At 43.3% G+C, this 120,974-nt stretch overlaps 6 protein-coding genes and 2 pseudogenes across 15 annotated transcripts; 3 read left to right on the top strand and 5 right to left on the bottom strand.

The window, feature by feature from the left end:
• Positions 1 to 13,827: 13,827 nt before the first annotated feature.
• On the bottom strand, positions 13,828 to 18,981 carry CNGA4 (cyclic nucleotide gated channel subunit alpha 4). The gene is made up of 6 exons (XM_008711002.2): positions 18,920 to 18,981; positions 18,676 to 18,777; positions 18,368 to 18,474; positions 17,410 to 18,055; positions 16,299 to 16,648; positions 13,828 to 14,288 (listed from the first exon to the last, which is right to left on the bottom strand). The coding sequence occupies exons 1-6, from the start codon at positions 18,979 to 18,981 to the stop codon at positions 13,828 to 13,830; spliced, it is 1,728 nt and encodes a 575-aa protein (XP_008709224.2).
• A 4,190-nt stretch (positions 18,982 to 23,171) lies between these two features.
• Positions 23,172 to 47,067, top strand: FHIP1B (FHF complex subunit HOOK interacting protein 1B). 10 transcript variants are annotated; one of them, XM_040630716.1, is made up of 13 exons: positions 23,239 to 23,293; positions 27,375 to 27,485; positions 33,510 to 33,817; positions 33,947 to 34,585; positions 34,935 to 35,093; positions 35,280 to 35,366; positions 35,574 to 35,774; positions 39,397 to 39,476; positions 39,679 to 39,884; positions 40,281 to 41,060; positions 43,583 to 43,761; positions 43,919 to 44,081; positions 46,545 to 47,067. In XM_040630716.1, the coding sequence occupies exons 3-13, from the start codon at positions 33,680 to 33,682 to the stop codon at positions 46,904 to 46,906; spliced, it is 2,994 nt and encodes a 997-aa protein (XP_040486650.1). In that variant the 5' UTR covers positions 23,239 to 23,293; positions 27,375 to 27,485; positions 33,510 to 33,679; the 3' UTR covers positions 46,907 to 47,067. The 10 variants fall into 10 exon arrangements, with proteins under 10 accessions (XP_040486649.1, XP_040486650.1, XP_040486651.1 ...); XM_040630720.1 differs by lacking the exon at positions 23,239 to 23,293 and adding an exon at positions 26,842 to 26,949 and having other exon boundaries at positions 35,574 to 35,741; positions 39,679 to 39,842; XM_040630723.1 differs by lacking the exon at positions 23,239 to 23,293 and adding an exon at positions 26,842 to 26,949 and having other exon boundaries at positions 35,574 to 35,741; positions 40,281 to 40,478.
• Positions 47,068 to 47,387: 320 nt separating this feature from the next.
• Positions 47,388 to 55,953, bottom strand: CUNH11orf42 (chromosome unknown C11orf42 homolog). Its single transcript, XM_008710981.2, has 3 exons — positions 52,084 to 55,953; positions 47,787 to 48,585; positions 47,388 to 47,518 (listed from the first exon to the last, which is right to left on the bottom strand). Exons 1-3 carry the CDS (start codon positions 52,153 to 52,155, stop codon positions 47,388 to 47,390), a joined length of 1,002 nt encoding a protein of 333 aa, XP_008709203.1. The 5' UTR covers positions 52,156 to 55,953.
• Positions 55,954 to 56,668: 715 nt separating this feature from the next.
• LOC103681416 (olfactory receptor 52W1) lies at positions 56,669 to 58,020 on the bottom strand. The gene has a single exon (XM_008710980.2). It carries the CDS (start codon positions 58,018 to 58,020, stop codon positions 57,058 to 57,060), a length of 963 nt encoding a protein of 320 aa, XP_008709202.1. The 3' UTR covers positions 56,669 to 57,057.
• A 26,799-nt stretch (positions 58,021 to 84,819) lies between these two features.
• LOC103681419 (olfactory receptor 52B2) lies at positions 84,820 to 87,316 on the top strand. Its single transcript, XM_008710984.2, has one exon. The coding sequence runs from the start codon at positions 86,348 to 86,350 to the stop codon at positions 87,314 to 87,316; it is 969 nt and encodes a 322-aa protein (XP_008709206.1). The 5' UTR covers positions 84,820 to 86,347.
• Positions 87,317 to 93,701: 6,385 nt separating this feature from the next.
• Positions 93,702 to 94,637, top strand: LOC103681420 (annotated as a pseudogene).
• Positions 94,638 to 106,210: 11,573 nt separating this feature from the next.
• Positions 106,211 to 107,254, bottom strand: LOC103681421 (olfactory receptor 688). The gene has a single exon (XM_008710985.1). It carries the CDS (start codon positions 107,252 to 107,254, stop codon positions 106,289 to 106,291), a length of 966 nt encoding a protein of 321 aa, XP_008709207.1. The 3' UTR covers positions 106,211 to 106,288.
• Positions 107,255 to 109,019: 1,765 nt separating this feature from the next.
• Positions 109,020 to 109,578, bottom strand: LOC121102842 (annotated as a pseudogene).
• Between the last annotated feature and the right edge of the window lie 11,396 nt (positions 109,579 to 120,974).

The raw sequence follows: 120,974 nt of genomic DNA, 5'->3' as shown, positions 1-120,974 counted from the left end.
TCGGGCGGAGGCTCCCGCCCCGCCTGGTTCCCGCCCCCAACCTTGGCCCCTGCCTGCCCCGCCGCTCCTCCTCTGTTCGCCCCGCCTAGGCTCGCCTCTCTCCCAGGCTCGTCCGCCTCGGTCCCGCCAGGTGACTCTCCGCCCCCCTCCCACGCTCAGGACTTCCACGCTCCCCCCACCCACCGGGACTGTCCTTCAGGCTCGCCCCCTCCCTAGTCTCTGCGGTCTTCTCCTAGAGATTTCCTTCCCGCCCACTCCCCTTCATCACCGTCCGGGTTCGGCGGAATTCTTGGGAGTGTGTGTGTGCGTGTGTGTGTGCATGCGTGTGTGTGCGTGCACGCGCGTGTGTGCCTGTGTTGGCGAGGGTAGCGGTGGGGGTTACGGGTGGATGGAGGGGTGGCGGGTAGGGAGGTTGCGGGGAGGCGGGTAAGAGGGGTTGGGTGGGGTGCGGCTGCCGTGGGATCTAGCATTTTTCCCTGGTGGGTCAGGGGACGTGGAGGTGGCATTTAACACAGTGGCATCAGGCGCGGGGTACTGTACTATGCCGCAGTGGCTCCAGTGACCGCGATACCATAGTTCCCGGCATCTCCTCGCCAAGGGGCTGGAGTGGCACCTGAATCTGCCCCCACACCCTCCACCTCCTACTTCGGGGCCCAACACCTAAGCTTCCACCCAAAGCTCCCAAGGAACCCTCTGCAGCAGGCAAGGACCGCGAGCGGGGGGTGGTGGCGGCGGCGGGCAGCATTTGTCCTCGGGAATCTTGGCGCGCAAAAGGGCTGCGCGGAGGAAGAGTCTGACTTGGGTGTGAGGGCGGCCTGGGTAGCAGAGAGAACTGCTTAGAATAAATGGGGGAGGGGTGGGCTGATGGTGGGGTTTGGTTCCAATCCCGGCCCATCACTGGCACAAAAGGGAAGGAGGCGGCTGGCTCTCGTGGTCTCCAGGCAGCGCCCACCCTCACCGTCACACTGACGCTCCCTGTTTGCTCTCCGTGCAGTTGGAGCAGCCTGTGTGGGGTGGCAGGTTCCCACGAGAGGGGACCCGAAGGGCGCCAGATCACTGGGGTGCAGCGGGAGCAAAGCTTAAGGGGGTATGCCCAGGACTGAGGTGGTGGGTTCAGTTCCTCAGGCAGGACTTGCCTCCACTAATATTTCAGCGAGGCTAGCTATCCATTCTCCTCCATTCCAAGGAAACTCCAATATGACTTTGAAATTCCACTCTCTGGCCCCCAGCAGTATCTGTTAGAGGTGGGGGCCTCAGTCAAAGAGCAGTTCAGACTGTGAATGAGATCCGAGTTTATGGGGAGTTGAGAGAGCCCTCTCCAATTTGTCTTTTGGAGAGGACCTGTTCCAGCTAGCACTGAGTTTATAGGGGCTGGGGCGCTGAAGGAGGATCTAAGCCTGTGGTGGGTGGGGATGTTGTCACCTGTCTCCCCCCACTGCCCTCCTCCTGGCACTGCCTGCCTTCCCCATCAGAGCGCCCTGGACCAGAAGAGCCTGATTTGCTGTTTGTTCAGCTCCAGCACAGGTGGCACCTCAGATAACCTGCTGGACTTTTCCCACATTGGATGACGGGGTTTGTGGGGGCGGGGAGCAAAGGAAATGTAGGAGAGAGAGGAGTGGAAGTAGGAGTAGCCGGGCATTCACTTGTTCAGCAAAGTATGTGCCAGCTATAGGGCTGTGTACTAGTTGTCTGATACATTCTGTGCCCGAGTAGCTCCCACTCTCCTGGGGGAAAGTGACAGGTAAGCCAACGATTACAGCATATGGTTGGACGAGCCTCTGCGAAGATACACAAATCAGAAATTTAGGAATCAGCCTGGCTGCCTTACTCCCTTATGTTCCTTCACCTGGAATAGAGGCTGTGACAAAAAGCCCAGACTCTTCTCCAAATACGAGGGATTTATTCTGCAGCTGCAGAGAAGCTTCGGGAAGTCAGCCCTCAACTGCGAGGCCCTTGGGGAGTTGGCCGAGCCGAGGAAAGCCTGCTTAGGCGAGGTCATGTTCCCTTCCTGAGGCATCCTGCATCCAGTGACGGCTCAGCACAGAGGTGCAAAGGTTCAGCCTCCTCACCCCAACAGAGGACAACTCTGAAGGATGTGCACAGCTCCTCACGGGCTTGACCGAGGCCTTTGTGGGGACTGAATCACTGCTCTGCTTCTCCCTTCACCCCGTCCTTTCATCCTTGCTCTTGCACAGGTGTTGACTCCAAGAGCACTCCTTAGTAAACATCCTCCACAGTAATCTCTGTCTCAGACTCTGCTTCCTGGGGAACGTAACTGCCTCCCTCCCATAGTCAATCAATCATGAAGTCCTGTTGATTTTAGCCACTGAGTGTTCCTTGAATCAGTCTGCTTGCATCTGCACCGACATTATCCCACTGTTCCTTGCACCGCTCTCCTAGCTTCTTCCGTGGTCCGCCACCTTTTGCTGATGCCTCCTCACATCCACCCTCCACCTTAAAGCCGGAGTGATACGTGCAGAACACAAATCGGGTTGTGGCACTCTTCTGACCTTTGCTTTGGGGATAGAGAAAACCTTTACCCAGAGTCTCTGAAGCCTGTGTGGTCTGCCTCCTATTGACCTCTCTAACCACCTTATTTCAAGTCCCCGTGGCCCTTGTTCTCTTGTTCTCTTCCCTGTAGACGCACTGGCCTTCCTTTAGTCCTTTTTTTTTTTTTTTTTTTTTTGGATATATTCTGTCAGTTACATGGCTTTTGCACATGGTCTCTGGAAGCTTTCCTTCTTTTATCGAATTAACTCCTGTTCATCCCTCTCATCTCAGCTTAAGGTATCAGCATTTCTCAGGGACGTTTTTCCTGGCTTCCCCTCCTGTGGTAGGCAGAATTATGAAATGGCACCAAAGGATTCTCATCTTGTATGATCTCCTTCCCTAGAGTGTGGGTAGAACCTGTAAATATGATGAGATGCTACTTTCACCATTATGTTGTATGACAAAAGAGATTTTGCAGGTGTAATTAATGCTACTAATCAGTGGACTTCAAGATAAAGAGATTATCCAATGAGTCCTAACCAAGTCACAAGAATTTACTCTGTTGGCAGCAGAGGAGGACATCATTTGAAGAAGAAGGATTTGACACACGGTTGCTGGCTTGAAGACGGAGGGGGCCACGTGGGAGGGAATGCAAGGGGCTGTGGCTGGCTTGAGGAAGGAGTAGGCTGCAGAGCACGTACCTGAGAGTGGGTGCTGGTTAAGAGCAGTCTCTGACTGACAGCCAGCCAGAAAATAGGGACTTCAGTCTTAAGACCGCAGGGAACTAGATCCTGCTGATGACAAGAATGAGCTCGGAAGCGGGAGAACCCAGAAAAGAATTTCATCTGGCTGACACCTTGACCTCAGCCTGGTGACACCCTGAGCAGAGGACGCAGCCATATTGTACCAGACTTCTGGCCCACATGCCGGTGACCTACTAAGCGGATGTTGTTTTAAGCTTCCAAATTCATAGTAATTTGTTGTAGTAGCAATAGAAAACGAACACACCTCTCAGTCGCAGGAAGTAGCAAATACAGACCCTTGCAAGCCACGGGGGGAAGACGTGGAAGTGCTGGAAATTTTAGGCTTAGAAATATTTGGAGTAACAGCTATGGCAGCTGGTGTGGAGAGCAACTTGAGGGATGGGACAGGTTGGGAGTCCATGACGCAACTCAGGTGACAGATGATAGCGGCTTGAGCTAAAGTCATGGAGGCAGTGAAGATGGATCCAGGAGCTGTTTAGGAGGCAGACAGAATTTAGAGGATGCTTCCATGTGGAGGGTGAGGGAGGAGGATGAGATGAAAAGGAATAAGTTTTCTGGTAACTAGATAGGAGCTCTTTGGTGATCACCTACTCTGTTCAAAGCACATTACTTTTAATCCTCACCAAGAACTACACGTTTCAGTCCAATATGGTTGATCACTATTTTAGCTGAAAAAACTGCGGCTCAGAGAGAGAGAGAGTTCAAGTAACTTTCCCAAAGCCATAAAACTACTTAGTGAAAAAGTTACAATCCAAAGCCAGGGGTTTTGGGCATGACGATTTAGGTGCTCACATACGATGATGTTTCCAAAAATGAGCAAAAAGATTTTACTGAATTTCTCCGATCACCTTCTTTCTCTCATTTCACACAATATTTTTTCCAATGTTTTTGGACTTGTAAAATCTCTCATGTCCTCTCCCCAACCCCCGCCCCCCGCCACCACTCACGCATACCATCCTTCCCTGACAATAAATAACCCGGCCTCCCACTTCATAGAGAAAATAGGAACCCTCAGACAGCAACTCCCACCAGCGATCTGTTCCATTTTGGACCTGATAAGTTTCAGATGCTTATTAGACATCTAGTAGGAATTCCAGTAGGAAGCAGAATATACAGGTTGCATAGGAAGTAATACAAACCATAGAATTAATGAGAAATGAGGAACCAGGTCAGAAGTCTGGAAAAGACCATATTTAAAGACTGGGTAGAGAAAGGCCAGCCGGGGAAGGAGACCAAGAGGAGCAGACAGAGAGCTGGGAGGAAAACAAGGGGAGGAAGCCATCATAAAAAAGAAAGGGAAAACAAAAGAGAAAGGAGAAGAGGGGGAGAAGGAGAGAGGGAGAGAAGGAGAGAGAGCGAGCGAGCGAGAGAGAAGTTAATTAATTTCAAATGCAAGATTCCTGAGAAGGCAGGGAGATATGGAATTCAGAGCACATGTGGAAGGTTCTAGCTTTTGATAGGAGTAGAGACTCAATTGTAAGAGGAAGTTAGAAGAGAATAATTATAGATGCAAATAAGTCACGGCTGAGCAGCTAGCAACTATTAATTCCTAGACGCCTTGGCAGCTAAGTGTGGCTTTATGAGCACATGTTGGACAGTGGTTGTGGGTGGAAGTGAGATAGGAGAGGAGTGGACTGTTTCTTCCTCTTTGCCCTTTCCTGCAGGTTGAATGTGAATCTTCAGTCATGCCATGAAGATAACACACTAGGGATGGCAGAGTGATAAGATGGTAGGAGCCTGGGTCTCCTATACTCGAGCTGTTTTACTACTCAGGGTCTCTTGTATGAAAAAGGAACTGCAGTCTGGAGGACCTACATATTTTCTCCTCTTGTCATAGCGACTTGTTTTGTATCTTAATTTACACAGGCGGTGCATAGATTTAATGGGAGCTGCTGTCTTGTATTTCTATTTTTTCTTTGAAGTTGGAGATCTGGTTATCAGTGAGTGGTGTGTGGTGTGTGTGTGTGTGAGTGGATAAGACTGAACTTTAGTAATCAGTTTTTTTTTTAGATGGTTTTTAAAGAAAACTATATAAAATGGGAAAGGGGGAGCGGACACTGGAGGAATGTAGTAAGTAAGTAAGTAAGCGTTGGGACCCACTTAGGAGTTGGTGACCATGACTTTCTAGTGGTATCAGTTTCTCCAGCAGAGCTCAGATGGTTGGATGCAAGCATGGACACTACTGATTGTTCAGTTCATCCAAAGTTGATATTTTGCCAGTTGGGTGGGAGTGAAAAACAAAAGGACAAAGGCAAAATAATGGCTACGAAATCTCACTTGGAGAAGACAGAACTATGAAGTGAGTAACGAAGTCTAAAGTGAGTAGGCGTCAGAAGCTGGAGCTGTCAGCAGGGAGAAAGGGAAGAGAGCAGTGCAAAGATCGTATGGATGAGTGTCAGAGAGCAGGGGTGTACTGAGAGTGAAGAAGCAGCATCGGCGAGCACAGAGGACCCCATATCTGTGCACTGAGCTGTGAAAGGAAAAGGAGACACCCCTTTCTGCAGAGGGTGTGCTATCCTCACAGGACTGCTGGCTTAGGTAACATGGGAGTTGGGAGAATGTTCAAAGAAGCTTGTGTTGGGAAAGGGGTTACAGAGGGGGAAACTCCTCTGAGAAGCTTTCCTGGGTTTCTCTCCTAGGTACTTCTGCAACACCTCGTACCTTTCGTTACGGTAATTCTTACACTTACATGTTTTATAGTTGTCCTTTTGCTTACCTATATTCCAGGGCTCTGGCTCCTGCCATTTTCTCCAACAGGTTCTCAAACCACTTTCCACACTATTCTCATTACTTGTTTGCTGTCTTTGTGCTCAAGGAACCTTGAATTGCTTATAGTTTCATGGTGCATTCCATGCTGTTCATCGCCCTTGCACCTTGCTCATGCCGTTCCCTCTAACTAAAGGCATATGGGCATTGGGGAGGTGAGGGCCGGGAGGTGATGGATATAGATTGTTTCCAGAAGATGGTTTATAAGAGGAAAAAAACTCCAAGTAATCGGTCAAGTGGAGAAGGGGGAATACCATGAGCAGAGGAGGGCATGAAAATGAAGTGCTAAGAGGGTAGAAGATATTTCTCAAAATCAGGAAATTCCATCTATGCCAGGGATTAACTCAGCCTTTAGGGAGAATGGGGTTGCTCAGGATCAGGAAACAGGGGACTTGAGATCAAGGCAGGGAGGGAACTGCAAAGTCAGTATGGATGACCACAGGAAAGAGACCTTGACCCTCATCCCAGAACAAGTCAGAAACCTAAGAGGTCAAGGAAGCAAGTGCAGGATGTCCTGACAGAGGGCCAAGCTCAGTTCTGAGGGAAGTTGCTTCTTTGATTCAAGCCTTGACCTGCCAAGGTTGTCACGTTTTTTTGGTTTCTGTGTGTGTGTGTGTATGTGTGTGTGTGTGTGTGTGTGTGTGTGTTTTGAAGGGCAGTGCTGGCCCACCAAGCTTGACTCTTACAGCTAGAATAGTTTACCTTTCCCTTGGGGAAGTCTCAGTCACCTAGCTACTGCCACACTGGCTCAAGTGTGGGCACATGATCCTTCTTTCAATATTCTGTATCACAATTGAGATAAGCGGGGAACGTTTAAACAACACTTCAGTAAATGTTCTGGGGAAACAACTAAAGAGGGGAGACTATAGTGCGTAATGCACAGTCAGATAACCTGCTTTATAAGGGACTGCTTCTTCTAGGCATCTTGCAGCTCCACAAAATATTAGCTTTTACCCAGGAAACCCCGTGTTCACACACACATACACACACACACACACAGTGGTGTGAGGGGCGTGGGCTAGGCTCTGCCCCCAGCACCTCTGGCTCTGACACGCATGCACGGCTAGGAGAGGAACCAGTCACAGGGTAGTCCTTGGGGTGCCCACTCACCCGCCGGCTCAGCCCTCCCTCTGTGGCTCATTAGGCTGCCTTCTCTCCACATCTTTCAAGGCCTTCTCTTGTCTGCGTTTCTGTGATGTGCAGCTATGTTTCTGTGCTGAGCTCCTGCCCACACACTCCCTGCCCACGTAGGAGGCTCTTCTCTTGGGATAATTAAAGAGGGAGCAGGCTGAGAAGACAGACGGGTTGGAGCTGGAGCAGGCAGGGGTGTTGGTCAGAGGAAAGCAGCAAGGGGAAGGACCACCTTCCGGAACCTGGGACTTGTGCTGGGGAGAGCCGAGCACACACACAAAGGGGCTGGAGCTCACCGATGGCTACGCTTGGCTTCAGACATGGCCTCTCGCATGTACACCAAGAGAGGGCTGGATCTCCTAGGTCAGGGTCTCATTTGAAAGCTAAAAAATCGTAAGTCACCAGAGAGAGAGCATCTATGAACACACCCGAGTTACGAGCCTGTGGGGCCCTGTGGTACCTGTTGGTGAACAGCAAGGTTGAAGACAAGCCAAGATACTGAAACTGGAAAGGCAATGCCAGACAGAGGGCCCATGTGTGTTCAATGAAAAGCACAAAGATTTTTCAAGCTGTAGGAGAGGGCAGTCCTGAGTACTCCCAGCTATTCGGTAGTGCTGCCCCCAACAGCGCTACCTCAGGGTCTGACTTGGCACAACTTCCGGCATCATCACTGCTGCATTTTAGTCTTTGCTAAAAAATCAAGAGTTTTTACAAGCCAGTTGAGACCACGGTTCTGTCCCTAAGACTCCATTTTTCCCTGGCCCTAAGATTTTAGTTCTCCTAGCTTTACGAGGCTTGGGCTGGAGGTAGGAGGGGAGGGAATGGGAGCCCTGCGCCCTCTGCTGGCCAGATCGGGCATTGCCAGGACAGACCGGAGGCCCAGGGCTGAGCAGGGCCAGACCACCTGTGCCCCACTGCCTCAAAGACACAACCTCTGCTAGAGGGGTAGGAATAACGGTCATAGCTACCATTCATTATTAAGCACTTGCTACTTGTCAGGCACTGGCAGGCAGTTTACATCATTATCTCATTTACATTTTAATTCTCCAAGCATCACTTTCAACAACCCTGAAAGATTGTGTAGGAGGCTGAGAGTCCCCCAGCTAGTAAGTGATATTTCAGAACTAAAATCTGACTCGGATTGGCTCCAAGCTCTTTCCCATCTGTTGTGCTTTTAGGCAGCCTCATACCTGCCCTGACTTGGGTCTTGACTCTGACCCCAGCTCTAACTGGCTTAACCATCCTTTTCTGATCTGAGCCTCAAGCCAAACCCTAGCTTCAGCCTCAAGCTAGAATCCACCCACCTTACCTCCTGCTCCTGGCACCTAGTGTTTGCACTGGATCTTTCCTTGGGTTGGATGGTCCTTCTCCCTATGAATGTGATTTCCTCCCAAGCTTGATACTTAATTTCCATCTGTCTCTTGGGCGAGCAGCCAAACTCTCAGAAAGAAAAAGATGAAGTAGGGAGGCCGAAGAAGACTCTGCATGTGTGTGTGTGGGGGTGGGTGGGTGTAGCTAACTGGGAACATTGAGGAGGAGTGTACATCTCAAATCTTAGCCAGGCCAAGGTGTCCTGAGGTTAGTGATCCCAGGAGAGACGTGGGTGAGGCCGTAGGTCCCGTGGGAGGGAGAAGAGCTGAGCTAGAATCAGCTGGGCTCTCAGCAGCAGGGCCCTTGAACAATTCTTATAGGAGAATTACAGCTCACCCCTGTGGGAATCCAGCAGCCCCTCCAAAACTTCTGCCCTCCTCCCACAGCTGCATGGGTGCAGATCTCCAGAGCACTGGGTGGTCCTTTATCTTGGCTGCAGCCCTGAGATCAATACTTCAGCACATTGGGCAGGCTTGCTGGTGATTAACAAGCTTTGCTCTGCACTACTGGCTTCTTCTCCCCTGGCTACCCCCGATACTGCTCCCGACAGTCCTTCTTAAGAAAGGCAGGAGCTTGCCTGGCCTTAGCTGCAGCTGAGGTGGCCCCTTTACTTATCTCTCTGAAGGAAACAGCAAGGCAGACCTAGGTTTTATTCCATGTGACTTGGGACCCCTGTGATATCGGGCAAATTATCTAGTCTCCCAGAGACTTGGTTTCCTCATTTTAAAATGGGGTAGTAGTAGCATCTTTCTCATGTAGTTGCGAGAATTGATTGGGACAATGCACTTAACCCAGGACCTGGCACAGAATAGCTCCTCAATAAGTCATATCTAATATTTTTAGTTGCCCTCTAAACTTCAGTTTCTGACTTAGAAAAATAAGGATAATAACAATTTAAGCTTCCTAACATTGTTGTAAGAGATAATGAGGTAATGTATGAGATAGCAGTTATGAATGATTCCATAACAGTGTGTGAAAAAATGGGACCTTTCTTTGGTTCCCTGAATCAGACTATTGTCATCTAAGCTTTTAACTGCCCACCTTACGGAAAATTTAATCTCATTCTATGTTTGCTGGCTTTCTTTCACTGTCTTTTCCCACAATTTAGTGTCTTGCAAAATGTCTCTGTGGGTTTTATGTTGAACAGAAAAGGGGGGGGGGCGGTGGGCAGGAGGAAGGCCTGAGTTTAGAGACCGTGCTGGGTTATGCGGATACGCACCTTGCTCAAGCCTGTTCTTCCTCTAGGTGGCGCTGCTCTGAGGCTCCAGTGCCAGTTTGAGCCAGGGTCATCTTTCTCCCCTTTCCAAAGACTCTATTCATAGTGGTCCCTATTCTGGACCCCCCGTGAAAGTGGGGTCCAGGCTGCTTTCCTCCCCAGAAACCCTGTGATAGGTAGAATTTTGGCTCCCATTACCTTGCCATCTGGTGTCACTCCTGTGATTATGACAAAAAAAAAAAAAAAAGGACTTTGTGGTAGTAAGATTAATAATCAGCTGACCTTAAAGTAGAGAGATTATCTTGGATTATCTAGGTGGACCTAATCTAAGCACAGGAGCTCTAAAAGGCAGAGATCTTTCTCAGTCTTGTAATAGAAGGGGAAGTAAGAGATTTGAAGAATGAGAAAGATTTCACAACAGCTTTGTTGGCTTGAAGATAAAGGGACCATGTGTCAAGGAAACAAGGGCCTAAGTTTTACAACGAAAAGAAACTGTATTCTTCTAATAACCTAAGTGGTCCTGGAAGCAGATTCTTTTCCAGAGCCTCCCGGAAGGAGGCCAGCTCACCCAACACCTTGATTTTGGCCTTAGAGGCCCTGAACAGAGGACCCAGTTGTACCCACTGTGCTGGAATTTCTGACTCACAGAATTGTGATATTATAAAGGGGTTCTGTTTTAAGCTGTTAAACTCATGTTTATGTGAAACATGTTATAGCAGCAAAAGAAAACTAATACAATACTTAAGAATCCCATTCCTTTTCTTAGTCTTGGGGCATCTCCTCTCCTCGGGTTCAGAAGCTCCTGCTTCTTCAACTCTAAGCCCTCACAGACAATTGGGCACAATTCACCTAGAATCCCTTTTGTCACAAACAAAAGTTAGGGTAAAGAGTTTCTGAAAATTTCTATTTTTGACTCTGTAATTCAAACAGCTTTGGGGCACCCATGTGGCTCAGTTGGCTAAGCGTCTGACTCTTGATCTCAGCTCAGGTCTTGATCTCGGGGTTTTGAGTTCGAGGCCTGCACTGGGCTCCATGGTGGGCATGGGGCCTACTTAAAACAAACAAACAAACAAAACAAAACAGCAGTAAGTCCAGGAGATACAAAGATTTAGTACTTTCTTATGATGGGAGGAGGGATGAAATGGATAAAACCTAAATGAGTATCTCAGTAAAGTTTCCTGCCACATATATAAGTACTTTGCTTAGTACTTACTACACAGTAACTAATATTAATATTCTGCCCATTCTACCTGTCCTGACCTAACTCTATCCAGTTTGATTCCAAATTGGTAGAACAGTGTCTGTCATGCAGTGATGGAAGTCACTCCCCAGCACTAGAGGACCCCAGCATGGTGTTGCTGATATTCAAGATGTCTTCGGGCTTGCTGGCTCCACCATGAGGAATCCTCCTCATCCTGGAACTGCAGAGGCAGAGCTAGACTTGCCTTGGGCCCCAGAAGAGTTTTGTTTCTGCATCCAGAACAGGGAAGATGGCCAGAACAGGAGGATTCTATGGGGGCAGCAGGAGCCGCCTGTTCTAAGAGAGCCTTCTCCTGGGACAGGTATGCACATTCTAGTGGGTCAATGGAAAGCTTATTCTCAGCTCCCTAAATCCATCGGGTACCACAAAAATGGCTTGTATAACATACTCACCCATGTCTAGCTCAACACAATTTGAGGGCAGCGATGGTAGGAAAATCTCTTAAGAAATCAACATGCATCTTTCTCCAACATTAGGCCTTTACCTGTCTCAACTCCCATCTCTTTGGTTGCCAAATATATATTTGAGGATGTACGCTGTGTCAGGCACAGTTTTGGCCCTGAGGAGACAGAGATGAACAAGACAGACTGAGTGCCAGTTCTCATATTTTGTGAGGAAGAGATGAGAAATAATCACATAGTTTTAAATGAATTACTGTGCAATGATCCTCGTCGTGTCTCCTGACACCTGGACTCCAGCCATAGCCTCAGTTCCTACGGCTATCTGAGAAAGGTGTGTTCCCAGTCTCTCATGTCTGGGCGCACCTGTGTCACTGGCATCCACCGTATCTGAAAGGTTGTTCGGTGTTGAGGACACCAACAGTTCTGAGGGAATGTCTCCATGACCCCACATCAGCAGATGTTCCCACACACCCTACCCTTCATTCTCTCCTCCTACTTGTAATAATTATTCTTGATATTCAGTAATTGATGATTTGGCATCTTGAAATCATGGGCCAACCTGATCAGGGCTGTTTATATCTCCTCTGTGGTCTTGCTTTCATGGGTTCTTGAAAGTCGTATTACGAGCTCTCCACCCACAAGCTCCCATATCTTTGCTTCCTGCCCAGTATGGGATGTCCCCACCTAAAACCTTCCCGGCACGAGCATAATAAGAGTTTTTTGCCTGTGTTTTTCCCTTGCTCCTTCTCCTTCCTCACCACCCTGGTGCTTCCCTGTGTGGCCCTGCATGGGGGTGTGCCCCTTCCTCTTGGGGACTGTAAATAATAAATTCTTCTTTCAATGGCATTGACCTCTATGTGTCATCCCTCAGTCATACTGATAAATTAAATCCAAAGTACATGTTATTTTATTTTATTTTTTTTGACTATTCAGAACAGCTTTATTTGAAATAGACAGAAAGTGAAAGCAACCTTGATGTCCATCAATATGTAAACGGATAAACACATTATGGTATATTCATACATTTCCCATTGGTGATTTCATGACCTAAAACTTAAAACAAAGAAACCCAAGGTACATTTTAAAATGCCACCTGGCACAGCTTAGACCAAAGACTGGCCAGGCCCTGGAGGAGCTAAAGTTGTGACCAGGGTGAATATGATTCGGAGATGATATCAGATTCCTCCCCCAGAGACCCCACAACACTTTCTCTGCCCCAAGCCTGCAGACCTCCCTCCAAGTATGCCAAAGTTACTCAAAAACTCCCCAAACACTAATCTCCAGCTGTTCCCAACCAGGATGTTCCACTCCACCTCGTCTCCATCTGCCACTCTGTCTTTTGAAATATCATACAGAGGGAGGGCTGGATTTCTGGCAGCACCAAAGCCGGCTCTAACAACCGACAGGGTAGAGCAGGGCCAGGCGAGTGGCCCTGTGAACTCTTCTCCCCTTGAAATGCATCCCAGACATGGGGTAGCCCTGGCCCCAGGCTCCAGGGCTGGGCCAGAGGAAGGAAGGAGGAGCAGAGGTGTCTGCTCTGGTCCACTAAGCTAGGTCAAATCACTCAGGGTTCACAAAGTTAAGGATATACGCTCTGGAATGAACTATAATGGTCAGTGTGTATATGTGAATATACCTATGAAAGCATGTGCACACTTTCAACAGTGTGATGCATAACCCAGCTTTGCCTTGGCTCAGCACTGATTCTCAATTCATCATGCACCCCAGCCCCTTTGAATCAAACCCACTAGCTACTACACAGCCCATGCGCCTTGCCCCTGTGACTCAGAATTCAGACAGAATTCATCCTGGCCCACCATTGGCTTCGCCTTTTCCTGTCACTCCCATAAATGCTTAGTGAGGAAGCAAATACTTTACTGAAGTGCAACTTGCAGGCAACATTTGTGAACTTCCCATATGGGAGGCATTTAAAGGATATTTTGGAAGAAGAGGGCTCTGGGTGCATTTCTGTGTGTTCACAAGTGTGTGCACACCTGTGGAGGGCATCTGTGTGTCTATTGGTGGGTGAGTCTCAGTATATAGGTCTTTATGACGTGCATGAATGAATGTATGCATGTATAATGTAATATATATATATATTATATATATATATATATTTTGTGTGTGTGTGTGTGTGTGTAAGGCATACCTATGTTTGTGAGAAAGCATATGTGTTCTGAAAATGGAAACTCCGGAATATTTTCCATGGAATGCATCTTGGGTGCAGTACGTGTGTTTGCAGCTGTGCGCGCGCGTGTGCTGGGGAGTGGGGGACGAATGTGTGCTCTACTCCTATCCCTCTAGGTGAGCAGCTACCCTCAATCCATTCCCATCTCTGTACCCAGCAGGCAGGATGGCAGAGTTTCTGCAGGCAGGTGTTCCTACAGCTCTGGATTCCCTGGGAGGAATCCTAGCGCTAGGAATGGGTCACTGTGGGTCTGAGGGTCCCTCCTGGCCAGTCCTGCCCTCTCCACCCTGAGAAGTTCCCTCCCCAGGCTCGCCCTCATCATCAGCTTCAGCCAGTTCCTCAGGCATTGGCCACTCTCGAGTCTGCCACTCGAGCCGTTCGATGCGGTAAGCGATCTTGAGTGCGCTGGACTCCAGCTCGGCCAGGAGGCGAGCAAACTTGGTCTGTAGATCGTCGAGTTGCTCGTCAAGGCCGCGTAGCCGGGACTCTGTGGCTTCTTGTAGGGCAATCTCAGCTGCCTCTGCATTTACGTCCAACTTGTTCATTTTCAGCAGGATCTCACGGCCCTTTTCCTCCATCATGACCTGGGCCTGTGGATACTCGCTCAGGACTTCCCGCAGGTCCTCCTTGCTCAGGCAGAACAGGTCTGAATACCCTAGACTCTTGATGTTGGCTGTGCGGCGGTTCCCAGACATGTTTCCTGTGGCCCATGGGCAGACACGTGGGAGGACAGTTAGTCAGAAGAGGTGTGAGGGGGTTTTTCACTCCTGAAAGGACCCTCCCCCTCTATATTTGTGCTTTGGGGCCTCTCTGTTAATTCTTTCATTCAGTAATGTGACTGGGGACCAGGCCCTGTGCTGGATGGGTACAGCGATCTGCCTGCAAGAATTCACAGACTACAGGCGATAGACATTCAATGGGATAGTTACAAAACAGTATAGCTAGTACAGTGTAGACGTATGCCTCCAGTGCTGTGGGAAGATAAGTAAAGAGCCCCTCACAAGCTGGCAGAAACTTTTGGAAAGTTTGGAGGAAGTGATGCCTGACTGAGCAGAAGGTCAGAGAGGAAGGGCAGGGCTGGTGGGGGGAGGCATCCAGGCAGAGGGAGGAGTGTGAGCAGAGGGATGGGGGTAGGAGCCAGTTAGGTGCTGCAGCAAACTGTAAGCAGTCCAGAGTGGCTGAAGTACAGGGTGGGAGGAGAATGGAAAGAGGAGGGGAGAGCAGGGCACACTGAGTGTGGTAAGCCACGACAGGGAGTTCAGACCTTATGCCGAGGGCAGTGGGAAAGTACTGAAATATTTTAAGCAAGGGAGCTGTATGGTATGATTCATATTTTAGGAAGCTATTGGTGAGGTGTTGTGAGGAAGATAGATTAGGCTGACTGCTGCAAAGCTGAGAGCTAGAAGGACTCAGAAGGGGCATAGGAACTATCCTTTGTGAACACTTGCTGTGCTCCAGACATTGCCCTGAAGCCTTACCCACAGAACTCATCTGATCCTCCCAAATAACTCTTTGGGTTTTTAATATCATCCCTATCGGATAGATGAGAACATTGAGGCCTAAAAAAGGGAAATGCCTTGTCCAAAATCACATAGACAGCTGCTGACTGCATCCAGGAAGTGGAGCTGGAAGGGTCCTTGGAGGACAGATGTGAGGCCTTTGGAACAACTAGAGAGTGAGATCCCCGGGCTGACAGCCTGTGTGGCTTCAGTCAGTGACAGTGTGCTCTCCCCTTGCCATGTTCTCCCATCACCTGGGGCCTCAGTGCCCTTGCTTGTGATGAGGCATACCACCAACACCTACTTCACGGGCAGATAAAAGGAATCAATGAGCCAGTGTACACTACCTGGCCTGGCCTGGAGTTGGTGGAGTGAATGGCAATGCCTTCCCTCTACCCTCCTTTCCACTTGGCTGTGAGAAAGTTCCTTGTACTGACTCCAAGTGTGTGTACATAAGTACCTCAACGACCTTGGACAGTTTCCCAAGCATCACTGTACTCCAGTTTCCTTACTGTGAAAATACAGAGAATAGTATCTACCTGAGTTACGGTGAGAATTGAGTGAGTTGGTGCATATGAAGACTTTGAACACGGCATGTAGTAAGTGTGCCATAAATATAAGCTATTCTTATTCTTATCATCTCTGTCACTTTCCACTTGTCTGTTGGTGCCTCGGGTTGACACCCACAGAGCAGATCTACTTCCTCTTCCGAGGGATCCACCTTGTATACTAACTTTGGCTTTGCTTCTTCTCAGAGGACAGACCCTCCATGTCCTGCTTCTCTTGTGAGCCCTCTAGTGACTCAGGTAAGGCCAGGTTTCCTTAACCTGTAGGCCCTGAAGTAGCATCTGGTCTCAGTAGGGGGTTCTGCTCTCCCCCTCCCCCCCTCCCCCCAGCCCTGTCCCAGAACAAACGCTGAGCTGCCCACCTTTGATGAGGGTTCTGCTGTCCCCCTCCCCCCTCCCCCAGCCCTGTCCCAGAACAAACGCTGAGCTGCCCACCTTTGATGAGGGTTCTGCTGTCCCCCCCTCCCCCAGCCCTGTCCCAGAACAAACGCTGAGCTGCCCACCTTTGATGAGGGTTCTGCTGTCCCCCTCTGCCCCTCCCCCAGCCCTGTCCCAGAACAAACGCTGAGCTGCCCACCTTTGATGAGGGTTCTGCTGTCCCCCCCTCCCCCAGCCCTGTCCCAGAACAAACGCTGAGCTGCCCACCTTTGATGTTGATGATGCTGATCTCCCCAAAGTAGAGCCCTGCACCAAGCATGGCGTACTGTGTGACACCGTCATCTGCGACCACGGCCAGCTGACCCTCACGGATGATGTACATCTCCCGGCCAATGTCCCCCTTGCGGCAGACGTATTCTCCTGGTGAATAGGTCTGGGGCTGCAGCTTCAGCACCAGCTCCTCCAGCAGGCTGGCCTCACAGTTCTGGAATATCTGCACCCGGCTCAGAGTAGACAGGTGTACAGACACGGCCACTTCTGCCCGCAACCGCTCAGGCAAGTGCTGTAAGCTGGCTACCTCATTGGTCATCTTCTTGTTGATCTGCAGGTGCTGGTACCTGGGGGCAAAGGCAGTAATAGTTCCTCACCAGGCCCATACATGCCTGCCTTATTCCTTCCATCAGGGTTCAGCCAAGCTTCAGCCAAGGACCCAGTCACCCTGAGATCTCACAGGGGTCATGGGAATGCTGGATAGTGGCTGATGAATATCTTCACTCCAGGGTCACTTCACAGCTATGTTTTGACCTCTTCTTCCTCACCTGGGGCCCAAAAGCCTCCACCAGTTGACAATGAATAAGACACCCTTTACCTACTGTCAAGCTTTACCCCACCCTCCTTTCAGTGACGCCTCGTACCATCCCACTGATACCTCCTTCAATCACCGAGCTCTGTATCTAGCGGCCCTCTGCTTTAGCTCCCCAACTTGCTGACACTTCCTTTTGTTCATCCCATAGTATGGATGACTATGACTCAGTCAACCGTCTCGTTGGCCATCCCCTGGGAAGTATGGCTCTTCTCCCTTTACCCCTTCGAGGGCCTTCTGAGCCCTACCAGGCAGTGGCAGTTTTTATTCCAGGTTATCCTTCTTTGTGTATGAGTTCCTCTCCCTATCAATCTCTTATCCAACCCAGCCCCCTAAGCCCAGATGCAGCTAGCAGAAGACATTCTTTTCTCAGCCCCACCCAGTGAACCCCCGCTGATGAATGCCATGCCCTAGTTCCCCTGCCTGGCCCGCTAGGCAATAAGGGCCCTGCCACCTTCCTCAGGCTTTATCCAGAACACCTCTCCATGTCCTGGTCTGGGACCCCCAGGTACTCACCAGTCAATAACTCGCTGCTCTAGCCGGCGGTTGACGTGTTGTTGCTTCATGTACTTCTTCACCAGTGCGTGGTCCGGGTAGAAAGCTGCATCTGCAGTGTTCATGTTGTAGATAACAGAGCTCATGCTACCCATGATGGTGGCAAAACCCATGACAGCCAGCAGGAAGTCACCCACCATGAAGAGGTACTCCTCCTCCCGCGCTGGCAGGGGCGTATCGCCCACGGTGGTCAGGATCAGCGTGGAGAAGTAAAAGCTGTAGAGGTACTGGCGCCGCAGACGCTCAAAGCCAGGCTGCGCAGGGTCGGGGTACACCCAGGCGTCACGCCCGAAGCCCAGGTACCGGGACAGGGCAAAGTACAGACAGCTGTTCCAATGGATAACGACAAAAATGTAGAGCATCAGCTTGGTGATGCGAAAGGCGTTTGGGTAAGCTGTGCGGGTTTCTGTGCGGTCGAAGGCCTCAAAGAGGCGGGGCGCACGCAGAAAGCGGTTCAGCCTCAGCATGGGGGTGTGTGGGCCCAGCTGCATGTAGGCTATATCTGTGGGCATCAGGGAAACCAGGTCCAAGAAGAAGCTCCAGGTGCGAGCGTAACGGCTTGAAATCCTGCCCTTGTCCACCACCAGGATGCCCTGGTCCAAGAATCCTGGGGAAGGGGAGGCGGAGACAGGTTGGGATCAACCATGAGATGGGGTCAGGTATGGGGCTGAGTCAGGGCACCTGCCTGCTCCAGTAATAAGGGTGAGGGTGGGCAGGCCAGGTAGGACAGGGAGACAGACATGGGGACAGGGTGGGGGTGGGCATAACCTTGCTCCAGGGTTTCTGGGATGGGCATAGGGTGTTGTGAAGCATGGAGACCTGTGAAAGTGCTCTCAGGAAGGGGGTCACTTCCTCATGACTGAGAGGCCCTCTTTAGGAAGGTAACACGGAACAAGGTGTCAGCCTTGGGCCCACTGACCTGTGTGGAAGCGCACCACGATGTCTAGTAGGTATAGCAGGTCACTTGTGTAGTCTAGCACTAACCAGGCCACCAGATAACCATGTTGCAAGTCAGGAAAGCAGGCTCTGCATGGTGGGGACAGAAGAGGTTGGCTCAACAGCACCCTCTGTGTAAGGCAATCTCCCCAAGGCACTCAGCACTCTGCCTTGGGCCCTCTCTTCCGTGCTGCCCCTCCTTCTGGCCCTGCCCAAGGGCCTGCCCCTTTCCTTGGCCTGACTCTTGAGCCCTTCTCTCTGCTTAAGGCCCTTCTTTCAGCCCTGCCAAACCTGCACACGATGATGATGAGGTTATACATTACTGGGAAGACCATCGTGTTTAGCCACCAGTAGTAGTAATCCCCAGATGGGTCTAGGACAGGCAGCGACTTCCTGTGGAAGGAAGAGGAGAAGCAGTGTTTCATTTTTTTTCACCAGAAATTCATTGTTGAGTTTGTCACTGGGGGCATCAAGAAGAATTAGGCTCCATCCAGTTAGGTGGACAGATCTGACACAGGGGACCAGGATCTCTCACCTGGCCTTGGATGGGGCAGAGGGGCTGGACTCCGTTGTCTTCACCCTGCTGTCCTGGCTCATGCTTCCGTGGCCTGATGCCTGGATGTGGACTATCCAGGGCCTTTGCCTATAGGTGGCTTCAGGAGGTGGGGACTAGTGCCCGCCTGGCTGTCTGGAAGAGGCTGCCCTTGGTCTCCAGCTGCGATTCCTCTGCCTCTGACTTCTGAAGCTCTTAGCAACACAACCAGGGCCAGCCCCTACTGAAGGGGCAGAGGCAGTGTGGCTCCAGCGCCCCGCCCTGTCTCCCAGGGCCTGGGCTTACACCTGCCCAACTAAACATCCCTAATGAGGTCCCTGGAGAAGGTGGGGGTGCATACCTCAGAGGTAAGGCTGGGCCTTGTTTCTTCCCCCCCCTGCCAAGATGAACTACTTAGGGGTCCTCTAAATCAGGAGACAGGGGTGCCAGAGTAGGCTCAGATAGTCATTCTGTTTTACTTTGTGCAAGTTCTCTGCTTGGGCTTCATTATTTATTCATTTAACAACTATTTACTGAATGGCTCATTTGTGTCAGGCGCTGGATTGTCTAGGGACGGACAATGCTTGTCATATCAAATGTGAGCTCTGTTTTCATTATCTGCACCCTTGTCTACATCCATGCTCACTTTACCTCATTTTTAAAATTTTTTATTTTTTACCTCATTTTTTAAAAAAGATTTATTTATTTTAGAAAGATGGAGAGAAAGTGTGTGTGTGTGCACGCACAGGTGGGGAGGGTCAGAGGAAGGGGGAGAGAGACAATCCCAAGCAGACTCTCCTCTGAGTGTGAAGCTTGATGCGGGGCTTGATCTCATGACCCCGAGATCATGACCTTAGCCGAAATCAAGAGTCAGACTGCTTAACTGACTGAGTCACCCAGGCACCCCCACCTTACCTCATTCTTACTGGATGAATGTGATGGGGGCCATTCTGTGGGGGTTTTGCCCCCATTCCTTTCCTGTTACCTCTAGTACCTGATCCCATCGGCTATTCCATGTATTATCTAGATCCCCAACCTCCTACCGTTTTCCCTTTCTATGAACATGCTTTAATCTCTCCCCTACCAAAACAAAAAAAAAAAAATCCTGAAAATTCTCCCTCAACCTGATGTCCCTTTCACTTCTATCATCTTTTCTCAGTCAACAGGTCATCATCAGAACACCTGCTATGAGCCAAGCCAATATTATGCTCAGTATTGGGGATAAAAGATGCATGAAACACACTCCCTGCCCTCTAGAAACTCAGAGTTTGGTAGCGGAAATAGTCGGGTAGATAGGCAGTTACATATCAGTTTGATGGGTACTCTATTAGGTGGCTATACACTGTAAGAAGGGTCCCAACTGAGTCTGGGTTCTGTAGGATGAATAGGAGTTAGGTCTAGAGATGGGAGAATGAAAAGCAGTAGAGGCAAAGTGCATAGAGTGTGCAAAGGCATACAGACTTTAAAAAACATGGGTGACTGGGAGACATCAACTGGTTTCTGTAGAGAGTGTGAGGGGCTAGGGGTGCAAGATGAAGCTGAATGGAGAACAGAGGACAGCCCAGGGAGAGCTTTCTTAGCCATTTTATAAAGCTGGGGTTTTATCTTAAAGCAATGGAGAATCTGTGAAGTGTTTTGCATGGTTAAGTGATATAGTCAGATACGTGTTTTTGGAGCGTTTCACAGAAGAAATGTCTATAGTCCCCAACATTTTATTTTACTTTTTTGAAATCCTCTTTTCCCATGGCTTTTGTGACACCATAATTTCTTGCTTTTCTATTTATTTTTTCTTAGTCTTTTCATAAGTTTGTCCACCCTTTCTGTGTTGGCATTTTTTAAGACTCTGACCTAGGCCTTCCTCTCTTTCCACGCTCCTGGCTCTCTCTGGCCAATCTTGGTCTCCCACAGGATCCCGTTTCCCATCTACTGACTCCCAGGAGCTCTGAGCTGCAGACCTATCTATACCACTAACTGCTCAGTGGATATCCTTATTTATTATTATTACTATCATCATTATTATTATATGACATTGTGGCAGTTTTTAAACATGGTCACAAATTCTTTGACACTCCTCCCTTGTGACTGTTTTAACCAATAGAATATATATAGCAGGAGTGATTTCTGAGGCTGGATCACGAAAGGCCATGCAGCTTCCTTCCGGTTCTCTTGGGAATGCTCATTCCAGGGTACTCCATCCTGGAAATTTAGCTGCCATATTGTGAGACGTGCAAGCCACAAAGAACAGTCATGTCTCTGTAATGTGTTTGACAGTCCCAGCTGAGCTCAGTCTTTTAGTTGTCCCAGTCCAGGCACTGGACATGTGAAGAAGAGTAAAGAAGCCCTCAGGTGACGCTAGCCACCAGCCTCAAGTCACCCCCTGGCATTCAGGTGTCTTATATGAGGCCCCAGGCATCATGGACTAGAGACAGCCATTCTTGCTGTGTCTTGGTTGAATTCCCAGAATCTGTGAACGTAAAGAAGCGGTCGTTGTTTTACACTACTAAGTTTGGGATGATTTGTTATGCAGCATAGTAACCAGAACAAATTTTATATATATATATATACACACACACATTTCCTAAGTATACAGCTTGATGAATTTCATAAAGTGAACACACCCATGTAACCAGCACTCACAGGAACCCCACTCTGCCCCCTTCCAGTCATTGCTTTTCCAAGTGTAATCACTAGCTTGACTTCTAATACCATAGTTGAGTTTTGCCTGTGAATGAACTTATATAAACTAGCATCAGTTTTTAATCCTTTTATTTTCCTTTCATACACATCCATTCATCAAGCCCTGGTGCCTTACCTTCATGTCCACATGTCCTTTCTCTGTAACTTTACTACTTCAGTTTGGGCCTTATCCGTTTGACCATGTATAAAATTCTTTATAGTTCTCTGTTATTCCAAGGATAAAATCTAAACTCCTTTACATGGCATACAAATCTCCCGTTCCTGACCTCTGTTCATGTCTTCAGCCTCATCGCTTAGTGTTTCCTCTGCATGTTGCCTGTGCTCCAGACATGCTGTACTGATTGTAGTTCTCAGAGCACCTCCCCACCTGTTGTTCATTCTTCCTTGCCTTGGTATGGGCTGATCCTTTGGGCTGAAACTTCCATTTCTTTTTCTTTTTAAATACTTTTTATTTTAAACGAATTTCAGACTTGCAGAAAGTTGCAAAAAAGGTACAGGAAGTTCCCGTAAACTTCTTAGCCATGTTCCCTTGTTATCGTCTTATATAACCAGAGTACAATGATCAAAACCAGGGAATTATCATTGGTACAATACTTTGAACTAAACCACAGACCTGATCTGAAACTTTCATTTCTCTTAGTTTACCATACTTTGCTTGTTTCTCTGCTCAGACATCATTTACTCCTGAAGGCTTCCCTAAACCCCTTTGCCTTCTTTCCCTCCATCACACAAGCCATGCTAAGTGCTGCTCCTTGGTGGCAATTATTACACTATATTGCAATTGTCTGGCTTAAGGGCTGAAGTCTTGCAGGGCAGATATGGGTTCTAATTGATCTCTCTGGAATCCGGCCTGGTGTGGAGGTGCTTATTCCGTGTTCCTTGAGTGACTGAACAAGACGGTGTCCAAGGCGGATCACCGGGCAGCAGGTGCTGGGGAAGCTAGGAAGGGGCGGTCATCGGCCGGGTACAGGCCAAGTCATGCACGCAGATGGGACAAAAATGACCTAGTTTGTTTGCAGTCAGCCATCTCTTGGGCTCAGCTTTTCCACAGGCCCCGCACACCTACTTGACTCCTCCCCTCAGACCTACCCTTCGTGCTAGCTCCGCCCCGTCCAGCCCACTCTTCCACCCTAAGCACCGCCCAGGACCATTGGCCCCGCCCCTCCACTCTAGTCTCCCCGCCTCAGCCGTCTTCTAAGCCCCGCCCTTGGTCTGTCCCTGCCTCTTAAAGTCGCGTCCCTCCTTAGGTCCTGCCTTCTGCCCTCTGGTTCGACCTTTCCTCCTCAGGCTCCGCCCCCGCCCTACGGGCCTCCGCCTCCCCAGAAGTCTTTCCCTATGACACGCTGGAGTCCTTAAAAGGGCGGGGTTTACAGCACGAAGGGGCGGGACCCGGGGAAGAGGCGGTACTCCTTGCTCGGAATGCCGTCGGCGGCCCCGCCCCGGCGCTCGGCCGTTGCCAGGAAACAAGCATCGACGCTCCGGCTCTGGCCGGGTCCAGCCAATGAGCTGGCACGCCACTGCCCAGCGGTGCGTCGCTGGGCGGTTACGTGAGGTGCGCGGGGGCGCGGGTTGCGTGTGGCGCGGGGCGGGGCGCGGCTGGTGCGCCTGAGGAGCGATGGCGGCGGCCTGAACTCACCTAGCAGGGCTGCGGCGATCGGGCCTGGTCAGGGTCTGGGTTCTGTGAGTGAACGGCAAGTATGGGCCGCAGGGCCCGCGGAGGCGCGTGAGGGGCTGACGGACTGGGGAATGACGGCACCGGATTTGGTGACTGTACTGGTTATGAGCGGACAGGGTGAGGGTCTGGCATGTGGTGGGGGGCTGGGTGTGTGTGTCTAAGGTAGGGGAGCAGCGCAAGAGCCTAAGGGTGAGCGGGCAAGTGAGGAGCTGGGCAAGAAGAGGGGCTAGGGATGCTTTTCGAGGGGCCTAGGGAAAGGGACTTGTGAACACGGTTTAGTGAGGGGCTGAGGCACCTGTGGGCAGGGGTGAGGGCAACCCTGGGACCAGAGTGAGGGGGTACGGCCTGTGCGGGGAGGGGAGAGTAAAGGGCAAAGGCGGGAGCCTGCGGGCTGGTGGGAAATGGGCGAGGGAGTTGAGGCTAGGGCATGAGCGAAGATGAATGAGGATTGTGAAGCTTGGTTAAGGTTGAGGTTGTTTCTGGAGCCTCCTTCGATGGACTGTCCTGCCCAGTGTCCTGCCTAGTTTCAGACCGAGTAGGACAGCTTGGGTGGAAGTGTTGTGCACTTGGCTTTTGGAGGACAGAAGAATGAAGGCGTCACAGGCAGTAATAACTACGATAATGAAAATTATCTTTGAGGCTTAGTTTTCAACCAGAGTAATCACTGAAACTGCCGGTTTCTCAAGTTCCTCTTTGGGACTCCAAACTTGGAGATGGTCCCTCTCATGGAGGTTTTTTTTTGGCAGTGACAGCCTGTTTGTTTGGTCTCCATATGCTTCTGGGCAACCTCCCTCCACGGCTGCTCTCACCTATGCTGAGCAGCGTGGCTCTGATGGTTGTCATCTAAATTGGACTATCCATTTTCATTTGCTAATTCTACTTTCATGAAAGTCACATGGTTTGTTACATACAACACTATATTTAGGCTCTCAACCAGAATGACTTTGGTCTCAGTTTCTTACAGTTAAAAAAAAATCCGACATTATTGAGGTAAATTTATATACAATAAACTGCTGATATTTAAAATGTGCGTGAGTTTTGCCGTATGTTTACATCTGTGAAACCATCACCACTTTCAAGATACTGAACGTTTCTACTGCCCCCAGAAGTTTTCTGCTATCCCTTTGCACTCATTTCTCTGTCCATGACACATTTTTGGTTCATTTTATTAGTATTTTACAGGTCCCTTTCCCCCTGCCAACCCACACTACATGAACATTTTAAAAGTTCTAGACAGTTGGGTTGGCACTCAGTTATAATAGACACTTCACTTTCCCACCACTAAATTTTCCTCTCTAGTGACAGTCGACCACAGAGCTCAGATACCTTCCCCAACCTCAGGGATATTTAGGCCTTTCCTGTCCAGACTGTTCTCTTGAGAATTAGGGGCAGCCCAAGCCCAAGTTGCCATTCTGTTCTAGAGTCTCAGCCTCAGGACCAGCTGTTCTGACCCATTTTATGTTTTCATTGCTTCCCTCTGGAGGCCCATTTTCATGCTAGTGGAACCTTTGACCACCTACCCTTATGGGCAGAACCCTGTAGAACTGACATGTGTCATAACAGGGTTTGGAGCAGTGATTCCTAAACACTGGGCCAAGGATACTGCCAGTCCATGATACAGATTTCATACATCCAAGGAGGAAGGAGAGAAAGATAACATATAAAACATGAATTTTTCATAAAGATAAGTTCATTCTGAGATTATGCTATTCTTTTAGTGTTAAAGTGCTTTCTGACTGATGAAATAATGGTGACAGTAGATGGTGGGTTTTAAAGAAATGGTGTTATTTGCCAAAATAAGAAATAACAAGCCTGTTTTTAAGTTTTTTTAGAAATTATTTTTACTGGTCCCTGAAATGGAGAAATTTAGAGAGATGATGGTGTGGTTGACAAAGCCTGTGTTTAGACTAATTCTAGATAACTTCTGACATTTGAACAGCATTCATTCAATCTCACATTTCACTCAGTTTACATACTTTGTGAAGTAGGCAAGGGCAGGAATTCTTACGTTATAGATGATGAATCAGATTCATAAACCAGAGGTCACATAGTGATAAAGTGGCAAAGCTGAACCCAAACTTTGGTTTCCTGAGAGTGGGTGACTTGGGGAAAGAAGGTTTATAGCGGAGAGTGAAAGCCATGTGGACTAAAAGGCACGTTAGGTATGGGAAGAGTTGTGATGACTCGGAGGACATTATACTGGCAAAAAGCATTTTTTATGATTTGTAATTAATGTGGTTCCAAAAGAGATTAAAGAAACTTTGAGGGTGACATAGAGATGTGGTTTTGTTTAATATTGTGGCAATGACATAGGAACAGGTATACATAATACCTGGGTCACATTGTGATAGTGGTAGGATGAGTCAAGTCATCAGAGGGTTCTTAGGGACTGTCCAAATTCTTGGGTGTTCTGGAGAAAGCACTGGGTTTGGTAAGGTATATACTGAACTCTGTTGAAGTAAGTAAAGTAAGTAAAATGGATTTTGACTTAGACATACAGCCTGGTGGTAGATCTGAGAAGTAACATAAATGAGGGTGGTGATGTAGATAGAAACATGTTTGGAGTGCTGTATATAACCATTTATTCCACATCTGGTATGCACCAGGCACTCTGTTAAGTGCTGGGAGAGCAAGTTCATTCATTCATATATTAATTCATTTATTCATTCAGCACATACTTTTTCAGTGTGCAATTTGTCCTTGTGAAGCTTACATTTTACGAGATAACAAGATAAATAAGACACGGTCCTCTGAGGTCTCAAGGAATTCTCAAAGAAATTAGAATTCTCTAATTAGAGAGAGTGTGAAATACAAAAGCATATCATGGGAATATAGTCTCTCCCTGTGTCTTACATATTTGGTGGTCTACCATATAGATATATGGTATTACAGGTATTACAAATTTATATGTCCAAAACAGCACTCGGTGTCTTTGCTCTGAGAGTGTGCTGTTATATCACATGTCCTATCTCGGTCCAGGCAAGGACTTCAGTGTCCTCTTCATTCTTTCTGCTCCTCACCCCCTGCATTTAATCACTCACTAAAATCTTAGTATGTTTCCCTCTAAATTATTTTCCTCTTCGTCTCCATGGCTACATCTTAACTGTTAAAGCTTTAGTTTACTTCCTCCTCATCACTCATCTGGATTCCCCCCACCCCTTGACAGTCTCCTGCCTTCAGACTTGCTCTTTTCTAGTCTGTCCCTAGAATGATCTTTCTAAAAATACAAATGTAATCATGGAGCTCCTCTGCTTAAAAACTTTTGGCTCTTTGTGTTCTGTAGGACAACATCCAAATTTCTTAATATGGCATCATTTGGCCTCAACTCACCTCTCCAGCCTCATCTCTTGCCACTCCTTACTTTGTGTTCTAGCTTGAATAAATTGTTCACAGTTCCCTAACAAACATGTTACTTTTTTGAGCCTTGAGATCTTTGTAATAGCTGGTTCCCTTACTAAGAATACTTTTTCTTCTCTGCCCAGTGAACTTTCCTTGTTCTTTAGGATCTGGTTCATTCTCTCCTCCTCTTTTGACATCTTCTTTGTCATCATCACCCAGGAGGGGTGGAGAAAGAACCATGTGTGACATGGAGATTCACTGCTGTAAAGGGGAGTCGCCGTGACTTGAGGTTCATGTTGTGTAAAGGCTGTGCTGGAGTCAGGTGAGATTCTCTGCAAGAAGCAGAGGTTCTTGGGGAGAGGGGAGGGAGTGAGTTGGAACTACACATTGATAACCCATTTGTCTTATACATGTAGGCTGAGGGATGGACAAGAAGGGAGGATATGTGTAAGCTGCTGAGCTCTAGGTTAGTAGGCTTCTGTGAGGTCTCCCCCTGCCACCCTACGCTTTTGTACTCCTATGAGGTTTTAATCAGATCTTTCTACTTTCAGTATTTAGGGTAATGGCTCATTCATGCCTCTTATGTCAGTAATCAGTCATCTTGCCTAGGAAGAGCCATTGTAGGGAGAGAAACCTAAGGACTTTACGGACCTGTTCTTGAAAGGTTGTTTTCTGCTCTCCCTGTCTGCTGTAGGTGTTGCAGGTGTATCCCTGCTCTCAATTCCCTCCCTCTCTTGCCTCTCCCAGGGCAAAGGTTCATAAGGAAGGCTGAGCCACTTCCGGCCTTGTGCCTGCTATTCTGAGTTTGGTGGACACCCTTGCTGAATGTGCCTGTAAGGTTGTATTTTGTGCTCTAAGGTGAGTAACTGACCTTGGCTGTTTGTGGGTCTGAAAGATCAGCTCTTTCTTCCCCCTTTTCCCCTGTGTCTGAGCCTGAAAGTAAATCTGGGAAGAGGGGTCTACTCTTTTTTCTAGACTTTGCAGTGAGAGGAAAGGGCACAGTGATAGGGTGGTGATTCCATTCTCTTTTTCTTGTTATTCTCTTTGCCTTGTTTTGAACTTTGCACAGTTAACAGGGAATGAGAGAGGCTTAAGTAGGTGACAGGAACACCAAGCTATGGTCTTCTTTTGTGTTTTTGCAGTATGTGAAGGGGGCCCAGGGTAAGCGTTAGCTTTTGTGCTCTGAGACACTGATTTCAGTGTGGCTCTTCTCTTTGAAGTCTTTGAGAAGACTTGGAGATGGGAGGATGAAGAAAGGTCCTGGAGGCTATTCCTCTTGGGTCTGTGAGCAGTGCCCTTTGTTAGTCAAGCAGTGAAGCAGAAGTGGGCACCCCAGTTATATTGCAAGGTAGGAGTTGGTTGTTAATCTTTGGAATTGAGTTCTAGGAGCTGAAGGCACTTTAGTTTTGGATGTGTTAAGGCTTTACTTTGCTGAGACTGGATGCTTGGCCCTTCTTCAGCTCACCAGAGTGTAAGTGCGAGGTGGTAGGGATGGATGTGTCAGAGCAGGTCAGATAGGATCAGGAGAGGGAAGGGAGAAAGGAAAATGTTATTTACAGAGCACCTGCTTTATATGCCTGGTGTGCTCCATAGGTTATTTTATTTAATTTTTAAAACAGTAACAAAACTTATTTCATCAGGAATTTATAGATAAGGAAACTGAGGCTCCCATGTGTGAAGTGATTTATTTAAGGCCACACAGCTGGAACATGATGGACTAAGATTCAAACTGGAGCTCCTGTTTTACCTACTACTTTGTGTTACTCTTAGTTGACCTTAGGGCCTCTATTTATTTTCAGTCCTCAAATGAGATATGATTGAGAAAGCATTCTGTAACCAGTTGCTCTTGTACTTAGTTAGGGTCCTTGCAGGAAGCAGATCGCACACATTTGGTTTGGGAAGAATTTAATAAAGGGACTGTATATACAAAGGCATGGGCAGAGTTTAAGGAAACCAGCAAGGGAGGATGCAGTCTCCCAGGGCTCCTAGCAGTGAGAGACCTAGTAGCAGGGGACTTTTCTTAACCAGTATTCTCACCTATTGGCTTTGCTTTCCCCAGTCGGTGCTTAAGGACTTGGGCAGACAGTACCGTTTTTAGTGCATTCCTGCTGCTGGTAGCTACTAGAGTGTATGACTGTTTGATGGTTTACAGGAAAGCATGTGTGAAAGACTGAGCATCCGTTCTGTGGCTCTACCACCTTCTCCTTCTCTTCGCCACCCCCACTCTCTTGGGCGAGTGAGTGAGGGAAGGTTAGGTGAGTGGAGAGTGGTGGTAGATATTAGCTTCCCTGTTTCAGATTTCCGATTTACCTGAACTGGCACCCATCCTTTTTTTTTTTTTTTTTTTTTTAAGATTTTTTATTTATTCATTTGACAGAGATAGAGACAGCCAGCGAGAGAGGGAACACAAGCAGGGGGAGTGGGAGAGGAAGAAGCAGGCTTCCAGCGGAGGAGCCTCATGTGGGGCTCAATCCCAGAACTCCGGGATCACGCCCTGAGCCGAAGGCAGACGCCCCTGGCACCCATCCTTTATTACTGTTTTCCTCCTTTCTCAGAAAAAGTGGTATACCTCTTTTTCTCAGACTAGTCCTACATCTGATTTTTCTGTCAGCTATCCCCACCTTATTTATCCACAATGTGACTTTCTTCATACTTCTTTTCCTCACTTGACAGACATACTTGAGGCTCTCCATCCTAAAATAAAACAACCAAAGGATAAAAACTCTTTCTCTTGACTCCTCACCACCCTGCCCTCCTAGTTTCTTTAAGCTATTGCCCTATTTTCATCCTTCCCTATGTCACTGACTTTCCTGTATTGCATCTTACACTTCTTTGGCTCTTAAGAAGTCATTCTTTAATTACTTTCCTAAGTTTATCTAAAACTTGGTTGCTAAAACTGACTGATCATTTTTAATCTTCATTCTACTTAGTCTCTCTGTAGACTATACATTATGGCAATCTCTACTTCTTGAAACTTCCTTTCCTTGATTTCTAAATTATCAGTATTTCTTGGTTTTTCCTTCCATTTCTGGCTACCTTCACAGTCCTCAAAGACACTCCTTCTTCGCTTTCCTACTTTCTGGTTTTCCCAGGATGTCACCCTCAGGTCCTTTCAAGATCCGCTGTTGTCTTTGGATGATCTCATCCATCTCTGTAGCTTCGTCTACCACCTATAAGCTGTTGACTCCTGGATATATATCTCTAGTCTTGATTTTACTCTTGAGCTCAAGTATATTTCCGTTTGCTTTCTGGACATCATGGATATCCTATAGGTGTCTCAAAGCGTAACATGTCTCAAAGCTTAGCTTATTCATCCTCTTTTCTAAAACACCTTTGTTATGTGCTCCTCACCTATTAAAGGCATTATCTTTTACTGAATCTCCTATACTTCATATTAGGGTCTTCTCTTATCCTCCATACATTTGTCGGGTCTTGTTTCTTCAAGTTAAGTGGATGCAGATTATCTGCATTTGCATCCCAGTTTTGCTACTACCAGCTGGCTAACTTTGACAGTGTATTTAACCTTTGTAGGTTTTGGTTTTTTCATGTGTGAAAAGGAGATACTAGTACACCTAGAGTTTTTATGGGATTTAAATGAGCTACTACATACAATGCTTAGCGTAGAGCCTGGCATGTAGTAAGTGCTCAATATATGTTAACTATAATTATTTTTAATTTAGCATTCAGTTCCACAAGCATTTTTGAATTCCAGGCACTGTGTTGGCACTGTAATTGCAAAGAAGAGTGAATGATATGGTCCCTTCTGAAGGACCTTGCTATTATTGGCGATACATTACAGGTGTAAATAATTTCATTATCACCTGGGACATGCTAAGATAAAGGTTAATCTCAGATTTATCATTTCAAATCTTGCTCTTATCACCTTAGTTCATCTGTCATCTGCCTCTCTCTGCTCCACCTTCGACTGCTATCTGACATCTTTTTAAAAGCAAATTTGATCTTGTCATTTCCTTGTCTAAAAACCTCCTTTGTTTCCAGAGTGTCAATAGATAAAACCTAAACTTGTTAGCATGATACTCAGTGGTAATTATAACCTTCATCCATATTTACCCTTCAACTCAATGTTTTTTTCTTCTCTAAGTACTCTGTGATTAGGCCACCCAAACTTGGAACTGATTTTCCGATTTGTCATGTGCTTTCACAGTGCCATATTTTTGTTACTGTTTTTAATATGAAGGCCTTTCCCTTGGCTCTCTTTGTGGCCAGTATCTCATTGCTAAAGACTTAAATCAGACATCACCTCTTTTCTGGAATCCTGTTACAATCTGTCAGGCAGAATTAGTTGCTTTCTTTCATGTCCCTGTAACTCTTGTGAATACCTCTGTTTATAATATTCTTTGGAGTTTTTATTCATGCTCCCCATCCAACTGTTTTTATCTGTCTTCCTATTTCCATTGATTACTTAGCAGAGTACTTAGTACTTTATCAGTATGGATGTACTTGAGTTATTTTTTTTTTTAAAGATTTTATTTATTTATTTGACAGAGATAGACAGCCAGCGAGAGAGGGAACACAAGCAGGGGGAGTGGGAGAGGAAGAAGCAGGCTCATAGCGGAGGAGCCTGACATGGGGCTCGATCCCATAACGCGGGGATCACTCCCTGAGCCGAAGCCAGATGCTTAACTGCTGTGCCACCCAGGCGCCCCTGGATGTACTTGAGTTATTAATCAGTGAGTGAACCCTGCCTGCTGTTTAGGATTGGCCCTGCCCTTTATTAGAGGGCTGTCTCTTGTCTATAGGTTTCCTTAAGCCTAGTTGCTACCTTCCTTCAATTGTGAGTTAGTAATGGTCAGAGAGAGTATCTGGGTGGAAGGGAATGGTGTTAACATAACCCGAGGGCAAAGTGTGGGGCTGGTGCCAGGTCTCTGAGTTCCTTCAGTCTTTGTTGAGCTTAAAGAGGAAGGACAACTGAACCACACCTTTCCTCTGAAGTTTTTGTACTTGGGAGAGATAATAATGCTGAGGGGGTGAGGGGTGTGATGGAGAAGGAGCGATGGTCTAGGCCAGCAGCTGTTTTGGTACTTTTCCCCCTTTCTTTAGTGAGGACGTCATGTCATGTCGCTAAGAGTGAGTGTTAGATATATCTGGCGGGAGTGGGGTATATGTGTGTATATGGAAATTTGTCCCTGTGTTCTTTGCTGGAATGAAAATTGTTCTCCTGTTTTGTTTTGCTCTGATTTTCACCTCTTATGTGTGTATTCAGCTAGTTAAGGTCTGTTGGGTTATTTCCTACTGGGTGGGCTTCTAGGAAGGGACTGTGATTGGTAGAAAAAAAATTTCTTCCTCAGTAGTCCCAGGTGGCTGGAGTCAGATCAAGACTGGGTTTCTTTCTTTTTTTTTCTTTCCCCCCCCCTTTTTTTAAAGATTTTATTTTTTAAAGTAATCTCTACACCCAATGTGGACGTCCAGCTCACAACCCTTAGATGAAAAGTTGCATGCTCTACTGACCGAGCCAGCTAGGCACCCCAAGATTGGATTTCTTTTCTTTTCTTTTCTTTTCTTTTCTTTTCTTTTCTTTTCTTTTCTTTTTTCTTTTTTTTAAGATTTTATTTATTTATTTGAGTGAGAGAGAGCACGCATGTGAAGAGAGAGGTGCACAGGGAGAAGGGAGAGAGGTGCAGAGGGAGAGGGAGAAGTAGACTCCCCGCTGAGCAGGGAACCCAACGTGGGGCTCCTGGGATCATGACCTGAGCCGAAGGCAGGTGCTTAACCGACTCAGCCACCCAGGCACCTCAATTTGGGTTTCTTGATCATTCATTCATTTGTTTATTCATTCATTCATTCACTTAAGCATTTATACATTCAGCAAGTACTTACTGAGTCCCTAGGTATTGCTCTAGGTACTGGGGATAGAACAGTAAATAAAACAGATAAACCTAGCCCTCAGTGAGCTTGCATTCTGGTGGGGAAGCTAGACAAATAAATAAGCAAATACGTATCTTTAGGTAGTGAAACCTGTTAAGAAGAAACTAAGATTAGGAAGCTAGAGAGTGAAGGTGGGAAGATGTGCTTTTAAGATAGAATTAAGTAAGGCCTCTCGAGGAGATGGCATTCAAGAAGAATGGAGTGATGGGAACAATGTGAAGATCAGGGGAAGAACACTCCAGGCAGAGAGAATAGAAAGTACTCAGGAAGGCCTGTGTGAGTAAAGTATGAGTGAGGAGGAGGATGGTAGGCAGTTAATACAGATTACATCATATCGTGCCCGAGAGGCCAAGGTAAGGGATTTGGGTTATTACTAGTGCGGCGGGAGATCATCGGAGGGTACTCAGCAGAGGAGAGACGTAACATAATTTAGGTTTTACAAATACTGCTCTGTGGCGCCTGGGTGTTAAGCATCGACTCTTGATCTCAGCTCAGGTCTTGATCTCAGGGTCGTCAGTTCAAGCCCTGCGTTGGGCTCCACCCTGAGCATGGAGCCTACTAACTAACTAACTAAACTAAACTAAACTACCTGTCAGGGGAGGGGGGTGGGAGGCAACACTGGAAGCATGGAGACCAGATAGGAAGCTTTTGCAATAGTAAGACATGCTTTGAGGATATAGGTGATAAGGTCTGCTGATGAACTGGATATTGGAATTAAGGAAAAGAAGAAATAAGGATGATGCCCCAGTTTTAGGTCTGAGCATGTAGGTGAATGTTGGTATCATTTCTTGAGATGGAGAAGGCTGGACGAGTAACAGGTGGGGTGGTAGAAATGAGTTCTAAACACATGTGTTTTAAGCACATTACATTTAAGGTGCTGTATGTGTGCAGTGTGAGTGGAATTTTCAGTGGATTGGTGGCTCTGGGTTCTTCCTGTTGGGGAGTGGAGAGAGGCAAACTCCTGTTGATCTCTTCCTTTCTCTTTCTTTGAATTAGATTTGCCTCTGGGCTCACTGCTCCAGCCTGGTGTAGCTTTTGGCTCCATGGCCAGCTACTGGCTCCTGCAGACCGGATGAAGCAGACTAGAGACACAAGTGGAGAAAGCCTCCAGCTGGCAGATTCTCAGAGTGTGGCCCTCTGGCCACTGGCCCTGCCCAGCCTGCCTCATGGAGAGGATGAACTGGCTGAGCAGACTGGCCTCCCGTGGCCCTGGGCACCGTGCACCTCAGGGGGCCAGTCTGCAGACCCCTGTCATGGCTGACCCTGAGACCTGCCTCATGGTCTTCAAGAATCACTGGTCCCAGGTAGGAGATGCTATGCTAAATGGCCTGATCTGGCTTTTTGAGTCCTTCCAACCTTCTGTGATCTCTCACAATCCCACTTAGTCATCATATCATCTTAGATTCCTGCCGTCTTCTGTCTTGTTTCTCCAGGTGGTGCGAATCCTGGAGCGGCAAGGCCCTCGGGCAGCTCCTGGGGGTGCAGATGATCTCAGTGCTGTGCGCAACCACACTTACCAGATGTTGACACTGCTGGTAGAAGATCGTGCCGTTCCCTCAGCCCCCACAGCCCCTGGGCCCTTGCTGGAGTTCGCTCTGCGTGAGGACCTGCTAACCCGTGTGTTGGCATGGCAGCTTCAGTGGGATGAGCTTGGGGATGGGGTTGAGGAACGGCGAGCTGAGCAACTGAAGCTGTTTGAGATGCTAGTGAGCGAAGCCCGCCAGCCACTCTTGCGACATAGTCCAGTTCGTGAGGCTCTGCTGACCTTGCTGGATGCCTGTGGCCGTCCTGTGCCCAGTAGCCCAGTACTGGATGAAGGCCTGGTGCTACTTCTCAGCCAGCTGTGTGTGTGTCTGGCCCGGGAGCCTTCACTGCTTGAGTTCTTCCTACAGCCACCTCCTGAGCCTGGAGCTGCCCCCCGTCTTCTCCTCTTTTCTCGCCTCGTTCCCTTCGTCCATCGAGAGGGCACCCTGGGCCAGCAGGCTCGTGACGCCCTACTCCTGCTCATGGCTCTCTCAGCTGGGAGTCCCACTGTGGGCCGCTACATTGCAGATCACTCTTACTTCTGCCCGGTCAGCACCTCCTGGGATGGGGGGTGGGGTATGGTGTGTAGACACTTGACAGCACCTTGCTGTCTAGAAGATGTGGAGGGGCTATGTACGAGGTCCTCCTTTAGGTAGTAGCTCCCTAGGTTTGAAAGCAGTACTTGGATTTGGGGTGGGGATGAAACATGGGCCTAGGTGGATACTAAGGCTCTTCATGGGCCAGTGTCCCCAGGTGATGTCCTGGCACATTTAGTAATTAAATATCTGCTTTGGGAATAGCTCTTTCTTCTACTCCTGTCAAAACTCTGGGTTAATAACTCCCCTTTTCTTATATTGTCTGAGCTTTTGGTAACCTGTCCTTGGGGATGACCCCCAGGTGCTGGCCACAGGGCTGAGTGCCCTGTACTCCTCACTGCCCCGAAAGATTGAGGTTCCAGGGGATGACTGGCACTGCCTGCGACGGGAGGACTGGCTGGGCGTGCCAGCCCTTGCGCTGTTCATGAGTTCCCTAGAATTCTGCAATGCAGTCATTCAGGTGGGACTGGGGTTCCCAGGAGGTCTGGTCTTTGGTCATTCTGGGGAGATGAGGGGAAGGGGGCACAGTCCCTGGATTTCTGCTATTCCGCCATCTTGGTGGTAGGGTGCCTGCTTGTACCATTCTACTCCCTTCCAGACAGTGGCTACCTCACATTCCTCCTCCCTCTCTCTTGCACCCCTACAGGTGGCTCACCCTTTGGTGCAGAAGCAGCTAGTTGATTATATCCATAATGGGTTTCTGGTGCCTGTCATGGGCCCTGCCCTGCACAAGGTGAGAGTTATGGGTGGCAAGGCAGATTAGGGTATTAGGCTGAGGGGTGGTGACCTACATGCCAGGGCCAATGTGGGAGGCAGTGGGCTGGGTACTCCTCCCTTTTTCCCTGTCTGCTCCTGCTTCCTCCTTAGAACTCAGGGAAAATGACTCAGTATATGTGCTGGGAAGCCTTAAATTTCCAAACTTTCCCTTCCCTTCGTCCAGACCTCTGTGGAGGAGATGATCGCCAGTACCGCCTATCTGGAACTTTTCCTACGGAGTATCTCAGAGCCTGCTTTGCTCCGTACCTTCCTGCGATTTCTGCTGTTACACCGGCATGACACCCACACCATCCTTGACACCCTCGTTGCCCGTATTGGCAGCAACTCCCGGGTATGGCCCCTACCTCTGTCCTGGCTTACCTGGGTGAGCCATCTTCTCTCTCTGCCCTTTGTTCTGGGAGGGTGTTCCTGCCCTTCTTTGGCCTTTGTCTCCAGTAATCACTTCAAAGTTAGGTGGCATTTATTTTCCAGTATTAAACTTTTTGACCATTTTGGGTACAGACTTTAATCTACTCCCTTGCTTTTGTAATGTATGAATCTAGAGCACAGTTACTTTTTCTGGATAACTGACTGTTCATTATGACTAGAGGTTTTGCCATTGTGCTGTACTTATAGCATTGGCCTGAGGTTCTCTTTAGCTGTGGCCTGCTGTGGGTGATCCTGCTGCTACGGGTATGCTTAGCTTTTCTCCCCTTTGGATTGGCTGCATTTGAACTGCTATAACTCGGGGCAGCCATCCGCCCACCTACCTACTTAAACATTCCCTTTTCCTGAACGTTTATACTGAATGTTCACTACATGTCTTACTGTTTTCTTGCACTAAGGATAAATCGTAAACGGGATAGACGTGGTTGCTGACTTCATGGAGCTTCCTTTAGAGACACACAAACCCATTAATAAAATAATAGAAAATTGCGATCATTGTTATGAAAAAACTAAAAAACGAAACCAGAAAATAATAGGGTGGTCAGAACCTCTCTGAGGAGGTGACATTGAGCTAAGACCTAAAGGTCATGAGGGAGTTTGCCTATTGAAGAACAAGTAGAAGAAGAGTGGGCAGAGGGAGCAACATGTAAAGGATATGGGATGGGGGTGAGCTGAATGTATTTGAGGAAATGAAAGATCAGTATGAATGGAGGTGTAGTGAGCAAGGGGGAGAAGAAAATGAGATGAAAGTTGAGAGGTAGGTAAGATTCAGATCGTGCATGGCCTTGTAGACAAGGGTAGGAAGTTTGGATTTTTTTAAAAATTAATTTATTTTTTTAAAGTTCCATGATTTATTACTGGCGTATAACACCCAGTGCACCATGCAATATGTGCCCTCCTTAATACCCATCACCAGCATTTTAACCAGTAGAAATATGTATGAAATAGGAGTAAGTAGTTTCCAAGTAATAAAGACCCAAAGTCTTTATAGGGGAATAAAGCATTTGTTTGATCATGGATTTTATGGCATTTATTTGGCTCTGGAACCATTTTTATTTCCTTATTACAAATAATTGAAATTCCCTAGGTCCTTGTGTTTAAAATAGAAGTTCTTGGATTACTAAAGGTTATGGAAAACTGTTCAAGGTAATTGAGATTCCTCGAGATACCTGTAGTCAGCCTTGTGGTAGGTGAGGTTTCGGGAGAGCTATGAATAACGGAAGGGTATAGAATAACTAAGGGTATATGAAGGGTATCTGAATAACTAAGGGTATGGATGAGATATTCCATACTGACTCTGATGAGACCAGTGTTTCTAAACCAGGTGCACACTTCAGAATTTGAAAACGGCAACAGCGACAACATATTCTAGGCTCTGCCGTAGCTCTCTTGAATTCTATCTAACACATAGGGCATGTGAATCTTTACAATATTCCAAAAAGTAATTGTGATACATGCCTGGATTAAGTATTTGGTAAAAATCAATAGGGAATAGGTGTTAAAGCTTTAATTTTATAAAGATACCCAAAAAGGTTTATTTGTCATTATGCCAAAGTTAAACCACGGTCTTATATCTGTTTGGTCTGATGACATGTCTTGTTCGTGTTTCGGGACCATTGATTTCCTTCTTGAGGTTGATTTTTTTTTTTCCTGTGCCAGGCTCTATCCATCTTGCTTTTTCCTTAATTTTATCCTCACTTCTTTAACTCTCTCTCATTGTCTTTAGTCTTTAGCATTTGTTTCTATTAGTCTTGTATTTGGTCCTCTGGTTTCAGGGGCCTTGATGTTCTTGGGCTATTTCTTTTTGGTTCCTGCTTCTTAGGAGGAGCCAGATCACTTCTGATTTCAGGATGCCTATGTTAAACATGCAATTGCTTTCCTTTCCATTGTTTGGCCTTTTTAGGCATAATTCTGTTGCCCTGACCTTGAACTTCTTTAAGCTTGTCTTTTGTGGCTTAAAGTGAATCATGCTAGCTTGTCTGTCTGCGTACCTGACTGTCTGTTTTAATTTCCTATTGCTGTCATAACAAATTGCCACAAACATAGTGGCTTAAAACAACACAAATTTATTATCTTGCAGTTCTGTACATTATACGTATTACATGAATCTCATCAGGCTAAAATCAAAATGTTTGGTGGGGCTGTGTTCTTTTCTAGTCTCTAGGAGTAAATCCATTTACTTGCTCAGTAGGATTGTTGGTAAAATTTGTTTCCTTGCAGTTGTAGGACTAAGATTCCCTTTTTCTTGCCAGCTGTCAGCAGAGGACCATTTCCAGATTCTGAGGCCAACTAAATTCCTTGGTTTGTGGCCCCCTTCCATCCTCAAAGCCATCAGTGATGGATCAAGTTTCTCTCATGCTTCAGATTTCTTTTCCTCCTCCTTTCTGACCCAGCTGGAAAAGGTTCTCTGTTTTTAAGGACTCATGTGATTTGATTGGGCCCATCTGGATAATACAGACTACTCTGCCCACCTTAGATTCCATAACCATAAGCATATCTGCAAAATACCTTTTGTCATGTAAGGTGAAGTACTTACAGGTTCTGGAGATTAGGACCTGGACATCTTCGTGGGGCCGTTTTTCTACTTACCACACAACCTTTCAGTGAATGTGACCTTGCTAGTTAATGGTCAGTTAAGGTAAATCTGAACATTTGTGCTGTCCAAAATGTGAACTGCTATCTCATCTCTTTCCCACTGCAGTTGACTTTTAATCCTCCCGCAGTCGTTTAGTAACAGATGAGCCCCTAAACTGGGCAGTGGTGCCCTGGCCTAAGACCCAGTAGTTGGTCTTCAGGGAGCTCCAGGTATACTTGCCATGAGAGAAGTAGAAAGAAAGTGCTGCGGGGATTTGGAAGAGTGAGGGAGTACTTACATATGTCTCTTCTCTTCCCCGTTCTTCGCCTAGCCACAGAAGAACCACCTTCTTATTTTCTAAAACAAATGGTTTCCTCTATTCTGGATCCACCTATTTTTTCCTTTTCCTGTCAGCTGTGCTTGAGCTTCTCTTTCTTCTACCTTCTGAGAGATACACCAGTGTTGGAGAGGTGACTCAGACTCCCTCTTCACAGCCCTGCCCACTTCCCAGCTGGGATTCTTCCAGGTTCCCTCTGGCTTCTTGTTGGTAGGCATTTAGTTACTGTGCTGCTATGGTCTCCGCTGACGGGGATTTACTCAGTTATATTGCTGTTCTTTCCTGGTAGTCATTCACTCAGTCCCAGTATTTCTTAGGGTCTCTCTTCATGGCTACTCATTCCATTAAGTAGTGGTGGAGGCTCTTCTGACAGGTGTATATAGCCAGAGAGTCTGCTGACATGTGTGTGGTCTGTAGAAATACAGAATCTGACACGTTTCATTCCTGTCTGAACAGTGAAGTCTTGCCTATAAAGATCATACGAGCATTTATTTAATAATTGAATAATTATTGTGTGCCAGGCCCTGTGCACATTGTTACTCTCGGAGTGGTTGGTTGGGCCTGGGGCTGGGGGTTCCCATTTGGTAAACATCTTGGAGGGTAGAGAGCTCTTATGGTGACTCCCTCCCTCCTCCCCCACCTCCCCAGCTCTGCATGGTCTCTCTGAGTCTCTTCAGGACCCTACTGAACCTCAGTTGTGAGGATGTCCTGCTGCAGCTGGTTCTCAGGTACCTGTGGGGGCAGGGCTGAGGGATGGCTGATCCTGAACCCTCCAGGCCTTGTGCACTGATGGGCGATGGGTTGTATTGGGGTTGCTCATGCGTTTCCTCTTGGAGCCTGGCTTAGTCATGTAGTTCCGTTGGCTTGATGTTCTCCCAGGTCCTGTCCTTCCTGATCTATCCTGTGTCCTTTTTTTGCTGTCTTTTTCAGGTATCTTGTCCCATGTAACCATGTGATGCTGAGCCAGAAGCCAGCTGTACGTGATGTGGACCTTTATGGACGAGCGGCGGACAAGTTTCTCTCCCTAATCCCACGCTGTTGTCGGCATCGTGCCCCTAGCCCACCCCGTCCAGAGCATGCCTCATGGGCACGAGGTGGGCCTAGCAGAGAGGCAGGGAGAAGGGAGGACACCACGGGTATGGCCTGGGTTCTGGGGAGCCTAGCAAGAAGGTGGGGCTAGGGTTGGGGAGGGAGGTGGCCATGACTGGCGTTCCATCTTTGGGGAGGGTGATGAGGGGTCTTGCAGGGTGGATCCTTAACTCTCCCAACGAAATTTCGCTTCTGAGCAAAGCTGCTCCTCTTCATTCCAGTCCTGTATTGTTTCTATTTTCCATTGTTTCTTCAGTGTTGGGGGTGGTGAGAGGGGGTGGTGGATGCCAAAAAACTTAATTAGGAGGGTGTAGAATGAGCTGCCTGAATAGGTCACATGTCTTTGTTGCTTCGTTGCCTTCTCTATTAGTCTCCGTAGGTGTCTTATCCTTCCTCCTAGCCCTCTGTCTCTTTGATCCCTCTTATGTTTTTTCCCTCTGTAGGCCCTGGAAGCCCAAGTGTTGACTCCTCTTCTGTGGTGACAGTGCCCCGGCCCTCCACACCATCTCGTCTGGCCCTCTTCCTGCGACAGCAGAGTCTGGGTGGCTCGGAATCCCCAGTTCCAGCCCCTCGCTCACCAGGGCTTGCTGCATCCCCAGCCTCCAGCCCTGGCCGAAGGCCCAGCCCTGTGGAGGAGCCTGGTGAGCTGGAAGACAATTACCTGGAGTACCTGCGTGAGGCACGCCGTGGTGTGGACCGCTGTGTGCGAGCCTGCCGTACCTGGTCTGCCCCCTATGATGGCGAGCGGCCCCCTCCTGAGCCCAGTCCTGTTGGCTCCCGGACTAAGAAACGCAGCCTACTGCCTGAGGAGGACAGGGACAATGTGGGGGAAGGGGAGGAGGAAGAGCTGGGGAGTGGGGGGCTTGCTGGGAGTGCAGGTGAGGGCCCTGGCCTCCTGCCCCCTCCCCAGCTCAATGGGGTGCCAGGACCATGGCCTGAGGGGGCCAAGAAGGTTCGTCGGGTGCCTCAGGAGGGAGCTGGGGAACTGCCAGAGGGCACCTCCGAGGGCATGGCAGGACTAGAGGGCTTTGGGCAGGAGCTCCGGGAACTGGAGGTGGCATTGAGCAATGGGGGGGCTGGCTCAGAACCCCCGTTAGAGCCTCCACTACCTCTTGAGGAGGAGGAGGCTTATGAGAGCTTCACCTGTCCCCCTGAGCCCCCTGGCCCCTTCCTCAGCAGCCCTTTGCGGACTCTCAACCAGCTGCCAAGCCAGCCCTTCACTGGTAAGCTACTTAGCCTAGGCCTTCTCCTTTGTGTACTCTTTGCATGTCCTCAACATGTTTGTGCTAATATCTGAGACTTCTTGGCCATGTCATTTCTGTGTACTTGCCTCGCTCATCCATTTTGCTTGGGTCCCTTCCAGATACATACCACATTGTACTTATGTCTCTGTGTCTGTCTGTACGTCTTCCATGCTTGTGCTGGTTTGAGTATTGATTTATGTCTGAGCCTTGTACGTCTGTGTCCTATGTGCACGTTCCTCCTCTTCCCTAGTCTGGCCATTTCCTGGGATTGTGATCAGGGTGTTCTGTGCTCGATGTTTCCTGGTGAGTCACACAATATATCTGAACGATATATATGGAGGACATACGTGCTATCCTGTATGTGATGCTCCCGTAAGCCATGCCGTTCCATGCTGTTCCCATGTTTGTCTGGGTGTCGGGTCTCCTGTCAACTTTTCTGTGGCCCAGGATCAGTTCTTCTGGTATTCTTCCCCTACTCTGCCCTGGCCTCCTTTCTTCTCCCAGTGTCCTCAGATAAGGACTCAATTTCAGATTTTTCCTGTTCTCTGTCCTTGTACCTTGTTGGTTGCTATGACTACCCAGTAAGACTTTCTTCAAGTCTTATGGTTAGTAGTAAGGACTGAAGCAGATAGAGTGAAATACCTCTTTGAGGGCAAATGACAAAAGTGTGGCCCTGAGCTCCCCAGCTGAGTTCTTTTGGTCTTTCCAAAGACCTTGGAGCTAGACCTGACCTGAGTGGCTGGGCTAACTCCTCTTTGGTTTTGGTTTTTAAGAGCTAGCTCTACCATCCCAGCTCTTACCTGGTTCTTGTCCTTACTCCCCTTACTCTAGGGGGCAGAAAACCACCTCTGAGAAGCAGTGTAGTGCTTTGGACTAGACATACCTTGAATTAGTTTCCCTTCACGTCACTGATGCATTTAAACCACTTACTGTGATTTTGGTGCATTGGGAGAACTCAGCATATGGTAGCTTTTTACTAGGATTTTCATCTCTTGAGTGCACGGCAGATACAAGTTGACCAAGATATCCACCCATCTTCTGGTTGTTTGCAGTCAAGGTATCATGCCTTGATCAGTCCATGTCCTAATTGGGCCTGGGGTATGCTGCCATCCTCCTTGCACAGCCCGAGGGTTGACAGCTCCCTGCTCTAGAGTCCTGACAACTCCCTCTTGCAGACTACAGAAAATGGCTTTCCATTTGTTTAGGCTTTGCTCCTTCCTGCTCAATACCACTAGAAGGTGGTATGCAGGTTTTACCACATTCTTGAAACATTAATTGAAGCTGTGTACCTTTTGTTCTTTGTAAACTCATCTGAGCTTTTTGAATTTTCTCTTGTAAGAGAGTCTCAGGAAATGAGAGAAACGGAAGGACAAAGTTATGGGGTATCTTAGAGACCCTGTTAAGCTGGGGTTGTTTGGAGCTAAGGCTAGTCATGCATCTGGAGTGGAGAATGTTCTAGGATCTTTTTGAGAATTCACTGTCCCTTTCCCTTCATTGTTCTCCTGTCTTAGTTCATAGTTCAGAATTCACTGTCTCTTTCCCTTCATTGTTCTCCTGTCTTAGTTCATAGTGCAGTTCTTAGGTATAATCCCTTTCCCTCACAGATCCCTGGTCAGACAGACTGTGATGGTTCTAGAGCCCTCATGCTTGGTGATCTGGCTCAGTTGAGGCCAGTTCTCCTGGTGATCATTCTAATTCCTTCTGTTATCCTCTCACCTAGCAAAGAGTCTGCCCTGAATCAGTTTTCTCTGGCTTTGAACTAAACTCTTTTTTTCTATAAATTCTCTTCTACCTTCTTTGTTCCTAGTTCCTGAACAGAGCTGATTTCTTCTTTGGGTTTCTAGAGATTTCTCCCCTATCTAGAAGTTGGCCTGTGTAGTCACTTTTGTCTTTGCTACAGTTCATTCTTGCTTTCCTCTGACCCAGGTGTAGTGTGTCTTCTGTGTAATCTGATTCTTCTTTTGGTCCCAATCACTTTTTTGCTTGTTCTTTCTTCTTTTTGCCCCTTGGGTGAAGCTTTTTAAAAAATTGAGAGATGTTACGTAGCTTATAGCTATTACTGAATACTTATAATTTGCTAGACCTTGGGTTAGCTGCTATTAAGAGTATCTTTTTGATCCTTTTAATAATTCTGTGAGGTGGGTATATTTTATTTTGCCAAGTAGGAGACTAATGCTTGGAGAATTTTGATTCATCCAGTAACTTAATTAGTAAAAGATAAAGCTGGAATTTGAAACCAGATCTGTCAGACTCCAGAGCCTATGATCTGGCTCTTCGTCTTAAGTGTGTGTAAAGCTGGCATCTGGACTCCTGTGGGTCCATCTGGTGTCTGCCATTTCATCTCATCCAGAGTAGGTGATCACAGGATGTTTAAACATACTCAGAGACTGACCTACAAATAATTTTCATCTAGTGGTGGTGGGGGGTCTCTTGGTTTTGGGAGGAATGAGTGCGATGTGCATTGTGTTCAGGCCTTGTATCCTTGTACCCACCCCTCCCAGGCCCCTTCATGGCTGTGCTCTTTGCCAAACTCGAGAACATGCTGCAGAACTCCGTCTATGTCAACTTCCTGCTGACGGGGCTGGTGGCCCAGCTGGCCTGTCACCCCCAGCCCCTGCTCCGCTCTTTCCTGCTCAACACCAACATGGTCTTCCAGCCCAGTGTCAAGTCCCTGCTGCAGGTGTGCGATGCATGCATGCATGGGTGCGTCCAGGCTCCGTGGTGGGCCAGGCCCGCAGCTGGAGTGGCCCTGGGGGGGCTGGGAACAGGCCCAGTGGGACTAGAAAGGACTGTCAGTCTAGAGCCACACAAAAATGTCATGAAGTTGTGCTTCATAGGTGCTGGGTTCTGTGAAGAATAAAATTGAGAGCTTTGCGGCCTCCCAGGAGGAATTCCCAGCACTGCTATCCAAAGCCAAGAAGTACCTCATTGCCCGTGGCAAGTTGGACTGGGCCGAGGGCCCTGCAGCAGGACCTGCCCCCCGCCGCTCCGATCCCCTAGGTGAGGCCTACCCCACCACTCCACCCCTCTCCCAACCTTCCCTAGACAGTTAATTAGCCCAAGTTAATTGAGCTCTTATTAAGGGTGAAGTCTTGTGCCATGAACCGAGGAGTTGCGGAAAAGTGAGTCTTGATGATTGTCGTCTGGCTCTAGTCAGGATAAAATACAGTTATGTCCACTAAGAGCCAAATCAGCAGCACCAGCAAAAACTGCTCTAGGAATTGAGGATAGGCAAGGGGACAGAGAGTAGTCTCCAGGTTGAGGTATTGTTCCAGCTTGGGAAAGGGCATGGTATTTGACATGGTCCTTGAGAGATAGTTAGGACTTGGGTAGGCAAAGGAGTGGGATGGCTTTGTTCTTTTGTCCAGGGGACTGCACGAACTATTTAGTTGGAGCAGGGGATTTAGAAGGTGGTGGAATCATTGGTAGTAAGACTAGAAAGATTTGGTCTGAGCAGTAGGTGCTCAGATTAGAAGTTGGGCTGGGTAGAAGTTTTGATATTTTAGGCAGTGAGAACCCGTTGGAGGTTCTTAGATATGAGAGTAGAGGGATAACCATGTTAGTTCATGTGCTAGGTGAATGGGAGCCAGGAAAAAGTACCATATAGCTGTGACCAGCAAGGCTTGAATTAGAATAGAAGAAACAGGAAGAATTGGGTAAGGTACAAATGGGAAGGAAGTATTGGCAGAGCTTGATGAATGATTGTGGGGTACAAGGAGGAAGGAAGAGTTAAATATGAGCATGCAGCTTTAAATCTAGATCTTCCATCAGCAAGTGTCTGAGTACTTGCCGTATGTGCTGGCCATTGTCTTTGGTACAGGGGACTCAGGAAGGTGCAAGATGAGACTTCTGCTTTATAAGAGCTGACAATCAGTCTACAGAGTGACTAGAGAAGTGTCATAAGTGAGAAAGCAAGGTCCCAGAGGTGGTGGATGTAGTGGGATCCAGTGCACCACGACAGGATTAACTTGATGGGAAAAGGTTTTTTTCCCCCCTCTTTGAGGCAAATGAGGATAGATCAAAGGAGGAAGTGGTATGTATCCATGGAGTTGCGAGGTGCAGAGGGTGAGGTCAGGAATTGAAGTCCTTTATTTGCTAATCAAAGTAGGAGGCAAAATAATATACTAAGAGCAAGAGAGCAGGGGTCAGATGGAGGATCTTGAGGGATGTGGGTTGGGAAGACAGTACCAGAATGGTTACTATACAGCTGCAAAAACCCAGCTGATGTTCTTTAGCATGATCTCCTCATGGTACAGCACTGTGAATGTGTCTTATTTCCATAGATCAAAGGAGGAAGTGGTATGTATCCATGGAGTTGCGAGGTGCAGAGGGTGAGGTACTTTGTTCACTGTGGTACTTTGTTCACTGTGGAGGTAAATGAGAGTCCCGAGCCCTTGAGCTCACAGATTACTGTGTGAGATAAAAGATCTATACACAAGTTATTACAATACAGTGTGATAAAGGTGGTGAAATGGGAAGTCAGTGGATGGCAGATCAGAGGAGGTTTCTCAGAGGGATGGGGGTAATGAGATTAGGCCAAGGATGTAAACAGCAGGGAGAGTAAAATCGAGGTAGAGGGGGCTACAGAAGCATGAAAAGATCCTGGAAGGTTTCAGGAAGAACAGATAGGTGTGGGTGCAAAAGCAGGGGAAGGTATAAAGAGTTTGGAGAAAGGGTTGGAGGGGGCATGTGAGCCTGGTTGTGAAGGGTTCTGAATGCGATATTTAGTAGATCTGTGTGGCGTATTTCTGTAGCCAGTGTTTGAGATAGAGAATGGGAACTGTAGCATGGTCTAGAGACTAGATCCCTAGAGTCTAGGCCCTACATATTGGGCAAAGATCCAGAACCAGTAATCTAGGAAGAAAATCAGAGAGAGGGCAATATTTTAAATGGTTCGTTTGAGTCTAAGCTGAGGTGAAGTTGTCTAAGCTGGTGTGAAGTAGGAGGATGGCTTTGGTGGGTATAGGAGAGGGTCTGGTGGTAGGTGAAGTGGTGGCACAGGAGAACAGATTTTGGAAGGGTAGTAGAGTATGAGACAAGTGGTAAAGCCCCTGAACTGTGACTGCATATATGGCCCTGTTGGTATGGAAGGAGCAGAGGATGTGGGTCATGTGTTTTGGACAGGCAGAGGGAATGTAGAAGTGGTTGGCGTTTAGTGATGGTAGAGTAGCGACTGGAAAGGGAGGAGTAGTAAGAGAGTTCCTCCAGGTGAGAGGGTGTGGAGAAGGGGTCTTGGTTGGGAATGAAGTGGCTGAAGTGTTGACTGACTGAGAAGACTGAGGGTGATGGTTGACTGGGTGGGGAGGCTGGGTAGAGGGAAGAAGGCTGGGCAGGTAGCATTTTGGTTTTCGAGTCCTAGTTGAGGCGCCCATGAACTCAGGGAGGGGGGCATCTCTCTCAGACCGAGAGAGAGTGCCTGACCCCAGCACCTTCACAATCCCCAATATACCCATTTATTCCCAGTGAAGAGCCGGAGGCCGTCCTTGGGGGAGTTGCTCCTGCGGCATGCACACAGTCCAACCAGGGCCCGGCAGGCGGCACAGTTGGTTCTTCAGCCTGGGAGAGACGGCGCAGGACTTGGCCTAGGTGGGGGCTCCCCTGGGGCTTCAACTCCGGTTCTGCCCCCTCGGGGTGGGGCCCCTGAGCGCCAAGGTGAGGCTCTGCGAGTCAAGAATGCGGTCTACTGTGCAGTCATTTTCCCTGAGTTTCTCAAGGAGTTGGCTGCCATCTCCCAGGCCCATGCTGTCACCTCACCTTTCTTGTTGGATACTTCAGAGGAGGGATCTGGCCTTCCTGTCTCAGGCTTCGGGCCCCTCAATCCTTAACTTTCTTCCATGGACAATCAGGGCCTCGAATGGCCTGGGCTGGGGCCGGGGTGTAGGCTCCTTTTTATGTTTGGAGGCAGTGGCAAGAGGACTTTTTAATTTATTTCCAATGAATGTTTTATGGAGAACTTGTTGCAATATGTATAAAAGGGAAATCTCTATTCTGTGCTCATTCTTCTTTCCCACCCTTTTTTCTGGGGCTATGGCCCCAGGAAGGTTGTACATAAATGGGGAGGTCAGGGGTACTTTCTCTCTGGTGAGGACATTGGTGCCGAGGTTTCAGGGTGCTTCTTATGCCCTTAAAAGAGTGAGGGGGTCATGGAGCCTAGGGAAAAAAGTAGGGACTGTCCTCCAGCCCCCAGAAGAAAGAAGCAGCATGGTCCCAGGATGGTTTTGGGGAGCAGCAGCTGATGTTTATTGGGGACCAGTATCCCTATGCCAGATCTTGGGGGCCTCGCCCCCTGCATCTCTCGCTTCAGCTTCATTCGTCGCTGTCGAACTCTGAGGACAGACCCTGCAGCAGGGGCAGGGACATGGAGTGCCGGTCGGGATCCCCGGGGCCCCCACCCTGGACTCCTGGTGGGGGGCTGCGGGGGCTGAAGAGCCAGTTCTCTGCCAGGGTTGGGGATAGTCACAGCTTGACTCATGCCCTGGTCTTTCTGCCTCCCTGGTCCCTCCCTGGCCCTCTGTGCTGTGCCCACCCCCTCACCAGGACCATGCTTCCACCTCATTGCCCCTGGCTCCCTCTCCATCTCCCCCACCGGGATCCAGTGTGGAGTTAGGGGTGCTCCACACATTCCTGGGCACACATTCCTATATTCCCCATGCCCTCTCCCCTCTACCCGATCCCATCCCTCAGCTTCATATCCCTTAGCAATACCTGACAACATCTGGGGCCCCCTGCGGAAGGGGTTTCGGCCTTTATAGGAGAATCTGGTGGGTCTGCCCTCTGGCCCTTCCTGAGGAGGTGGTGTAGGTGGGGCTGGGACAGGTGGAGGCACAGCAGCAGCTTCAGGGGTATCTGCAGCAACTGATGTGGGGGCCAGAGGTGGCATGATGCCAAGGTTGGATCTGACCCAGTTGGCACCATGGGGCAGTGGATCTTTGGTCAGAGGCTTCTGTGGTCCCAGCACTCCTTTGGGCTGCAGTGAAAACTTGAGGCAGGAGAAGGCAACAGGCAGTGACCGTTGTAACCGGAGCAGCTGGGGCTCTCGGGCTGTAGGTAACAGCCCCAGCTGCAGCCAGGAACAGGAGAAGACCTGGTAGATGACATAGATGCTGTGGGTGCTTCGGAGCCAGGGAAGATTTTGCTGTAGGCTCACTTGCCCTGGCGGCAGCAGCAGGAAGGCCACCTTCTTGCGTAGGCCACCCATGTGCAGGCGGATCCGGCAGGGCTGCCCATCCAACAGTCGCATTTCTTCATAGGCTATCTCTGCTCGGCCGTTTGGTGAGTATTCCCGAGTGCAGTGGGCAAAGGCACCCTCAGACCCTGCCTGCTCCAGGAGGTTTGGTAGTGGCCCCACTGGTTGTAGTGCCCGCCGACCCTGCCGACCTGGGAAAGCCAGGCGGGTGTGGGCTGGGCGGGACTGCTTCACTAGCACACCCAGTAGGTCATAGCAGGCTGCATCCGACAGGAAAGGTACTGCCACTACATTGGGACCAAAGCGCTCCTCGATAACCTGCAGATGGCGTTTACAGGTCAGGGACTGAGTTAGGGTCAGGAGTTACCTGGTAGCCTACTCTAGATTGACCCTCCCATTGTTTACTGCACAATTACATCTCCACAACGTGCTCAGGCTTTTATGCTTCCTGTTTATTTCCTAGTTCTGTCCTGTAGCAAAACCTTGAATATCTACTATGTGCCAGACCCTGCGGGATACTGGGAATTAAAAGCATGAGACTTTGACCTTGTCTTATTATAGCTAAGTCTAATGGAGGAGACAGAGATGTAGACAGTAGTCAGCTAAGTAAAATAATAGAGAGCAAGGTGTGAAGGAGACCAGAAGTGGTTTAACAGCTTTTGTCTTTGATAGAAGAGGATCAGAGGAAGTTTCAAGGTAGTAATACTTGAGTTTTGAAGGAATTAGCTAGATAGGAGGATGGTCAATCCAGGGAGAGGATACAGCCAGATAAAAAACCTGAACTTACAAACTAAGAAGGGCACATTTAGGAACACATAATTTCATAGTACTTAAACACAGGGTCTGAAGAGGGACAGGCACACAGGAACTAGACTATGAAAGATCTTGAGTGTGCTAAGTGACAGGAATTTGATCCTGAGGGCAATAGAAAGCCATTTGAAGGGCTCTGGGTGAGAGGGACAAGATCCAAAAGGTGCTTTAGAAAGTTAATTTTGAATAGCAAGACAAAATAAGGAGAGAGAAAGATCAGTTAAGAGTAGTGTATTACTGCAAACAAAATATGGTGAGGCCTTCAACTAAAATAATGGGGGAAGATCTTTAGGTTATAGAATTAGTAGAACTTGGTCAGTTAAGGACTGTGGGAAAAGGAATTGAGAAAGATTAGTCTTAGGTGATTGGTTAGTTGGGTGATGTCATTCACTACAATGAATACACAGAGATAGGTTTGGAATGAACATTCTTCAACATCTACCCTGGCTACAGGGAGTAGTTCTTTAGGGATTTGAGGCCTCATCTTTGTAATGCTCGTCCCAATATGCTTTTTTGGATTCTGGTACCTCTTGGTTTTGTCCTTGTCTTGGCTTTTTTGGTTTGGTAATCTAGTTCTGGAAAGTTTAACTTCATGACCACCTGGGAAACCTTGTAAGATACTCTCCAGTAATGGTACATAGGTATGATCTCGACTCATCAAAGATACTGCTGGCCGAGACTTCTGGCTCTGTGTTCTCCTAGGGAGTACATAAAATTCCCTCTTTGGGTCCCTTTCCTGTTTGAGACCTATTCTGAAAATGCTCTGTTCTACTCCCCTTCCTCAGCCCTCAGTTCCCAAATGTCTGTTTCCCTACTGCTGGCATTGCCCACTTTGCTGGTCTTCTGGTAGAATTCATCAATGATCCCTTAAGGTCAGTCTGTGTTTTTGCTACATAGATCTCTTTTGGAAGTGCTGCCCCATAGCATAAGAGGAGGGTAGCTGCCTGATCGAGTTGTGTCTGCACTTAAAACAAGCTGAAGTAGCTTGAAGATTACTATCTTTTGTCACCTAGCCAAGGAAATAAATGCTGCTCTTTCTTAATGTGCATGGAAGAATTTCCCATCATTCCTCTCTTGTGCTTCATTGAGACATGGAATACTTTCTTTCTGGTAGGGGCATCAAGCTGAAGAACAAGGCTCTGAGAAGGTCCATTCCCAGAGGTGACAGCAGAGCACTGGTGGGTTGGCATTTTTGTATAGAATGCTTTGTCCCATGACAAAGAAAGCATAGTCACCAAGTATAACTTCAGAATCCTACCCCAGCTGCTCCTTTGGTCTCTAGAATCCTATAAAAATAAGTCCAATAGGAATGTCCCCAGGAGGTATCTCTCTAATAGGATTTTGACAAATACCTGGTCCTACGGTCCAAGTGTCTGCTAAAAGGTGAATCCCTGATTTAGCTGGAGGCTTTATCCCAGAATATAGACATGAATTTGCCTTGGGGGCGGGGGTGATTATTAGGCCTTCTTTCTTACCCTTGAGGCCCCCAGTAGTTATCCTAAAACAGGGAAAATAAGATTTCTATGCTAGGGTGACTATTCTTGGTAGAGTCACCATTTGAGACCACTGCTTGTTGTTCCCAGTGCAGTTTTATTTCTGGGTGAGAGTTCTGTGGAACATAGAGGCCTGCAAATTTAGATCTCCCAGGGGCAGCCTGGGAAAGCGAGGGTGGAAGGCTATCTTCCTGGATGTACCTTGGCTGGTTTGAGTTCTGAATGAGGAGCTCCTGAGCCACATTCTGGTTATCTGTATGTTCTATGAAGTGCTCAGTAAACTCTTAGCAGTCTGGAGAGAGGAAACCAGGTCACTCAAAGCTGTCCTGCTCCTTGAATTTGCCATACACCACCAGTGATTTACCCCGAAACTCTGCCTCGCCTTTCCTGACAATTTTCCATTTAAATAGGGAATTTTTCTGATGCTGATAGTGTAGCTTTCTGCTAGTTGGTGATCACATTTACTTTCATCCTAATGAAATGCTTGATCTTGTCCAGACCAACCTTTACACTGCTGAAGCCAGGTACTTTGATACTTGGGAGGGCCTCAACTGTCCTGTTTCTATTTCCCTGGGGGCTGACCTTTGTGGTGAGCCGCTGCTCCATTTCACGTGGGAGCCACATACTATTAAGGCTGCTTTGAGTCTGGCAGGCACTACTTTAAGATGGTTGTTTTAAACTTGGTGGGCTGCCTTCTACGAGTGCTTGAAATTCACTGTCCTTCAGATTACATAACTGGAACCTGATCCCCAAATTCTCCAAATTCAGAAATTGTAGCCATCTAGATTTGGTGGGATTTGTTGGGTACCTGCACCTCAGATACAGCTGACATCTGCCTGCTCCTGGAGATCTACATGTTTTGCTCAAAACCCGACTTTCCCATTCTGTGAAAGTTAAAGGTGGAGGAGGTATTTATGAAGAGGTTGAAGTTCCTTTAGAAAGTTTAAAAGGCCCTTCGTGATCGGCCCCTCTACCTCTTTGACCTCATTTTCACTACTGTTCATTTGAACTCTGCTCTAGAGGACTATTTGCAGTTCACAAATACGCATTTTTCTTTTTCCTCTCCTGGCTTTTGCATATGCTCTACCTTTAATTAGGACACCTTTCACTTACCTGCCCACCCTCCCACCTGCTCATTAACTCATTTAGGTGTTTATTAAGCACCATTTATGAGTCAGGAATTCCTTTTCCCTCTACATGAGAATAATTTCTACTTGCCTAGCTAGAATGTCACTCTCTCCGGGAAGCCTTCCTGACCTCCTGAGTCCTACCCTGACTTAGCACTTGTTTCTGTTCTCATCGATTCCTGTTGCCTTTTAAGGAACCTCTTACTGTTTTTCCAACTGGGGTGAAATTAGTGTATGCAAAGCACTTAGTGCGGTGTCTGGCATGTGAGCAAGCACTAAGTAAATATTATTTGTTAATTGTCTTCAGGCTTCCCACCCCTTCCTACTCATAAGTTGTTCAGACCCATCTCGGTCACACTTTGTTACTTTCTTTTTAGCCCTCTTACTTTATCCTTGATGAGGGTCCAGATGGCATCAGCTTCATCCAGTGTCAGCAGGTGGGGGGTACCAACCAACATGGTGGGGTATGGGAGGGGTTAGGCAGGGCAGTGGCTGCTGCAGGAACCCCAAGCTGCCCAGGGAGGTGAGGCCCCAGGCCTTAGGCTTTGACCTACTATAGTGTGAGGTCATAGAGGTCCTGTAGATAATGGGGCCTTGGGAGGGGAGAGGGCAGTCACTTTACTAGCTTCACTATATCCACAGCCTGAGTCCATACCCTCGAGTCACTTACCCATTCTGCTCCTTAGGGGAGAAGAATGCAGGTGTGTTTGGGTGCATTTGTGTGTCTGTGTGTGCTTGCGTAAGTGCATGTGTGCGTGTGTATGCGTGTATTTCTTGTTCTGAGTTCTTTAAAGAAGCAGAATCAGGCTTGCCCCTTCAGCCTCCTGAAGCAGTTTGCTGTGTTATCAGCTGCAGATGACTTCTTTGTGAGGTTAGATAGGGGTCCTGAAGGACAGGGGAGAAGTATAAATCAGGATTTAGACTGAGAACCAAGGAGTAGTTCTCAACCTTGGTCATACTTTGGAATTACCTAGGAGCTTTAAAAACTATAGATACCTGGATCCTGCCCCTAGGGATTCAGATGTAATTGGTCTGGAGTGTGCCTAGGCATCAGGATTTCTAAAAGCTCCTCAGGCAATCCTGATGTGCAGCCTAGCTTGAAACCCATTATTAATGAGTGGGTTACAGTTGCAGTATAAACCAGGTGTGTGTGTAGGAGGGTGCCATATGAGTGGTGACAATGTGGAGGATAAGAATCTAATTGGGATAATGTTGCCTTAGTAACTGGAGAGGACTTTCAGGAAGCCAGAATTACCCAGGTAAATTTGAGGAAAATTTTTTTCATGTGCCACTCCCTCACCTAGGCTGATCTGTGTCTAGCTGTCACTCTCCTACTTCAGCCCCAATCTATGTGTGATTTCCCCTTGTGTCTCTGTCCAGAGATCTCAACCTGGTGTTTGCTGGAGAAGAGTGGTTTCTCTTGGAGAAGAAACACTCTGGAGAGCCTTTCTAGTAGCTACTGTCCCACTCTGCCTCTTATCTGTCCAGAGTCTTCTCTTGAGTCCCTCTGGAGAGTCTCCTGCATGCCTAGGAAGACCACTTCTGTATGGGGGGCATCCTTTCCTATCCTGGCCCAGCATGTAGGACTGTGCCATGACGTTGGCCATTGTCTGAGCTGGCTGAAGTGGTATGAGTATGAGGCACAGGGAATGGTCCTACATGTTGTAACTGGCCTCAGGGGAGGGTAGGTTTCTCTAGACAGAGCTAACCTGTGTGGGTGCTAGGTGTTTACACAAAGATTTGACAGTGGGCATGGAGGAGAGGAACTGATATCAAATATTTGTTGAAGTATGTTAGTGGCTGTGCCAAATAATTCGAATCCATTATCCTGGTTAATCCTTCAAGCAACCTCTTGAACTATTATTTCGTTATTTTAGAAGTGAATTAACAGGCTTGGAGAGGTTAAGTAGATTAGTGCAAGGGATACAGTGAGTTAATGGAGGATCTGGGATTCAAATCCAAGTCGGCCTGATTCCAGCTTTTAAATTAAAATTTGAATGGTAGTTCTTTTTGGTGAAGGAAGAAATTGCCATATCTCTTCTGTTCTCCTGAGTGTATGGTGGGAGGGCACTTGCTCAGTGGATGTGCAAAGTCGTGTAGTGAAAAGGAAGCGGGCAAGAGAAGAGAAACCCTGCACTAGACCAGACCAGAAACCCCAAGCTTCTTGTCAGGGCAGGCAAAAGATTTCTTCCTCCAGTGCCCTCCTAGCCCTACCCCAGGAGAGGTCATCTGGTATAGTACAGTTGGCACCTCTGTTCCCTCCAGAAAGGAATCCTGAGGGAGGTAGACAGCAGTGGGGGAGAGACACATACACCAGGACAAGGGACACAGACGTGGGGCAGAAGAGACAGTGCAAGGAGGCAGAAGTGCAGAGGTACAGAGACGAGAGTCACTGATAAACACAGGCAGCGGATGATGTACATCCATATCCTGAGGGGGTTCCAGAATGAGAAGGGGGTGAATAGGGTAGGGACAGGGATGATGGGCTGTTGGTGAAATGTGAAGAGGCTCTCTTTCAGATTTTCACTGAGGGGGCTAAGAGGGGGAAATTGGGTCTAGATGAACTCCTCAGCCAGAAGCCGTATCTTCGTCTCTTTTGCTGATGATCGTGATTCTTCAAGCTCCCTGCATTCCACACTGCCGTAGTCTGACATTACATGAGACACTCTTTCCCTTTGGCTCGTAGAGGCTGAGACTGAAAGTTACTGAAGGAAAACAAATGACAACTGAGTTCTGGATGGGGTTGATGAGCCTAAGGGCTGGGCTGTTTGGGCCATAGCCTGCTCATGGGGTTGCCTCCAGTGTGGCACATTCTGGGGTTTCTCTGGGCACAGATCATCTGCAACATATCTGAGTGGTGACTGGACTGGAGAGCATGAGAGGAACAAACTGGCAGGGGCTGGTATTTTAGGGAACGTGGGGTTCTCTGTAAGAACCTCCAGGATGGTATAGAGTAGTGTTGATAGCAGAGCCTTTGGAGGGATAAAGAGCCCTAACCAGTCTCTTCACTTCTCTCAGGCTACAGGGATAACTGGGCAAGTCTCTAATCCCTTATTTGAAACTTTTAGGGATAGATGTGTTTTAGATGTCAGAAGTTTAGAAAGGGAATATAGTGCCTTTATCATATATAAAGGAGTACCCCAGTGAGGTTTAGGGCAGTGCCCTGTAATCAAACACATCAATATTTCTGAAGCTCTATGTATGATTATTCACACCAAGTGAGGTAAATAAATGCTATAAATACCCTCGTGATGTTTCAGGTCAGGTTTTGGACCAAAGTTATTAAAAACAAACAAACAAACTTGTTTCTTCAGAGATTTTTTTTTTTTTTTAAATTTTGGAATTGTGGATAAGGGATTATGGGATTACTCTCAGGTTGTTGTGAGGAGTAAGGGAGTGCTGGTAGTCTTCTAAACACATCACATGGTAGGTGTGTGATCTCAGTCCAAAACAAAATACTAATGTCCAAGGGGGTGGGTCTTTGGCTTGAAGAAAGAAGGTTCTTGCAATGAACAATGCACAACTTGAATCAGCTGCCTTGGGGAGCTGTGCACAACCAGGGAATGAAGGTGCCTTAGACAAGAGGTTTCCTGTAGTGGGAAGGTGATAGAATTCATTGCTTATGAACATTGACTGCATAGGATTTCCCTTTTCATGTATCGGAGGGGAAAGGCAAAAAATGTGCGTGTATGTGACACAGGGCGTCACATACACATTTCTTTATAATAATGTTGTAATAAATATCTTACTGCACACATCTTTGTTTACATCTCTAATTATTTTGTCAGGATAGATTTATTGAAGAGGGATACCTAAGAGGATATAGACATCTTAAAGACTCATGACCAATTAGGATCAGAATTTTGTCACAATTATCCACAAAATCATTGCCTGTGGAGTTTTTAAGCTCAGAACCTCATGAAAAAGATTAGCTTGAGAATGAGTGAGTCCACCCTCGAGGACAACAGATCTCCTCAGTGTGACAACACCTCTGAAAATCATGCAGAGCTTCTGCACTATCTCTTCACCTCCTTGTTAATGAGGACCTGGTAAGACCCCATGTGGCCCTGGAGAGGATATCACCTGCTTTTTCAGATCTGCAGCCTCCTGTGCTGTGTGGAGTCCCATGGTGTTCGGTCCGGCTATCTGTGCTGAGTAATCAGCATTGCACTTGCCTTTAGGTCTTCATGGCTGGCTCCAGTACCTGCGGTTGTGATAGTTTTTCCAGAGAGCTTGGGTCTACCTGTGCAGCCTGCAGCTTTCTCTGACCTTATAATGGTGAATCCCTGCCTTTTGCCTGAGATTATGTTTATTCTCGGCTCCATGCTGGGGTGAAAGATCTTTTGCGCAATAGCTGGAAGTCAGTCCCCTGTTGGGCAACACTACGACACTTCCTGTGTAATATCTCTATTCTCTGCTAGCCACAGCAGTGTGAAATATGCCTATTTAATCCTATTGCACCAACGTCACGTGCTTCTGGTGATGCTGACCGGGACAAATGGGGGTGCTGATGTAGATTTTATTTGGGAATTCAACGTTCTTGGCTGAGGATGCAGAAAAGAGCAAATTGGTAAGAGACCAGAGTGACTGGACCTCAGGCAAGCAGGTGAAGTGGTTATGATTTCCTGGGAAATCATTTCTTTCAGTTGGACCTCTGACGCCTACGGCTGTACGCCCAGGAAGAGAAGTTCTAGTAATTCTTGAGATATTGACAGGAGAATGGGGGTAGGGGAAATAGTAATTACACATGGGACCAAGAGGATTCTTTGGCTGGGAATGGCAAAGATCAGTGTGCTGGCCAAATTTGGGACCCCAGTCTGGGCACATTATCCAGATTCTCAGAATGTGGGGAATAAGCCTGTAACTCTTTCCCTAAGGACAGGCTGAAAATAGGATCTGGCTCCAGAAGTGGAGAGGGCTGTGATCCCAGACAAGTACCCAAACACTTGCCTCCTGAGGCAGGGTCACTCTTCTTAGACCTCCTCTAGCATCTGTAGAGGAGCTTTTGTGTGGCAACATGGGGAGACTTAGGTTAATATGATGGAAGGGGGTGGGGAGGAGAGTTTTCTTTAAGTTAAATCTTGTGTATTATGAGCCATGGTAATTCCTGATCTTATTTTCCTGCATGGTAACATGTAGCCCCCTGCCTCCTGCCTCCCGAGCAAGATACGTGGATAGGCCAAAGCCTACAGATGTTAGTGATAATACATAGTTGAGACTTCACAGCAAATATTTGTTGAGTGGTTATCACAATCATGTGTAGACAGTGGGAAAAAGATGACATAATCTACACCTCCAGGCCCTACACTCTTCTGTATGTCCCCTCACCTCCTCCGGCAGGCTCCATTGTTTTCTGTCCATTAGAACTGGCTTTTTCTGAATGTGAAGGTTCCCAGGAGCCGGTCCCTAATTTGCTTGGTGCGGACCCCATAGATGAGTGGGTTGAGGGCAGGTGGCAGCAGCAAATAGATGTTCGAGAGAAGAATGTGCACAGGCTTTGGGACGGTGTGACGACCAAAGCGGTGTGTGAGGTAGGAGAAGAGACCAGGTATATAGAAGGCCAGAATGACACAGATGTGGGAACTACATGTGCCAAAGGCCTTGGCCCGGGCCTCCCGGGTGGGCAGCCGCAGTACAGCGTGGGCAATGAGCCCGTAAGAGGCAGTGATGCCCAGGATATCTATACCTGACACAGCCAGTGAAAGGGCCAGCCCGTACAAATTGTTGGCCCGCGTGTTGCCCACCACCAGCTCTACCACTGCCATGTGTGCACAATAGGCATGGTTGATGGTCTTGGCTCGGAAGTGCTCAAATCGCGCCACCAGCAGAGGGAAAGGCACAACAATAGCCACAGCTTTCAGTGCCAGTGCCAGTGCTGTATAGCCTACACGGGCTTTGGTGACTAGGAGAGGGTAATGCAGCGGACGCCCTACTGCCACAGCACGATCACAGGCCATGGCCAACAGCACACCAGATTCCACAGCAGTCAGTGCATGAACAAAGAACATCTGGGCCAGGCAGGCACCGTATAGCACAGGCCGGGGCCCAAGCCACAGCACAGCAAGCAGCCCCGGGGCTATAGAGGTAGCTAAGCCCAGGTCTGTGGCTGCCAGTGTGGCCAGGAGTAGAAACATGGGCTGCTGCAGTGTGGAATCGATCTGCACCAATGCCAGCAGTGTTCCATTGCCCAGCAGGGCCAGCAGATACATGGGCCCAAAGACCAGTGTCAGCCAGGCCTGGGCACCAGCTAGCCCTGGAATGCCAGTCAGTATGAAGAAGTTTGGGCGTGAGAAGGTGGAGTTGGGATGTAGACCTCCTGCCATCCTGTGGGGGGCAAAGCTTTAGGGGGCATGGGGTATGGCTCCTGATAGGGGAGAGACAGAAGGAGAGATTTTGGAGGGTGTCACAGTGGCACAGACCCATCCATGGGGTATGTGTAGGGGTAGTGCTGGGTTGGGGGATCACAGGGTTGTAACCTTTGGTTGGGGTTTTGGGTGGATAATCAAGGTCACTAGCCCAGCTTGGATGGGAGAATCCTTTGTGCCTGACAGCCCATGAGTGTTGTAAGGGAGAGAAGTGGGGAGACACTGGTACTGAGAAAGGAAGGCCTCCCTGTTGCAGTGGCTGCTATAGCTGGAGGTCACCTGAGAGTTGAGGCTGAATTGAATGGTTTTCTTCCTCAGGATCAAAAGTAGAGTCTGTCTCAGTGTCTGTAAGGTGGGGAGAAAGCCAGAGCTGGAGGGGGATCACGCCCCAGGCTGCACCGTCCTTGACTGTATATCCTTAGGCAGAGCTCCTGGGCCTCAGCTTCCTCAGCTCCACACTGGGGGTGGACACAATGATTGTAGCGTTGTCCAGCTTTAACATTCTGGGCATCAACCCTTGGAGAAGACGAGTAGAGAGAAAAGGAGAAACAGGAGGAAGAAGATTGGATCTGCAGTGAAGCTGGAAGCCTGATGTGACAGGAGAAAACCTGCTGGGTGTTTGGGCTGCTTACATTCTTAACTTGATGCTGAAGGAGTGAACTTGAACGCTGGCTGCAGAGTTGAAGTTGGGCCTGGGAAGGAACAGAGAGAGATGGTAGCAAAAAAGGGAACTTCCCCGTCTCCCTTCTTCATGATCCAGAAAGGGGTCCCACTAAAGTCTTATTCCTGGGGTGCCAGAGGGAGTGGAGTTGCCAGAGGGGGAGGAGATGGTAGGCAACCCAGAGTAGCAGCCATACGTGGAAGAAGCATCTCTGATGTTGGAGGAGGCAGGGTGAGTAGAACAGATTCCACCCAGAACTAGCTCACAGCAGAAGATTAATAAACATTAAACGAATAAATGAACAAGGAGGAAAGAACCAGCAGAAGACTTGACTGGAGAAAGATCCCGAGCACTGTGTTGGCAGCTTCTCTTCACCTTGACCAATGCCTGTGGGGCCCTTTATGAGGCTGTTCCACCTGCTTCCCTCAGGGCCCTTGCCCCTCCCACCTGTGCCACATTAACTCTTCCCTGTGCTGCCTCCTTGCCTGGTGTGATAGTATGGTAACTCAGACGTACAGTAAGGAGGCAGAGATGTGGACAAGGAAAGAGACTGATTTATGGGAGTGGAGAGATCTGGGAAAGAGGAACACTTCCTCTGGGAGGTCTTTGCTGACTCCCTGAAGTCTGGAGAGAAGACCCTGCTATACGCTTGAATAGCATTGTCCCCCTCTATTGTAATTCTCTCTCCCTCTCTCCCTCTCTCCCCCCCCCCCCAAGCAGTGCTTATTAGCCAGCATCTCCACTGCTCATCACAGTACCTGGCATGTAGTTGTCTATGAATAAATGCTTATTGCTTTTAATTGTGTGACACTACTGCTGGCCCAAACAGCATTTGCTGACTAACAGCGGCTCCTACAGTTTCAGGAGGCTTAGGTATCCATGCAGGTGAGAAAGAAAGTTATTCACCATCAACTGTGAGCCCACCGGGTATGATTCTGCTCTAACGACACATATCCTAAAATTCACCACACTATGCAAGGTAATGTAATAAAAAACGGGGCTTGTGGGAAAGGTGGCAGTAGGGTACAACATTCAAAAACTTTGTCAGTGACACATTTAAAAAAAGGATAGGACCCTAATAAAAATGGTGGCACCATTTTACGCATGTTAACTGGTTAGAAAGTGCATAAATACAGCAATAAATACGACACATTACCTTGAAAAAGCCCTGGCGTTTTCCTCGTGGAAGCGCTAGCGGCAGCTGGTGAATAATTGAGAAGCGGTAGAAGGGGAGACTACGGTAGTCCCCCCTGTCTGTGGTTTCGTTTCTGCAGTTTCAATTGCCCGCTGCTCTCAACCACTGTCGGGGAGCAGGTGATCCTCTTTGACGAATCATCAGAAGGTCAATTGTAGCGTAACGCTACGTCACAATGCTGCGTCATTCCCCTCACTTCGCGTCCCTCACGTAGGCATTTTATCCTCTCCCATCATCACAGGAAGAAGGGTGAGTACAAAGCAGTAAGATATTTTGAGAGAGAGAGACCACATTCACATAACTTTTATTACGCAATTGTTCTTATTATCAGTTACTGTTAGTCTCTTGCTATGCCTAATTTATAAATTATACCGTACCCGTACCCTGGGCCTGTAGGTATAGGAAGACACAGTACAGGCGTGCCTCCTTTGATGGCGTGTCTCCGGATTGCGCTTCACAGATAAAGTGTTCTTTACAAATTGAAGATCTGTGGCAACCCTGCTTTTAGCGGCCCATCAGTGCCCTTTTCCCAACAGCACGTGTTGGCTTCGTGTCTGCGTCGCACTTGGGTAAATCTCGCGGTATTTCAAACTTTCATTCTGTCTGTTATGGTGCTCTGTGATCAGTGATTACAACTCACCGAAAGCTCAGATGACGGTTAGCATTTTTTAGCAATAAGGTTTTCAAAGATTTATTTATTTGTTTATTTTAGAGAGAGAGAGCTCGAGCTGGGGGAGGGACGGAGGGAGAGGGAGAGAATCTCAAGCAGACTCCCTGCTGGGCACAGAGCCTCACATGCGGGCTCCATCTTGTGACCCCGAGATCATGACCTGAGCCAAAATCAAGAGTCAGATGCTTACCTGACTGAGCCACCCAGGCGTCCCAGCAAAAAAGTTTTTAAATTAAGGTACTCGAATGTTTTTTTTTTAGACATAATGCTATTGCACACTTAATAGGCTACAGTATTGTGTAAACATAACCTTCATATGCACCGGGAAACAAAAATTCATTTGATTTGCTTTATTGCTATAGTTGCTTTATTGCAGTGGTCTGGAACTGAATCGGCAGGATCTCTGCGGTACGCCTGTATATTTAGGGTTCAGTGCTATCCGAGGTTTCAGTCATCCACTGGGGTCTTGGAATGTATAACTTGCAGATAGCAGGGGACTACTGTAACCTGAAGTTGGGTGGAATATTGTAACACCAGATATGATGATGTGGTTCATAACCTAAGTGGTGATAGATGTTTCAGGTGTATGCGTGTTGAATTTTCCTTTGCTGCTGGGTTTAGCAGTTTTGAATGCAGTTTTGTGCATTCGCCTAGTTCTGGGCAGAGGGAATCGCACATAAGAGAACATGAAACTCACGTTATACTCAGTTCCCCAATGTGTCAATTGGTTGGAACAAATTTACTTTTCGAAACCAACTTTATAATGATCTGATTGAATCTCTATTGTACCTGGCCCTGTATCATATGGTGTGGATACAAATGGCAATAACAAGACCCTGCTGCCCTCAAGGAGCTCACTGTCTAGTGGACACAGTGATGCAAACAATTACTGGAAGGCTACGTAAGTAATTGCATTAATTCAAGTTAGTACCGATATGGTGGGAGTACAGAGAAAGGAGCCTTTCCCTTTTCCAATTCAGAGTCAGGGAATTCTCTGAATTGTAGTAATGGCTACAGTCCTATGGAGTTTCCTATGTGCAGGTACTGCTCTAAGTCCTATTCCTACTACACACGTTTGCAGTAAGTACAATGATATCTCCCATTTTACAGATAAAGAACTAAGGCACAAACTTGTCCAAGGTCACATAGTTAGTAAATAGCAGTTAGCATTCTTGCTCTTAGCCACTGCTTTAAACATTTCTGCTGAATAGGAGTTTTCTAGGATATTTGGGCCAAAAGTATCTGTACCTGGTAAGAGAAGTTGAGGTTGTCCTGGGATTGCTGAAGAAGGAGAGGAGCACTTGGGAGCTGGGGGCAGTGGGTGGAGAGTCGTGAAGGGGATGATTGGGAAAAAATGCCCTTGAGTACCATAACATTCAGACAGCCTCAAGAGAACACTAATGGGACTTTTGGCTGACATATGCCTGTTCTGGGCACCAACTGTAGGAAAGATTGTTCATAAGATAAATCACAGATCCTTTAAGCCCAGTACAATTAAAGTCATTTAGTTCCCGCAAATCTTCTGTATTCTGTGTTGCTCACTATCTCTTAATTCAGAATGTATTGGGAAATATCATTGACTTTATCTCTAGAAAAGTTCCTTTGTTGGTCTCCTAGGCCCCAGTCCAACATTACAGAAGCTTTCTGAACACATTTGGGGTCACCTGGCTGGTCTTTCCCTGAGTCATTGGCCATTGGAAGAGTGGATCTGACATTACACCTGTGACCTTGTGGGGCTGTATGCCAGCCCTGTAGGGGGGGCGAAGGTAGAGAGGGAGGAGGAGGGAAGCTCATTGGACCTCTCAGTTGCTTCTTGACTGGCATGGGAAATAGGATAAGAGGGCTTTGGGAGTTGACCCTGAATTTCTCACTTCTTTGACTAATGTAGCTACCACCAACATTTGCTATAGAATAGGGTTTCCACAGATCAGCTTGTGTCCATGTAGGCCTATTCTGATTTTCTGCTTATAATGGCCAGTGAGCAACAACATGTAGCAGTAAATTACTCGTTTATACAATAGATTACAGATCAGAAAATCTTGGGTCCTTGTGGTGCCACTCAACACTAGATCCTCTTCGAGAAACCTCTTAAGGCAAACTCTCAGTTGGCCAAGTCTCAATTCCCAGGTGAGTATGAGACCCCTCTCTGACCACTAGTACCACAATAGCCCAGGCTTCACTTTCCCTCAGTTTCTGGAGGGATGGAGAGACTCCATAAGCCCAAGGTAAGATCAGGTGGCACTCCATTATCCTGTGGAGATGTGGACGACATGAAACCACCACACCACTCTGTTTTCTAGGTCTTCTAGCTTCACTTCTCTCCTCCATCCAGTGCTTCCATGAAAACAGCTTTAATAATCCATAAAGCCCTGGAGGTACTGGGAGACCCCAATACCTAGGATATAGTGGATATTTTGGCACTGAGGTTGTAAACTTGTGAGGGGAACTGTTCTCCCTATTATAATAGGATCTGGTAGAAGATAGGTTCTGGTAGGGGTATGGAATAGCTCAGATCTAGTTTTTATCAATTCTCCTATAATATTGTCTGCTGTCCTTATCCATTTTCCCTTCCTCTGCATTGGGTCAGTCCTTCAGATTGACTCTATCTTTGACCACAGATAGTGGTGACTCCAGTGTTCTCTTGCATGCTGAGGTCACAGTTCCTGTGCTTGTCTCCCAGGTGACACTGTAAGACAGAAGAATTGGGTTATGATGCTGAACAACCCCTACCCCATGCTTTAACTTGTCCAGTCATTCTTTTCCTTCAATGTGAGGCATGGAAGAGGCATTTTTCGGCTAAATGTCTTGACCAATATTGGCTGAGGAGACCAGTGGTGGGATAGTCTTCCAAAGTCTTTCCTTGCAGAAGATGAGTAGTTCCCTCTAAAGGTTCTCTAGCATTTAGAAGGGGACTTCGGAACTGACTGTGTTTTTTGGGGCCATCTTTCGAGAAATTAATTCCCTAAAGTTCTGTTCTGAGGTAATAGGTAGTGCCTTTATCTTTTCCCACCTTTACCTCCCTTCCTCTAAGCTCACATTGCATGGTTGAAACTCTTACAACCCGGGAAAGTACTAATGTCATCCACAGAATCCAGCAAACATTATTAAGAACTCATTACATGCCAAACACAGTACTATGAATGGGGAAACAGCCTCTCTTATCATTACATTCACATAGCCACCAAGGCCCACTTCCTTAAGAGCTCGTGTATCTGTTGCCTTTCATCCCCACTGGTGTATGTCCCACTCTGTACCCCACAACCTAATATTGCAGCAGTCTCACAACTGATACCCCTGTTTCCGGTATACTTCATTATGTTTACTTTTTTGGTCATACTTTTATTTGAGAAGTGGGTAATATATATAGAAGTACAAAGAATAACAAATGCACATGTTATCAAGACATCCAGAACTGATCATTATTACCATTTTGTCCCACTTGCTTTCAGTTCCTTTTTAATCAAGGCAATAAAAGTTAAAGATAAAATTAAAGTTGCTTTTATTTCCTATAGTGTTTCATTCTCACCTTAGAGACTGTAATTATCATGAATTTGGTGTATCTTTCTAATTCAGTTTTTAATGATTTTGCTAGTTGGTGCTTTTAAACATTAACATAAATTATCTCTTATTGTATACAGGAAATTCTATTTTGAGTTCTGTTTATGCAGATATACAGATCTTTATCATTCCTTTACATTTCCATATGGTTTTATAGCATCGGATTATGCCAATCTTATTTATTTATTTATTGGTGGACTTATTGTTTCTGGCTATTTTGCTATGTATACTGATATTTAATATTTTTGTACATGCGTCCTTTTTCACATGTATAAAAATTTCTCTAGACTATACATCTAGAAGTGGAATTTCTGGGTCATGAGATATGCATATTTTCATCTTTAGCAGATATTGTCAAATTGTTCTTCAAAATAGTTGGTCCAACTTGTATTCCCACTAGCAGTTTATGAAAGATCCTGTTTTTTAACATCCTTGACAACACTTTATATTATCAGATTCTTACCTTTTTGTGAATCTGGTTAATTAGAAATATTAGCTCATTATTTTAATTTATATTTTAATATATTTATTGGTCATTTATGTTTCTTCTTCTATAAATTGTCCGATCATTGCTTTTGCCCATTTTTCTGTTCAGTTGTCTTCCCCCCATATATTTTTTTTTGGTACACTTTCTCTGTATATTCTAGATACTAATCCTTTGTTTTACATTGGAAATACAACCTTCTGGTCTGTTAACTATCTTAATTTTGTTTATGGTGTCACTTGTCTTACAGAAACTTTGAATTTTAATAAAAAGCACATATATGCCATATACTTTTGTGTATTATTTAATAAGTTCTTTCCTACCCTGAGATTGTAAAGATATTATTATACACTTTATCGTGTTTAGATATTTTTTGTTTAATCCTTTTAATCCATCTGAAATTTATTTTTGTGTGTATGATATGAGACCAGAATCTAGATTTATTTATTTGTTTTTCTTACAAGGAAACTTGGTTCTTTCAGTACTTTTCTGCAATGATATACAATTATTATATACTAAATTCCTATATATAATAGATTTGATCTAGGCTATGTCTTTATTACATTAATGTTATTTGCTAATTCCTCACCAATATTAATCACTGTAATTATCTTAGTATCTGGCAGACAAGTCACTCTTTCTTATTTTTCTCTGTGTGTGTTTCCAGAAACATCTTGGCTATTTTTGTGCCTTTATTCTTTTACATGATTATTAGAATAACTGCAAAGTTCCATGAAAAATCCTATGGGATCTTAGTTGGGAATGAATTTAGTTTCTAGATTAATTTAGGATCATTAATATCTTTCCAATATGGAATCTTTCCATTCATAATATGTTATATCTTATCATTTATTCAAGTCTCCTTGTATTTTATTCAATAAAATGTAAAGATTTCTCCATGATGATAGTGCACATCTTTTGAAAATTTATTCTCGGTTTCTTATAGTTTTAACAATCTATTTATTGGGGTAAATGCACCCTTATTAAGTGTATAATTTGATGAGTTTAGACACATGTTTACACTCATATAAGCACCATCCCAATCAAGAAATATAACATTTTTATCATCCCAAAATGTTCCCTTGCTACTCTTTGCAGTTAATTCCCTATACCCAGCCCCAGCCTAGGCAGCTAATGGTATATTTTCTGGTCTTATAATTTAGTGTTACGTTTTATAGAATTTTATATAAATGGAATTATGTAGTATGTGCTATTTTTTGGTATGGTTTCTGTAACTAAACATGTTTTTGGGAGTCATCCATTTTGTTGCACGTATCATTAGCTCATTCCTTTTTTAGATGAATAGTGTTCCATTGTATGAATATTCCACAATTATTTATCCATTATTCCTCTGACGAACATTTCAGTTGTCTTCATTTTTAAACTATTATTAATAAAGCTTTAGTGAACATTCACATACAAATCTTTGTGTAGAAATATTTTCATTTCTCTTGGGTAAATACTTAGGAATGGTATTGGTATATCATGTGGTAAGTGTATGTTTAACTTTATAAGAAACTAACAAACGCTTTTCCAAAATAGTTGTACCATTTTGGACTCCCAAAAACATTGTACGAGACTTCTAGTTATTCTACACCCTTGCCAACTTTTGGTATTATCTCCCAAGTTGTGACTTATTGAACACTTACCGTGAGTCAGGCACTGGACTGAGCACTCTACATGTATCATCTCACTCAATATAATCCCTTTGAGGTAGGTACTATCATTATTTCCATTTTGCAAATAAGCTAACAGACACGGATAGTTGACTTCTGACCACAAAACTTCAAATGAGTCTGGATTTGAATCCAGGTCAGTGTGAGTCCAAAATGGATTCTTTTAATGACTACACAGTATCAGCGTTACGTTGGCTTCATAAAACTAAGTCAGGTTGGCTTCCATTTTATTATCATAGGTAATTTCATTTCTTCCTTAGGCTGCATTTCTCCTTCCTTCCCTAGACCAATGCACTAGTTTAGGTCAAAGGATCAGCCACCTTGCTTTGCCTAAAATCTGTAGGTAAATAAGATAGCTTTTCTCCTAACCTCTAAGTTTACTTGAATATTCTTGCATCTACCCAAATCAGTGCCTTCTTTCTCTTCATTACAGCTTCTGTGCATGATGCTATTTCTGCCCCTCCTCTGTAGTTCCATTGTGAATTTAATGTCACATAGTTCTTTCCCCAAAGACCTGCAGCTGTGCCCTCCAGCTTCCCTAAAGACAACACTCAATGTTCCTAAATCCCTGGCCAGCATTGCTTCTTGTCTTCCTTCCCTTGTGCACTGAAAGCGTGTAGAACACCCCATAGAAGTTGCTACACTCTAAGTGTGTCACTGACCTGGGCTGAGGATTCATTGCAAATGTCAGTTCTATCTCAGTGTTCACACCACTCAAATCTGCCTGCTCTGCAACATGAACCATGCTAGTGCCACTTTCTGTATTTGAGAGTCACTTTGTGTTTGTGTTCTTAGCCCATCCCTCTCCCTTTCTGTGTAGAGGGAGCAACGCCTTACAATCGTCTGGGGGTCTAGGGAGCCTGGGTATGGATTGTCTCTTGAGTCTGGGGAATATGTTGTCACAGAGTTCTCTTCCTCGTTCCCAGTGCTGCTTGTGCTTGGTCTGTCATCACTGACCTCTGGCTTTCTTCTCACCTTGGGGTCTCGCCACCACTTCCTGCAGATAAGAGCTGCATTTGCCTCATTTTGCAAACTGCAAACTGAATATCCGTGTGCTAAAAGCATCCTACAGTCATACATTCATATTCTTTGACTTTCATTGTATTGGGTTGTTTGCCTTTTTCCAAAACTCTAAAAATATTTTTAAAATATCTTTTCAAAATTGTCTCTTTCCTAAATCCTCAAATTTCACAGGTGCTTACTGTAACCAGAATTATAAAGACATATAAAGAAAAGATTTAATAATCTCTCTTCATCTTGTCCTCTTTCCAACCCCTGCTCTACTCCTAAGTAATTTTTGTTAACATCTTGCATACTTTTATACTTTTCTCCATGTTCATACGTACTTATACAAACACTTAGATTTTTAGTTTTTAATTTTTGTAATTTTGAGATCAAGTAGTATATTTTATGAAATTTCCTTTTGTTCATTTTGACAAATATTTATTGGAGCATTTACTTTTATCAAGTACTACCCTTAGGTGCTACTAATAGTAATATACTAATAATATATTAGTATATATAGTATGTAATATATATATATAAGTATATATATAGTATACTAATATACTATGAAAAATATACAATATATTACTATTAATAGTAATATATATAATAATATATATTATATATGATATGTAATAATATACTAATAGTAATATAGTAATATATTAATAATATTTTCTATAATAATAATATATATTATATATGATATGTAATAATATACTAATAGTAATATACTAATAATATATTAGTATATATACATATGTATATATACTAATATATTATTACTATATTACTATTAGTATATTATTACATATCATATATAATATATATTATTATATATATTACTATTAATAGTAATATATTGTATATTTTTCAGGTCAATAGATATAGCACTAATGTATTCTTTTTAAATAGCTGTATATGAACATATACACACATTTTTGATTTTGAGATAATTACACATTCGTATGCAGTTGTAAGAAACTATACTGAGAAATCCTGTGTAACATTGATTCAGTTTCACTCAGTAGTAACAAATTGCAAAATTATAATGCAATATCACAACAAGGAAGTTGACATCAATACAGTCAAGATGCATTACAGTTTCATTACCTCTAAGATCCCTTTTTTTGCCCTTTTACAATCACACCTACTTCCTTCCCTCCTTCCTACATCCCTTTCTATAACTCCTAGCAACTGATTACCTCTTCTCTATTTCTATGCTTTGTCATCTAAACAATGTTAGATAAATGGCATCATACAGTATATAACCTTTTGGGATTGCTTTTTTGACTTAGCATAATTCCCTTGAGATTGTTGTATGAATCAGTAGTCCATTCCTGTTTATTGCTTGAATGATATTGCATGGTGTGGATATACCAAAGTTTGTTGAACCAATCAATCGTTGAAGGACATGTGGGATATTTCAGTTTTTGGCTATTACTGATAAAGTTTCTATGAACAATCATGTATGAGTTTTTGTGTAAATATAAATTTTTATTTGTCTGGGATAAATGCACAAGAGTTCAATTTCTGGGTCCTATGGTAGTTGTATTTCTAGTTCTATAAGGAACTGCCAGACTGTTTTCCAGAGAGGATGTTCCATTTATATTCCTACCAACAATGTATGAGTGATTCAGTTTTTCTCGTTTTTGTCAGCATTTGGTGTTGTCACTATTTTGTATTTTTAGCTGTTCTAAGAGGTGGGTATTGAGTATCTCATCATGGTCTTAATTTGTATTTCCTTCATGGCTATTGATGTTAGACATGTTTTTTGTGCTTATGTGCCATCTGTATATCCTTTTTAGTGAAAAATCTCTTCCTGTCTTTTGCCAATTTTGAATTGGATTGTTATTTTTACTGTTGAGTTTTGAGAGTTCTTCATATTCTAGATAGCAGTCTTTTGTTAAACATGTGGTTGCAGATATTTTTCTCCCAGTCTGTAGCTTGTCTTTCCATCTTTTTTCACATGGTCTTTTGCAGAGCAAATTTTAAATTTTGACAAAGTCCAACTTATGTTTTCCTCTTTTATGGGCTGAGCTTTGATGTCAACTCTAGGAACTCTGCCTAGACCTAGATCCCTAAGATTTTCTCCCATGTTTTTTCCCTGAAAGTTCTTACAGTTTTATGTTTTTTACTTACCTGTGATCCATTTTGAGTTAAATTTTGTATAAGGTGTGAAATTTAGGTGGAATAATTTTTTTTCTTTGCATACGGATATACAATTGCTCCAGCATCATTTGGTGAAAAGGCTATTCCACTGAACTGCTTTTTAACTTTTGTGAAAACTCAGTTGGGCATATTTGTGTGGGTCTGTTTCTGATTCACTCTTCTGGTCTATTGATCTGTGTGTCTGTTCCTCACCAGTACCACCCTGTTTTGACTACTACTGTACTACAGTAGGCCTTAATAATGACTAGAGTAATTTTTCCTACTTTATTTCTCCTTTTTGTCAAGACTGTTTTAACTATTCTAGATTCTGTGTCTTTCCATATAAAATTTGGAATAAGTTGTTTATGTCTACAAAGAAATCCTGAATAAGATTTTGATAGGAATTTCATTAAAATTTATAGACCAGTTTAGGGAGAATTGTCAGCTTTAATGTATTCTATCTTCCAATCCATGAACACAGTATGTCTTTCCATTTATTTACGTCTTCTTTTTCTTTTAAACAAGCATTTTGTAATATTCTGCATGGATCTTATGCATGCTCTAAGTTTACCTAAGTATTTTTTTTTCTTGGGAATGATTGTAAATTGTATTTTTTTAAACCATTTTTTTGTGGTATGGTTGACATTTAAAAGTGGTGCATATTTAATGTATACAACTTGATGAGTTTGGGTATAAGTATACACCCATGAAACCATCACCACCATCAAGGTCATAGGCATATCAATTTCCTCCCATAGTGTTCTCTTGTCCCCTTTATTATTATTTGTGTGTGTGTGTGTGTGTGTGTGTGTGTGTAAAAACACTTAACAGAATATCTACACTCTTAGCAAATTTTAGGTAGATAGGACAGGATTGTTAGCTAAAGGCACTATGCTGAATGGTGGATATATAGAAATTATTTATCTGCATGACTGAAACTTTGTATCCTTTGGCCATCACCTCCCCATTTCCTCTACCCCAGCCATTTGCAATCACCATTTTATATTCTGAATCTATGAGTTTGACTACTCTAGATTCCACATATAAGTGAGAGCACACAGTGTTTGTCTTTCTGTATCTGGCTTATTTCACATAGCATGATGTCCATTCATGTTGTCGCAAATGGTAGGATTTCCTTCCTTTTTAAGGTTGAATAACATTCCATTGTATGTTTATACTACATTTTCTTTATCAATTCCTCCACTTATGAACATTTAGGTTATTCCACATCTTGGCTATTGTGAATAATGTTGTAACAAATATGGGAGTATAGCCATCTCTTCAAGATCCTGGTTTTAATTTCTTTGGGTAAGTATCTAGAAGTGGGATTGCTGGATCACATGGTTCTTTTTTAAATTTTATTTGGAGCCTCAATATAGTTTTCATAATGGCTATACCAATTTATATTCCGACCAACACTGTACCATGGTTCTCTTCACAATGTTGCCTACACTAGTTATTTGTTGCTTTTTAAAATGCTATCCATCTTAACAGGTGTGAAGCAATATCTCATTGTGGTTTTGATTTGCATTTTTCGGTTGATTAGTGATGTTGAAAACCTTTTCACACACCTGTTGGCTGTTTGTGTGTCTTCTTTTGTGCTTTGTGTGTATATGTGTGTCTTCTTTTTTAAAGATTTTATTTTCTATTTATTTGAGAGAGAGAGAGAGAGAAAATCAGGAGCGTTGAGGGGGAGGGGCAGTGGGAGAGGGAGAAATAGATGCCCTGCTGAGCAGGGAGCCTGTTTCAGGGCTCCATCCAAGGACCTGGAGATTATGACCTGACCTGAAGGCAGATGCTCAACTGACTGAGTCACCCAGGTGCCTCTGTGTGTGTCTTCTTTAGAGACATGTCTATTCAAGTCCATTGCCCCTTTGTTACTTAAGTTGATTCTTTTCTTGCTATTGACTGTATGAGTTCCTTATATATTTTGATTTTTTTTTTTAAGATTTTATTTATTTATTCGACAGAGATAGAGACAGCCAGCGAGAGAGGGAACATAAGCAGGGGGAGTGGGAGAGGAAGAAGCAGGCTCACAGTGGAAGAGCCTGATGTGGGGCTCGATCCCACAACGCCGGGATCACGCCCTGAGCCGAAGGCAGACGCTTAACCGCTGTGCCACCCAGGCGCCCCACCTTATATATTTTGAATACTAACCTTTCATCAGCTATATGGTTTGCAAATATTTTCTCCCATTGCATAGACTGCTTTTTCATTGTTTTGATGGTTTCCTTTGCTGTACAGAATTCCTTTAGTTTGATGTAATCCAATTTATTAATTTTTGCATTTGTTGACTGTGTTTTTGGTATCATATCTAAAAAATCATTGCTAAGACCAATATCAAGGAGATTTTTCCCTATACTTTCTTCTAGGAACTTGTGGTTTCAAGTCTTACATTTAAATCTTTAATCCACATTGAGTTGATTTTGTGTATTATGTAAGATAAAGATCCAAGTTCATTCTTTTGCATCTGGATATCCAGTTTTCCCAATACCAGTCACTGAAGTTCTTTTCTCAATTTGGATTCTTGGCATCTTTGTGGAAAATAGTTGACTGTATATGTATGGGTTTATTTCTAGGGTCTCTATTCTGTTCCATTGGTATATGTGTTTGTTTTTATATCAGTACCATACTGTTTGATTACTATAGCTTTATAATATAATTTGAAACAATTGCAACGCCTCCAGCATTGTTCTTGCTCAAGATTGCTTTGGCTCTTTATAGTTTTTTTATGGTTCCATATGAATTTTAGAATTGCTTTTTCTATTTCTGTGAAAAATGCCATTGGAATTTTGATTGGGATTGCACTGACTCTGTAGATTGCTTTGTGTAGTATGGATATTTTAAAATATTAATTGTTCCAATCCATGAAGATGGGTTATCTTTCCATTTATTTGTGTCTTCTTCTGTTTTTTTTTTTTTTATCAGTGTTTAATGGGTTTTAGTGTATAGGTCTTTTACCTCCTTAGTTAAATTTATTATTAAGTAGTTAATTCCTTTTGATGCAACTGTAAATAGTACTTTTTTCTTAATTTTCTGGATGTTCACTATTAGCATACAGAAATGCAACTGGATTTCGTATGTTGATTTTGTATCCTGAAACTTTACTGAATCCATTTATTATTTTTATCAGTTTTTTTTTTTTTTTGGTGGAGTCTTTAGAATTTTCTATCTATAATATCATGTCATCTGCAAACAGACCATTTTACCTCTTCCTTTCTGATTTGGAAGCCTTTTATTCTTTTTCCTACCTGATTGTTCTGGTGAGGATTTCTAGTACTATGTTGATTAGAAGTTGTTAGAGTGTGCACCTTGTCTTTTTCTTGATCTTAGAGGAAAAACTCTCAGCTTTTCACTGTTGAGCGATGATACCTGTGCCTAACATACATGGCACAGAGATACATTCCATCTATATGTAGTTCATTGAGAGTTTTTAAAAAATCATGTTGAATTTTGTCAAATGCTTTTTCTGCATCTGCGTCTATTGAGATGGTCATGATTTTTATCCTTCATTCTGTTCATGTGGTGTGTCACATTTATTGATTTGCATATGTTGGAACATCCTTGCATCCCAGGAATAGATTCCACTTCATCGTAGTGTATCATACTTTTAATGTGCTGTTGAATTCAGTTTGCTAGTATTTTGCTGAGGAGTTTTCGTATCTATCTTCATCAGGGATATCGGCCTGTTCCTCTTTTTTCTTATAATGTCCTTATGTGGTTTTGGTATCAGAATAATGTTGGGCTTGTAAATGAGTTTGGAAGTGTTCCCTTCTCTTCAATTTTTTGGAGGAGTTTGAGGATTGGTATTCTATAAATGTTTGGTAGAATTCACCAGTAAAGCTATCTGATCCTGGGCTTTTCTTTGTTGGGAAGTTTTTGATTACTGATTCAACCTCCTTACTCATCATTGGTCTGTTCACATTTTCTATTTCTTCATGATTCAGTCTTGGTAGGTTGAATGTTTCTAGGAATTTATCTATTTCCTGTAGGTTATCCAATTTGTTGGCATATAACTATTTATTACCCTTTGTATTTCTGTGGCATCAGTTGTAATAGATCCTCTTTTTCCTCTTATTTTGTAGGTTCCTTTTTCATTTCTGATTTCATAATTGAGTTCTCTCTCTCTCTTTTTTTTTTAAAGATTTTATTTATTTATTCGACAGAGATAGAGACAGCCAGCGAGAGAGGGAACACAAGCAGGAAGAGCGGGAGAGGAAGAAGCAGGCTCATAGCAGAGGAGCCTGATGTGGGGCTCGATCCCAGAACGCCGGGATCACGCCCTGAGCCGAAGGCAGACGCTTAACCACTGTGCCACCCAGGCTCCCCCCCTCTCTTTTTTTCTTAATGTACCTGAGGGTTTGTCAGTTTTGTTCATCTTTTCAAAAAAATAAACTCTTAGTTCTGTTGATCTTTTTAAATAGTTTTTCTGGTCTTTATTTTATTAATTTTTGCTCTAATCATTATTATTTCTGCTAATTTCGGACTTAGTTCTTTTTCTAGTTCTTTGAGGTATAAATTTAGGTTGAGATTTTTTTTTTTCTTGATGTAGGGGTTTATTGCTGTAAAATTCCCTCCTAGAACTATTCTTGCTGCATCCCATAAATTTTGCTTTGTTGTGTTTTCATTTAATTTGTCCTAAGCCTTGAGTTTCTATCTTCATATTTGAAGAAGCAATCACCTCCTCCAGTCTTTGCTGACTAGCTTCAGGAGAGAAAGATCTTCACCAGTCGGACTGGTCAGAGATTCTAAGGGTCTTTAAGACCTTTCCTAAGGATGTGTCTTCTCTGTTTTTCTTGTTCTCTCTTGAGAAGAAATCCTTAGGATTGTGTGTCTTCTCTTGATCCTGCCAAGCCAGGCTGGGTGCTAAGAGTCTCCCATTTATTTTTCTTAGGGTGGTAGCCTGAAGTATTGTGTAGCTTCTTCCATGCCAGGAGAATCTAGTTGACTGCTGATATCTGTATGCCGTCTGCGGAGGCTCATACATACTCTCTGCAGAAGAGTGCAGGGTCCTCGCTATGGGGGGACTCGTGAAATGCTGGGGCACACACTAGCTAGCTACTTTCGGGGAGTCCACAGGTGAAGTGTCCTTCAGGGTTCATGGATGGGCTACTGGTGGAGACTGCAAGCCAGTTAGTAGGAATTTTGGCTGAGATTGTTGCATTTGTAGTTAAGAGCCCCTTTCCCTTTCCTGTGCTCATAGCTGTCCCCAGACTATTCATCCACGCTGATCTCCTTATGTTCTGTATGGGGCAAGGCAGAAGTGGGCCTCTTGGGCAATGTCCTTACAAGTCTGGGGAAACTGGGTGTTGACTTCAACTCTCTCTTTTCTTGTGGGAGAGATAGTGAACTGAGGGGGTCTCTCTTGGCACTGAGCTGTACTGTCTTGGGGAAGGAATGATGTAGTTAAAGTGAAACTATTCTTCTTACCCTCTAATGCCTTTATCGTTTTTCTTTTTCTTTTGCTCCAACAGGGTGCTGGAACCTTTCAGGTGGATTCCTGGGCTCCCACAAAGGTATTTTTGTCTATGGGTGACTATGAAAGTTGGTGTTTCAATGGCGGTTTGAGGGTTGAAATCTACTATTCTAGCATCTCAATGGTATTGTATCTTTAATTTTGGTTTTCATATGTTTTTTGTTGGCATATAGAAATGTGGTTGGTTTTTGTGTGTTGATTTTGTAGTTTAAAACTTTGTTGAATTCTCTTACTCATTCTAGGAGTATACATAGTTTTGCAGATTCCTTGGGATTTTGCATCTATACAGTAATGCCATCTGCAAATAGGGACAGTTTTATTTCTTCTTTTCCCATCTGGATTATATTATTGTTATTGTTATTATTATTTTGGTCTTATTACAGTGGCTGGAACTTCAAGTATGATGTGAATAAAATTGGTGAGAATGGCTATCTTTGCCATGTTCCTGACCTACAGGGAAAGCATTCAGTCTTTTAGTATTGATATGATGTTAGTTGTCAGTTTTTGTAGATATTATTTATTTATTGGAGGCTGTTCAGCTCTGTTCATTCCTAAGTTGCTGAAAGTTTTATCATGATGGATATTGAGTTTTGCCAAATGCTTTTTCCTGCTTCAGTTGATATGATTATTTGATTTTCTTCTTTAGCCTGTTGATTTGATGAATGATATTGAATGATCATTGAATGTTGAACTAACCGTATATACATGGGAGAAAATGTTACTTGGTTGTGGTGTATGATTTTTAAAATACATTATTGGATTTAATTTGCTGGTATTTTGTTGAGGAATTTTAAGAGATACTGGTCTGTAGTCTTCTTTTCTCCACTGTCTTCATTTGTCTTTGATTCAGGGTAAAACCGGCCTTATAATGAGTTGGGAAGTGTTTTCTCTTTTTTTATTTTCTGGGAAGGATTGCATAAACATTGGTGTTAATTCTTCTTTAAAGTTGGTATAACTTTGCAGTAAAACCATCTGGGCCTGAAGATTTCTTTTTCAAAATATTTTTAATTAAAAAATAAATTTTCTCTATCGTTAAGAGTCTCTTGTGGTTTGTTTCTCTCTCTTCTTTTCTTTTTTTCCCCACCTCCTGGGCTAGGTGGATGATGGATATAAGGAGGGCACTTGTCGGGTTGAGCACTGGGTGTTGTATGTAAGTGATGAATCACTGAATTCTACTCCTGAAACCAATATAGTGTTGCATGTTAGCTAACTAAAATTTAAATAAAAATTAAGAAAATTCAATTTTAAAAAGAGTTATAGAGGAATTGGTCAGTTTCTTCTAAATAGTCGAATTTATTTTATTTTATTTTATTTTATTTATTTTTTTAAATTTTTTTATTATGTTATGTTAGTCCCCATACAGTACATCATTAGTTTTTTTTAATAATAATTTTTTTTATTATATTATGTTAGTCACCATACAGTACATCCCTGGTTTTTGATGTAAAGTTCCATGATTCATTAGTTGCGTATAGCACCCAGCGCACCATGCAATACGTGCCCTCCTTACTACCCATCACCGGCCTATCCCAATCCCCCACCCCCCTCGCCTCTGTAGCCCTCAGTTTTATGAACATAAAGTTGTTCATAATATTTCCTTATTATCTGTAGTAATAATAGAATTTATAGTGACATATTCTCCATTTCATTCCTGATACTGGTGATTTGTATCTTTTCAATTTTTATCTTTGTCAATTTTGCTAGACATTTATTAATTCTTTTAATTGTTTTTGAAGAAACAGCTTTTAATTTCATTTGTTTTTCTCTATTTTTCTCATTTTCCATTTAATTAATTTATACTCCAAACTTAGTTATTTTCTTCATTCTGTTTGCTTTGGGTTAATTTTCCTTTTCCTCCTCTACTTTCTTGAGATAGAAACTTAGATTCTTGATTTGAGACCTTTCCTTTTTTTTTTTTTTTTTTTTAAATGTAGGCATTTGATGTTATAGGAGTCCCTCTCATCCCTTGGTGGATGAATGGGTTGAAAATGTAATGCACACACACACTGGGATAATATTCAGTGTAAAAAAGAAGGAAATTCTGCCATTTGTGACAACATGGATGGACCTTGAGGGCATTATGCTAAGTGAAATAAGTCAGACAGAGAAAGGCAGATACCTTATGATCTCACTAATACGTAGAATCTGAAAACAAAACAAAACAAAAAACAAAACCATACAATTGAGCTCATAGATACAGAGAATAGATTGGTGGTTGCCAGAGGTGTGAAGCAGGGGATGGGTGAAATGGTTAAAGGTGGTTAAAAGTGACAAGCTTCCGGTTCCAAACTAAATAAGTCTAGGGATGTAATGCACAGCAGGGTGCCTACAGTTTACACTACCGTGTCGCATATTTGAATGTTGCCAAGAGAGTAGACATATGCCAATTATATCTGAATAAAAATGCAGAAAATAGCCCCTCAACCCTGCTTTAGTAGTTTTCCACAAATTTTAATATTTTATGTTTTCATTTCCATTCAGTTCTATGTTTTTAAAAAATTTCTTGATGACTTCCTCTTTGACCCATGGTTTACTTTGAAGTGTGTTGTTTAATTTCAACTGCTTGGAGATTTTTCTGTTCTCTCTATTGTTGCCTTTCAGTTTGGTCCCATTATGGTCAGAGAACATAATCTATGTGATTTCAATTCTTTTAATTTGACAGAGGTGTGGCCCCAATTTGTCTAATTTAATCTGGCTTTATTTTCTGCCTCTACTCAAGCTTACAATATTCCTTGGTCATGATGAATATATCCTTATTCAGGGAGTATGTCGTATTCTTTAATGCCTCTCTTGCACAGTTTTCATCCTTTGTCTGATATTTATCTTGAATGTCTTCCAGGTTTACCTTCACAGACAAGCCAGAAATAATGTTTTGTTTTTTAAAAGATTTTATTCATTCATTCATTCATTCATTCATTCATTCGAGAAAGGGAGAGGAGTAGGGTGGGAGGTTCAAGCAGACTTTGCACTGAGCTTGGAGCCCTACTTGGGACTCCATCTCATGACCCACGAGATCATGACCAAAGCTGAAATCAAGAGGCAGCTGATTAACCTACCGAGCCACCCAGGTGCTCTCAGAAAGAATGTTTTACAAACTATCTGGTCATCTCTTAGCCCAGTCACACTGACATACAAAATTGAACATCACACTTTTTTTTTTTTTTAAGATTTATTTATTTATTTGAGACAGAGAGAAAGCACAAGCAGGAGGGGCAGAGAGAGAGGAAAGAGAATCCCAAGCAGACTCCCCACTGAGTATGGAGCCCAACACGGGGACCTGAGAAATGACCTGAGCTAAAGCAGAGAGTGGGGTGCTTAACTGACTGAGCCACCCTGCTGCCCCTAAACATCACACTTTTTAATAATTTTTCACATTATTTTAGAAATGTGTATTTTAAGTTTTTTAGGGAATGCCTAGAAATATACTAAGTTTTAATAAGGTGAAAATAGAGCCACCATAACCTCAACAAAAGAAAACACAATCATTACTAATTTATAGTGTTTTCTCTCCCTGGCTTTTTCTTATGTAAACCAGTAAATTCCAATGATTTAAGAATGCTTCTTTTTGGTATTTGAATGTGATAATGTTGCTGTTATGTGGTAGTTAATTAAAAAAATATTAATGGAACTGCAACAAGTTCCATTTTCCTTAAAAAATAAAATTGAGTCCTCCAAAATGTAGTATATTTTATAACCTCTATCCTTAATATTTTTCATGTTTGTGACCCAGGGAACATTTTCTAGTTTCCACAATAAATAATACTGTTAATTGGGTAAAGTACCCGTTTTAATAGCATTGCTTTATTTTATTTTATTTTGAAGATTTTATTTATTTATTTGAGAGGGAGAGACAGCACAAGTGGGAGTGGCAGAGGGAGAGGGAGAAGCAGACTCCCCGCTGAGCAGGGACCTCGATGCCGGACTTGATCCCAGCACTCCGGGATCATGACTTGAGCAGAAGGCAGATGTTTAACCAACTGAGTGATGGAAGCAACTCAAATGATGTGGACAAGTCAGTAGTTAATATTACTATGCTATCACACATTCTTTGACTTAACAAATGGTTCACCACACACATTAAAGAGAACTTCAAAAAAATAGCCTGGATTAACACTAAAGTTCAGTTGATTATGCATATGTTTCTAAAACATAAACTGCAAAATTTTTATAATGCAACTCATGTACTCTTGCAGAAAAATTAGAATGTAGGAATAAGCAAAAAAGAAAAATAAAAAGCACTCCTAATATCATCTTTTAAAGAACTTACTGTTAAAATTTTCGTATACATATTTCCATGCTTATGTATATATAAAGACCAAACTATACACTTTGTTTTTTTTCAAGCATTTGTCCTAACTATATATGTATAATTGTATACATCTCTGAAATGATAAATATTGGACATCTGACTCAATATATTAAAGATCTGATTCAAAAAATTTTGCTGAGGTTTGTTTTATGGCTTAGGCTAAGGTCTATCTTGATAAATGTCCAGGGGTGCTTGAGAAAAAAAAAGTATGTTCTATCGTTGTTGGGTGGAGTGTTCTATACATTTCAATCAGATCCCGTTGGCCGACTGTGTTGGTCAGTTTCCCTTCTCCTTGTTGATATTCCGTCTAGTGGTTCTATCAGTTGCTGAGATAGAACTTTAACACCGAGAGGGCTGTTGAAGTTCTAAATTATATGGTGAGTTGTCTATTTTTTCATTGAGTTCTTTCTGTTTTTGCTTCATGTGTTTTGAGGCTCTGTTGTTTGGTGTGTATGTATTTAGGATCATTGTATCTTCCTGGTGAATTGATCCTTTTATCACTATGTAATGTGTCTCTGTTACTATTAATTTTCTTTGCTTTGAAGTCCAGTTTATCTGATATCAATATAACTACTCCTACTTCTTTTGATGTTTACATGATATATATTTTTCTATCCTTTTATTTTCAGCATCTAGTTGAGTTGTGTTTTTCTAAAATTCAGTCTCTGTTTTTTAATTGGTATACTGAAACCATTTATAATTAAGGTAATTGGTAATATGTGACGGGCTTAAGTGTGCCATCTTACTGCTTTCTGTTTGTTTCTTCAGTGACTCTTGTTTCCGTTTCTTTGCCTTTCTGTGGGTTATTTGAACCTTCTTAGGATTCCTTCTTGATTTATTTATAGGGTTTTGAGTGTATGGTTTTGTACAGTTTTCTTTGTGGTTGTTTCATTGAAGCATACATATATGACTCATAGTCCACTGGTATCAGCTTTTCACCACTTTTAGTAAAATGTGAAAAACAGTTCCATTTAGATGTCCCTTTGCTCTTCCCACGTTTAAATATCATTATCTTGAGTATCAGCTGGTATTTTTCTTTTTCTTTTACTGTTGTATGTGAAATGAAAACTCATGAGAAGAATTTACCTATATTTCTGCTCTTTTCATTGTTCATTGTTTCTGATGCTCCAAAAAATCCTTCTTCTGACAAATATGGACACACATGAAACTCAGACGTCTCCATATGTAGAGTATTTTCATCAAAGAAACTCCCTCTGCTTCCTCCCAGCCCAGAGGCAGTCATTCTGATTTATGTCGCCGCAGATGAGTTGTTGTCTGTTGCAGAAACTCCTATAAATGGAATCATACAGTATGTAGCCTTTGGGTCTGGCTTCTTTCCCTCAACATAATGATCTTGAGTTTAATTTGTATTGATGCATGTTTTAGAAGTTTGTTCATTTTAATTGCTGAACAGGATTCCATCGTGTAAATATATCACAATTTGTTTATCGAGTCTTCTGTTGGTGGGCATTTAGGCTGTTTCTAGTTTTTGGCTACTATGAATAAAGCTGCCATGAACATTTGTGTATGAGGCTTTTGTGAATTTATGATATTTCTCTTGGTAAATACCTGAAAGTGGGATTGCTGGGTTGATGTCATTTTCTTTATTCTTTATGGGGTTCCTAGCAACTTTTTGCTCCAAAAGTTATAAGGTGAGTTGGGAAGGATTACTCTCCTCCCAACTTTAATTAAGTGCTCACACAAAATAAATTTTGCTTTTAATGGTATAAACATTTTAATCAGTCTTTAATTTACTCAGTTTCTCTTTTCTTGAACTTACCTTGAGTGATTGATCTTGCAGGGTTGCTTCAAAATGATCTCTCTTAGCTCTCTTAGAGTTTCTGGACTGAGTCTGAACACTCTGACATGCTCACCTGGGGGCTTTTGTTTTCTCTTCTTACCAGCTACTTGGTCTCTCTCAACCTCTGTCTTTTTATTTGCCAAATGGTTATAATAATGGTCCTTATCGTATTAGATTGCTCTGAGAATTAAATGAGATAATTTATGTTTAGCCCTAACACAGTGACAGGGCTGTAGTGAGGGCTCATTTAACTGTTACTATGTTATTGCTCGGATTTCTGTCACTGCTCTTACGCTGTGTCTTCAAATACTTTCTGCGTGTGTTGTCTGGAGTCACTAATTATCCCTAGAGTTTGTGCTCCCTGTTGGCATTAGGGGAAGAGTTTTCTTTTCTCCTTTAGTTCATTGACCCCATGTTTAATGATCCCAGGGGTAACTCTGACACCTGCCTCCAGAAGAAGGAAGCATGTGTCTTCTCAGTCCAAATATAAGCACCCTGAACAGAGGGGAATCGTGACACCCCCTCATGCCAACATGATCAGTCTCCAGCTTTCTCTTTTCTTCTCATTCCTCTTCTCGCAGAATGAGCAGTGCTCTGCTCTACCATTTTCTCAGTCCTTCAGCTGATACTGTGATATAGTAGGTGAGTTTAAGAGCATCGAGGGTAGCGGGGGAGGGATTGGCAGGAGTGTTGAGTGTGAGTGTTTGTGTATTTAGGAGAATCTGTGAAGGACAGAGACTAGAGCTGGGAGACAGGAAGTAGAGATGTGGGAATGAGACAGAGGATAAGAGAGGGATTGCAGTATTGCAGACCACAGGGTGGGGAGGGTGGGCACAGGGGGAGATGTCAGTTGGACTAGGAGGTGGCACTGGTTAGGAATGGGAATGCAGAATGGGGTGCGGGAAAGTATTGGAGAATGTGGGGGAAGAGACTTTTTGATTAAAAAATTTTTTTTTGTTTTTTTTAAAGTAGGCTCTGCACCCAATTTAGGGCTGAAACTCACAACCCTGAGGTCAGGTCATATGTTCTATCCACTGAGCCACTCAGGTGCCCCTGATAAATGTTTGAGGGCAGTTCATAGAGCAGTTAGAATCAGACTGTGCCAAGACAGAGTTTATCAGTGGGGGATAATCATGAAAATGGCTCAGATTTTGATCAGTACATTGGTGAAACAGGCAAAGCTACGGGTGAAAGATTAACTCGCTAATGCCATGGTTCATTTGTTCAAATATTTCCTAAGTACCTATGATGTGCCAGACTCTGTGCTTAGTGCTGTGAACTCTTAGTCCCAAACTGAGGAGGACTCTTGAGGAAACTATTCTTGGTAATCTGGATAAGCCAGGAAAGTCCTCATTCTGTCTCCCATCCTGTACTTTGCAGAACAGGTATAGAGATTGGGACAAGAGATTGTGCCTTGGAGCTGGGTTCTCTATGATTTTGCCATCACAACATACAAATATGGCGGATGATATTTACACATGGTACACCACCATATGCTTACTCAGATTTTTACAAAATCTTCACAATGCTTATTGGGAGTGAAACAAATGGGTAGGTGGAAATCTTTCTTGAGATGTTTATGTATTAAAAAACATGAGTCATCATGTCAGTGAATTAAGGGTATATCAGTACCTCTGCAGTATAGATAACACTGGTTTTAGGTTATGAAAAGACTTTACATGCTGGCTTTAAGTGCACGTGAGCAAGAGTGAGGTTATTAGATATATAAATCTGCATTTGCTCCAATTTATTAAAAAGATAAACATTCACCTTATGTATTGAAAAGGATTCCTTGTGATACATCTTATAACTAATCTTTCCAATATATTGTGCTGCAAACAGAGGCCACCCTTATAACCTGGGGTGAGGGGCAAGCTGTTTTATCCATTAGGGACGTTGCTTCAGTGTGGAGAGCCTGTACCTTTTAAAGAACCTAAAAGTGGTGAAAAACACCTGAGATCTGAAGCCTATGTACAAAGAAAATGGCAAAATAAAATTGCTACTTGTTTAAATAAATATCTACATAATACAACTAGGCAAAAAAGTAATGGACTCAACTCCTGTGTAGTTATCTAACAGTTGTATCTAACACGATTTGTGATGTGCAACCCTCTGATGTCAGGAGAGTCTTCCAGTGTTAGACTGCACGAAGACATAAAAGGCTTTTACATAACCCCCTAAAGAGAGAAGGGGCATAACCAAAAAATAGAGTTGGCTGGGACTCGCAGGAAGGAAAGAAGACCCTGGAAGGAAAAGGAGACAGCAAAGTCAGCTCAGGAGCTGCAGGGAAGAAATGCATTTCACCTTAGCCTGGACTGGCTCTTCCCCCAATGCTCGCTCCTGTCTCTCCTTGATTCTAGAGCTGAAGCTCTGACTCCCATCACTCTGCCCTGCCCCCAGCATTCCAAAAATGATGGAGACAGTCTCTCTTTCTGCTGAGACAGATGGGTGTTTTTCAAAGCACTCAACGGAAGCCTGCCAGATAACTGTGACCTGAGCTAAGTCCGTCAGTGGAGGACCTGCTTGTGCACCACCCAGCCCTCGGGTCTTGGTTCTGTGACACCAGGTCCTTCTGAGAGATCTGTTCTCAGGCTGTTTTTTTTCTCATTGGCCACTTTCCTCATCCCTTTCACTCTTCTTTTGCTCAGGAAAGGAATTTCCTTTGGTCATATTTGGATGAAGAATAAGACTTTAATGTTGCTGAATATTTGTTAATGTGTTTTGCCTATTGAAAAAAAAACAATGGGATGATAGCCAAAGAGACTTACCAATAGTAATAACAAGACTAATCACCTAGTCTTTGGACACTTTATCTGAACTAACTCACTTAATCCTCCTGATTATCTCATGCAGTTCATTGTTACCCACATGTTACAAGTGAAAAAATGGAGGTGTGCCAGAGTAAAGTGACTTGCCCTGAAGCTAGTCAGGGAAGAACTGGGAAATTAACCCAGGAAGTCTGGCTCTAGAACTTGGTGTCCTCACCTACTACACCTGTTCCTTCCCACTCAATATGGCTCCCTGCCCCTTCTCTACCATTCTGAATCTTTTTTCTCTCTCATCTAGATATTCTCTTAGGATTTTGGGAGGTACTTTCTGTGAGACTTTCGATGTGCCTCTTAGTGCCTGTGACTTTCCTCTCTTCTCATCCCTCTTCCTAAATGAGCCTAGAACCCTCCTGCTGAGAACCCTCGGCAGGGCTGAGATGGGGCCCTCAGAAGCCATTGAATAAAATGAAAGTCCTTCTTCACACACAGTAACCTTTCTGGAACCTCAGTAACAGCCATCCAGGTCTCGTTGCCCTTCTCTCTGCCCTGCCTTTGCTGTCTCACTGTTGAGGTTTTAAAACATCATTAGAATTATAGTAGAGAGCCAGAGTTGTTTTTATGAGGACTTATATCAGGTATCTTTTATTGAGAAGGGATGCATGAATAACTAATGGGGTTGGGAGAAGTGATGAGGAAAATTTTCAGTAACTTTTCTTCTAAGGAAAAAGAATTTGTTTTCTGGTGGGGCTTTTGTTTATATAAATTTGGGTCCAGTGCTTTAGAATAGAGGCAGAGCAATGCTATCAGTGGGCTTTCTCTGTGCTTATCCCAGGAAAGCTCAGCCTCTCCTCTAAATAGAAGTTGAATGAATATTTAAAATCTACTGCCTTGAAAGATGTCATGTTATTAGCTCACTTGGGGACCATGCTTCTCTGAATCTGGCCCTGTTCCGTTTTCTGTACCCACCTGTAGTCCCATTGTTCACTCCACGCAGCCCATCGTGCTCTGAGCAAGTGCATCTGCATAGGGGCAGGGGATAGACTCATAAGTTGGTGCTTTCATTCCTTTGGATGCCTTCCTCCATGGGGCCCTCTGATTATCAGTAGTAGATCCATTCAGTATTTATTTGGTAACCTTATACTCTTGATTCTCTCCTTATTCTTTCTATTGTCCCTTTTATCCATGTTCCCTTCCAGAGTTTTAATCATACTTTCTCTAGTCCTAATAGCTAACAGGTCATCCAGAGCTTCAGCAGGAAACCAATCTCACCTGAGAGTTGGGAAAAGCTAAGGAGAGAGGACTTTATGCTTAGCCCTTCTTAGCAGAAGGGAGATCTGAATCTTTTTGAGGGTAAGAAACAAGCGGGGCAGGAGGAGGGCTATATTAATGGAACCGCAGGGAAGTGTATTGATTCCTTGTACTCAAAATAGTTTTCCTTTCTGTGGGGGGGATGTTTCTTAAGGATAAGGAGATATAGACTAGACACACCATTCTGGAACCATTTGGGGAGGAGCATGAGAAGTCACAAGGAGCAGGCAATGAATATGGTCCCTCTCAATTTCATTGGTTGCTCCATTCCTTGCTGCCTGTAGGGAAGATTTGAATTTGGGCCAGAGTGGAGAAATACATACCTTAGGCTTCTTCTGGATATCTGCTTGGTGCTCCATTTTCATGAACAGGAAGCCACAAGTGCCAAGATATTAGGTTAGTATCATATGAAATGTTCAAAGTAATAGCCAGATAAATTTAACGTGATTAAATATAATCAAGGTAGAATATAATTAAGCTAATAGGTCCTCAGGAAGGAGGTACGTTGTTATAAACATAGGTCACTACAAATTGGTATATTTTAAGGAGGCATTTTAAGGTTAAAATTTGTGTAAGTAGAAGTGGAAGGGAAGGGAAATTAAAAAAAATTTTATTATGTTGTGTTAGTCACCATACAGTACATCATTAGTTTTTGATGTAGTGTTCCATGATTCATTGTTTGCGTATAACACCCAGTGCTCCATGCAATATGTGCCCTCCTTAATACCCATCACTGGCCTAGTCCAATTCCCCACCCCCTTCCCCTCTGAAACCCTCAGTTTGTTTCCCAGAATCCATAGCCAGGGGAGGGAAATTTAAGTAAACAGAGAAGGAGTAAAAACTTGGGGGGAGGGATAAGTATAAAACAGGTAAGTGTGCAAATGCCACTTGTGTAGAATGGTAGAATGAGGTCAGAAAAATGTAATGGGGCCAAACTTTGGGAATAAGGTGACTGGAGGCAGGGGAAGCCTCTGCTAGTTCTTAGAGCACGATTGGCACAGAAGCTGTACATCCTAATGGGGCACCATGGGTCAGAATTTCCTACATTCCTACACCCAAAAATGAGCATTCTCTGGGAGAACTTGCCAGAAGAGTCCCACAGTTTAGAACCTGATGCTATCTTTTATGATCTCTGCACACACTCAGGGGTCCTTTCTGTTCCTGTCATTTTCAGCAGACTCTTCAGCTTCTGAGTTGTTGTAGAGAGGACCCTAAAGTGCATCATGACTCACACCAACTTCACCATCTTCCATCCTGCAGTTTTTGTCCTACTGGGCATCCCTGGGTGGGAGGCTTACCACATTTGGCTATCAATACCCCTCTGCCTCATGTATATCACTGCTGTCCTGGGGAACACCATCCTTATAGTGGTCATCATCACAGAACGTAATCTTCATGAGCCCATGTACTTCTTCCTCTCTATGCTGGCCATCACAGACATCCTGTTGTCTACCACTACTGTACCCAAAGCTCTAGCCATCTTTTGGCTCCACGCCCATGACATTGCCTTTGATGCCTGTGTCACCCAAGTTTTCTTTGTCCATGTGATGTTTGTGGGGGAGTCAGCCATCCTGTTAGCCATGGCCTTTGACCGCTTTGTGGCCATCTGTGCCCCCTTGCATTATACAACAGTGCTAACGCGGAGTGTTGTGGGAAGGATTGCTCTGGCCATTGTCACCCGAAGCTTCTGCATCATCTTCCCAGTGATCTTCTTATTGAAGCGGCTGCCCTTCTGCCGGACCAACATCGTCCCCCATTCCTACTGTGAGCATATTGGAGTGGCCCGCTTGGCTTGTGCTGACATCACCATTAACATCTGGTATGGGTTCTCAGTGCCCATTGTCATGGTCATCTTGGATGTGATCCTCATTGCTGTGTCTTACTCACTGATCCTCAGAGCAGTGTTTCGTTTGCCCTCCCAGGATGCCCGGCACAAGGCCCTCAGCACTTGTGGCTCCCACCTCTGCGTCATCCTCATGTTTTATGTTCCATCCTTCTTTACATTATTGACCCACCGCTTTGGACGCAACATTCCTCGACATGTCCATATCCTGCTGGCCAATCTTTATGTAGTGGTGCCACCAATGCTCAACCCTATGGTCTATGGTGTGAAGACTAAGCAGATCCGGGAGGGTGTAGCCCACCGGTTCTTTGACATCAAGACTTGGTGCTGTGCTTCCCCTCTGGGCTAATGGCTCTGCATGAATCTGCACTCCAAGCTTTATCAAGGAAACTAGGCATGAAATACAGAGATTTTCTGGACTGAGAGGGCTTTTACTTCTCTTCCTTTCTCTCTTCCTTCTTCGTTGTCGTCATCCCCCTCCAAATTTTCTTTTTTTCCTCTTCTGTCTCTTCATCTTTGCATCCTTCTCCTGTTTCTCTGTTTGTTTTATCTTCTTCTCTTCTTGTATCCCTTCTCCACAACCCAGAGATAATAACTAAGTGTACATGCCTCTGATGTGAACATTTGGTATCTTCAGTAGAACAGACGTACTCAAGAAACAGAGAACACCATGAAGTGGGTTATAAACACATGGATGAAAATAATTTTATATTTAACATCTGAAGGGATTCCAGTTTTTTTTTAATCTTCAAATGTGCATTGATTCTTTGTACAGATTCAAGTAGATTTCTCCTCACTTTTACAATGGCAGGTATTTTCGAAAAATAGTCATGCATGCCCTTCAGCCATCTGGAAAACTGTTCATTCTTCAAATTTCAGATAAAGAGCTACCTTCCCTGCAAACTCCTCCCTGACTTTTCCAAGCAATCCGAGGCTCCTATCTTTGTATATTGATTGCATCTTGTACAAATCTCAAAATGCTTGTAGTGAATTGTAATGGGTTATTTATTTATTTGTACCCCTAATTGACTGTAAACTCCTTGAAATCAGAAGAGTGTGTGTCATTCATATTTGTACTCCAGTGCATTATAAAATGCCTGGCACATAATAAATGTTTGAAAAATGAATGAGCACACAATTACCTCCTGATGTTAGAACATGCATTTCTATTATGCTCTCAAATGATCAGCTAAATTAGTCCACAAACCAGTGATGAGTAAATCAGCTCCTCACAAAGGCAGTTTGGCATCAGGGAGGCAAATAAGTTGTAGACTGCAGAGCTTCTTACTTCTTACACCTTTGCTGTAACAGACACACCAGGGGATAGACTAGAGTAGGAGGAAACAGGGCGCTCTTGATTTTCCCTTCTAACCTGGCCTCCGACCCTTCTCAGTGTGAAGAATTATAGCACATTGTTCCTGGCTGGGTTAGCAACTTTGGAGTAGTCTCTCGGAGTTTAAAGTCTTGCCCCTCATCCTTTCATGCTTTTTCAGAAGAGATCATATACACTCATTTCTTCAACCACCATTGACACAAATGAGTCCAACATCCCTCTCTCCATCGTAGAACTCTTATTTGAGTTTAGATGCATAAATATACCTAGCAACTGGATTTCTCCTCCAGGATATAGAGCTCCCATTCAGGCTAGCTTTTCTTCCTGTTCCATTCCTTTTCTTAGGAACTAGATTATGGTGATTCCATCAGCTTCACTGAGCTAGAAACCCTGGGGAGTTTCTCAACTTCTTCCTCTCTGTTGTGTTCCTCAAGAAGTTAATGATTGTTACCAATATTGATTGTTCCACTAAATAATTAGGTGGATAATATTTGTAGTCCTGTCAGGATTAAAGCCCTATCCCTATTATTTTCTAGCTGTGTGAATGTGTGAAACATATTTAATATTTTTAGTCCTCATTATTTTTACTTGTAAAATGGGGATAGCAATAATATCTCATAGGGGTGTTGAGAAGATTACATGAAATAAACTGTATATAATAGTTGAGAAGATGAAATGAAATAAACCATATGTATAGTACTTAATATAATCCTTGGCTCATAGTAAGTATCTGAGAAATATTTCATTAATTCTAAGTTCTTAGTATTGTTAATTTTCTTTTCTTTCTTTCTTTTTTTTTTTTTAAGATTTTATTTACTTATTTGACAGAGAGAGAGACAGCCAGTGAGAGAGGGAACACAAGCAGGGGGAGTGGGAGAGGAAGAAGCACGATCCCAGCAGAGCAGGGAGCCCGATGCGGGGCTCCATCTCAGGACCCTGGGATCACGCCCTGAGCCGAAGGCAGATGCTTAACGACTGAGCCACCCAGGCGCCCCTGTTAATTTTCTTTTTAACATCGCCTGTACCAATTACTTATGTCTGTTATTATCTTTCACCTCAGATTATGCATTAGCTTCTTAATTGATTTCATTGTTTTCAGTCTTTTACACTGTAACCTGAATTATAAATTGACTGGAAGTTAAACATTCTAAAAGGCAGAGCTTCTGTCAAATACTTTCAAGGAATCTTCATTACTTATAGAAGTGTTTTCCATAGAATATTCTGCAGAAACAGCAGATATCATAATAGATGTTTCATTAAAAAGTTCCAGTCAAATAACTGAAAAATGCTGACACTCCGTGGGTCATGCACATGGCTGTCCAAGGGAAGGCTAGAGTTTGCAGAACATCCTCCAGTAATGTGACCACAGATATTTGTCTCCATGTCCATATCATTTTTCTGATAGCACATCAATTTACATCTCTAAAATAACCCAGTGTTCCATTAGCCACAGTTTAGAAATCATAGGACTACAGGGTAATTTCTAAACCAAGCATTAACTTAATAATGTAGTCCTAACTTACTTTTCCATTTCTATCTCAAAACACACGACCATATAGCAATCTATTAGTATATAATAGTGTCAATAATTATAACTTAGAACAGTCGCTAGATTAATCTCTGCTGGGAACCATGGGAAGTGCTCTGCTGCATTGGCTTATTTAATCCTTATACAGCCTGCGAGATAGTGCCTCTACTATCTGTTTTATACGCAGGGGCACCCCCAAGTTTCAGAGAGGATGAATGACGAAGGCCCCTCAGCTGGCAAATGGTAGAGTATTGACGGCAATTCCTTTTTGAAGTCTTCACCAATCCCCCCAAGTCAGAGGTGATTTCTCTGTCCTCTGGCTCTCCACAGCAATGACATTTATGTTTCAACTGAATGTTAATTACTCCATGAAACCATCAGAGCTTGGGTTCTGTGAGAGCAGAGAATATGTCTGACTCATCGTTAGAGTTCCAACATCTAGCATAGGCTTCAGTACGTATATTTATGGATTGATTAATTTGAAATGTTGGTGAAGTGTTTGACCTCTGGACCCTTCACGGTTAAATATTATCTAACTTTATGACTGAAAATCATTTGGACACCACATACACACCACTTATTTCCTTCTGGTCTATTTCTTCTACATCTCCACAGGCTTCTATGTACCTTGAGGTCTAGCAGGTGTAGCAGGGCTTCAGTGTTCTATGTTTTGACCAGCAGCAACTCAAATCCGCTCTGTCCGTGTCTTAGCCAGAGACATGGAGTCTTTAACAGATGCAGTGTGTACAGACTGCTGTAGGTAGGGCAGAGTTAGATTGCCCACCCTCTCTGGTTCCTGAGTGAGTGATCTCTGGAGATTGGTCCTGCTGGGGTCTGTCTCTTTCTAATTAAACCAGATGCTCCCTAGAGACCTGGTGGAGTAGAAGCTCTCTCCTTGCCCAAGGGATTCCTGTGGATGAGGTTCAAATACTGCCCTGTTTTACTCCTGAGTCTGCATCTGTCAGCTTCTTTCACATGTTGAGGAAGAAATTTCTTTTGAACTGGAGTAAGTTTCTGGGAAGGGGATAAATATTTCTTTCCTAGGAATTTTAGGTTTTCTTGGAATAAACTTAATAAACTATTGATTCAGATGAGATCTTCTCGATTCCTCTGGATAGTGTAGTGTAAGTACATACTATCCAGTGTGTATATCTTGACATCTTGAGCTGCTGCAGACATTTTTTACTATGCAGGGCTGGGAGAATGATTAATATTTTTCCAGAATTGAAGTGGTTTAAAAAAATATTGAACACTGGGGTCGCCTGGATGGCTCAGTCAGTTAAGTGTCTAACTCTAGGTTTTGGCCCAGGTCTTAAGATCAAGCCCCATGTTGGGCTCCGCACTCAGCAGACAGTCTGCTCTAAGATTCTCTTCCTCTGCCCTTCCCCCCACTCATGAGCACACACACACACACACTCCCTCTCTCAAATAAATAAATAAATCTTTAAAAAAAGTAAAAAAAAAAACACTGAAAAGTAAGTATATTAAAACTCACAATGCTAAGTTTAAATATACTATTTATATAAAATTAGAATTTATTATAATTCTACTGGCTTTAGTGGGAGAAACTCATAAATGATGCTTTCAAAATAAAATTAGTGAAAAAACTAACCATTAAAAGCATATAAAAACATATATATAGGTGCTCCCATTTTCCCTTTTGCCTTGGGCTCCGATATGGCTCCATACAGCATGGTCAATCCTATCTTTATTTAAAATTTTGATTTCTTGTTCATCATGGATATTTTGCATTCAATTTGACTTGAAAATTGTATTGAAATATTATGTTTATTGAATTTTTGGTTCACGCTTACATTTTGTACTGAGGTAGTTCTCATTTCACCTCAGTCCTGGCCTTAGGAGACTCAACACCTGGAGGGCAGACCAGAGTCTCAAGGAAGTGTGGCCCCTGCTTGAATCTTTCCATAAACCTGATAGTTAGAAACATACCTTTCAGTTCAGGAGCAAAGACATTTCCCTATGTGTTCAAGCCACAGTGAGGTGGGATTTTCTGTTACTTATAACGTAAAGTGTTGTAACTGATACAAGAGAGAAGAAAAGAATTATCTTATTCATTTTCATTTTCAATTTGCTTTTACACTTAACTATATGCCATGACTGATACTTTCTTCTTAAAAGTGGAAACAAAACATTCTATTGTACTGTATATTCCATGATTTATTTTTTTGCCCTATTGATGGATATGGAAGTTGCCATAATTTCTTTTATTATAGCAATAGTATAACAATGAATTTCCTTATAGAAATATCTGTATGTTCTCATGCTGTATCACCAGCACTGGGGGCTAAGTTTTTCTTATGTTTTCCAATTTGATAGGAAAACTATGATACTTCAATATGACAGATTTTCATTTCTTTAAGTTTTGAGCACCTATTCATGTATATATTGGCTATTTATTTTTCTTGTGGTGTAGGGAATTGCCTATTTTGATTCTTTGCATATTTTTTGTTTTTTCCTCATTGATTTATACTAACTTTCAATATTCAAGGATATTAGCCTTTTGTCTATTATATGCTTTATAATTTTTTCTCCTAGAATCTTTATTTATTCTCCTAGAATTTATTCTTGTCTACATTTTGCATAATTACATCATTCAATTATTACTGTCCATGAAATACCATTTTCTTAACTTAGAAAGATCTTCCCAAACTTAAAAATATTTTCCTGTTTTCTCCTAAGACCTTCACTTTAATTTTTAATATTTTCAGTTTTTATTTTTAAAATATACGTCTTTAATTTATCTAGGATTTCTATTTGTTTAGTGAGTGAGGTGGGAACTAATTTTATTCTTTTACGAAAATATCATTGTTCAATATCAAAATGCCATTAACTGACTAGGCCTTCCTTTCCCTGCTAAATTGAAATGGTATGTTATTACTTTTAAATTTCCAAATATATTAGTTTCTGGACTCTCTATTTAGTTGTATTGATCTGCTGACTAATAATAACAGGCATTTATAGTATTTTTATGCTAGGCATTATACTAAGCAGTTTAAAGAAAGCATTCAATTTAATCCTTGCAAGATAAACATGAATAGCTCATTTTCATGGATTAGGCTGAATTTCTGATGTGAAAAACTTGCCTTTTGTCAATAATCAGAAAGTTGGAAGCCCAGAATTTGAACCTGGAGAAGGCTTCTCAGATAATAAATATTTGAGCTGTGATTTGGAAGCTCAGTAGGCTTAATAAACATCCAAGGTAGAAAAGTATGTTCCAGATTAAGAGAAAAGCTTGAGAAAAGTCATGAAGATTGGAAAACTCAGGTTTTGTGTGGAGAATAGATCATGGTCTATTTAACGTCCATGTAATTTAATGTCAGAGTGCCTAAAGGGACTAAAGCTAGAGAAGAGAGTAACAGTGGGATTGTGGAAGGCTTTGCATGCTTGAGAAGTTTGAGTTTTATCTTGTAATGAAAAAATCATTATATAAAGGTTATAAGTGAAAATCCAATAAGATTTTTGTTTGTTTTGTGCATACCAGCCAGGCTGCAAATAGCTGATGGAAGTGGAGGGGTTGAGTGTGGGAAGCCCAGTTAGGTAGGATGCCATTGCACCAGACAAGTGAAGGATGCTTAAACCAGAGTAGGAACATGTAAGTGAGAATGAAGGAAGAGAAACGAGAAGGAAGGTTTATATGGCTTCTAGACATCGCTCAGGTGTGACCAGGAACCTTTACTTATATTTGTGTTTATAATGATGTAGGAAATGAAAGCATAACATTATATACTCTAAGTCAAGGAATTAGTGATTGATTTAATTATCTAATGTTCAACTTTTAGTGAAACTTATTGTTGGTTCTGCCCACTGACTCTCTGTTTCTGTAGTCTTCCTAGAGAGACTCCCAAAGCAGGCATGTTCAGTGCTAACTTCTCCACCTTCCACCCCACTGTGTTCATCCTACTTGGCATCTCAGGGCTGGACAACTGACACACCTGGCTATCTCTCCCCTTCTGCCTCATGTGCATCACTGCAGTATTGGGAAATGGAGTCCTCATCCTTGTCTTCAGTGTACAAACCCTCTATGAACCCATGTATATCTTCCTATCCATGTTGGCTGGCACTGACATCTTGCTGTCCACCACCACCATTCCCAAGGCCCCGGGTATCTTTTGGTTTCATGTTGGGGAGATGGCCTTTGATGCCTGCATCACTCAGATGTTTTTCATCCATGTTGCCTTTGTGGCTGAGTCAGGTATCCTGTTGGCTATGGCATTTGACCGCTATGTGGCCATTTGTACTCCCTTGAGATCTACACAGCCATCTTAACTCCTATGGCAATTGGAAAAATGACTGGCAATCTGGGGACGAAGCACTGGGACTCTTTCCCTATCATATTCCTGCTGAAGAGGCTGCCATACTGTTGAGCTAATATCATCCCCCACTCATATTGTGAGCACACTGGGGTGGCCAGATTGGCCTGTGGTGACATCACTGTCAATATCTGGTATGGCTTCTCCATGCCGATGGCATCTGGTTTGGTAGGCGTTGCTCTCATTGGTATTTCCTACACTTCGATTCTCCAAGCTGTGTTTAGACTTCCTTCCCAGGATGCCCAGCACAAGGCTCTCAATACATGTGGTTCCCACATTGGAATCATTCTCCTCTTTTTCATCCCATCCTTTTTTACTTTCTTAACCCACCCACTTGGCAAAAATATCCCCCACCATGTCCACATCCTTCTCTCTATGTGTTAATTCCCCCCATGCTTACTCCCATCATCTATGGAGAAAAACCAAGCAAATCAGGGATAGTATGGCTCACATGTTATCTGTTGTGGAGAAGTCTTGAGAAAGTCTATGTTTCTTTCATAGTTTTCTCTTACCAGCAGGAGAAAAAAGAACTTAGCAACCAAGTTCTCAAGTTTAGGCACTTTAGTGTACTGAAGCAGAAAGTACATAGGCTTTGGAATAAAATGTATCTGGATTCAAATCCTAGTTCATTTACTTCCTGATTTTTGACCATGGTTAGGTTCCCACCATTTGGAAATTTAGTCCTAACCTATAACATAGACTCAGTTGTACCTATGCTGTAAGAGTTTTGTACGGATTAAAATTTATAAACTACTTTGTACATTGCTCAACACTTAGTGGGCTCTCAATGTTAGCTATAATTTCTAACTTGAAGTTTGTTACCCAGGGAAGACCTTTTAGATTTGATGTATGTGAGATTTCCAGTATTTCCGGAGGCTGCTCTGCCTTTGCTTACCTCCCAAGACTTTATGATAGCCATCAACATCTCCAAATTACTGCCATCATAACCACAAGTTTGCTGTATGAATCAGTTTAGGTAATAGATACAAAAGAATGCTTTAAAAAATTAAAATGTTGAAAAAGACTAAGGTTGGCATTGATTACATTTTATATGTAAAGAACTATCACCATTATTATGTTAAAGAAATTTCTTAACTCATGCAGGAAATGGGTTGAGTGACACAGACACAGGCATTGCCCTTAGAGAGTTAGTTGTCTGAGTTGGACACATGAACGAAGAACAAGTTATGGGGTCCACACTGACAATAGAGAATATGATACAGCACACAAATATTCACATGTTAAAAAGAGGATGTAAGCCAGTATCTATGATTCTATGTCTTCTATATCCATACTTTCCCCCCGAATTAGAGACAGTTGTATGGCTTTAAGTTTCATTGGTATCTCCAGCCTTGATTTTTTCTTTGAAATCCAGATTCATATATTCAACTGTTTCTTGACACCTCCAGTTATACGTCTTGTAGGCATCTCAAAATAAACATGTCTGTATTAGGATAGTTTAAGCTATGCTTTATTTCAGTTAATTAACAAAACAAAGTTCATTCCTCTCTAATTTAAAGTATAGTGTGTATCGACAGAATCTATTTTCCATCAGGTAGTCAGGAATCCTGGATCCCTCTGTCTTGTGAAGTGTTGTCGTATCAATGTGCATTTCTCTAAGTTGCAAAAGCAGGGAAAGAGAGGGAAAGGTGAGGCACTCCAATTATTAATTGCCTTGGTGTTGAAGTGGTTTGTCATTTTTGCTCACATTTTCCTTGGTGAGTATGTTGTTTTAACAAGGCCACAACTCAGCTGCAAGGGGAGGTGGGAAATGTAGGGGAGCTCATGGGTTTGCAGTGAATGCGCATCGTCTGTGCACTTGATCCATCCATGCCTTTGATCACTTAATATTTCTGTGTTCTCTTACCCCCATGTTAGACCACATTCAAATCATCTCCACTGGAGAATCCCCAAAGTCCTATCCAGGCACTTCGCCCCCCTTAAGAGTAGGGTCTTCAGGTGATACACAAGAACTTCTCCATCAGATTTGTTTGGGGGCTCTTCTTGGCCTAGAGGCCTATGATTTAAAAGGAAATTTACCTGCTTACTCCTCACCCCCTTACTAAATATATGATAGTGTCACAGGGACATTTAACAGCAATAACTTCTCCCATTTGGAAAGATGATGAATATGAGGCCCACAGTGGTCAGTAACTCCTACCAGTTTTGACGCTGCCGTTGGGTAGACACTGGGAAGGCTCTGTGCCCTGGGTTTAGGAGAAGTTTCTCTTTTTTGGGAGGTTTGGTGGGTGGGAGAAGTTTCTTGATAGACTCTCTAATGGAAACTCTTGTGTCCATTCCTCACTGTGATCCATGGAAACATCTCTCTGGAAGCTTCTTTCTTTTCTATTATCTTTTTAGGTCGTATCTAAAATGGGAATTGGGGAATATGTCCTTCTTGGGGACAATGAGTTTTCTGAGTCCATTTTCTGGTGAAGAAATGTTGGGTCCCAAGAGTTAGGTTAACTCTTAAATAGTCAAGGGATTTCTCAGCTGTGCTCTTGGTTTTTTGGGCAATATATGTTGATTAAAAACCCATGTTTCTTATGTATTTGGTTCCACTTATGTGCCACTAAACATACCCCAAATCTTATTAAGACGTAATTCTCCAATTTTCTCTATTTTTCCCTTTATCACTTCCATGTATGTCTCTGAACCAAATGGAGGCTAATTTGGGGTTCTGATGCCTTTAGTGGGAAGGTACTACCTTTAATTTGACCTTTGCCCTCAGCTGCTTTATTTATCTGAGATGTTTATTGCAGAGCACACTCATAACACGATCTTTATCTTTAGGCAATTTAGTTTACTGAGAAATTTTGCTTGAAGCTTTAAAAAGCCATTTCTTACTGTTCAGAAGCGATTATATTAGGATATGTGGCAAAGAGGGATTAAGGTTGCTAACCAGCAGATATTTTCTGAAGTATGTGGGTGGGGCCAATGTCATCACAAGGGCCCTCATAAATGAAAGAGGCAGGCAGAAGGGTAAAGCATCACCGAGAGAAGTCAGACAGAGAAAGACAAATACTGTATGACGTCATTTATCTGTGGAATCCAAAAAAGCCAAACTCATAGAAACAGTACAATAGTGATTACGAGGCAGGGAGGCTGGTTAATGGGGAGATGTTGGTCAAAGGACACAAACTTCCAGTTATAAGAAAGTAAGTTCTGGGGATCTAACGCACACCATGGTAATTACAGCTCATAATACTGTATTATATACTTGAAAGTTGCTAATAGAGTAGATCTTAAATGTTCTCACCACTAAAAAGAAATGATAATTATGTGATGGGGTGGAGGTGTTAGTTAACACTACGGTGGCAATCATTCTGTAATATAAAAGTGTATCAAAGCAACACATTATACACCTCACACTTCCACAGTGTTACATGTCAATTATATCTGATAAAGCTGTGGAAAATAACCCTGGGAGGAAAGCCGTTAGTTGTCTCATTCAACCTGCAATATCATTGTCTTCTTCTTTTCTGTATGAATAGCAAATAATGTTTCGTTGTGTTAAATATGCGAAAATTTGAACTTGTATTATTAATACAGTCACTGAATTAGTCTGATTCTTGGAATTTTTGAATGTCAAGAAACATATCTAACTAACAATTTTATGAAGATTAAATGAGATGGTGTTTGTGGCAATTTTTAAGCTGCCAAATACTCTGTATAGGGCATTGCTATTATTCTTATGCTCCTGCCAGGTGGACCCATGAAAGATTGCGTTAATCTCGAGGCTTCTTCCGTGACTGTCTGTCTCTTCTCCCTACACTCTGGAGTCTGAAATTCCTGATCACTGGTGGAAGAGTCACTCTGACCTGCTGGAAAAGGATGCAGCTTGTCTTCTTACTGCCGCCTCTCATGTTTACCCATCCCAATGTAAAGGCCGATTACTCGTGGCTCTGTTGTGGGTTTCCAGCCTCCATGTCCTGCCCTGCATTGAACCACTCTGGCTGATCCCCTCATGTTCCCACCACTGCTCCCACATCCATCCAAAATCTGTCCTCTGAGGAGCTAATGCCCAAGTATGGATTCATCCATAAACTTCCTGAAGGCTCCCCTCAGTGAGTGGTCCAGAGCATTTTTTTTTTTTGAGACACAGGGAAAGATTACATTTACTACTGTCCTATGACACACAAATTTTTGTTAGGCAGCTGTGGGGTGCAGAGTCCTGTGCTAGATATACTGTTTTGTTTACAATTTCATTAGAGAGATAAAAACAGAAAACAGTCATCTAGTCTCCACTCAAAGACTATGTGGAAACATTTGTCCAGGTTTTGAGTTTTATTGAAAAATAACTTTATTTTTTTATTTTATTTTTTTTATAATGATTTTTTATTATATTATGTTAGTCACCATACAGTACATCCCCGGTTTCCGATGTAAGGCTCGATGATTCATTAGTTGCGTATAACACCCAGTGCACCATGCAATACGTGCCCTCCTTACTACCCATCACCGGTCTATCCCATTCCCCCACCCCCCTCCCCTCTGTAGCCCTCAGTTTGTTTCTCATAGTCCATAGTCTCTCATGCTTCATTCCCCCTTCTGATTACCCCCCCTTTCTTTATCCCTTTCTTCCCCTACTGATCATCCTAGTTCTTATGTTCCATAGATGAGAGATTCATATGATAGTTGTCTTTCTCTGCTTATTGCAAAATAACTTTAAATGCCTCTATGTGGATTGCACATTCAAGGCACATTGTCTTCCCTTTTTATTTTATCAATATCCTGTTCCATAGGGAAACAGGGACTATTCCCAATGTACAAATGAGAAAAAAATAGGGCAGTTAAGTAAGTCACAAAGGACACTGTTCTGTCTTTTGGGTTGAAGTTGACCAAAACAGAACACAGGTTGTAAGCAAAATAGGAACCTCTAGCTTGAAGGAGAGATTTAAAAGCTAGACTGTAGGAAGGGCAAAGACATTAAACCATAGGAAGGGCTGGAACTAGCCCTGTCCAACTATCATCTCTATTTTCTCTGTGTGGTAGTTATGTATCATACTATAGACTGGTTCTCTCTATAGCCTGGAAATACAGTTTCTGAGAATTATATTTAAAAATTTTGTCCACTGGAGAGTGACTGCATAAAAATTTGGGAGAAGGACCTCTTTGGCTCAGTTGGAGTCAGGTGCCTACTCGTAGACCAAAGTGTTGTGAGGAAGGAGGGGCGCCTCCTTGTCAGCTATGTGATTAGGGAGGACATTTTTCAGAAAAGCAGCTCCTGAAAGCTAACTGTCAGCTACAGTTATGTGGCAGATCAGAGGCAGAAAGGCAAAGGATCTGTATCTCTTGATTTTTAGAGACTTCTGTATTTACGTGTATTTATGTGTTTACTGTATATTCCCTTTCAGACTGTAAACAGTATGGGGGGCAGGTCACGTCTTGCTTGTTTACTCTTTCATCACCAGCATCTCACCCTCAGTCAAAAAGCCTCTGTCATTCTTTTTTTTTTTTTTAATCCTTTTTTTTTTAAGTAAACTCTACACCCAACATGGGGCTCGAACTCACAACCTCAAGATCAAGAGTCACATGCTCTACCAACAGAGCCAAACAGGCACCCCAAAATCTCTATCATTCTTTCACCAAAACGTATAAAATAGTAAATACGGGAGAAAGGGAGAGAGAGAAGAGAGGAGAGAGAGATGTTTTATTGAAGATAGTTTATAGTTTTCTTTTTAAATTAATACTATTCCATGAGAATTTCTCCTTGTAATTATAGTTTTTCTTAAAAAAGATGTATTTATTGATGAGAGAGAGAGAGTCAGGGGAGGGAAAGGCAGAGGGACAGAATATCCAAGCAGACTCCGCTGAGGTTGGAGCCTGACTTGGGGTTTAATCCCATGATCCATGAGATCAGGACCTGAGCAGAAACCGGGTCGGGTGCTCAACCGACTGACCCACCCAGGCACCCCTGTAACTATAAAGTCTTGTAGACAAGCTTTTTATGGAATGCATTTTATTTTTTGAGTAGTGATGCAATGCATATTTTTCTAAATAAAATTCAGATTGTCTTATGGATTTTCTTTATTTAGGACAGATTACTGGTTTTATTTATTTTATTTTAGTCTTCTTAAGTTTTCTATTTCATTGATTTCTGTTCTGTTTTGATTATTTCATCTGCTTGCTTTGGTTTTAATTCCTCTCCTAATTTCTTTCTTTCTTTTTCTTTTTTTAAAGATTTCATTTATTTATGAGAAAGAGAGTGGGAGAGCACTAATGGGGGGGAGGAGGAGGGAGCTGGGGAGGGGATGGGAGGTGCCCTATCTCCTAATTTCTTTTTTTTTTTTTAAAGATTTTTTATTTATTCATTCGACAGAGATAGAGACAGCCAGCGAGAGGGGGAACACAAGCAGGGGGAGTGGGAGAGGAAGAAGCAGGCTCATAGCGGAGGAGCCTGATGTGGGGCTCGATCCCATCACGCCGGGATCACGCCCTGAGCCGAAGGCAGACGCTTAACTGCTGCGCCACCCAGGCGCCCCACCCTATCTCCTAATTTCTTAAAATAGAAGTTCAGATTACACATTTGAGATTTTTCTTCTTTTTAAATATAGGTATTTAAAGCTACAGTTTTCAAGAAAAAGAATAAAGCTACAGTTTTCCATTTATGCATGCTTCAGATACATTCCATACGTTTTCATATGTTGCATTTTAATTTTCATTTAATTTAAAATATTTTATGATTCCATATATATATATATATATATATATATATATATCCTATAGTTTACTTAGAAATGTGTAATTTTATTTCTAAAAACCTGGGGATTTTCAGATTTTTTTGTTTTGAATTTCTAATTTATGTTGGGATCAGAAAACATTTTGTGTGGGGGCGCGCCTGGGTGGCTCAGTCAGTCAAGCTCGACATTGGGCTTCTCGTAGGCCAGGGGCCTGCTTCTCTCTTCCTCTGCCTGCCACTCCCCCTGCTGTGCTCTCTCTCTCTGTCAAATAAATAAGTAAAATATTAAAAAAAACCATTTTGTATGGTTTCAGTCTTTTAATATATATATATATAACATTTGTTGAGACTGGTTTTATCATGTAGTGTATGGTCTATCCTGGAGGATATTTAAGCGTACTTGAAAAGATGGGTATTTTGCTGTCATTGGGTGGAGTGTTATATAAATATCAATTATAATCAAGTTGGTCTATAGTGTTGTTCAAGTCTTCTGTATTCTTGCTGATATTCCATGTAGTTATTCTATCAGTTATTGTTGCTGGCATATTAAAATCCCTAACTGTTGTTGAGCTGTTTCTTCTCTCAATTATGTAAGATTTTACTTCATACATTTTGGGGCTGTATTGGTAGGTGCCAAACATTTATAGATGATGTATCTTTCTAAGTTATTGGTCCTTCTAGCATTATTAAATGATTCTAGAAATATTTGTTTTAAAGTCTATTTTATCTGACTTTAATATAGTCACTCCAGCACTTACGATTTCTGTTTTTATAGCTTATATTTTTACTTTGTAAATTTCAAACTGTTTGTACTTTCAGAGGACTTTCGATTGTAGTGTTCGGTCCCTGCACATTTGATGTTATTGTTCCCATGTTTGGATTTATATATGCCATTTTGCTTTTTGTTTTCTGTGTGTCTCAGGTTCCTCTGATTTTTCTTCCTCTATTACTCTTCTACTACCATTTTTACCTATTTTGCATGAAATAAATATTTTTAGTGTACCATTTTAATCCTTTGATTCTTAAACCACGTTTTAGTTATTTTTTTAGATATTGCTTAAAGGATGCACCTCTCTTTTTTATCACAATTTGCATGAATAAAAACTTGATTCTGATAAAACATAAGAACTTTGTTCTAATAAATCTACATTACCTCCTCCTTCTTTGTTCTCACCGTGATATAAATATTATATCTTTGTGTTACAAACCCACCAATACAGTGTTATTATTATTGGTCTATATAGTCTTATGTCTTTTAAAGAACTTTTGAGAGGAAAAAATACATATATTTATACAGTCGTTATATTTACCTGCATCTTTAACATTTTTATATTTTTCATTTCCTCCTGTGGATTCAGGAGGAATCCTTTCCTCCATGATTTTCTTTAGTATTTCCTAGAAGGCAAGTCTGCTGGCAGTGAATTTTCTCAGCCTTTTTTTTTCTGTCTATGATAGTTTTTATTTTGGCTTTATTTTCGAGGGGTAATTTTGCTGGATATAGGAGTCTTGGTTGACATCAGGAACTTTCAGAACTTGGGATATGTCATTTGATTCTCTTCTGGCCTCCAGGAGTCATCATTAATTGTACATTGTGTTTGTTTGTGATGAGTTATTTTTCTCATGCTGTTTTCAAGATTTTTCTTTTTGTCTTGAGAAGGTTGACTCTTACATGTGTAGATGCAGATCTCTTTGTTTTTATCATAGTTGGGACTCTGATATTGAGATGTAGATTATTGTTTTTTCATACAGTTTTTAAAAAGGTTTTATTTATTTATTTGAGAGAGAGAGAGAGAGCATAAGCTGGGGGAGAGGCAGAGAGAGAGGGAGAAGCAGGCTCCCCGCTGAGCACGGCCCGACTCTGGGCTCCATCCCAGGACCCTGGAATCATGACGTGAGCCAGAGGCAGACGCTTAAGCAACTGAGCCACACAGGTGCCCCACATAAATTGTTTTTGACCAATATTTCTTCAGTGCGTTTTTCTGCCCCATTCTTGCTCTCTCTCCTCCTTCTGGGAACTGCATTACGCATATGTTGGTATTTTTGTTGTATCACAGGTCTCTGAGTCTCTGTTCATTTTTTTTAATCATTTTTTTTCCTCTTTGTAGTTCAGATTGTATACTTTCCCTTGATTTATTTTCAAGTTCACTGGTTTTTGTTTTTGTTTTCTTCCTGCCATCTCAGATCTGCTGCTGAGCCTCTCTGGTTAGTTCCCCCCACCCCCACCCCGGCCCAGTTATCATACTTTTCAACTCCAGGAATTCCATGGGTTAATATGTGTACTTTCTATCTCTTTATCAAGATTCTCTGCTTGTAGAGTCACTGTCCTCATATTTTTCTTTAATTCTTTAAGTGTGTTTCCCTTTAATTCTTTGAACATATTTATAATAGCTGCCCTGAAGCCTGTCTTTGAGAAACACAATACTAGGTCTGCTGAGAGTCCGTTTTGATGACTGCTCCCCCTCCCCCCATGGGTCATACTTTCTTCTTTCTCTACATGTCTCCTACTTAAAAAAACAACTTTTTAAAGCTCGGCATTTTAAATAAGGTTTTTGTTTTTGTTTTTTCTGATTCCCCCCCTCCCCCAGTGTTGTTGCTGTTTTGTTTGTTTTGAGGAGCTTTTCCTGGCATCTGTGAAACCCCTCTCTCACAGTGCTCACCTGACTTCTCTGCTCAGATATTTTTAAAACTTAAAATTTTACTATTAAGCCTGGAATTTAATGGGTTTCCCTGTGTCTGCATAGCTTAGTGGGCCACCAGTGATTTATCAGATGTTGTGTCTAAATACCTTGAGCCAGGGGCGCCTGGGTGGCTCAGTCATTAAGCGTTTGCCTTCGGCTCAGGTCATGATCCCAGGGTTCTGAGATCAAGCCCTGCACTGGGCTCCCTGCTTGGCAGGAAGCCTGCTTCTCCCTCTCCCACTCCCCCTGCTTGTTCCCTCTCTCGCTGTCTCTCTCTGTCAAATAAATAAATAGAATCTTAGGGGCGCCTGGGTGGCACAGCGGTTAAGCGTCTGCCTTCGGCTCAGGGCGTCATCCCGGAGTTCTGGGATCGAGCCCCACATCAGGCTCCTCTGCTATGAGCCTGCTTCTTCCTCTCCCACTCCCCTTGCTTGTGTTCCCTCTCTCGCTGGCTGTCTCTATCTCTGTCAAATAAATAAATAAAATCTTTAAAAAAAAAAAAAGAATCTTAAAAAAAATACCTTGAGCCAGTAATAGTTGTCTCCTCTGCTGTGGGTCTGTGTTCAGCGTGGGAAGCACGTTCGAAGTTCAGGCAGTTGTCCAGTCTGCCCCTGCTTTAATTTTCCATCCATTTCCACAAGTGTCTTCTGCACGTGTACTCAGCTTCTGGACAGTTCAGGATGTGTGGGGAGTTTAGGCTCTCTTGGTTCTCCCTTGAATGTCTGTACAACCTTCCAGTCAGCTGGGCATGTGTGAAGAGCTTATCAAACCCTCTAAGCTTCTCTCATTGCTAGTATCTCCCTGCCAACCTCTGGCCAGTCTTCCAGTCTGCTGCTAACTCCAACCAGGACGTCATCCTCTGTCTAGGATGACTACAGGGCTTTCCCATTCAGCACTGGATATGGGTTTTCCACTCTTCCTTTCGAATCAAGTCAGCCCCTTCTGGCAGTGAAGCTACTGATTTTATACCCAGTCTTTCCCTGGTGAGACTGTTGTACTGACCAAGCTGGGTTTGGAGGAGGTTAGATGGGAGCCACCCAGGCAAGAGCAACAGTCTTGTTCAATATTCAGCCATTGTTCAATAAGGGCCTCTCAGTTTGTGATTTTTCCACTGGTTGGTGTCCAGAACCATGATATGAGTATTTCTGATAATTCTTTCTAATTTTATAGTTGTTTCCTGGGAAGAAGATTTATGACCTCCCCTCATTGCCATACTATTTTGTATTGCCTAAAAATTCTTTTGTGGTAGGATGACTACATTTCCTCAGTATTATGTTTGGCCAAACACACTCCACAGTCAGACTCCCGAGTTGACAGCCCTTTAGCTAGCACTTACTTGCTTAGTCTGAGGACTAATACTCTTCCCAAGTCTTCCCACAGAGATGGAGAGACTAAGTCAGAGAGTCCCAGCCTCAGCCATGTGGGGACCTGTGAGCAATCTACTACCTATTTTATCTGGAATTCCAGATAAAATAGAGGTCACCAAGTTAAGTTTGAATTTCAGATAAGCAATGAATAATTTTATAACTATGAATAGATACCAAATATTGCATGATACTTACTTTTACTAAAAAATTATTTGCCATTTATCTGAAATTAAAATTTAACTGACATTCTGTATTTTTATTTGCTAAATCTGGCAACTCTCCTTTGTCCATTTTGACACTGGTCCCAGGACATCAGTTCTACGGCCTCCCAGCACTCTCTCTCTCTCACTCTCTTTGCTTATGGTGAGATTTCCCCTTTTGGGATTTTCTATGATTTTTGATGCAGGGAAGGTCTAGAGTCTGTTGGGATCATCATCCACTCTTTGGGAAAAGTCATATTATATTAAAATCCAAAATGAAGTGGTTATGGGGGTAGGTGATCTCATTACTTTTCTTCCAGAAAGCTTTCTTGGTCCCTCCACATACAGTGAGAGAGGTCAGGCTTTGTCAAATCACAAAATAACTTATGTTACATTCTGCCGTATACAATTAATTTTTATTATACTGATCTCTAGAAGAAAGAAAATCTGCTGCCTTCAATGTTAGACAAGCATCTGGCAACATTTAAAAGAATAGAAACTTATTGCACATACTGTCGTTTTACCCTTTTGAAGTATACAATTCAATGGTTTTTAGTATATTCATAGACCTGTGCAGCCATCACCATTATATAATTCCAGAACGCTTTCATCACCACAGAAGAAATGTTATCCATTAGCAATCATTGCCATTTTCCCACACCCAACATCCCCAGCCCCTGACAGACACTAGTCTACTTTCTATCTCTATGGATTTGCCTATTACACACAATTCCTATAAATAAAATTATACAATATATGACCTGTTATGTCTGACTTCTTTCAATTAACATAATGTTTTAAAGATTCACCCACATTGTAGCATGTGTCAGTACTTCCTTTTTTTTTTTTTACTTCTTTTTTACTTTTTATTGTTGGATAATATTCCAAGATATGGATATACCTCATTTTATTTATCCATTCATCAGCTGATGCATGTTTGAGTTATTTCCACTCTTGTAACTTTTAAATGTGAATTGCTCCCATTAAAAACAGTGTATATAGTTCCCCTTAGGCAGGAACTACCTCTCATATTTGTTTGTTTACAACTTTTTATTTCTAGACAGTGTGAATTTTTGTTCATATGTTAGCTAAAAAATTATATTTCATAATGACAGAGGGAAATAGGACTGCAACCTGGGTCTGTTGGTTTTCAAAACCTGTGCTCTTTTGTAATGTGACATATCACATTCTTTAAGTTTGTGTCATTTTTGGGATACATTCTTATCTAACCCAAACACCCTCTGGAAGCCTACTCTGAGCTCCTGGGCCCTAAGAGCATATACCATAGGGTTGAGGGCAGGGGGGATGACAATGTTGAGCACATTTAGAAGAACAGGGAAGATGGGAACTGCTTTTCCTGCCAGATGGGCTATAGACACGACGACAATGGTTGTGTAGAAGAAGAAGATGAGGATGAGATGGGAGCTGCAGGTGCTCAGAGCCTTGACGATTGCCTCAGTAGAATTCAGCCTCAGCACGGAGCGAAAGATCAGAACATAGGAAATAAAGACTAGAACCATGTCACTTCCACCAAGGACCCATGCCAAAGCCAACTGATAAAATCTATTAATGGTAATATCATCACAGGCCAAGCCAGTGACCCCTGGGTTGGAGCACATGCAGTGCTCAATTTCATTCCTGGAGCAATAGTGTCTCTGGGCAGCCAGTATAGGCACTGGGATGGTCAGCAGTACATTCCTAAGCACCATGAACACTGTGGCTTTTACCACAAAAGCCTCAGTAACTATGGAGGAGTACTGAAGTGGGTGGCAGATGGCTACATATCTATCGACAGCCATGCAGAGGAAGATGCCTGACTCCATGCTAATAAAACAGTGAACAGCATAAATTTGAGTAAAGCACTCAGGGAGGCTAATGGCCTTGACATCAAACCAGAAGATGGCCAGAATCTTGGGCATGATGGTAGTAGCCAAGCCAATGTCCACTATGGCCAGGATACTAAGGAATTGATACATGGGCTGATGCAAGTTATGCTCATGGTGAACAGTGATCACAATGAGAATGTTGGCACCAAGAGCTAAGAGGTATATCAGAGCCAGGGGCAGGGAGAGCCAGTGCTGCCATTCGTGAATGCCTGGGAGCCCCATCAGGATGAACTTAGACACTTGAAATCTTGAGCTGTTGGGTGCATTCTGGGAGATATCCATATCTTGGAGCTTCTGAATTGGTAGTGTCTGCCTGTAGATAGAGGGAAAGAAGAAGGAAGCTTGATTAAGTGTTCAGCTGAGATTCAGATTTAATTTAAAGATATAAGATTTACTCATAGTCCCTTTCATCAGGATATTACACCATGTCTCTTGTCTCTGGAAAATGTTCAGAAGAGAGTAACTGAAATGGCCAAAATAAGCCCTAAAAGGAAGACTACAGAAGAAATAGTCATAAGGGAATCAGTTATAGGCTTCTTGTCACTTAGTGGCGTTTTTCTACGTGGAGCAAGAGGATATAGACAAAGCAGGAGACACAGTCATGAATATTCTGATTTCTCAGGAGGTAAACACTAAGGACAGAATAGATATGGCCCTTCTTGGAGGTCTTCCAAGGAAGAACAAGAAATCAAAACAGGAATTATCATAATAGTTTTATTTTGGATAGGGTTTAGATGTTTTCACAAAAACTTCTTTGAAAGACGCCTTTTTCAAATTTTAGGAAATCGAAGTTCACAGAAGTTTAGTGATTTATTTGAGGTTACAGTCTTAAATGATAAATGTGCTGGAGCTACAATCTTAGTATTCTGTATTTAGCTGCTATGCAAATTCCTTAAACTGTGGCTGATGGCTTAATAAAAATGGTTCTTTTCAGGTACAACCTTTTTTTCCCTTTTTGATTATAAAAGTTAAATTGAAAACATATTAAAACCTATAGTTTTTGGTTTATTGATTTTTTAATACTGAGATACGTAAGATGATTAAATCAATAAGAACTTTCCTACCACTTCCAGATTTTAGTAGGACTTTTTCAATAGCATTATTTTAAAAATATATAATACCATGTATTTCCTTAAATGAATTTTAACATGTACTGGATTTAACTGCCATGATTTCTGCAGATATGTTGACATTTGAATATCTAGATAATTATACTTAAGTGAAATCAGTGTTCACCATATTAACTTTTCATAACGGTACCTTCCCATTTGTGAGGTCTTTATTTTTATTCAAATCTTTCATGGCTATAGAACATTTTCAAGTTATTTTAGCAGCAAGGGAAAATAGTCAGTATACCTTGAATGAGTTAGAAAATCATCTTCAATTCAGAATTTTGATTATTATTTTCATTATTTTTTCCCTGTTTTTAATGGTTCATTACAAAAAATGTAACTCATTTATCTTGAATAGCTTTTGATCTACAGTGGGAAGAATATATTTGTATTTTATTTTTCTTCAAATGGTAAAACAATAGTTTTAGTTTCTTTTCCCATTGACTACTGATGCCTCCTTTTGTGTGCAGTAAGTTTTATATGCACTAGGTCTGTTCCATTTTCTGTCTGTGCATTGTGGTATTATCACAGTGAGCAAAACTTCTCTGGATTTATGAGATTTTGATGTGGAAATGCTACGGTTTGGAGCGAACCATCAAGAAAGAATTTTTGAGATGTCTTTGGTGCAAAAGTGTTGTTTTATTAAAGCACGGGGACAGGACCCATGGGCAGAAAGAGCTGCATTGAAGTTGTGAGGGGTGGCACATTATAGACTTTCAAGTTGGGAGGGGGTTAGGGCTAGCTATTGTTAGGAAAGGGTCATTTATTACTGTCTAACAAAACTTTAGTTATGAGACCCTTCAGATGTATATCAGTGGGCCATATGCTTCGAGGGTGATTGCTAACCTATACTTGGGGAGTACAAATGAAGTTTCCAAAGGAATTTTTTTCTGGTTCTCAAATGATCCTTTATTGAAATACTTCCTTTGTAGTTCTTAACTAGCTGGGCATTCCACTGCACCACTATTGATGCCATCTCTGATGTCATGAGGGTGGTGGCCATCAACATTGCAGCCTACAGACCGGGCAGTCCCCACGATCTCTTTAATGGTTCCAGAGAGTTTTCAGGCTAAAAATCAGTGCTGTATCTCTCAGGCAGTATTGACAATCTCATCAAAAGTGATTTTCCACAGTGCTTAAGTTTTTCTGCTGCATTCTGTCTCTCGGCGATTGCTTGAGGGTTTTGATAATTAGGACAGAGGCAGAAGGTACTGCTTCAATCTGGGCCTATCTGTTCTGAATGGTCAGATTCACTGTCATCCTCAGACCCTTCCAATAGCCAGTTGCCTTGGTGATGTCATCACCAACCTTGTTTGGAGACAGACCCAGATGGCCAATCTTCAGGGCCAGGGCAGACATGGTACTAACTTCGCCACTGGTGCACCTCAGGAATATGACTTTGATCTCATTGGGGTTGAATCTGGGTGGCATGGTAGAGGGGGCTGGTGTCTGATGAACCTGGATTCTGGACGACTGAAGACAGTTGCACCTTTGCTTCCTCTCAGCCCAAAGACCAAAGCCCAAAGGAATTTTTATATGTAATAGTAGTCTTAGAGGATCCGGGAGGTTGGGAGAATGTTAAGCTAAGATTGCCTTTTGCCCTTGGCAAAGTATTAACATCAAGGCAGTTGAGTTCCAAGGTTACTCTGCCCATCTCAAGGACTTTCCAATGGTCTGTAAGTTGTAAGAAAATTTAATTTTTTTCTTTTGCCTTTGTTCTCCATGTCAATTTGACATATAGTAGATCTTCTTTCCACTTAATATTTTACATTTAAAATTTTAAAACTCTTATGTTTAGACTGCCAGCAACACCTTAAACTCTTCTGTTGATTTGAAAAATATCCAAATTTAATTTGGATCCTATGAAATACAAAAACTAATTTATAAAAATTAACACATTCCATATCTTGGCTTTTGTAAATAATGCTGAGATAAATGTGGGTGTATATATATATTTTTGAATTAGCGTTTTTATTTTCTTGGATAAATACCCAAAGTGGAATTGATAGATCATATGGTAGTTCTATTTTTAATTAAAGTTTTTTTCCTTTTTATTCAGCAATTTTATTTGTTTCTTACTTTACTTAAATTTTCATTTACATCTGTGACTAAAAGCTATTATTTATATGTCTCAATATTTCAAACTTAAAAAAAACCCTATATTTGAAGTTTTATTAGTGGAATTTTTTCCTAGAGTTTTTCTTTTTTTTAAATTTTTGCTTATGTATTTATGTATTTATTTATTGATTTGAGAGAGAGGGAGAGTAAGCGAGTGGGGGGAGGGATAGGGGAAGAAGGAGAATCTCAAGCGGACTCCCCACTGTGCGGGTAGCCTGATGTGGTGCTTGATCCCACAACCCATGAGATCATGACCTGAGCTGAAATCAAGAGTCAGACACTCAACGACTGAGCCACCCAGGCGCCCTCTAGAGTCTGTTTTCTAATTAATTGTTGCTCATACATTGGAAACTTGCCGATTTCTGTATTTTGCTTTGCATTAGCTTCACTATTTTATTGTCCATTATAAATAATTTTTAGTTCATTTTTTTCTCTTTGATTTTCTAGTAAGACCTCCTTCGTGTTATCAAAATGATACTTTTGAGCTCTCTTTTCCAAATATAGCTGTCATTTATGTTTTTCTGCTTTGTTTTAACCAGAACAACATAAAATAGTGCTAGCAGTCAATCTCGTTTTCCCCCATTGGTTGATTTAATAAAATATTTTACATTGAGAACGGTGTTGGCTTTTGTGTTCTACAAATAAAACCAATTAAGAATGTATTTTGTATGCTGTAAAAGTTCCAAATCATTGAAGAATTGAGACTCATGATTCAAAATATCCTTTTATTTTGGGAATCTTTGCCTTATAACACATTATTCAAGAATCACTTAGCTTGGTCATTTACTCACCAAAGTTTTACTGAGTGCCTCCTGCGTGCCTGACACTGTGGCAGCCAAGGGGTTTTCTTCGCACATTCAGCTGGCTGGAGACCCCCACTGTCTGCAGTATGGCCATGTCAGAGCTCAGCCACAACTCTTTGCCCTCCTTCCCAGATTAAAGCTCTTAACCACTGCCCAGGTGAAGAGATCAATGGAAGGTTGAGAAATTCAGGGACAGTGCGCCAGATTCATAGGCAGACACAGAATCCTCGGAGGGGGACTGCCTCCATTGATTGCCCTCCCAGTGTCCATGACAGTGGCTGCTTTACTTACTATTGCAGGAGGGGCCATGAAGATGGCCCAGGCTGGTTCTTCCTCCTGGGCTGCTTCCCCTCTCCTGGCTGGTGATGCCTATGCTGGGCCTTTTGTTGCTCGGAGCTGCTGTATCCCTTTCCTACCATTCCCGGAGTTTTGGATGTGAATCACAGCTCTGAAATCACCTAGTCTTGGTCTGACCCCCCACCCCCATCCCCAGGCCCACCCTATGGCACTCCTCAGTGCCACCCAACTGCCCCTGGGGCAGGTTGTCTCACTCCAGCAGAAGGGCCCCCAGTGACTTTGGAGGCCTGTCTTGGTTGCTCTGGGAACAAACCTAGTCCCAGGACAAGGACCCAGCAGGCGGACAGCTCTGCCAGGTTGAATTGTCAGAAGGAAGTGTGTTTGTCCTTCTTGTCTAGGCTTGGTTTCCTCCCTACTCACTCTAGCAAGTAGTCAGTTGTGTTGGAATGGGACGCAGGAGTTCTTCAAAATCACTGTGCTATGTAAAAATCCACATGAGAAACCACAGGATTTATGGAAAAGTGGAGTCAGGAGCATAGTACTCGAAACGTTATCAGTGACACATTAAAAAGATAGAAAACTAGGATAAAACTAGCAGAGTTTGACACATGTGAACTGGTTAAGGAAATACAAATACTGCAATGAAGACAACACTTGGCTTTGAGAAGGACTTGACGTTTGCTTGTGGACGTGGGTGGAAGGGCCGCAGCTTGTGAGCTATGTTGAAGTGATAAAAAGAACTGTGCCTGAACTCAAACGGAAAGTTGTGATTGAGGGTAGGTAGCTGGTGGGTGTTAGGAGCGTGTATGTGTGTGTGTGTGTGTGTGTGTGTTGTGTATCCTAGGACGCTCACTCTCAGCTTGATGCAGTTTCTGTGTTTGGATTGCACGAAGGCAAAGGTGAAATCTGGTTACGCTCCAGTTGTTTCGTAATGTGTCACTGGTGTTGGAGCATGTTTGTACATTCAAACCAAGTGATCTAGCAGAAGGGACTGTGTCCCCCTTGTCCTGTGTCAACAGTCTTCCACTCTCCTGAATCTTCCACCTCAATATTTGAAGATTCCAAGGACTGAGAACTTCACCAAATATCTCTACCGCACATACTTGTGTCTGGGTCTTTCCATGGCACTTCCCAGTCACACTCTGTATCCTCAGGATCTTTCACTGACTCAGCCTCTTGTAAGAGTCATCTTTGTGTATTACTCTCACTTCCTCACCTTTTTAATCTGTGACCATCTAAAATCTGTCCTATTGCTATATTGGAACTGGTTTTGCTAATGACTTCCATATTGCCTAATTGAATGAGCATTGCAGTAGATAGAGTACTAATAGGAAACAGATGGCCCATTCAAGTTAGAGTAATTTAAAAAACTTTTTAATTGAGGTATAATTGACATATAACATTATATTAGTTTCAGGTGTACAGCATAATGATTCCACATTTGTATATATTGGGAAATAATCACCAAAATAAATCCAGTTACCATCCATCACTATACATACTTACAATTTTTTGTTCTCGTGATGACTTTCAAGAGTTACTCTCTCTTAGGAACTTTCAGATATGCAGTACACTATTATTAACTAGTCACCAGACCGTCCGTAACATCCTCAGAACTTACTTATTTGTAACTGAAAGTTTGTAACTTTTGACTCCCTTCCCGTACATTTTGCCACCCCGCTCTTGCCTCTGGCAACTATGCTTCTGCCTGTTCTCTGTATCAGTGAGCTTGTTGTGCTTTTTTTTTGTTTTGTTTTGTTTTTTAATCCTACATATAAGTGAGATCATATAGTATTTGTCTTTCTCTGACTTAATTTCACTCAGCATAATGCCTTCAAAGTCCATCACGTCGTAAATTGCAAGATTTCCGTTTTTATGGCTGAATAGTATTTCTGTGTGTGTGTGTGTGTGTGTGTGTGTTGCATCTTCTTTATCCATGCATCCTTTGATGGACATTTAAGTTGTGTCCATATCTTTGCTATTGCAAATAATGCTGAAATGAATGTGGCAGTGCATATATGTTTTTGAATTAGTGTTTTCATTTTCTTTGGGTAAATGCCAAGAAATGGAATTGATGAATTATATAGTAGTTCTATTTTTAGTTTTTTGAGGAACCTCCATACTGTTTTTGATAGTGGCTGTACCAATCTACATTCCCACCAACAGTGCACAAGTGTTCCCTTTTCTCCACATTCTTGCCAGCACTAATTATTTCTCAAATTAGAACAATTTGAATAGAATAATTCAAATTAATTGAATTAAAATAACTTGAGAAGACTTTACTTACAAAGGGACTAGTATAAGGATGTCACTAGTAAGATCCTAAGTGAGAGTGCAGTTACCTAGAGTTAGTAACAGCGCTCGTCACCACCTCTAGATGTGAAGGCATGGGTCCTTGGAATCCTGAAGTAGAGAGTTGGCTTAGAGAAATTTACCTTGAGAGGAGCGTTTTTGATTGATGATGTTGAATTTATCCTATCTCTTTAGGTGTGAGTTTTGCTTATTGACTTAATGTCACTCTTTTGTGTTGAGATTGCTCAAATATCTGGTTGTATTGGTGTTAAATAAAATTGCACTGGACAGGATGAGCAAGTGGAAGTTGGTTTTACTCTTATACTAATGCCCGCAATGGGGAAGAGAGCACAGATCAAGTCTGGATACCCAGTTCCACTAACACCAAAGGCAGGGTTGAGCTGGGGTAAGGCGTCAGGTGGAATGGGCTTAAGCCCTGGGGTGAGCAAGTGGAAATGTACTGGAGGACTTCAGGGAGGTTGATCAATGGGATGTGTCAAGTACATTGAATTATTCCTGAGATTGCTAATGTTTTTGTCTGTGATTAGGCCATCTGTGTTTCCTAATTGGTGCCCTTAGAAATTAGGCTGCTACCCTTTACGGGGTCTGGGAGATGGGATGCTATCTCTTTCAGTGTTTACATTTTAGGAGATAGTTCCCAGGTTCTTGGAAAAGACATTTCGTAAGTTGCAAAACTGGCAAAAGGCTAAGAGAAGACTTATATACACTGCAAAGGGGCAAAGAAAGAATTTACAATTACAAGTTTTCTGCAGCAAATGCCCAAAGAAAAGGGAGACCAGGGGCTTATAGTCAGGAAGAAACCTTTGTAAAATTTAGACCAAGATATTTTCATCTCTGGTTGGTTGGTTTTCTTTCCAGTAGGCAATCTCGGGATGTTGCTGTATTTGTTTCATGGAACCTGTTTTAAGAGAAATAAGAGGTATGCTAATATCTTGATTTATATTTGAGCTTATGCCTCATGCTTCCTGGGGCATTGTCATTTATAGCCATGTGGGTCACTGTTATGTTTTATCACCCAATCTCCAATGTTCTGGAACCCCCACCACTGTTTCTTGACTTTTGGCCTATTTCTTGGTTCAGGCGTATGTGTGCAGCAGCAGAGACCTGCCTGGCTACTTCTATTGTGCTACTCCTTCATCACTGAGCTGTTTTTCTCATGGTGCCCTGCTTCTCTTAGTCAGCCATTCTCAGTCTGAATCTACCATGCACCTTCTGGACTTTCATTTTTCCATAATTCCATCACAATTGCCTTTCATCTTTGGAGTTTCCCATTTTGTGTGTGTGTGTGTGTGTGTGTGTGTGTGCATGTGCACGTGTATGTCATGAGATAAACTCCCAATTTGGCTAACCACTATACTCTGTTATCCTTTATAAACAGCTAAACAGAATCCTAATTGACAGCTTTTTACTAACAGTAAGGAAGCACGTTCTCCCTTTTTGACGTTTTGTGCCCTTCTGCTGGCCAGTTCATAGTCATGACTCGTGGTTTCTGTTTACTCTTTACTCACTCTCCAGAGTATGGAGTGTTTTAATCTGAGCAGTTAATGTGAAAAAGGAAAAAAAAAGGTCTAGTGAGAAACTGTTAACATTTAGTTAATTGACAGAGCGTACTGAGGAAGAGGATATAAAAATCTATAACCTGGGCATCCAAAATACATGTCTTGGTGGTTAATTCCCCCCCTTCCCTTTTCCTACTTAGAGCCAATGCAGACTTTTGGAAAGAAGTCACTGTGCACTTCAGAAGTGAGGAATTATGCTTCACCTACGTGGGGGTGGTGAGGCTACATAAATTATTTAGAAATTTTCTGCATGAGAGGTTTGTTTATTCTCCCCTATGTGTTTATTTATTAGATCACTTATATGAGTATGAACTCATGGATACTTAATTTGTACCTTAGTTATAATCTAATATGAGAACTTCTGACGTGTAAAGAGCTTTGAATCATCACCCCGTCCTTAAAATAAAAAAGGCTGAAAAAAAGGAAATTCATTGACTTTTCATAGACCCATCAAAGAAGTGACATTACAGGGCAACCGCCACCCCCTAATTTGGAGAGACAGGTGAATACAGAGAATCTGGCTAGTTGGAGCAGAAGGTACTGAAGGCATAGACTGGTAGGTACTTCAAAGGTAATTTTGACAAATCCTTAGTATAAGTGTGATCTAGCATGAGAATGAGAAATATTTGGGGGTTGTAGTTTTAGGCAGGTCCCACACTTTAAATCCAGCAATCCCAGCAGATTCTCACAGTGAAGATCCAAAAGGGGTCTCCTGGCTCTGGCAGGGGGAAGGGAAAAATTAACATTGTGAAGTAACCCCAGAGCATTCTCTATAATAAAGTAAGAGATGTTACTAGAGTCTTATCCCACCCAGAGGAAGGGTATCCCTCTAACCCCAGGAAGTCAGTTAGCCTTGCGACCTCAGTTCTCCGATGGGTCCAGGAGAAGTGGTTGGTTTTCCAGCTTCTTCTTGATGTAAGACTGGGAGTGACACTTCTAAATTTTCTTTATAAATTGGAACCTAAAGGAAGTCTCATGTAATTTTTACTATTTTGTTAGTTTTCTAATCTCTCTATATCCATTTAAAGATGCTTTGTCTATCATTCTATCATTCCTACTTGTTCTCACCAGGAGTCTTTGTCTGAATTATCCTCTTAGCTATTAGTGGAAGTGGAAATCCAATCTCTTGGATGGCCAGAATAGAAGAAATTCTAGTATTTTTCTCTTGGGACTTATTTTTTTCTCCCTGAAATGTCAAAGGATCTCAGGCACTTAGTCCAAACACTGTGTGGAAAGAATAACAGGTAATTTGACCCATCCAGTAGTGCACTACAGTTATCAGCAGTCAACGCTTCTGTCCTTTGTATATGGGATTGTTGTGGTGTAGTTGAGTGAAGGGTCAAGAAAGAGTTCTTGAGACTTCGGTGCAAATTAGTAGCTTTATTTGAGTAGCTCAGGGACAAGACCTTTGGGCAGAAAGAGCTGTACTTTTTGCTGTATGAAGCTGGTGGTTATATGCTTAATGCTCAGGAGGGAGGGGACATGCAGTGTGTATTAGATCACAAATGTTTCTTTGAATTTCTACTTGTAAAACTACTTCCACAGATTTCTCTAGTGCTTATCATTAGCTATTGGTGAATATATGCAGTCAGGAGACCCTTTAAGAATGTAGCAACTAGTGCATATTTAATCCCTATCAGGACTATGTAGGCTCTAGGTCAGCCTTCTAGGCTAAAGGTGAACATTTTTCTGCTTCTATCCCTCATCAAGATTGTGTTGTCTAAATGGGGTGTCTGTGCCTATTGGATCGGGGCCCCCAAATGTTGGGTGATGATTGGGAGGAAGCTAGTGGCAAGGTGGTTAAAGATTCAGCTGAGGCAAGACAAAGGAGATAGAAGTTTATTGAATACACTGTAGGGGAGCAGCGGACAGGACAGCAGAGAAGGGGCTGTCTGCAAGGAGGCAGTGGATGGGGGCTGTTTTTAAAGGGGTTAGATGAGGAGGTATGGAAATGTATGAAATTCTTCCCTTTTTGGTAACTGTGTGCTTGATTGTAAATAGCTCATTGGTCAGTTAAGCTCTATGGATATTTTGAGGTGGGTGGCCTGATGGGCCTGTCTGTATTCAGCCAGGTGGTCACTGTGGCCCTTTCTACATTCCATTGCTCAATCCTATTTGCCTAAAAGCAGCCTCTACTAAGATCACTGTTACAAATAGGTAAAAGCACATGGTCCAACTCTGCCTTGGCTATAGATACAACAAAGGCCTGCTAACTCACTCTGTTAAAAGAAAGATAATTCCTTGAATTTTAATGGCCTAAGTTTTTCAGTCTTGGGCTCTGTGATTTTGTGATTTGTAAGGAATATATATATATATATATATATATATAATATATATGAAAGAACATATTCAGCATTCGGTTACTGCTGCAGAAAAAAAAATCTTGAGGGATTACGTCCTGAGCCGAAGGCAGACGCTTAATGACTGAGCCACCCAGCTGCCCCTGTAAGGAATATATATTTTAGTCATCTGAATGACCTATGTATTTTCCTGTGTATTTGGTTTTCACCCAGGGTTCCCAGCTCACAGCTCCTAAAACCCTTGAAATTTCCTGTGATAAGGGAGATAAAGGTCTCTTTTGTTATGTTAATGAAGTCACTTTTGGAAAGCCTTTATTTAATTTAAGGATTGGTGCTGTTTGCCTGGAGGACCAACCTTGTCATTAGAGGGTTAGAACTTTCAGCTCCAGAGGGGAGAGGGGCTGGAGGCTGAGTCAGGAAATAACCAATGACTTAGTCATGACTATGTAATGAAATCCCCCCCCCAAAAGGTCTGGGTTCATGGGGCACCTGTGTGGCTCAGTCGATTGGGCATCTGCCTTTGGTTCGGGCAGGTTGTAATCTCAGGATCCTGGGATCAAGCCCCATGTCGGGCTCCCTGCTCAGTAGAGAGTCTGTCTCTCCCTCTCTCTCTGACCCTCCTCCCTTCTTGCTCTCTCTCTCTCTCCCCCTTTCTCTCTTTCAAAAAAAAAAAAAGGAGTGGGTTCAGATCTCTTCCCAGGTGGTGAACACATGTTGACCTGGAGAGGGCATGGAAGCTATGTGCCCTAATGATGTGAAATGCTGGGGTTCATGAATGAATGGTCAAGAAAAAATTCTTGAAATGTCTTCGGTACAAAAAAGGTGGTTTTATTATAGCATGGGGGCAGGACCTGTGGGCAGAAAGAGCTGCACTGGGTTGTAAGGAGTGGCTGATTATATATTTCCAAGTTGGGAGGGGATTGGGGAATAGCATGTATCTCTAAGGAATTTGGAAGCAAGGTTTCCAGGACCTTGAGGGGCTAGCTGTTGTTAGGAAAAAGTCATTTACTACTGTCTAGTAAAACTTCAGTCATGAGAGCCTTCAGATGTATATCAGTGGGCCATATGCTTGGAAGAAGATTGCTAACATACAGAAGATTGCTAACACACAGAAGTAGAGAGAAAGGAAGTTTCCAAAGGGATTTTTATATGTTAAAGAAGACTTACAGGATCCTGGAGATCTGGGCTAATGTCAAGCTAAAGTTGCCTTTGCCTCTAGCAAAGTATTAACATCAAGGCAGCTAAGTTCCTGGAGGAAGGTCACCCTGCCTGTCCCAAGTACTTGTCAATGGGCTGTAAGTTATAAGGAAGTTTAATTAATTAATTAATTAATTAATTTTTGCCTTTGTTGTCCACATCACTTAACACATACATTGCCACCTTGCCCACTGCATCTCATCCCCTGGCTATTCCTGACATATCTTTTTGTAAAAAACTGGTGATCTAGTAAGTAAAATATTTCTCTGAGCTCTGTGAGCTGCCCTAGCAAATTAATGGAACTCGAGGCAGAGGTCCTGGAAACCTCTGATTTATACAACCTGGACTTGTAACTGGTGTCTGAAACCCAAGGAGGGGTCATTGGAACCTCCAGTCTGTATCTGGTTGGTCAAGAGCACAGGTTGGACAGTCTAGGACTTGCAACTAGGCATCTGAAGCAGGGGGTGAGGGCAGTCTTCTAGGACTGAACCCTTAACCTGTGGAATCTGATGCTTTTTCCCAGTAGATAGTGTCAGAACTGGGTTGAATTCTTAGACATGTGGCCAGGTGTGTGGGGGAACCCTCTCCCCTCCATCTCCATGTTAGAATTGGGTCTGGGAACCCTAGAAGAGGCTTCTAAGTTTATTGATCTATGTTAAGCTTTTCTCCAAAGTCTGCCATAATGCCATGTGAGTAGGTCAGGGGAATTTCCCAAACTTATTCACGTGTCACTTTGGAGCCAAAATTCCACCCTTGCTGGTCTATATTCTGACCTTAAATAAAAAATAATTTTACCAACTTTCTCTTCTCTCTGTCCACAAACTTGTATCATTTGTCTTATGGGGAAAGATCTACTCTGAGGAGATTGCTGAACTTTATACTGCCAATGAACTGCAGCACCTCACAGGGATTTTCTTAATTTACTTGAGAAGTTCAAGTAACGTTGAATGTTAACAAAAAGCCATTGGGATATTCTTCTTAGTGTTTAATGCAGATTAACTCAAGAGTTGTAAAAGAGTTTGTAAAGTGACAAAATAATTCCTGTCAAATTCTTGACTTATATATAACTAACCCCTGTTAGTTACATGTATAACTAACTGTATTTTCCATTAGACAGGAAAATTGCTGCCAACTTTTAAATGGAATTTTCTTTTATTAATGGACAAGTGATATGCAATTTCATTTAGTTAGATATCATTACTTTTTTTTTTTTTTTTTGGTCATCTTAATTTCTGTTTTTAAAAGTTAGTAGCAAGGTTGAATAGAGAGAAAGTGTTAAGAGCAGAGACTCTGGAGCCTGACTGCTTGTGTCCTTTTTTTTTTTTTAAATTTTTTAATGATTTTTTATTATATTATGTTAGTCACTATACAGTACATCCCCGGTTTCCGATGTAAGGCTCGATGATTCATTAGTTGCGTATAACACCCAGTGCACCATGCAATATGTGCCCTCCTTACTACCCATCACCAGCCTATCCCATTCCCCCACCCCTCTCCCCTCTGAGGCCCTCAGTTTGTTTCTCATAGTCCCTAGTCTCTCATGTTTCATTCCCCCTTCTGATTACCCCCCCTTTCTTTATCCCTTTCTTCCCCTACTGATCATCCTAGTTCTTATGTTCCATAGATGAGAGAAATCATATGATAGTTGTCTTTCTCTGCTTGACTTATTTCACTTAGCATTATCTCCTCCAGTGCCGTCCATGTTGTAGCAAATGTTGAGAACTCGTTCTTTCTGATAGCTGAGTAATATTCCATTGTATATATGGACCACAACTTCTTAATCCAGTCATCTGTTGAAGGGCATCTCGGCTCCTTCCACGATTTAGCTATTGTGGACATTGCTGCTATGAACATTGGGGTGCATATGGCCCTTTTCTTCACTACGTCTGTATCTTTGGGGTAAATACCCAGTAGTGCAATGGCTGGATCCTAGGGTAGCTCAATTTTTAACTTTTTAAGGGACCTCCACACTGTTTTCCAGAGTGGCTGTACCAACAATGGTACAATGTAGGAGGGATCCCCTTTCTCCACATCCTCTCCAACAATTGTTGTTTCTTGCCTTGTCTATTTTTGCCATTCTAACTGGCGTAAGGTGGTATGTCAGTGTGGTTTTGATTTGAATTTCCTTGATGGCTAATGATTTTGAACATTTTTTCATGTGTCTGTTAGCCATTTGTATGTCTTCATTGGAAAAGTGTCTGTTCATATCTTCTGCCCATTTTATGATTTGTTTATTTGTTTCTCGTGTATTGAGTTTGAGAAGTTCTTTGTAGATCTTGGATACCAGTCCTTTATCTGTAGTG

Source organism: Ursus maritimus, unplaced genomic scaffold (genome assembly GCF_017311325.1).
Source record: "Ursus maritimus isolate PB19 unplaced genomic scaffold, ASM1731132v1 scaffold_16, whole genome shotgun sequence".
In the NCBI taxonomy this organism is placed as follows: domain Eukaryota; kingdom Metazoa; phylum Chordata; class Mammalia; order Carnivora; family Ursidae; genus Ursus; species Ursus maritimus.
Note: the sequence above shows the minus strand (reverse complement) of the source record. Positions and strands in the feature narration are given on the sequence as shown.

What these genes read in the sequence shown, in the direction of transcription:
- CNGA4 (XM_008711002.2), bottom strand. Translation starts at nt 18,981, where the DNA reads ATGAGCCAGGACAGCAGGGTGAAGACAACGGAGTCCAGCCCCTCTGCC. An exon ending in TCTGCCCCATCCAAGGCCAG is followed by an intron (nt 18,778 to 18,919) that starts GTGAGAGATCCT and finishes TTCCTTCCACAG; the next exon opens with GAAGTCGCTGCCTGTCCTAG. An exon ending in GAGCAGCGAGTTATTGACTG is followed by an intron (nt 16,649 to 17,409) that starts GTGAGTACCTGG and finishes CTTTGCCCCCAG; the next exon opens with GTACCAGCACCTGCAGATCA.
- FHIP1B (XM_040630715.1), top strand. Translation starts at nt 33,680, where the DNA reads ATGGAGAGGATGAACTGGCTGAGCAGACTGGCCTCCCGTGGCCCTGGG. An exon ending in TCAAGAATCACTGGTCCCAG is followed by an intron (nt 33,818 to 33,946) that starts GTAGGAGATGCT and finishes TTGTTTCTCCAG; the next exon opens with GTGGTGCGAATCCTGGAGCG. An exon ending in TGGGCCCTGCCCTGCACAAG is followed by an intron (nt 35,367 to 35,573) that starts GTGAGAGTTATG and finishes CCCTTCGTCCAG; the next exon opens with ACCTCTGTGGAGGAGATGAT.
- CUNH11orf42 (XM_008710981.2), bottom strand. Translation starts at nt 52,155, where the DNA reads ATGTTGGTTGGTACCCCCCACCTGCTGACACTGGATGAAGCTGATGCC. An exon ending in GGACCCTCATCAAGGATAAA is followed by an intron (nt 48,586 to 52,083) that starts GTAAGAGGGCTA and finishes CGCCATCTGCAG; the next exon opens with GTTATCGAGGAGCGCTTTGG. An exon ending in GGGGCCCCAGATGTTGTCAG is followed by an intron (nt 47,519 to 47,786) that starts GTATTGCTAAGG and finishes CAACCCTGGCAG; the next exon opens with AGAACTGGCTCTTCAGCCCC.
- LOC103681416 (XM_008710980.2), bottom strand. Translation starts at nt 58,020, where the DNA reads ATGGCAGGAGGTCTACATCCCAACTCCACCTTCTCACGCCCAAACTTC.
- LOC103681419 (XM_008710984.2), top strand. Translation starts at nt 86,348, where the DNA reads ATGACTCACACCAACTTCACCATCTTCCATCCTGCAGTTTTTGTCCTA.
- LOC103681421 (XM_008710985.1), bottom strand. Translation starts at nt 107,254, where the DNA reads ATGGATATCTCCCAGAATGCACCCAACAGCTCAAGATTTCAAGTGTCT.